General features: G+C 38.2%; 8 protein-coding genes across 10 annotated transcripts in view; 7 read left to right on the plus strand and 1 right to left on the minus strand.

Moving 5' to 3' along the window:
- Window positions 1-4,924, plus strand: part of ydjc (YdjC chitooligosaccharide deacetylase homolog) — a 5,739-nt gene extending 815 nt beyond the window's left edge. The window contains exons 2-6 of the mRNA XM_063017667.1: window positions 447-631; window positions 717-873; window positions 2,966-3,065; window positions 3,242-3,419; window positions 4,002-4,924. Coding sequence (XP_062873737.1) covers window positions 468-631; window positions 717-873; window positions 2,966-3,065; window positions 3,242-3,419; window positions 4,002-4,338 — 936 coding nt within the window. The 5' untranslated portion in view covers window positions 447-467 and the 3' untranslated portion in view covers window positions 4,339-4,924. The remainder of the gene's footprint in view (window positions 1-446; window positions 632-716; window positions 874-2,965; window positions 3,066-3,241; window positions 3,420-4,001) is intronic.
- A 1,997-nt stretch (window positions 4,925-6,921) lies between these two features.
- On the minus strand, window positions 6,922-12,787 carry ube2l3b (ubiquitin-conjugating enzyme E2L 3b). The gene is made up of 4 exons (XM_063017669.1): window positions 12,746-12,787; window positions 9,792-9,887; window positions 8,507-8,693; window positions 6,922-7,881 (listed from the first exon to the last, which is right to left on the minus strand). The coding sequence occupies exons 1-4, from the start codon at window positions 12,770-12,772 to the stop codon at window positions 7,727-7,729; spliced, it is 465 nt and encodes a 154-aa protein (XP_062873739.1). The 5' UTR covers window positions 12,773-12,787; the 3' UTR covers window positions 6,922-7,726.
- A 10,348-nt stretch (window positions 12,788-23,135) lies between these two features.
- On the plus strand, window positions 23,136-24,556 carry ccl19a.2 (chemokine (C-C motif) ligand 19a, tandem duplicate 2). Its single transcript, XM_063018171.1, has 4 exons — window positions 23,136-23,215; window positions 23,872-23,992; window positions 24,082-24,194; window positions 24,336-24,556. The coding sequence occupies exons 1-4, from the start codon at window positions 23,155-23,157 to the stop codon at window positions 24,347-24,349; spliced, it is 309 nt and encodes a 102-aa protein (XP_062874241.1). The 5' UTR covers window positions 23,136-23,154; the 3' UTR covers window positions 24,350-24,556.
- Window positions 24,557-28,425: 3,869 nt separating this feature from the next.
- Window positions 28,426-31,933, plus strand: ccl19a.1 (chemokine (C-C motif) ligand 19a, tandem duplicate 1). Its single transcript, XM_063018117.1, has 4 exons — window positions 28,426-28,668; window positions 29,345-29,468; window positions 30,938-31,040; window positions 31,604-31,933. The coding sequence occupies exons 1-4, from the start codon at window positions 28,590-28,592 to the stop codon at window positions 31,640-31,642; spliced, it is 345 nt and encodes a 114-aa protein (XP_062874187.1). The 5' UTR covers window positions 28,426-28,589; the 3' UTR covers window positions 31,643-31,933.
- A 1,222-nt stretch (window positions 31,934-33,155) lies between these two features.
- tctn2 (tectonic family member 2) lies at window positions 33,156-43,362 on the plus strand. The gene is made up of 18 exons (XM_063018293.1): window positions 33,156-33,255; window positions 33,699-33,812; window positions 33,920-33,993; window positions 34,849-35,047; window positions 35,137-35,237; window positions 35,897-36,096; window positions 36,207-36,327; window positions 36,425-36,563; window positions 37,051-37,131; window positions 37,242-37,382; window positions 37,491-37,565; window positions 38,362-38,451; window positions 38,957-39,074; window positions 39,258-39,361; window positions 40,228-40,375; window positions 40,792-40,932; window positions 42,318-42,406; window positions 42,520-43,362. Exons 1-18 carry the CDS (start codon window positions 33,156-33,158, stop codon window positions 42,639-42,641), a joined length of 2,157 nt encoding a protein of 718 aa, XP_062874363.1. The 3' UTR covers window positions 42,642-43,362.
- Window positions 43,363-43,974: 612 nt separating this feature from the next.
- sec14l8 (SEC14-like lipid binding 8) lies at window positions 43,975-63,777 on the plus strand. Its single transcript, XM_063017608.1, has 12 exons — window positions 43,975-44,062; window positions 45,575-45,650; window positions 50,706-50,749; window positions 50,937-50,999; window positions 51,209-51,397; window positions 51,522-51,617; window positions 51,807-51,867; window positions 52,401-52,484; window positions 52,662-52,768; window positions 60,037-60,176; window positions 60,778-60,947; window positions 61,508-63,777. Exons 1-12 carry the CDS (start codon window positions 44,009-44,011, stop codon window positions 61,651-61,653), a joined length of 1,230 nt encoding a protein of 409 aa, XP_062873678.1. The 5' UTR covers window positions 43,975-44,008; the 3' UTR covers window positions 61,654-63,777.
- Window positions 63,778-67,049: 3,272 nt separating this feature from the next.
- LOC134335153 (metal transporter CNNM4) lies at window positions 67,050-94,919 on the plus strand. Its single transcript, XM_063017612.1, has 7 exons — window positions 67,050-68,430; window positions 78,407-78,550; window positions 80,897-81,031; window positions 84,457-84,626; window positions 89,700-89,796; window positions 93,563-93,738; window positions 94,332-94,919. Exons 1-7 carry the CDS (start codon window positions 67,050-67,052, stop codon window positions 94,572-94,574), a joined length of 2,346 nt encoding a protein of 781 aa, XP_062873682.1. The 3' UTR covers window positions 94,575-94,919.
- A 5,245-nt stretch (window positions 94,920-100,164) lies between these two features.
- Window positions 100,165-108,955, plus strand: ckap2l (cytoskeleton associated protein 2-like). 3 transcript variants are annotated; one of them, XM_063017615.1, is made up of 10 exons: window positions 100,165-100,310; window positions 104,029-104,095; window positions 104,215-104,257; window positions 104,355-105,376; window positions 105,788-105,986; window positions 106,676-106,831; window positions 107,476-107,533; window positions 107,647-107,806; window positions 107,902-108,024; window positions 108,642-108,720. In XM_063017615.1, the coding sequence occupies exons 1-9, from the start codon at window positions 100,265-100,267 to the stop codon at window positions 108,020-108,022; spliced, it is 1,872 nt and encodes a 623-aa protein (XP_062873685.1). In that variant the 5' UTR covers window positions 100,165-100,264; the 3' UTR covers window positions 108,023-108,024; window positions 108,642-108,720. The 3 variants fall into 3 exon arrangements, with proteins under 3 accessions (XP_062873685.1, XP_062873684.1, XP_062873683.1); XM_063017614.1 differs by having other exon boundaries at window positions 100,174-100,310; window positions 107,902-107,951; window positions 108,642-108,823; XM_063017613.1 differs by lacking the exon at window positions 107,902-108,024 and having other exon boundaries at window positions 100,207-100,310; window positions 108,642-108,955.
- Window positions 108,956-116,323: the final 7,368 nt, after the last annotated feature.

Raw genomic sequence — 116,323 nt, forward strand, 5'->3', positions numbered from 1 at the left:
TATCCACACTGTGTATTTGCTCTATTAGATATTGGATTGTGTTCACTGCAAAACAAGACTGTAAACCAGATCTCAGTATGTTTGCTTTTATACTGATTCTTTATTCAGTGTTGGCATATAAAGCATTGGCATCTCCGACTAGACTGGTTTAATGTTGTGGTTCCACCTCAGATGACTCAAAGGGCATGACGACATAGCCATGTAACTATACGCCTGACAAAATTTGTTGCTGACGACATTTACCATTATACTTCCTCTAATCATAATTCCACACTGTAACTACTGACTGTGCGAGATTATTGCACCCGCCCATTAAGCAACAACCAATAGATTTATGTTTAATAATAATAATAATAATAATACATTTTATTTATATAGCGCTTTTCAAGATACTCAAAGACGCTTTAGTTCGATCATAAAACCCCAGGTGACGTTTGTGTCAGCAGATCGGACAGGTGCTGTTGAACATGCCTCAGCCCAAAGTCAAGCTGGTGGTGACGGGAGATGATTTTGGCTATTGCCCTCGGAGGAACCGCGGTATTGCTGAAGGTTTCTTGGCAGGAGGAATCTCTAACACCTCACTGCTGGTGAACGGGGCATCAGCAGAACATGCAGTCCAGCTGTCACACAGGTAAGAAACTGTAGCTGTACGTATTAGTTTAATTCTGATGGATATGCAGTAAGTGATCACCTGTTACTTTTGTTTTTCTTCTTAGACATGGCATCCCTATGGGACTTCATGCTAACCTTTCTGAAGGTCTCCCAGTGTGTCAGGAGCTGAGGAGATCCACACTTGTCAATAAAGATGGCTTCTTTCATGGCAAGATGGGCTTTCGAGACGTTTTACAGAGTGGAAAAATGAACATGGCTGATGTAAGTACAACACAATGTGGATATGTTCACGCAGGGCAATAGATCTAAACATTGAGGTTTTAGACGTAGACATATACACTCATGTAAAGTGTAAATAAGGACTCTAGGGTCTGATTTCAGGTGTTTATTTGCCCAGTGATGTACCATTCATAAGCACACACCGTTGCTAAACAATCACCACCAATTTTTTAAAGGCGTCAGAAGTGTAACCTAATTAGTAAGGCTAATTACTGATAAAACATAAAAAAATCAGTCTATGAACTATCTCACTGTTCTAGTTAGAACATTTGAATCTGCCTCTGTCTGGGGGGAAAAGTTCCCTGTGAAAAGCTGCTGTAAACCAGAGCCCATTCATTCCTTCACTTACTCACATCTAAGGACAATCAATGCACCCACTGGCACATTTTGGAAAGGTGGGAAGACACCATAGTACCCAAAGGAAAAACATCTTACAGATGGCAACCTTAGCTAAGGTTAGAATCCAGATCCCCACCTGCTTTATTTGATGTGCCATCTTGCTATAGCATTACTCAGCTGGTTGGTATGGTTGGACAAAATTACTATAAGGTGATACAGTGGCATGCCATGTAATGTTGGTGCCATACAGTTTCAGTAACCCAGGTTCAACCTCAGCTTCGAGTTACTTAAATATTGTTAGAAATAAGCTGTACAATGGCATAGAGGGCATTGGTAGCCTAAAATCTCTGTTTCAGTCTTTGTCTTTGGTTACAGTCTGTGTGGCCTTTTGCACGGCATCATGCGAAACATTTGGGTTTTCCCTCCTTACACAAACATTCAGTAAGGTGGGGGTTAGGCTACTTTATATTGCCTGTCCATGACACAAGTCTGCATTGTAGTGTGTTAGAAAATGCTCAAAACCCATTTGCAACCCCAACCAAAGCAAAGGTCTTACTAAAAATGAATAATTCATGGAGAAAGTTAATGAGAAATTTACTTCTAGAAGTTAGAGCTGCTGAAAAGTGGTTAGTGTTAAACTCAATAAAACAAATTCTGTAAAATCAAGATCATTTTACTGTCACATGATTCCAGGTTGCGATGCCCTGGTGGCATTTACATTGTAATTATAGATTACTCACAGTTATACAAAGACAGTGGGAATGTGCAAAACTCATTTCAGTACGGTGGAGGATTACATTTAATTCATACAGTATTTTGTGATACAGTCTTGAAGGCCTTGAGTTACTAAACATGTTTGCCAGCAGTAGACAGGTCAAATACAATCCTCTCCTTAGGCATGTGTCTTAATTTCAATAGCAAACAAAAGATGCACTAAATATACAAGGATTTCCCAGCTATTACAGCTGACAGTATGATTGACTACCTGATTGACACATTAAGGAAATCTGAAGTCAGTGCAGCAGGGCCATTGTCAGTGAATAATAATTCTCAGTCATTATTTGAGTTTAGGCAGCACATTGTGTTAGCTGGTTGTATCGTTGCTACACAGTTCAAGGATCCAAAATTCAATTGATCACTTCTATAACTGTCTTGTTTAAATGTTTTCTGCTGTCTAGGTGTCCTTTGATAGACTGGCATCCAGTGTATAGTGTGTTTTACCCATCACTTAGTCTTATAAACAATGGATCACCAATAAATCGAAAACTATTTATGCCTTAAGCTAGAGCTCTGAATTACAGTTGGACTCCTGTAGGTTCCAACATGACAGCTTGGGGTACAGGACTAATTTGGGGGTTTGCAGACAATACAGCCCAATTCGGGTGGGAGTGGCATTGTTTAAAATTCTTCTTATATATTATAGGACAAGAGTTCAGAGTGTGGTGAGCATGAAATAATACAAAATGTCATTTTGCAACACTATATGAAACATTGTTGATACATGCTTACATTTTAGTCAGGTGTTAAAAAGGCAACAGTAAAGCAGCACTAAAAGTGTAAACCTATATGTATACACATCTGGCATAAAAAAATGTCAAGGACACGTATGACATGGCAGATTTATTTCTGTATAATGAACTGTCCTTTTTCTATGACTGAATAATTGGAACACACTTCTTTGTCCAAAACAACTTGTCCTACTGGTCATCCTGTATAATCAAGTTCTGATTGCCAGGTGGAAGCAGAGCTCAGAGCCCAGGTGAAGAAGTTTTGTAAGCTCAGTGGTCACCTGCCCAGTCACATGGATGGCCATCAACATATTCACGTGTTGCCAGGTAAAGACAGCAGCCAGGGTTCATCTGGATAACTCCTGTCACACATATTCCTGATTCATTATTTGTTTGTTCCACATACTGTAAAGATTTTTTGTGATTTGGTTAAATATTACACAACCTTGCTGTAAATACAGACAAAATTACACATAATTTTTTTTTGTGCTGTTTGCTTGCAGAGGTGCGAGAAGTGTTCGTGCAGGTTCTATCTGAATTTGGCATTCCTTACACACGAGTACCAGTGGAGCCTGGTCTGCATTCCTGTCATTTTCTACCTCCAAATCTCAGAGACTTCTACCAGCAGGTGGAAAAGGATACGCTCCAATCTATAGAGGTCTTCCACCGGCATGGGATCAGGTGTGTAGGATTGCAAATATTTCTATTTACTACATATGTAATCGCAATTTTTCTATTCGGAGAAAAAAGGACACCCTTCTAACTGTTAAGTTCAGGTGTTTTAGCTACATCCATTCCTAACTGGTGTATAAAATCAGTCATAAAATGAAATTATATGCTTTCACCTTTTGTGGCAACAGTTTGTGGAAGGACCTTTTCTGTTTCACGATAACTGTGTCCATGTGCACAAAGCAGGATCCATGGTTTATCTGGTTCCCCATCCTGTTTGATTCTTTTAAACATTTCATCCACAATTATCAAAAAAATCAAACAATTTAATGTAAAATCAACAATTCAACATATATATGCAGAAACCTTTCAGCACAATAAAGGTCAAAATGTACTGCAACCCTGTGGACCAAAGGCTTTCGCCTGAATAATGGAAGTGCTGCCCACACAGGCCTATTATTCCTACACATTAATGCATGTGTGCTGTCTGTGTTTTCCCCTTTGTGACCCATTAAAGCTCAGGCTAATAATCACTGGTGTAAGTTATCAGCCATCTTACTCTCTTAATGATGTTTTTATTATGTGTTTGTACAGATGGCCAGATGTGTACTTGGGTCTCAGCACAATGGGACAGAACATGTCCTTTACCAACCTCAAAAGAGCCCTGAACTTTGCTCTAGAGGCGCGCACATCAATAACAGCGCAGGCTGACGACCTTTGTGCAGCTGATTCATCCCGGCCAATTACAGCTGAGCTGATGGTGCATCCTGGATACCCAAGTCTTCCTCTGCAGGGCGGCTGTGGTGAAGGACCAGATGATTTCTCCCAGTCTTTAGATCGTCTGCAGGAGCTTAATACGCTCAGAGACCCAGCACTGCTCAGCTACTATAATCAGCAGGGAATCCTCTTGTGTGCCTTCAGTGACTTCTAATGGCATGTGTAACCCATGTCCTCAGGTGCTGCATGTCTCAGAGGGGTTTGTTACAGATGTGTCTGGCAACACCTGAGTAACATAATCCTTCTTTCTGGTCCTCATGAGATAAATTAATTTACAAGCCAGGTGATGACAGTCAGAGTCTGAGCTTCTTAAGAGATCACTGTGTTGACGCATTAGGCTGTTCCTCAGCACTGGTTTTGGATAAACCATTTAATTTAAAGTCAACCATAGTGTTTTACAACCTTATCTTAGGAATTTTTACATATTTTCTGTACTGAACTTCTCATTGACTTCGATTAGATTATTAAAAAGTGTGTTATCTGTTTTTAGAGCAGAGCAATAACTGACTGTGTTAATATACAAATGTGGTGAATATAAATAAGATTGAAGTGCTGCTATATTTTACATTAAACATTTTGTGATTAAATATTTTATTAATGTAAGCCCTGGTCACAGTGGGATTATTTACATTGGACATGTTTTCCGTCCCTTTTAACTGGAAAATATTAGTCAGATTTAAACTTTGACTGTTTTAGGAACTATAAGAGTGTTAATATGCAAATAAATGATGTATTATCAATTTAACATGAGTGACTGAGTGGGTTGCAAGTCAGAGCTATGAGGGGCTACAGTTAAAAAAAGAAACTTTAGATAATAAACTATCCTGGGGAAATAAACAAAATTGTGTGTATTTACCTAATATCTTAAAACTTTTTTTATGTATTTATTTTAAATAATTATATAGGGCATTATTACTTTTGATTACAATAAGCCACAGTGAGTGACTGCAGGTTTTCATACCAACTAAACACAAGCTTAACGATTTTTACTACTTTACTTAGTCTTAAAACTACTTATGAATGAAATTAGATCTAAATACCAGTGATGCAGGTATTAACAGTAGCAGTATAGATTACTGTTTACAGTTACAGTGTCCAGTTTTTAATTCATTCACATTAAAATTTTATGATTTGACGGGTCAAAACTGAACAAATTAAAACTAAAATTTTAAATAAGACATTACTCCTGCGATTAAGAGTTCCCTGCTGGGTTATCACTCTGATAATTACAAAAAAGGTACGAAATATTGTTAATTTGTGCCAGTGTATGCTGCCATGTTGTGTCATTGCAAAACACATAATCTCAATATTCTAAATTATATTTACAACAACAAGCTTAGTTTAGCATTGGGTACTCGTGTGGATATTACTTTGACACCATCTAGCTAAATATTATTGCAGAGCAAGTACTCAGTATTCCCTAATGTATGTGGCTTTCTTCAGCAGCATAACACACCCTGCCACACTGCACAAATTGTTCAGAAACCATGTAAGGGAAATGAAAAAATTTAAGGCATTGAATTTGGGTCAAACTTCCATAGATCTGAGTCTAATTAAGCATCTGTGCTGGACAAACAACCTCTCAAACTAAAGGACCTACAGCAAACCAAAGTATCTGCTGCTAGTGTCTTGATGCCTGATACCACAGGAACACCTTCAGATGTCTTCTAACGTCTATGCTTCGACAAGTCAGAGCTGAGTTGGTAGCATTACAAATGTTTTACTTTAATTATATATTGTCTGGATTTGTGGTAGGAAGTGAATCATAATAAATTAAATACAATTGCAGAATTGTTAAAATGTGTTGCAAACAAAGCAATGTCCTTTTAGTTTTATTTCTTTGTGCTAGCAAGCAACTTTAGTATTAAATTTTTACAACAATTGCATTTATGAATCGTGTTTTTATCTTGCATAAACCTCAGTCTCATCACATATAGTTTAATTAAAAAAAACCTGAAGTATTTTATTCCAAATGAACGTTTATATCAACCTGTCTATGTAGTGGAAGTTAAGAGAACCTTGGCGATGGGTTTCATAAAGCCTTTTATGTAACTAGATATCAGTTAATAGAATGTGAACCTGTTTACACCGGGTCATTTTGTGTTGTGTATGGATCATGCCACTGTAAGATCACATGCACTATTTGTAGCTGTAGAAAAATGGGTCTCTAGTTAGTCAGACTAAAATCAGAGTGGTGTACTGCATTGTTAGGTGAAAGAATCCTTGACCATATATAATGTCGACACTATAACATCAAGTGTACTGTAGACAGGATTTGTGTTAAAGGAATCCAATGTAATTTTCTGACCACTGGGTAGCACTGGAGATTAACACAACATAAGAAATTTGACTTAACCTGTCATGCGGGTACATGGCAGTGATGGGAAAACAAAACTTAAAGGGGTGAGTTGGTGGGATGGGTTTCTCTGTAACTGGTCTTCATACAAGCCATTAACAGTTGGGGCAGGCTAAATACCAACTTGACTTTCAAATCGTATCCAAATCAAACCAAGAACATGTCTAAAAAAGGTAGAAACGTTAAAATAAGAACTAGGTGGTTCTGGATAAAGTGTGTAAATGTACACAATTGAGTTTGTTCAGTTTAAAACTACATTGGATCCCTTTGCACTCTGTGATCTGTAAGTGGATCAGAAATGTAAACCTGAAAGACTAGAGGCAATATTCCCTGTTATTATTCTAAATCCAAAAAATTACCAAAACACAATCACGTATGGTGTAATGTTAAAATAAATGGTGTTTTTAAAATCAGAAGTCACAATAACATTTTTCATTCACACAAAGATCAAAGATCAGGTTTATCCTTTCTTTTTCATTGTGAAACAGAGTATATAACAACATCGGCATCTAGGTGTCGACTACTCAGTGATCCAAGGTGTGTCAGGAGCAGATAGAGGGCCGTCGTCTCTTAGGACACAGTGCAACTCAGTAAGCGCAGTGAAAGTAAAAAGATCAGAAAAAATATCATCACACTCTTCCAGGAACAAGCTGTGTAACCTCCATCAACTTATACATTTTCTAAACATCAGACATTATTGAAAATTATAGAGCGCAAATATGAGGACGGGGCATTAGAACTAAAATATACACGATAAATTACACAATTTTATCTGTTTGAACAAATGTTACATCTTAATTTAGATCAAACAAGTGCATACTGATGCAATAAGAATTTCAATCACAGGACTCAATACCAGGATACTACTTACAGAATTTCTTCACTTTCTTTCTGAGATTACTTTCACGTTTCCACTTTTAAACTAAAAAGAACTGAACAGAACCTCAGTAAGGGCCTTGAGCTAACACCAGGCAAAGAATCTGGTGAGAGATCCACACAGAGTCCCACTTTCAGATGGAGGCTGCAACCATGATGCATTTCTCCAGCTCTGCTAGACTGACATGTGTAAGGAATCAGGAAAGGCAAGAGAGAGGAACCAAGTTAGGAGAGGAAGGAAAGGAGTGGAAAAGGAGAAAAGGAGGATTTACGTTTGGGAGGAGATGGGCTACACACTTGTCAGGTGTTATTAGTCCACTGGCCGCTTTTCACCATGTTTCTTTGTAAACTCTTCTGCATTCTTAAAGAATTTTTTACGGTCCTTTGAGTATTCTTCTGCTAAGTCGGCTCTCAGGGGGTGCTCCGGCTGTGGGTCGTTCACCAAGGCAATAAGCGACTGAATAACTGGAAACAAACAACCAAGGACAACTTTAGCCAGACACTTTGCAACAAGGCACCTAATGGCAATGCACAGCGCCTATTTTAGCTATATGTTCTATCAGTTCTTTTAATAAAAATACTTATTTAAAAATGATGTTGTGTCTTTCTGTGCTTATGCAAACATTTTAAAACGTTTTACCACAATTTTCACACTGTACCACATTGTAATGGCATAATATTGTACTTCTCCTTTTTAAAAAGGGTAAGACAAAATGTTGTGTAAACTCCTTCTGATACTCAGGTTGCAGACCTGCCCTTAAGAGCCTTTTATTAAAATCAAAAGTGGTGGACTGCATTGCTAAATAGTTATTTTAAAAATCTGTTTGTGGAGGAAAAACTACACGTTAATCATGTAGCCAACCGAGCCACAACTTCACCCAAATCACGACAAAATTAAAGGCCTTTAGAGTCACATCCCTTATGTTTTGTAAGTTTTAATCCTGAAATGTCCAGAGATTAAACCATACTCCTGGACTCTTGAGCAAGGCCCATTGTATATAACAATTACAACACAGACTGGCCTACAAACACAACATTAAGCTCCGATTTACATCATAATATGGGTCTGACGTTTAGCAGCATCACTTACCTTGGTCAGTTTTGGTGGCTGGTTTCCAGTTCTCTGCACTAATAACAGGCAGACAGACCTGCCCCTTTTCATCAATGTTGGGGTGATAGATCTTCGTCTTGAATGTGATCTTTGGGGGTTTGAATGGATATTCTGCTGGAAAGATAATCTCGATCCTAAATGCCCCTTTGTCATATGGAGGGTTATCCTAGAGAGAGTATAAACGCAGTGAGTGTAAATGCACATTTTAAAAATCACCAAGTTGCCATCAAAATATCAAGTTGCCAGTGTATTTGATCTAGCTTCCTTAAACAAACACTAATTGGTTATTTTAATAGGAAGCCCTATCATTTAGGTGCTCCACCAATGTGTATATTTATGATAGAAATATGTCCTTCTGAGTCTCTGAATTTTTATTCAGTATGTCAAAGTTTAACTTTAAATTGTTGTCAAAATACCAATCATGATAAATGTGTTTATATTATTAATTATTATTATTGATTATTCCAGTATTAAAAGTAAATTGTTTCAGTAAACTTCAGGGAACAGTAAAGTTATTTTTACCCACTGATGCACTTAGGAGTGAGAACATTGTCTTTATTCTGTCGAGTCTGTCAAGTCTCTTATTTTAGTATCAGAGACTGACACGCTGGATTAAGTCATAGTTCACTTCATTTTGAAATACTGAGTAAAACAGTCTTGACTGTTTTGTCTGGATGATCTGATACTACTAAACACAGCAACACTGCTGTATCTAATACATTTACACCACACCCACCTCACCTCCTATGTCTCATATCATTATAATGTTGGAATCAGGTCAGTGGTTAGAACAGCTGACCACCAGGTGGCCTCTTTCTATTAATGGGACAGATTGTTAAGTGTGGCTGCCAAAAGCGGATAGCAACAGTAGGTATACAACAGTAGTTGCAAACAAACAACGTGCACCTATATATGGTGGGTGTTCCTTGCAATATGGCAATTGAGTGTACAAGAGAAAAGCTGAAAGTGTAGTAACATTTGGCTATTTTTTATTTTTCAAAAATGCGTTTAGTGACAGCTGTAAAAACAACTTTTTTTTTTTTCTCAAACTGTCTGCAAGAAAAAGCCAGAGAAAAATTTAACCAACAAAATCAGTGTCTAACATACAGGAAAAACACTCTGAATCACCCCCTAAAAATAATGTAGTTGCATAAATGAAGAAATGCATGATGTAACAATTAAAAAGCTAAGAAAGATAGTTCAGCTTTTTAATCTTTGTAGTAAAGACACAAATGTAACTTCTTTAAATAGAAAACTCACTTACTGGAACAATGAGGCCCTGCCATGTCAGTATATTCGATTCATCAACTTGAATGTTCCGGAAGTTTTTCATTCCAGATCTGCGGATTTCTTCAAGCTCCTGTAAAAGTAAATAAAGCATACATGTTTAGTCATTTCTGAGGCTGCTTAATTTGCTATGGCCACCACTTTATGAATTAGTCTGACCTACAGCCCTCATACAATGTGCTATAGGCTGGATATTGTTTAAGCATGGAGAATAAAAACTAAATCTCTACAGTTTCATTGTTTTTTTTCTTTTGAGTGATAAATTTAAGCAACTAAGGTTCTTGTATGTGACACAGCCCAATCCCGAACTTAAACATTATTAAAAATCTGTGGACAGACCTGAAGATGACAGCTTACATACACTTGGCCATTTAACAAGATAAAGGGGTCTTGAGAGCTCGAGTGAATCTGCCATACGATAAAATGCACACACCCAGGTCTGCAAAGCTTGTAGAGATGTGTCCAAGAAGACTAACAGCTGTACTTGTTGCAAAGCAGGGCTCTTCTAAGTATTACATGAAGGGTCTTAATTAGAGATGGACCGATCGGGGTTTTTGGCACCGATTCCGATCTCCTTTCAGGGACATCGGCCGATAGCCGATTCCGTCCGGGAGGAGGGGGGGGGGGGGGGGGGGGTTAGCAGTAAATAAACTTAAAAAGAGCCTCACAGTAAAGATAAACCGGAGCAGCGCGCGTGTGTGTGTGTGTGTGTGTGTGTTTGTGCCTTTAGAAGAGACGCTTTGTTCACAGTATCGCTATAAGTGATTCATTGATTGATGAGTTGATTCGTTTTTATGTGAAGCGTAAGTTTCTCTTCTCGGTTATCTCTCCGTGTTTACTGTTATTAATTAAATGTCGTGGTTTTAAATAAACACCAGCTACTACAGAACATTTTGTGTGACTCTCTTACATTAAAAAGCTTAATTAAACTGCTATTACCACAGATCTGTAACCGAGTCAGACTCGTTCCGTCTAAGGAGCGAAAAGTTTTCTAAAAGTTCAGCAGATGATCCTGAACTAACGAATTTGGTAATGAATAAACTTTTGCCTCTGATTGGCTCTGTAACGTTTTCTGTTCTCATCTACATCACAAGTAAGAACCGCTTACGATTTACCAAAGTGAACCAGGAGTTTATATAACGTGCTGATAGAATCGACTCAGATGTGACCGGGTTGAATTATCTTTTTAAAGTAAATATTACAATCAGCAAAATTACATCGTAAGAGCTTTCACGATGGTTTCTGTACGATGGTTGATGAATGGTGATGTGATGGTTGGTGCTTCGTAGCTCAAAGTCTGGATCGATCCACTGAGCTGTTAACTTAACGTGATCTTTATATATCACACGATCGGATACTTTTAGGAAATATCGCAGATAGCATATTTTGATTAAAAATCGTCCGATACCGATTCGTAGCCGATCGATCGTCCCATCTCTAGTCTTAATACATTTGTGATTTCAGTTTTTAATTAAAATTTTTTTTTTTTATATAAACTTTGCCATTGTGGGTGCTTATGTGTATGTTAATGGGTCAAAATTAACATACACATTTATAGACAGTTTACAGAATTAGTTAACAGAGAGTTGTTGATCATTACTTAAACATTTGTCTTAAATTATCCCTATGCAAACTTTTTGGAATGTGTTAGTCCTCAAATTAGAAAGAAAAAAAAAATGGTATGGTAATGGTAAAAGACTAGTTACATATCCATGCTTTCTGTGTTTATTTGCATTTTATTGTAGCTTCCCCAGCTCTTCTGGAAGTGCATTGGTATAGTCAATTGCTCAGTCCAAGTAAATATAGAGGAAGTCTCTCTTTTTTTTTTTTTAGCATTTTACAGACTTCTCATAAAATTACATTTCAATCTTGTGATTTTCTCAACAAAAACATGGCTGAAGAGTCACATCCTTTCTTATCTGATAAGGAAGTGTCTTCTGTACAAGACTGCATGTGTGCTAATGTGTTAACCACACACAGCTACCAGTCAGTCAGTTTTACACAAATGTAGAGTATTATAGTTTTATATAGAAGAAAAATCCTATAGTCAGGCTGATGAAGAACAATTTGGATCATATAGTTTATACAGACAGAATAAACAGCTCTGACTGGTTTCCTGGTTGGATGTGACTGACGGATCAAAGCTGATCTGGGCTCTGCTGATGAACTGAAACCTTCTGAGCTGTTATACTTTCATTTTTGTTTTTCACAACCTTGGTTGGTATTTTGTTAAGAGGAGCTATATTCTACTACTAACCTGGAGAGCCTTTAAGCTTTCTTCTAATCTTAACTCATTTGAGAAAGTAAAACACATTAATTTTGGGATTGGATCGCGCTGACGTTTAGGTACCAAAGGTTTACATGTAATAGTACTAATTACTAATGTATAAGTACTAGTTAATGAGTAGATGTATAACCAACTAACTCATGAACAACATACTAAACTATAAGTGTTAGATGTGAACGATTTCTAATAGAACGAAATGAAATTATATATATGAATTATATGTTTCTATTAGTAGACTATGCTTTATTAAATGTTGAGATTAAACTAAATAAAAAACACTTATTTACTTACAAAAATATATAACCATGTTGTCGGTTTTAGCTATAAAAACATGACTTAATTCTTTCCGGTCTTTCACCGGCTACGGCCGAACAGTAATGCATACTACCCTACTAAACAGTATGCACGCCCTCTGTTCGCGTACTATTTTCACATACTATTGAGTACGTTAGTATGCTCCTTCAGACCTAGCTACCGTCTGGGCGATACCCTAACTTTCAACGAAACTAAAACCCAGACGACTCCAAATTGACTCACAATTCACCAACTTTAAGTCGTATTTTCTTAACAAGACATTCGCAGTTCGTTCCACAATAAATTAAACAAATTACATGGTACAAAGGAGCCAAATAAAGACATTCTACCTTGTGGAGCCTCCTGCTCGCCGCCATCTTCAATCTCTTGACTGTTCCCAGAATGCACCACGCCAACCAGCCAACAACCAAACTCCTCACTTAGGTGACGTAAAATAAAATGGAAATGAATTAATAATAAAACACATAAAATACAATATAAAGAAGAGTGTTACTTATCAGAAACTACCCAGCTATGACATAGTTTTATCAGTCATGTGAGAAGTACAGTACTTCCAAATAAAAGGCACATGTTTGTCATGGCAGTTGGATTTCCATGACTTTGCAACTTTTCTTTACATGTGACTGAATGACTGGACCACACACTTCTGTCCTAAATGCTTTTGTAGATAATCAGATGTAATGTAAGAAATTGTAAAATTAAAAGCTGGAGCACCTGTTACTGTGGATAGTCAGGTGACTATCAGTTTTACATTGACATAAGCTTAGAGACTGCCATGCAAAACAGAAGCTCCTGCTTTAAATCCTGCTGTTTGCTGATTACACAGATAAAAACTTCATGTCACCTCCATAACTAGAAGTATGTTTGCAGTAGAAAAACACTGAACCTACATTCATGTCTAGTAGTGGTAGTTTATTTATTTATAAGGATATTAACATCATGCTTTACACACTTTAGTTACATTCATGACAGGACAGGTGGTTACTGGTTACACAAGATGTCAAACACAGTCATGGACAATTTTGTATCTCCAAGTCACCTCACTTGCACGTCTTTGGACTGTGTGAGGAAACCGGAGCTCCCGGAGGAAACCCACACAGACACAGGGATAACATATTAACTCCATACAGAAAGGATCCAGACCGTCCCACTTGGGGATCGAACCCAGGACCTTCTTGCTGTGAGGCGACAGTGCTACCCTCTGAGCCACCGTGCCACCCTAGTAGTGATAGTATTAGGGTCTAGTTTTGCTGGCAGTGAAACTGGTGCATTGTAGGAAGTGGATGAAAGATTTTAGCAAAACCTTTCAAATAAGCTTGAATCTTGGATGCATTTGGGTGTTTCAACAGAACAGTGACCCAAAACATGTGGTATTGGAGTGGTTAAATCAGGCTCAAAGTAATCTTTTAGAATGATGGCAGTAATTTTGCTCACAACCTTGTTAAGAATATGTGAACCAGTTTGAAGAAATTCTGTTGCTGCTATTTATAAGAGACTGATCAATTTAGAAACTGTTATATGTCTTTAGAAAAATGACAACAAACAAATAAAATAACTAAAGTTCATCAGTTTTTGTTTACAAATGTAGTCAGTAATTTAGCCAATAAATCCATTACACTTTTAACCTCAACTGCATACCTCAATACATTATATTAATATCTGTTGGCCTACGTTTTCTATTTGATCATTGTGTGATTTATTACACTCCCCAGAAATGCAAGAAGTATATGAGTTAAGTACTAGAAACATTATATACAGCTAAATTAAGTTCTTCTCTGCGACCAAAAGATGTCACTCCAGTGTCAGATATTCCTCTTCAGTAAACAAAGCTCTTCAGCTTTGAGCTTTCGAAGCATGTTACTGATCCCATTGCATAATAAGATTATCAGAGGATGATTAGAACCCAGTTTAATTAGCTGGCCTAATTAAAAAATGTTTATGAATAAAGTAAAAATATTAAATAAAAAATGCACATTTGAAAAGATAAAGATGAAAATATAGTTTAAGTTGGTGAGGGACTGTTAAGAGCTTCAGCAGAGGAAAAATAGGGACTGATGTGTTTTGCATGTTTTACATCACCTGTAAACCGATTAATTGTACAAAAGATTGTTCTTAAAGGAAAATCTGTATTTCCTGCTGTGGTTTAAGCTCAATAAAGTACTGGGTATTTAGTAAAGTAATTACCTTATGATAATTTTCCCATAACCCCACACACGCCCTGCTGAGCTTTGTTGTCTTAACAAAACAAAGCAAGACAAACAATTTGTGCACTAGGTCAGTTAGGTAAATTCCAGTGAATGTTTACTACAGGGTAAACTTGATAAATTTCCTATTGCATATAAATATGGTTTAACAAACCAAAATATCTTCCTTTGTCTGTATAATCTTTTATGTTAGGGAAACTTTTTGTCATACAGAAGTTTACAAGTATAACTCCCAATAATTTATTTTACTTTCTACACGGTCTACATTAAAGCAAGCTTTATATCAGCATGTTTTTACAAAACCCTGCTCCCAGAATCCTAAAGCATGCTTGACTAAAATTCGTTGCTAATCACATAGACAAAGACAAAGAAAGTTCTGTGGTCAGATAAGATTGAGTCATTTGGCAGTGACAAAATGACTATGAAGTATGGTTGTGGGGATAAAATGTGAAGCATTTAAACTCAACAGTGAATTTAATGTCAAGCATGGTGGTGGTGGTGGTATCTTATTATATCTTATTTATCTTATTGGCTCTTATTTACAGCTTTTACTAACTTTGTTTCTCATAAACCACATGACTGAAATGCGAAACTCTTCGAGTAGGTCGAGTTATAGCTACTTGCCCTATTATTATCTTTAAGTCCAAATAACAAAACACCTGATGTACCATTCACCTGATATCATTTTTATTGTACAACCAGCTAAAATCTATAGGGTATACCTACACTATATGGGTAGAGGTTTATTGCTACCCAGTACCCAAATATCAGATTCAAAAGCATTTGCATTAATGTGGAGTTTTGAAACTTCACTTTACTCTTTCATAAAGATTTTCCACCACATTTTGAAACATGAGCCCATATGAGGGGAATCTGTCTTATACAATAATCCTGATATGTAGGGCAAATACTGGCACATTTGTAATGCCGTGTATAAACTGAGTTCAGCTAAGGTTCACATGAGATTTTATATGCTACATACAAAAGAATCTATTCAGTAAATCAGACAATCAGGCTGTAGTGTGTCTTTGCTTCACACCCATTCCTTTTAAAAGATTTATTACTGTGTGGGATGTTGCATGTTTACAGTGAATATAAAGAGTAAGACTATTTATCAGATGTAGGCTGTCCAAATGTGCAAAAGATGGGGGCAATACATATTTTTAAATGGGTGTATAAAGCATCAGGGTAATATTCTTCTTTTAAATGGTTGTATAATGCCTGTGGAGAAACATAGCCTGTTCTTTAAAGCTGAAAGCTTATGACTAATCAATAACTAACATTTTCCAAGACAGGTTTATAGCGTATGCACATTTACAGTACAACAGTGCAGTAGTAAAATAAATAGATAAAATAACTGTTACTGTTACAAGTGGAGAAGATCTTGTAGGTGCTGCCCAAGAAGGTTCTGGGGACCTAGGGACATTTGCCTTGACTCACTGTCTGAGTGGAGTTTGGTGTTTTCTGTTTGTGTGGGTGTTCATCAAATGCTGGGTTCCTTCTGCCTCTCAAGAATATCAGTAGGTAGGTTGCCTCTAGGTGAGGGTGAATGAGTGAATGGGAGATTTTTAAATTGATTGGGGGTCTGTTTAGGATGTGTGTCCACCTTTGCTCCCTGTCCCCTGAATAACCTCTGGTGGAGCGGTCTGGGATCTTTATGTGTGGAGTTTGCATGTTCTCCCTGTGTTTGTGTGGGTGTCCTCCAAGAGCTCAGATTTCCTCGCACAGTAAAAAGACTTGCAGTCAGGTTAACTGGAGCTACTAAAATTTCCTTAGGTGTGTGTGTGCGTTTGCCCCTGGGCTTGGGAATACTTTGGAAGAAGTTAAAACAGCGTGGCTTTACAAATGTAGAGTGCATGTGCTTGACTGGCCTGCTTGCAGTTCAGATCTGTCTCCTATTAAAAAAGTATAGTGCGTCATGAAGAGGAAAATCAGACAATGTAAACCATGGGCTGGTGAACAGCTGAAGTCTTTACAGCAAGAATGAGCAAAATTCTGCCTGTAAAACCATAATAGTAAGTATCTTCAATTCACAAACGGTTAAAAAGACCCAGTGGTAAACATGCCCCTGTCCCAGCTTTTTTGTGAGTGAAAAAAGATATGTGCCATTTAAAGAGACATGGTCAGATGATAATTTTTTTTTTTATATTAAATGACACTGGTTTCAAATGTCAAAGCACATTTTTTTGCTGTTGCATTTCCAAGCTGACCAACTTGTTATACAGTCCTGCACATAAACTTTATTTACAACTTCCTGGAATATTTCCTACCAGGAACTGGTGCCAACCCCATCCAACTGCTTTTGTTATCATCGATATCACTTTTGATTTACTACAAGTAGAAAAAAAAACAAGATGCGCTGTAGTGAAAGTCCCGAAATCAAGATTTACAGTAAACATGGGCGACTGTAAAGTCCCACCTCCTAAACTTTTCCCCTCTGGGTTCTTACAGTTACATGGGAATGAAGGCACTGTGTAATTACTTAATTCCTCCAGGTGATTGTATAAATCATGTACCTGTCAAATTGTTCATGCCTTCTACTGACAGCACATTTCCTTGATATACAACAAAACATTAAAAGTGAAATAATTACAGTTTATTGCATTTGTTAACAAGCATTAGTCATGATCAAATTATTCACACCTTTGCAAAAATACAAGGGTTGGCACCCTGTTATACCCAAAATGTGCCGTAACCACCAAAACAGCAAAAATAAAAAATGAAAATAAATGCACAATTTGTCATAAAGGCTGCATTTAGTCAATACGTGGCCCAGTGCTGATGAATATGTTCGGCCCTCCTGTCACCCGCGAATTTGGATTTTTCTGTTTCACTTATTTTTACATGCTGATTTTTTGGCACTTTACATGTTATGTTTCACAGTGTTCACATGATGGCGTGTACAAAATGAAAACATTTACGAGATTGACAAGATTAAAATGACCCTTTTGTAGTGTGATGTGTTTATACGTTTTTGGTTTTTTTTAAAAAGTTTTTTGTCATTTTTAGGAAAAGTTAGTTTTTTTATTTTATTTTTTTTAATGCGTTTTCTCCCCATTTTCCTCCCGATTTAGCACACTAAATTTTTGTCTTCCGCTGCTGAGAGATGCCAGATTGCATCCGAGGAGAGCACGTCGCTGCACACACCTCTTTTGACACGTGCACAGCCCTACTCTTCTCGCACCTGCATTCTGCACAGGCGTCTCTTCCACCAATCATGGTCCTTACACAGCGTATGAAGACACACCCACCCACACATAGTCCGCCCCCACCCTGCAGATACGGTGGCCAATTAGTAGATGGTGCCCGCTAGATGGTGCCCAGCTGACCGGTGGTAACACCGAGTTTCGAACCAGGGAGTTCAGAAACTCGGTGCTGGTGTGCAGGTGGAATCCCTCTGCACCACCTGGGAACCTTTTTGTAGTTATTTTTAATCTAATGTTTTATTGAGGTTTTTTTGTTTTAGTTTTTGACTGTAAGAACAACAATAAGTCTGAAAGATACAGTATATACACATTTTGGAGCAACATAAGCTGCCTTCCACATCAGTGATTCATAATTAAGTCAGGGGCCCTTTAATGCACAAGAACACAACAAAACACTGACCCATATAAGTGTATTCTCAGATGTCTCTGCTGACAGAAAACACAACTTGAAACGATTTTACTTCCATGTGGTTTAAGATTAAGCCTTTAATAATTCCAGACAGAGTAACGGAACTGAAAAAAGACCTGTTTCTGAATGGTGTCTTAGTGCCAGAAAACCTGGCCCACTCAACATCTACCACTCCTACACCATTGTTAAATCTAAGTGTATTCTTTACACATAATAGGTTATTTCTATTAACGAGCTGGTGAGTTGTTTGCCCAAGTAATGCGGTCAAAGTACCACCTGTGTGCTATTAACCTGTAAAAGGTTTTTTTTTTTTTCTTGTTACTGGTTTCGTTTCTTCCTCTAGCCAGTCCTGTAATATGAATCGAAAGCACCTTTTAACCACAGTTTACTCTACCTTTTTCCTCTTTTCAGTAAACCACATGATGCAATTGCCAACAAAGTGACCTAGAAATAAACCCAATAGGTCATTTAGTGGCACAGTGGCATAACTGATACAGTGGTGTCTAACACCAACAAAGGTTCTATTAAGTAGGTTTGATGTCTGGTCAGTGTATGTAAATTTTGCCCGTCATGTTCTTTCCATGTTTGCAGGGTACCTTATGGTACTTTGGTTTCTCCCACCTCACAAAAATTGTCCTGCCACACAGGACAGAAGTCCCTGTTTTAAAATAAGCCCACTTAAGCCGCTCAGGTGGCGCAGCGGTAAAAAGAGACGCGCTGCAACCAGGGCTGGATTCTGAGAACGTGGTATCGAATCCAGCCTTGCTTTACCGGTTCGAAGCTGAGTGGCTATATGAGCAACGATTGGCCAATTGCTCATATGGGGGGTGGGACAAAGAACCGGATGTGGGTCTCTCTCTGTCAGAATGCGATTGCGTTCTCTGCCGGCTGATTGGAGGCGCTTACACAGAGATGAGAGAGGGTGCCCTTAGGGTGTGTCTCTCCGCATGCAACGCTGGGTGGCGCCAAACTCGTCAATGTGTGGGTGGCAAAGATGCATCTGGCTGCTGCTCGTGTTTCAGAGGGGATATGGGTTAGCTTCAATCACCTCCGTCAGGGCAGGGTTTGGCATAGACAGAGAGGAAGCACAATGCTAATTGAACAATTGGATGCGCTAAAAAAGGGGAGAAAAAGGGGTAAAAAAAAAAAATAATAATAATAAATAAATAAATAAATAAGCCCACTTAAAGTGAAAATGCAAAAATAGAATAAAAAAATACACAAAGACCCTAGCACACCAGAGCTGACATCTTAAACTCACTAGTTCAAATCACAGCTCTGCCACCGTCAGGCTGGGTGCCTGTATGGATAATGACTGGCTCATTTGAAGGGTAGGAATTCCTCATAACAATTTCATTTGGCTCTGGATCCAACATGGATCTGAAGATTGCTAAACAGTTTAATTAATTAATGAATCACATCCCCTTCTGTACCATGCAACCTCTGAGCCACTAGTCTCGCTCACCTTGATCCTCCACCCAGAACTCGGGGAATACGAGCATCAAGGGTTTTTTATGTACTGGCACCCAAGTGGTGGAATGAACTTCCTCTGTCTGTCCAAACATCTATTGTCTGAGTCTCTCAACGTCTTCAAAAGATGATTAAAACCCTTCATCACCTCTTTACTAAGCACTTAAGCTGAGAACTAACATGTACTTACTAACCCTCTTATTCATTTTTTTTCCCTAAAAAATGTTCTAACAGGGTTTCAGCAGATTTGTTTTCATGGACTGTTGTCTACTTAAACTAGAGTAAAGAAATGTTTACTGTCAAAGCACTTCTGTAAGTCACTCTGGATAAGACAGCTAAATGCTGAAAATGTAAATTAAATCATTTATTTACGGACCGTATTTACTAGCGATACACTGGCTTATAGAAGTAACTACACCAAAAAGGTTAAAGTCCTACATTTACATTTAGCGCATTTAGCAGATGCTTTCATCCAAAGCAACTTACATTTGTGGCCATGTACAATCAGAACTATTGACACTATTGACAGTTAAGGGCCTTGCTCAAGGGTCCAACAGTAGCAACCTGGTGGGACCTTGTGATTACTAGTCCCATACCTTAACTCCTGAACTATCACTGGCCTGTTCTAAGGACCTGAGTTTGATCTTAATTTCTAGTCAGTGTTGGTAGAAGTTCTGTTTTTTTCTTGCCTGCCTGGGTTTCGTTTTAATAACATTGAAGGATTGCCTAATCGTAATTGCTTCTGGGGGTGAATAAGATAATAGGTGTGTGTAATGCCCTGCAATTGTTACCCCCTGTTGCACCTACTGCGTATGGGTGGTGCTGGATCTTTTCATTCAGATTTGTATTGAACAGTTCATTGAGGGCACTGAGTATGTAAAAGACAGTTTAGGGTAATTCCATCTGTGATTCTAGCAGTGATTACATTTGTTGTGTTGTTCTTGTCTTCTTGGAAACACACGCCTCTAAAACGATGCCAGTTTGTGGCATTATTCCAGGTATAAATAGCTAATTATCAATCAAGATAATGACAGACAATTATTGCTTAGGACGTTAAAATACTAAACAAGAGGGCTGGACTAACCAGATATCAAATTCATTCTTCCCTGTACAACTGCAAGCTGTTCAAACTTTAATGCTCCATCCAAAGTGCTTAAATCTTTTTATTTTCTTGCAGCTTTTTTTGCATTAAACATGCATTGGGGCCATGTTTAATACACCTATCCAAAAACAGTGAGGAGTTTGAGGTATTGTCACATGGCACACACCATGACTCTCGACACTCCTTAGCCAGAACAGAGGTGGTGAAAGCGGCAGTAGAACAACAATAGGGAATTGGAAAATACTAAATTAGGTGAAAAGGGGGCTTTAAAAATGTGTGCTTACAGACACAGGTTATGCATCTGTTAATAGGAGATGTTAAGAGTTAAAAACCTGGTCCATAAAATGTTGCATCTTCTTAATTACCTGTTTTAAATTTGCACTACTCGGAGCTAGAAGCTGCTGGAATATGGGCGAGACTGTTTAAACATACAAACAAGTCAAACAAACTTTACATTGGCATGGGCCTAGAGCAGGGCTCATCAAACTTTTTTTAATGCATTTTCTCCCCATCTTCCTCCCGATTTAGTGCACTCAATTTGTCTTTCGCTGCTGAAGGATACCTGATTGCATCCGAGAAGAGCACGTCCTCTTCTCGCCCCTGCATTCTGCACAGGCGTCTCTTTCGCCAATCAGGGTCCTTACACAGCATATGAAGATCCCACCCCACACATAGTCCGGCAGATATGGTGGCTAATTAGCCAATTATGCCTGCTAGATGGTGCCCAGCCGACCGGTGGCAATGCCGAGTTTCGAACCGGGAGTTCATAATCTCTATCTAGCGGAATATCCCGCTGTGCCACCTGGGTCCTTAAACTTTTTAACCAAAGGGCCAGATCACTGTTCTTCAGTCTTTACCATGTACACGGGATGTATTGTCTGTGCTATGTACAATTGTAGTTCATAGTTCATTTGAGTGCATGTTTTTTGAGATTGGGGTAGCTTTCAATGGGAAGAGAAGCACAGAAATCAATCAAAGTGCTTGAGTTTTGCTTTTGGACAACATAAACGCGTTGATCTCGGGAAACAGGTTGTTAAAAGTCTCAAAACTCGCCCCTGACTCAGCCAGCGGATCTCAGTGTGGTAAAGTACATCTTAGTAAGCAGCATTCAGCTCAGACAAGTGGTTAAAAGCATTAGCTTTAATGAAATTAACACGACACGACGACTTTCTTAACAAAATCCGACTTAACTGCTTTGCAACATGGCGCTTGTACCTGGATCAGGCAGTGTATGGCGATCAGAAGAGATGCGCGCAATTTCTCTATTGATGTGCGCAATCACTCCTGTCACAGAACCGAGCATGCTTGGAGCATCATCGGTTGTTATCAGATGCTTTGTAGTGCAGCAGCTCCTTTATGATTTCAAACTAAGTAGCAGCTAAGTAGCAATGCATTAACTACCGTATAATCTACGGAGACTTTGGGTGGCCAATTTTTGTTTACACTGTTATGTTTTCCGAGTTCCGAGTTCGAAGATGAACAGTGGCCAGACAACATGTATTGCTGCTATAGTTAACGTAAATGGGCCCGCGGGCTGTAGTTTGATGACCCCTGGCCTAGAAGCTGCCATGCAAAAAATAAGCCCTTGCTGCAAAATTGAAAAAATAAGCTTGTTTGTTTTTTTTTTTTTAATTAAGCAAATACTTTTATTAATTAATATAACTTATAATGAATATTAGATCACGTTGGGTTCATTTTCTTGCAAGAATAACACTATGCAAAAATAACATTATAACAATAAAAATAATAACTAGGGTGTTCCAGGTAGTCGGTATGGTGTTTTGTACCAGTGTTTGAATTGAGTCTATACATTAAGCCGTTCGAACTGTATTAATCACATCATGTGTGGAACAAGAAATTTGAGAGATAACAGACACTGTAATAGTAAGTCTTTACAAATTGAAGTAGAGCAGTAACATCTGCAAGGTTAACTGGGTTTAAAAGCTTTATTTCCCACCAGCTCCAAATGACTTGTTTTGTACATGCCTGGCCTCAATCCAGAGCTGCAACAAAATGCTCTTTCATTTTTTTTTTTTTAAAGACATTATGGAGGCATTAAGCAATAATCTGCACATTAAAAGCATGAAAGAAAACGTGGGATAATGTCAAAAAGAAAAAAAAGGTGGGGGAGATGTGACGGGAATCCTTGCAACGGGCCGTTAGAGAGGCGGAGAGTGACTGTATCTACTGAATTGATGTGTTTCCAAGATAATGAAAGTGAAAGATAATATGATAATATGGTAGGTGTATAAATATAGGTGTTTGATGCTACCTGATTGCACACCTCGGTGAAGCTGCAGATATTTGTTTCTGAAGAACAGAGTGCTGCAGAAAACACAATCCAAGCATGTCGACTGCAGTAGCTGCTCTTCTGATCTTCACAGCTCTGCTCTGCACCAGTGCAGAAGGTAAGATCAGCATATGCATGCATTCATATATTCCTGCTCATAAGTAAAATTGCATTATGTTATTTATGTGTTATTGTGATGCAAAATCTTTAGCTAACATGCAATCCATTATCAGTTCACTGCCTTCACGGTCAGTTACATGCAATGATTTGTACTTGGCAGCAATCTTAAAGGGTCTCTAAGGGTCTCTCTTTGAGTTTCATTTGCTTAGAAACAAGCAGATTTCCTATAAGACTGCAAATGCATGACACAAAAGAAGAGCTGCTTTACAGATATTTGGACTTTGTGCACATTTGTGGTCGTGACCCTTGTTTTCCTTCCAGTTTGGACACTTTCCCACTCTCCTTTTTGGTCTCCTCTTTTACACACCAGCCAACAATCCAAAATCCAGAGAGGTCAGGGATAATGCATGATTTTCCCACATCATGCACAGCCAGCCACCTTCAATTTTTAAAGGCTAAGGTTCATGCAGTGACATGAGGCAGGTAGCAAGTGGACAGTTCTCTAAAATCAGAAAAATTCAGACTATAGAGCAATGCTTAATATTTTTTACCCTAAATAAACAGAATTCTTTTAACCTTTTTTAAAAACTTAATTTTTGTTTAAGTGGCTTTTACATTTTAGAAAGAAATAAGTTGTGTCTTCTTCTTGTCTAGCCTGGACCAATAATGCTGTTGACTGCTGTCTGACCACTAGTGGTGTCTCAGTTCCACGCCAGATTGCAGCATCCTACACTGTCCAAACCAAAGACAGTGGATGCACCATACCAGCTACTGTGTAAGTATTAACATTCAGGTACCCAAAAATGCTTTAGAGCTATGCGAAACCCTTATTTTATTAATTATATTTATCTCTTGTTTATTTAGCTTCATTACTAAGAAGGACAGAAGGCTCTGTTCCCCTCCTGTAGATGATCAGAATTTTCCCTGGGTGAGAAAGCTCGTGGAACATCTGGACAATCGCAAAAGCAGGAACAAAGGTATAAATGATAAATATACACATTTAATGAAATGATATGTACAAAATCATTTGTCTCACATCTCAGAGCTGCATTTTCTTGCTTTTATTTAAATGACTAAAAACTTTAACATTTATTCTTATTCTAAATTCTTTGTTTCAGGTGCACATAAGTGATCAGGGATGAACTGGAAGTGTCCAGATGTCTGTTCATCATTATGTCTGCACTTCAAAAAACTTGTCATCAAATATGCATGAATAAGCTATAATGGGATTTCTTTCTGTCATTTTTTTTTTGCTATTTGGCATGCAAAGTAATGGAGATAGAATTTATGGGCCTTTATAAATGTGTTTATAAATGTAAAACAAACTGTTTTTGTAACTGATGCATTTAGAAGCTACTCAGCTGTATTTGTATTTTTGTATTTTAAATAAAAAAATTTTCATCATACCTTGTAAGAAAATTGATTACCTTACATATATACTGTACATCAATCAGGCATAACATTATGACCACCTTCCTAATATTGTGTTGGTCCCCTTTTTGCTGCCAAAACAGCCCTGCAACTGCAATGCATTGTGTATTCTGACAGCTTTCTATCAGAACCAGCGTTGGCTTCTTTGAGCTACAGTAGCTCGTCTGTTGGATCGGGCCACACGGGCCAGCCTTCGCTTTCCACGTGCATCAGTGAGCCTTGGCCGCCCATGACCCTGTCGCTGGTTTACCACTGTTCCTTCCTTGGACCACTTTTGATAGATACTGACCACTGCAGACCGGGAACACCCCACAAGAGCTGCAGTTTTGGAGATGCTCTGACCCAGTCGTCTAGCCATCACAATTTGGCCCTTGTCAAACTCGCTCAAATCCTCATGCTTGCCCATTTTTCCTGCTTCTACCATCAACTTTGAGAATAAAATGTTCACTTGCTGCCTAATATATCCCCCCCACTAACAGGTGTCATGATAAAGAGATAATCAGTGTTATTTACTTCACCTGTCAGTGGTCATAATGTTATGCCTAGTCTGTGTATATAAAAACATACATACATACACACACATACATTGCATGCATCTGTGGGTGGCAAGTCTTTCAGTTCCACAGCCCCCAATCTCTTTCTTCAAAGGTCAACTAAAACGTTCCTCTTTACTGCTTGTAATTCTTCTTTTTCTGTATCTTAGTTTTGTTGTGTTCTTGGTGCCTGCTGCATGTAGTACATTTACATTTATGACAATTTGCAGATATTGTGACTATTTACAATCCAAGCAATTAAAGCTTAAGGGTTTTTCTCAGTAACCCAACAGCGGCAACCTGGCAGATTTGGGGCTTAAACAGCAATTAAATTATTAATCCAGCACCTTAACCACTGAGTTCCCACTGTCCACTGTTGTAGTTGTCTAAACCGCTTATCTTTCTAAAGTATTTTATTTAGAATTTTTCTATGTTTAATTGATTTTTTTAAAGCAATTTGATTTTTATGTCTAGTAAAATAAACATTTGAAATGACTCTTTTGGTCTTTTTATCACCACAATAGTAGAAAAACCTGTTTACTTTCTAATGGGTGGAGCTGTGGTGCAGCTGATAGTATAAGAGCCACACAGTACATCACCTAGCATTCATAAATTCAACATACAGTGTATCACAAAAGTGAGTACACCCCTCACATTTCTGCAGATATTTCATTATATCTTTTCATGGGACAACACTATAGACATGAAACTTGGATATAACTTAGAGTAGTCAGTGTACAACTTGTATAGCAGTGTAGATTTACTGTCTTCTGAAAATAACTCAACACACAGCCATTAATGTCTAAATGGCTGGCAACATAAGTGAGTAGACCCCACAGTGAACATGTCCAAATTGTGCCCAAAGTGTCAATATTTTGTGTGACCACCATTATTATCCAGCACTGCCTTAACCCTCCTGGGCATGGAATTCACCAGAGCTGCACAGGTTGCTACTGGAATCCTCTTCCACTCCTCCATGATGACATCACGGAGCTGGTGGATGTTAGACACCTTGAACTCCTCCACCTTCCACTTGAGGATGCGCCACAGGTGCTCAATTGGCTTTAGTCCATCACCTTTACCTTCAGCTTCCTCAGCAAGGCAGTTGTCATCTTGGAGGTTGTGTTTGGGGTCGTTATCCTGTTGAAAAACTGCCATGAGGCCCAGTTTTCGAAAGGGAGGGGAACATGCTCTGTTTCAGAATGTCACAGTACATGTTGGAATTCATGTTTCCCTCAATGAACTGCAGCTCCCCAGTGGCAGCAACACTCATGCAGCCCAAGACCATGATGCTACCACCACCATGCTTGACTGTAGGCAAGATACAGTTGTCTTGGTACTTCTCACCAGGGCGCCGCCACACATGCTGGACACCATCTGAGCCAAACAAGTTTATCTTGGTCTCGTCAGACCACAGGGCATTCCAGTAATCCATGTTCTTGGACTGCTTGTCTTCAGCAAACTGTTTGCGGGCTTTCTTGTGCGTCAGCTTCCTTCTGGGATGACGACCATGCAGACCGAGTTGATGCAGTGTGCGGCGTATGGTCTGAGCACTGACAGGCTGACCTCCCACGTCTTCAACCTCTGCAGCAATGCTGGCAGCACTCATGTGTCTATTTTTTAAAGCCAACCTCTGGATATGACGCCGAACACGTGGACTCGACTTCTTTGGTCGACCCTGGCGAAGCCTGTTCCGAGTGGAACCTGTCCTGGAAAACCGCTGTATGACCTTGGCCACCATGCTGTAGCTCAGTTTCAGGGTGTTAGCAATCTTCTTATAGCCCAGGCCATCTTTGTGGAGAGCAACAATTCTATTTTTCACATCCTCAGAGAGTTCTTTGCCATGAGATGCCATGTTGAATATCCAGTGGCCAGTATGAGAGAATTGTACCCAAAACACCAAATTTAACAGCCCTGCTCCCCATTTACACCTGGGACCTTGACACATGACACCAGGGAGGGACAACGACACATTTGGGCACAATTTGGACATGTTCACTGTGGGGTGTACTCACTTATGTTGCCAGCTATTTAGACATTAATGGCTGTGTGTTGAGTTATTTTCAGAAGACAGTAAATCTACACTGCTATACAAGTTGTACACTGACTACTCTAAGTTATATCCAAGTTTCATGTCTATAGTGTTGTCCCATGAAAAGATATAATGAAATATTTGCAGAAATGTGAGGGGTGTACTCACTTTTGTGATACACTGTAACTCACATGCTATAGTCATTTCGTATAGATGAATGGAAAACACCCTTACTGTAGCGGGTCAAAATGTAAACAAAACTCAATTGTCACAACACAGGTACACACAGGCTTATCATGGGAATTCCCAATTGTAGTAGCAGGACAATAAAACCCAGATTATGATAAAAGAGTTTAGACAGTCAGTAAGTGTCTGTAAAAACAACTGACTACATCAGAAGGATTACCTAAAGGGATTTACCTAAAGAGGGTACAACAAATTCTGGAAACAACTCAGACCATGATGTAAAAAAATGTGACCAGACAAGTACTATAATAACAAAACTTTACAGTGCTGAAGAAATGCTGGATAACTATGGCACAGTGGCTAGTGCTGACCCCTTACAGTACAAAGGGCCTGGGTTCAATTCCCTGGCGTACAGGTGTGTGTGTGTGTGTGTGTGTGTGTGCTTATTTACCCTGTGATGGACTGGCAGCCTGTCCGGGGAGTTTCCTGCACAACACCCAGTAAATCATACCCACAATAACCCTGACCTGGATAAAGCAATACCAAAACACATTATATTGGTCAGAACATTGACTAGTTCACGTTATAACATTAATTATAGAGAACATGAAAACATCAAAAATAAAGAACAGAATTTGTTCCCTCAATAATGGCAATAGTGGCAATAATTTACTCTTATAATTTAGGGTGGCTTTAGCATGGAAATAATTTCACAAACAGATTTGTTGAAAGGTGGCATTTTATTATGCCATGTTAAAATTGTAAACCATTTTAAGCTGCTTCTGATAATTTTCTATGGAAAATGCATTTGTTAAATCGTTTTAATTTATTGTACTGTGCATGTATGGTGCATGTGGGGAACTTCCTTAAACAATTAACCAGTTCTTTACCCTTCACAATGTTTCAAATAAATGGCCAATTAAATACGTAACCTTTGCACCGGTAAGGTCCGGGAATTCCCACAGTAGATTTTACTGCAACCAGCAGAGTACTGTCTATACCGGCAGAGAGAGTGACCAAGGGAGGGACTAGTCCTGTATTCCTCATAATGAAACCTACAACACTATAAAGCCAGTGAAGGGAACAAACGAGGACAGGGAGCAAGACAGGGGTTAGAAAATTAATGTCCTCACTATCAAAAGTGCCAGCAAACCAACAACAACCAGGAGATTATCTCTCATTCTCTGCGCATGATGGCTCAGATGGGGATTACCAGTCTGTGTGTGGCTGTCTGCATCATTGGACTCATTCTAAGCAGCAACCTGGATGGTTAGTTTTTATCTTCTATTTCACTTTGAAGGAATCGACTTGTTTAATGTATGTAAATAGAAAAACAAGTTTTTGACAGAATGATAAATGGTGGCAACCTGATGTCTTCTGTTGAGTCTTTAAAAGCATCTGATTGGGTTAAGCAGTCAGCCCTGTATAATTCTTGCTGTAACTGAGAATTCACACAGTGCTTAATTATATAATTATATATATATATATATATATATATATATATATATATATATATATATATATATATATATATATATATATATATATATATAAATCAAATCAGCTTGGCCTGCTTGTCATTTTAACATGCCACACAGCATATAAGGATTGCTTAATTGTATCATGCACTATCTACTACCTCTACTTTCTCCATTAATACACTAAAAGTGTGTGAAATCCCATTCCAAATTTATTATAAAATTATTAGTATATGTGTGTGTGTGTGTGTGTGTGTGTGTTTGTGTGTGTATTTCTTCATATATTATGTTTTATATATGATCATTTTTATGTGATTAATAAAATAAATCTAATTTTATGCAATTATGGAAAGACAGGTTTTACAGAGTTATATATTTTATATATTATATTTTTCTATTCTATATTTTTTTTTTGAGACAGATACAAGATCAGCTATTACTCTCTATTTGTTCTTCTCTTCTTTCAGTGACTGTTGGAGAACAAGCACTGGACTGCTGTTTGAAAGTCAGCCATCACAAAATCCCTAAGAAGATTGTCTCCTGCTACCATGAGCAGCTCCGAGGCGATGGCTGCTATATCGATGCCGTTGTGTAAGTTTCAGAAACTGAATCACCACATTATATTCAAATGTCAAATGTAACATAAAAGCCATTAAGCTTTTGAAGACCAATACAATTACTTATATGATTAATAGTAAGAAATCAAATATCATAGACACTTCGTTTTAAAGTTTATTCATTTATAATTAATTATTATATTCATATATATTTATATTTTGGTGGCACAAAGGTGCAGCATGTAGTGTGGGTGTCACATGATACCACTGTTCTCAGAACCTCTCTTTTCTTTCATCCTCCCAGAGACATGCAAACCATAAACTGGCTACTCTAAGTTTTCCCTGTACAGGTGTTTGTACAGGTGATTTTTGAACCAAAAGTTGCTTTAAATTTGCTCCAAGTAACATTCCTGAATCTATGATCTGCTTTCTGATAGCTGTACAGAGCTCTACAGAATTTCCTAGTATAATGTGTGTAGGTGCAGTCAAATTACCCATTGTTACAGTATATGAATTCCACAAGGTTTTGAAAACATCTGTTTAATATATTGCTCCAGGTTGACATGATTGCAGCTACGTAATTTCTGCTAATTTGAATTGTATGCTCATATATTTATGCTCAAATCTTTCTTCGTACCACATGCCAAAAGTGGATTCAGATCTGGTAACTGGGTGAACCACTGATGTACCTTAAACTCACTGGCATGTTTATGAAACCAGCTGGAAATGACTGAGACCTTTTAGGAGTGCACTTGGTCACCAATAATAATCAACTGATATTGGCGGCCTATTGTGTTCCAACTGTGGTCAGAAGGCAAGTTTGATCCGTAGATGAATGCTATTTATTCCAAGTTCAGATCTTTGCGATAATCTTTCAGTTACTATCCTGCATCAAACCAATCCTGATTTTGCGTCCAATTTGATTTTATTTTGAACATGTGCTCAATGTACGTTTAGATTTCTGTCCTTGGCTGACAGGAGTGGAACCCACTGTAGTGCATTGCTATTGTAGTTTATCCACCTCAAGGTCTGATAAGTTGTGTGTTCTGAGGTGCTTTTCTGCTATATGTGGTTGTGAATTGCTGTGTTTCACAACGTTACTGCCCTGTAGTACTACATGCTTTAGGAAAACAGGATACGAATATTTCATGGGAAAGTCTGAGTTGCTAAAAAAAATGACAGGAAAGCAACTACACTATGAATGAAACTCAGGATCCGCTATGCAAATGCACTCATGAGTAGGATTGAACACATGAACAGTGTGGAAATTTCTAATTTGCATATTCACATCAGCTGGATTTGTTAACAAAAGGAAAAGGAAAAGTTCTTCTGTTCCCTTATTTATTGTTTCTTGGTATTTTTGCTAAACTGCCATATTAACTTTTAATTATACATTTATAGAAACATTTTAGTAAAAAGCTTATGTTTTACATGTGTATTTGTATATTTGTATGTTGTCAGTTAAAGCAAGCTGAGTAATGAGTGATTTTTGGTACCTTACAGGTTCAGAACCAGAAAAGGTCGGGACCTGTGTGCTCCACCTAATGCTGATTGGGTCTCAGACCTGATGGATGCAGTGGATGCCAGGCCAAAGAAGAAGTCCAAGGTATAAAACTTTCATATGTTTTTCAGTTTTTATATAAATAAGTGAATGTTGTTCAATGCCATACCACAATCAACAACAACAATCAACTACTACTACTTCTACTACTACTACTTTATATTTATATTTTAATCATATCACACACTTTGCACTACATGGCCAACAGTGTGTGAACATCTATTCTAAACTGTTTATTCTAAACCAGTGATTTTACTGGTCAATTTTTCTTTGGCCTTTTTACTAATAAACAGTTTTACATAAATTGAAATTACACCTACCCTTCCAATGCTAACAAAAGTCAATTATGACTGTTCCCTGTGTAATTTAAATTCTGCAAATAGGAATTTCTATCAAAGTATCTCATCGTGCTGAATATCTACTATAAGTTACCTACTTTATGATTAAGCAGATTTGATCTTGATAAGAAATTATTTCCTTTAACCTTAATCTGACGCAGCATCTTAACAGAGCTGAATCACATTTTCATAAACCTATGAGTCACACGTCACAAACCATGTACGCTAGTCAATCAGCTGATCTGTTTCTGTTTCTGTTTGGTGTTGCAGGTAAAACACTGTGAGGACATGAAGTTCAAGCCTTATTAAGGGGCACAAGATCACTTAAGGAACGTTACAATTCACGGCAGCTCTACAGCTAAATTTTAAACACTGTTCTCTTTAGTAACAGTTGCTTTATGATGTGGTGTTTCCTCTTTGTTAAAATGAATTTGACACTTTATTTTTCTTCAGGTTTATATAGAACATATTAATATTTTTACTGTTGCTATTTTATTCATTACTATAAATACTGTGAAGTGACTTTTTAACTACTATAATGTTTAAGATTTAAAAAAATATCTATTTTTACCTGTAGGCCATTCAGTAAATAAATTACATTGAAGCAAAAATGTGTTTTCATTTTTTGTCTCTCACTGTACAAACAGCATTTTTCTTTTCCTTCAGTCTAATAGTTGCCAATTACACTACACCTACTACTATCACACCTGTGCTGGCCAAGGAGAGCTGAAACTATCACACATCCCCTCCAACATGAGCACAGAGAGCCACACTGCACTAGACTTTGAGCAATGCACTATCACCCTAGTACAGGCACCTCAACCGTCCATTCAGGTTAATAGAACCGGCTGAGAATTGAAAGATCTGAGGAGTTGCACGTTAGACCACTGTACCGTAATACAAATAAATCCAAACTTATTGCTTGAAATGCAGCTTTTGCTTTGTCAAAATATGCCATAGCAGCACATACTTTTATACACGTTAGGGGACATTTAAGCCATAGCAGTTTTGGGTTTTCAGTTATTTCTGCAACTCTTCTTTTTATTGCAAATAAATTATTGGGGGAAAAATGGTCACAAGTTTACTGTTAGTGTTCTAATCTCCTGAAAATATCTGCACTGTGAAAAATAATTCTACCTGTATTCTGTTAAGAGGTTGAGTGACAGTAAATCAGTGTAATGGATTTTTTACTTTTCATTCTGGCCTGTTTTAGCACAGCACGGTGAAAAGCAATAAAGTTGTACCTTGATTTAATCTCACAGTAGATTGTATACAATTCTGACACAAATTCAGCATTTGTTTTTAATAGGGAATCCTCAAGTACTGTTTTTCAGTACATTTACATTTTTGGCATTTAGCAGGCGCTTTTATCCAAAGCGACTTACAGTACTGTGACAGTATATTGTCTAAGCAATTGAGGGTTAAGGGTCTCGCTCAAGGGCCCAACAGTGGCAACCTGGCAGTGGTGGGGCTTAAACCAGTGATCTTTTGGTGACTAGTCCACTATGCTACAACTGCCCTCAGTAAAGAGGTCAGGTGCCCTAAAACACAATATAATATAATTTTTGCTTTTTATTTTGGCACATATTCTGCATGGTACTGTGGAAAAACAATGTTGTGTGTGTATTGCATTTCACATTTTTTTACTGTAGTGATTACATTTCATTTTGGCACAGATTCCTCCTCATAGTAAACGGTGATGTGAGGCAAAGCCATTACCACGTGGTTTTTACTCCAGACCGCAAGGCGGCACTGATGTTTATAGTGAGTGATCCTGTTTGTTGTAAAAAAGAAGCTTCTCTCGGAGTCTTTTCACAAAAAAATGCTGAAAACGCCATGTTCTGTCTGTTTCAATGTTGTGTTTCGGAATTTTCTTGTTTTGGGGTTGTTTTTAATAAAACAAGAAGTTGGATGTGATGTCGGTAAGTTGTGTTGTTCTTTAATATGATCAGAACGTTGTGTTATTAAAGTAAGCTGCAAACGTCTGTGGTTGCTATGGAGCTTTGGGGAGTGTTCCAAATGACACTTCACTCCCTATTTATGCGCACTACTTACAGTGGGAATTATTACGCTTGTGTACCCTGCGTAGTGCTGTGAATAGTTAGGTGAAAGCCATTTGAGACGCAGCCTTGTTTTTCTCGTCAAGTAGCTTAACCTGCACACTTGAAGTAGTTGGAAAGGAATAAAGATGGCATATTTGTTTATGTATGCGCCTAAATATAACTTTTATATTGTAAAATTGTAATTTTTCAGCTTTCTCCACATTGCTGGCTGGTCCAGTAATCATCTTTAAATCAACTAAATATTGTATTTTATATTCTATTTAACTTCACAGCCTAAATTGTTCTCTCTCTCTCTTTTAAAGTGTTTCAGCCCTCACAGCTCTTTACATCTGGCCCCAGAGCATCTGCTTTTTTGGTTGGAAACGTGGCTGAAGTCTCTCTGACCATTACCAATGTTTTACCCATCAATAATACAGGTAGGACAGATACAGGTTACCATTTGCTACTGGGTGTTGCCAACTGTAGTAAGACCTCCAGCTATTACATTAAAGCTACAACTTACTATGTTGTATTTGTCTGATAGGGCGTCTGCCACCTCCATCCTGTATGCCACCCTCTTCTGTGGCATGGACGTTGTCACAAGAGCGGATAGGAAAGGTGGGTACCTGATGCCTAAGAATGGTCTTCATTGATGTACCAACTGCAGTGAGTAGGGGTGGACGGAGTCCTAGTTTTCACCTGATATTGTTATGCTGTTCTATACTAATTTAAAAAAATATAATTCAGCATTGACTTCTTACAACTAAGCTGACATGGTTAATTCAAAATAATTCATAATAATTAATAATAAATACCTAAATTTTGTATGCTATGCATGCACCATAAGACCAATGTTTACATACCTAATGAATACCTACATTTGTATGCTATGTATGCACCATAAAAATAGTGTTTACATGTATATAGAGTCTTACCATGAATTTTTATTGCTTGTTTTTATACTGTTAGTGAATGTTGTATGTATGCAAGAAGTTTGTTGTCTGATGTGAGCTGCTGTAACAAATAAATTTCCTGCAAAGGATCAATAAAGTATCTATCTTTCTATCTATGGTGAGGAGTAGGAGCCTCTCTCAAGAGCTTTGTGGAGCCACTGCTCACATATGTTCATGTTCCAGATGTTGTCTACCATCTAGTTATTGTTATACCCCCATACTACAGACTACATAGTGTGTGAAACGAGTAATCCTGCCATTGATAGTAATTAGCACATAGAGTACTATATAGTGCAGTACATTTGAAGCCTTTCATCATTTGTTTAAAAGACAACATGAAAAACAGCATTTCTAAGTAATGAATTTTGTTAGCAACATTCAATATGTTAAAAATTCTAACTTCACTCACATGATGTATGTTTAGGTTTATACTGTGTATGTTTAGGTAATGAAACAACAAAGCATTGCAGAAATACCCTGGACTCTATTCATTGTTGGTGTGTTTTTTTTTCTGTACCAGTACGCCCTGCTGGTGCGGGTCAGTCTGAACCGAAGCCTGGTGCTGTGTACGAATCAGAATGAGATGGACTGCTGTAGCCAGCTGCTGTGTTTAAGAGAGACTGTCAGGGTGTCCTCATGTCTGGGTGATGTTCACCAAGCCTCTCTCCTCATTCAGGCTGAAATTTATGCCCAGCTGCCTCCTGCTGGCCCAGTGTCAGGTCTGTGTTATTTTCTGTAATGTTACTGTTAATTCTAATTTTACCACACTGCTAGTGATTTGTAACATCTGTTAATGTTGATCTTGTAGAAAATAAGACGACAATCCCTAATCAAGTATTTCAGCCTCTGGGACGATGCCCATGTGATCTCACACCAAAAGTGTGCGATGTGCGATGCTGCTGTGACCAGGTAAAGCCACAGGATGTACATATGTGACTTTTATTCATACTGTAATAACCATATAGTAACAATACCATGCCTGTTGGACATTTTAGATTAGAATGCTTTTACTGCAGTACTGATATGTGCTGATGCTCACTGTAACAGTGTGCTATCCAGTGGCGCTCCTCAGTCATTGTGGGTTTCATGCACAGGGAATTTATTGTGTTCAATAATTGTATACTGGGACAATGCAAAAAGAAAAATCCCCAATAATTTTATAATAAATTGCTGTGATTTGTGAAAAAAGAATTTTAGGGACAGTGGTAGTCCAGTAGGTGGAGCTACCTACTTAATAGAATGGTTGTGAGTTAGAATCACAGCTGTGCCAGGCGGTCACTTCAGCTAGATCTTTTAACTCTGTGCTCCAGGGCACACAATGACTGATCCTTTACTTTCAAACAAGCTGTAATACATGAAAAAAAATAATTTTACCAAGCTGTACACTCTAGATTTTCTAGATTTGAATTATAAAATACTATTTGGTTGAAACTGGTAGATGCACTGAATGCATATTAAATAATGAAACTGAAAGTCCCTCCACCTTTTGTCTTCATATTACTGATATTATGTCCTATTTCCCCACATTAACACACATACTCCTGTTTTTGTATGTGTTGATTTTTTAGGACTGTACTCCAGACCTGCTGAGGCTTTTTGCTTCTCGGTGTTTGCCTGGGCCATTTGGAGGAAACGTCTCTCCCGTTCCAGACTATGTCTGCTCTGCCCAGTCAGCTGAAAATGCTCCTGATTGGTTTCCTTTTCTCTGTGTCACCTCTCCTTTGGACAATAACCCATTCCTTGGTCTCTTCTATTATGGAAAAACCATGTATGCTCCACTCTTTAATTCCAATCGTTTTAAATGTGTGTGGATTTTGTTCCTGGTGTGACCATTATAGTTTTTCAGATGTTTTGTTAATTGACTCTTTGTTTCTTTAGCACTCCGAAGCCTGTTCCATTTTTCCGGGCTCAGCAGGCAGCAGCTCCAGTACCTCCCATAAATTACCGCCAGGGCGAGCCCATCTTCACCACAGATAACCAGTACTTCACTATCCCACAGGTTGTACTTCCTATATTCATGCTGCACTAACCACACTGGTCTCCTGCTTCTCTGTTATTTATCATCGTCTTCGCATTGTGTTCTTGTTTCTGTGCAGACGTCCATCCTTGGGCAGTGTTTAGAAAAGGCTCCAGTGGCATTTCTGCAGGATTTTCAGGCAGCATGTGTGAGAACTTTGCAGTCCTGCCCGCCTACACCAGCTGAGCTGAACGTGGCAGTAAAAGATGGGCAGGGAGGTCAGTTCTCTTTAGATTGCCTATGTTAGGAACACTTCTGTGTCATTTTACCATTTTAATGATTTCCGCAGGCGCGTGGGTGAATTGTATGAACCGTATTCTGAGAGGAAATTTTGTCTGGATAGTCAGATGTAATCCACGAACCTAGAATTCATGGAACATCTGTGACACTGTCCACAGACAAGTGAGCTTTACATTGGGATGGGCTTTAAGGCTGCATGCAAAAAAGAAACCCCTGCCCCTGGTCTATGTGACCACCTTGGCCAGTCGATGTTCCATATACCTTTTGATGTGTGCACTCAAACAAGCCCTAATAATATTGGCACCGAATCACCAGCAATAATCTGCGTGTTGTGATATGTACGTATCTGACCCAGCACCTTTGAAATCCGCGTTTACCATGACATAAAATTTTCTTAGATAATAATGTAAGCCATAAGACAATGAGGGAAAGCAAATGATCACATGATAACATATGTGATTGCAGGTGTGATTGTAGTCAGTGTTGTGGATGATGTGACCACTGACTTCGGCTCATTCTTATCAGGTCCAGCTACACTTCAATCTGGTCAGTGATTTAACAAGTTTGTCATATTGCTTCGTTTTACCATGTTCTCTTATATATCATGAAGTCGTTTATTTCTTATTGACTCTTCTGTTTGGTATGTGGTGATGTAGAAGTGTCAGCACAGGCAGGTGAGAGTCAGATGTGTATGAACGTGGGTCTTGCTTTGAGTTACACATTTTACTGGAGAGGAAATGGCATTACTGCTATCAGTGTGACCCGGCGTATTGCAAACATCACTGTCAGTCCTGGAGGTGAGCCTTGAACTAAAACTAGTCTTGCTGATTAAAATTAGATATTTTTTCCTTTTAATTCTCTTTTTCACAATTATAATAATGCTCTTTGTTTGTTTGTTTACTTAGTTTTACTGACCACTAGATATTCTGCTGTTTTTGTGAATGGAAACACCACAGCTCAGCCAAACTCGGGCAACCCAGGTCAGTCTGCTTCTTCTTTGTGTTTATTCTACACAGAAATAATCGTTCAAATGATCACTATCTAAAGAACATACTTAAATTATTTCAGTCTAATTAAGGACAAATTCTGATTATCAGTAATGAGAATAAGCACACTGGATTTCTGCCCAGTGATTGGTTTATTCAGCTCATATTTACTGACAGATGCACATGTGAGGAAGCATCACATCACAATTCTGTTTTCTTATAACATTCTGCAGACCACTGTTCACTTTTTATATGCACTTTCTATTGCCCTATTAATGTATTACATAGTGCACTGCTCTGTGATTAAAATGCTGTCTTAATAAAGTAGTCTAAAGCTAGAAGATATTAGACACCATTAAGATAAAATAAACATAGAACAAAGACTTGAGTGTTCTCGTTACAAACTAATAACTCTAAGGTCATTGTACTTTCAACCAAACAGCAAGGACAATACACAACATGGATTTTTAAATATATAATAAAATTAAGCTGTTTTCGATATTTGCCAGTGAAAATCTGCAATTATCATTAAACAGTTTAACAAATTCTAACTTAATTACATAAAAGATAGTGATTAAAACCACCTCACTATAAACGTGTAATTAATCAACAGTTCTACAACATACAGAGACTCATAAGTTACTGTGTGAGTGACTGCTTAAATCAAAGTGGGTTTTTTACAATACATTTGTATGTGTGTATCGATTAAATTTGCAGCATTTACATATTTGTAAACACCAGTGTAAACGTACATGTGTGCAAGAGGCTCAGTTCATTTGTTCTTTTTTAGGTTACCAGGTTGGAAGGCCTGTAATTGGTGCGCTTTCGAACTCCACTACAGGAGCAGTAATAAAAGCCCCAGTGAGCCTCTGGCAACCAGGTATCAGAATAAATAACAAATTATTATTTAACAATTATTGTTGTTGACGTATATGATAATGTAGGTGAACTATGTGGCTAAAGGTATGTGGACACACGTCCTAATAATTGAGCTCAGACGCTTTAGCCACATTTATTGCTAGCAGGTGTATAACATGCATTTCTCTGGCAGGTGAAAAGAAGCGACTGCACTCGTGTCAGAGGGGGCACATGATAGTCTGCTGTTCACTTCTGTCAGGGTGGAGGACTGCAAGGGCAATGGAAGTTACAGTTGGAATAGGATATGATTAGCTGGGGAGGAAAAGGGGAAAGAGCAATAATTGTTTAAAAATAGGAAAACATTATAAATAATAGTTAGACAGTTAAAAAGTGTGAATTTTTCATCTGTTGAGTCTAAAAATAAAGGTGTTTTTGTTAATTCATGTAATAAGAATGGGAATTTTATTAGCCAGTAGCACCTTTCAGTAATTATTAAAGCCTAATAGATATATTTTGCATCCATACAGTTGGAAATGGTTTGTGCTCCTTAGCTGACCTGAGATCAGTTCTGTATGGCATAAACTCAACATCTGGGTGTCTGATTCCTGTTAGTTTGCGTAACCTCACCCAGTGTGTCCAGCTCAGGTGAGCACTGTCATCTACATCATGTCTGTAATCACTGGAATGCATCTACACTTCTAATGTGTGCAGATCTGTTTAAATAAGTGTAAAAATTCAAACATGTTACTTAACAGTCAGATTTTAGCCAGATGTGACCTGCTTATAATTCTTTATGGTACTGTGGTTTATCGCTGGATTTTGTCACAGAGAAACAGTGCGCTCCACTTTGGAGAGTTTAGTACCTGCTACGCTGGTCTCCATGACTGGAAAGCCGGATTTCTCTACGCTGAACAGCTGGATTAGCATTACCAGTAAGTTGTTTGATCAAAAGTCAAATATTATGCAGCAAAAAAAAAAAAACATTTTGCAATTGTGCTTTTATTTTAAATTGTGCAGAATTGTAATGGTTTGCAAATATGGCAAAGTTTATGAATAGCTCATAAAAGGTTACCTGATTTTGAGGTTGTTGACCTTTTGTATTTGGGACAGTGATATTTTTTTAAATTGTTCTGTAAATCAATCATTTTAAAAGTTACATTAGCCAGATTTAATCATTATATTTTCTAAATAGCCATGGTACAATCAATGTACTGTATTTTCATTTCTCCTCACTATTTGCATTATTTGTAGTGTATCTTATTATTATTTACTTATTTCATGTAATTGCAGCAGGGCAGTTACACCAGAACAGGCAGGAATATCCAGGACAGGGTGCCAGTTTATCACAGGGCTTCAGCCGCCACCCCCAGACATAGTCTATAATTTTTTTAAATACAGGAAATAGTTTAAAGTAAGAAACCATTATTATCTTTATGAGGATCTGACAAGAAAATATACACATACTTAAAGTGATACTGCCAACCTGTTGCCTGTAGCTTTTGTGGTCAGTTTTGTAAAATGGTTATTTACTGAATCATAAGTAGCTGCCATAACTTAAGCAATATAAAATAATTGGTTGTTAAATGGTCACATTAAAACAAGTGTGTTGTGTCATTATCAAAAATTAATATACAATTGTGCAAAATTAAAGTGTTTACAAGCTTCTCCTGAATAAAAGTGCAAAAAAGTTTTAGCTTGAACTAATCACATGCTCTCTGTGAAATGACACCATTCTTTTCTTGGCACTTTATTTGAACTGTACTGTATAAAATGCAGAAATGATTCTAATTCCATTCAGCTGAAGTGCAGAACTCGAGTCAGACAGCAGGTGGCTTTAGAGGAGTGTGTTCTGCAGTTCCAGCTCACCTTCATATTTACATCAGGAGCCAGACCTTTGGAAGCACTGGTGCTGTGACGCAGAAGATGATACAAACAGTGGAGCTGAGGTTGGTTTAATACAACATTTTGTTCACTGTCTGTGTAGTGATCTGGCTCTCCTTAATCAGACTGAGTTGTGCGGCAGTGGATTCACAATTGGAAATGGGAAATTACTATTATATAATTTTTTATTATATAATAAAATATATATTAAATTACTATTATATAAAAAGGGGAAAACCAGAAAAAAGAGAAGTGTCACAGTGGTTGCTTGTGGCTCTGTAAACCAATAATACAAAAATAAAACAAGGGAGCCCATAAGGCTTTCTGCTTTACTTTAAATCATGTTTAAATCATGCTTAGAATGTCTGTACTTGAAGGAAATGTTGGATTGATGCACTAAATGTAATTGATGTGGACTGATTGTTGTTGTTGACTGATTGTTGTCCTGTAATAAAATGTATCTGGTCTATTCTATTTGTAGTTTTAAGGAAGCCACCTGGAGTTTAGAGTGTGGTGCAGCTCAGAGGAACCCCTGTGTTAATCCAGACCTCACACAGACTTTCCCTGTGACGTCTTCTGTGACCTTTACCGATGTACCCATCAGTACACCCCCTATGTCCAGGTAAGCCAGAAATAGTTCCAGTTTATAAAAATACACGAGTCTCTGGTGGCCTTTAAGCTGCAAAATAATTCATAATATTTGTGCCCTTATAATATATCAGTTTCTATAATGCACACTTGTGTAACATATAGTAGATGTTATATTAGATCACTGCAATATCTCTTCCAGACCCAGCAAGGTTTTTAGTTACTTGGAGTTTATTACCATATTGCATTGAAGTTGATTTAATCCAAGACCATCTCTGACACATCCTGGAATGTCAATAAAGATCTACTGACCTATAATGATTAAAACTGTAAGCTAATTACTGCCAATTGTATAAACCATCCAGGGTGGTTGGTTTAGCTCTACTGGTAAACTATCAAAGCCAAAAAAGCCCGAACAGTGCCTTCTAATTGCATATTTAAATGTCTAATAAACCACAGCAAAAATCTGCCTTCAGCCAGTTTAAATAAAACTAGTTCATGTCTAATTTATATTTTCATATTTATTTTTAGTAAGCGTAAAAGTTGTTTAAGCTATATTTTCCTTTTAAAAAATTTTGATGGTTGTTGTTATCTGATCTGTTTGTACACTTTTTCTGTCCTCTCTCGTGCACAATGGTTGTGTAAGTTTTCAGCTATTGTTACATTTATATTTGATGTTTTTATGTTTGCCCTGGACTTTGTTCACATGTTTGTAATTGGATTAACCCTCTGCCTTATTCTGTATTTTGTCTGAATTCTTTTGTATACTCTCTGTGGAACGTCTGTGATTTAACGTTCACCTGTAATTTGTTTGATAGTCACAGTATTATGTTTCCTGATGCCCTGGAATTTTTTTAAGTTATGTTAAAGTACTTCACAATGCTTGCATTGAACAAAGAAGTTGGATTATTATATTTGTTAGCATACAGTGAATTCAGAAAGAATTCATATCCCTTGACTTTTTACACACTTGATTTTAAATGGATGTAATTACTATTTTACTAATCAATCTACACTTAATCACCCATAATGACCAAGTGAAAACATGGTTCTTTTTAAAAACTGAAATATTCTATTCTTGAACATATTTAGATGCCCTTTATTAAGTACCTTATAGAAGCTGCTTAGAAAGCATTTACAGTTGCAGGTCATCTTGGATACATCTCTGAAATACACCTGAATTTGGGCAGTTTATCCCACTCTTCATGGCAGATCAGACTGTATCAGTCTCTATGAACTGCCAGCTTGTTTGACATTTTTCTTTGATAATACTACACTGAATAGTTCACGTCAAAAACTCAATCATGATTTTAAATTTAACCAAAGATTTTCTATAGTTTCTTACATTGAGAATGAATGATTGTTTACCTTATAAAATAGGCTATGCACATAGTAACAACTGTCTGTGTTTCTCTACAGGTTTCGCATTAACTTTACAGAGTTTGACTGTGACAGGAATGATGTGTGTTGGCCTGAGTTGGCCTTTCCTCTCACACCTTATTATACTGGTGAGACACTTGTTGAGAAACACGTTTTTAAGAAATAATTAAGCAGTAGTTAATCCATTCGGTTTTTGTATAGGTAGTGGAGTTACTAAATGGTGTTTGTTTTTTTTGTGCAGGTGAGCCATACTCGCAGTCTCTAGCGAAAGGACTCATCCTTGTGTTCCTCTTCATTGCTGCGTCTGTGTTAGGAACACCCTGGAGACAAATCAGACAGGCATGGAGCACCAGCGCATTGTAAAGGCTGCTTTCTGCTACTGTTCATACAGACCTCAGATACATCCAAACGGCTGAAAAATTTATTCTTTAGCCAAATTAGCAGTAATTTGGTAGTATGGTATTATGTGATTGGATTTGGATGGAGCTTTAATTCTGCTGCTTGATTGAGAAGATCAGTCAGTACACTGCTGGACTAAATAAAAGAGTCGTAATAATTTAAAAGTTTAACATTTCAGTGCTTATTGTCATGTCTCAGCCACAACACTATATGTTTTCAATAAAGGAAAGAAACATGCCCACACGTGTGGGTACAAGCCTGGATCAGAGAATTTAGCACTGCTTATTGTAAAATTAGTGCAGACAGGATGGTTATAGTAAAGTAAATCTCGATAGCAATACATATTTTTAAAAATACATTGTTTATCAATACAGCTCTGTTAATTGATTCAGCTCTATTGATTAGCTTTTTACATTTGGTCCCCTTTTTATGCTGATCATGTCATCATTTTACATAATATTTATGTATGTATGTATAAATGTTGCTGCGATCACATTTGTTTCAATACATGTTAAATTCCATCTTTTATATTAAATGTACTTCTGCTGTTACTTGAATTGTTTATGATTGTAAAAAGTAATATATACTGTATTTTTAAACTGTTGGGAATTGCATTCTAAAATAACTATTTGTACACTGATGTGTGTGTTTTTTTTTACGTTTTACTGATTCATTGTAAAATAAATGTGGGTAACAATACTAGTTGATAAGTCGTCTCATTTGTGTTAAACAGTCAGACTCTTAATATATAAAAGCTGAGTGCAGTACTTCAGTGCGGTTCGTTAATATGGATCAGTTTTGCTCCCAATATTTATCTGCAAGAGCCGAATGGAAGAGTCGACTCATCACATCCCGCATCCCGTTTTCCAATCTTAATCTAAAAGAGCCGAGTCAACGAGCTGAGTCATTTGCAAACGAAACACATTTACAGTCCCGTGTTTGTTGTGCTGAACTTCAATCAAACAGAGCCAAATTAAAGAGTCGACTCGTTTGCGGACGACACATCACTACAGTCCCGTTACAGAGCAGAGGGGTAAATGAAGCTTGCGTCCGACGTGAACTTTAAAGATCCGATTCATTTGCCAACTGCACACCACAACAACACTTTAATCTAAAAAAAAAAACACAAACTAGGTATTTGCTAACGACAAATCGCAACGGTAATTTAAAGAACCGACTCAATACAGAGCCGATTCGTTTACAAACGACACATCACTAACAGCCCCGCTACGCTGCTGCAAGGAGGAAAAGGGAAACGTGTATTTATGTGTGTGTGTCTCCTTCTCTCTCAGTTTCTCCAGTGCTGTGTTTAGTTCTGTAATGAAGCAGATATGAGCGGCAGGGTTGGAGATTTGAGTCAGAAACAGGCCGAGGCTTTAGCACAGGTCAGTATTTTATTATCCGCCTTATGTGTTTATCTTTCTACATTTCCATCAGTTTTTCCCGGAAACAAGCTGAGCTGCCATACTGGAGCGGAGAGTAATAATGAGCCATGAGGTCGCATAAACGTATAGATCAGTTTCACTATAAACTAAAGATGCACAAAATGTCTGGTTATGTTTAGTTCGGGGTTGCTGTTGTTTTAGAGCTGAAGAGAAACATAGAAGTAAATCTTCTGTGGTTTTGTTTATGTGCATTTATAGCAGCAGTTCACTGAATGTTTATTGGGTTGCACTTCTGTATTACTGTACAAAACTGTACATAAATCAGAATTTATCATCTCTTCATGTGCACAGATCATATATCAGGGTCAAAAACATTTAGATTAGTATAAACATTATTATAAAAGTGCCAGATACACTACTTATATAACACACTTTTATTACAATTGTCAAGACTAAAAGGATTCCCTCAGTGATTATAATGTGCACATTTTGACAAAAGGTAAAATACATTTTACATACATAGGAGGTGTTTTATGCCATACTTGTTATTTCAGTAATTTCTGCAACTGTTATTGTTCTTTAATTTAATGATTGATGAATGAGACTAAAGTTTTTTGATGGGAAAGATATATGACACAATGTGCCAGTTTATTAGTATTCATGCACCAATTTAGATAGGTAATTTGGTGGTGTTAAAAGTTATATAATTTTTAATAATAATGGTTGAATAACTGGTGACTTTTATAATAGACATAGTTTGTCTGCACCCATTACAAACGACATAAAACAGTGGTTTCTTTACCAAGGTCAGCCAAAAAACTTATGCTGATAGCTTATTTGTCCAAGTGTCATTTTGAAACCACCAAAAACAGGCATATCATGAAATAAAAGTCGTCTGTAAATCATCATGAGCTTGCAAGCTGACTTGCAAAAAAAAGCGCCCCTGCTTCTGCTTTTTCTTTTTTCAATGCAATGTCTTTTCCTGACAATGTAAACTTAGTTTACTTGTGGACAGTGTCTTTTAAACAGTGTTTTTAAACAGCTTGTTTTCAATGCTTCCTCCTGCTAAGAGTTTCTGGTCCCGTCACCACCCTGACCCACTGTGCACAAGGGAAGTGTACACCCTGAACAATGTGCCATATTGCGTAATTATTCGTTTAATTAAGTAGTCGATCCACCTTAAAGTTGCCGATCCACTTTCTGCGTGTTTTGGGAGTAGCTTTAGGTGTGGAGCCACAGCACTAGTAATTATGTTTTACTTCTTATACAGAGATTTCTTCTAATAGTACAACAGTTTAATTGTCAAAATGTATTTTCAGCCATAAAAGCCAACATTTTTGCTTTTAACAAGTATATACTATTTATATAGGTTCAATTATTACCATTTCTTCTTGAGCAAGTTCTGTTAGTTACTGGCTAAAGTCATTAAGAAAACCTGTCTGAGGTGATTATTTTGGCCTAATATAATTAAAACTTTAATTAAAACAGTTTTCATGTGTTTTAACCATACAGTTTCGGGAGAGGGTCCAAGATGTCTTGCCACAATGTCCTTCTCAAAGTGACAATTTCCTGCTGCGTTGGCTTAGAGGTAAGAACGACATGAATCTGTTTACCGTCTACATACTGTTAAATGGCACTGTAGTGTAAACTGCCAGAAGTATGTGGACATTTGACCATGAGTTGTTGGATCTGATTTCAAAACTATAGGCAGTAATATAAAGTTGCCCCTTCTTTGCAACTATAACAGTATCTCCTTTTTGAGAAAGATTTGACATCAATTTGTGCCCATTCATTCAAAATAATGTAAATGTAATTCAAAATGTACTGCCAGGCACTGATGTTGATTCAGAACAACTGGTTCTCAAATGAGATTCCAACTGATCCCAGTGTGAGGTTGAGGCCTGAACTGCTTTGTGCAGGTCCCCAAAGTTGGAAACATAACATTTATTTTATATAATTCATTTTATACAACTATAAACAGTAGTTGTGGCTGAACTTAATAATAAGAAAGGTTGTCCAAAAACATGCGGCCATAATGTGAGTCTTCCAGTACTAAAAACAAATGCCTTATTAACTTGATACAACACTGATATTATAATCCTGCACAATAAACGAATGACACAAACTGCATAATGTAACCACTCGGTTCTCAATATCACATCCATTCATGCAGTGAGTTTGAAAGGAATCTATTGTTCAGTCCTGACGCAGCATTACACAGAATGAGCTGGATTAATCTCAGCTGTAATCCAATTATAACTGAACAGCAAAACAAAGTCTCTACAGTCAGTTACAACTGCTAATGTCCAACCAGAACTGTAATAGTCCCACAAAAAGATGGGTGACAAATTAAAAAAAACTGCCTGGGTGCTTGTGTGGCACAGCTGTCCAAGACACAACAATACAGTAGGAAAGTCTTTTACAAGAAATGTCAGATAATGTTTTTAAAGCAACTTTATGTCTCAAGATCATCTGTTTAAACAAATGTCTGTAGGCCAAGGACATGGAAAGTACACGGAACACTGGTCTCTTTGCCAAGTTCGGGATGTTCATAAAATTTTTGACTATAGAAGAAAAATTGTGTCACTATTATTACTAACTAACAACAATCTGGCCTCAATGACCAAATGTTCACTATCCCACAAGTTTTCTGTCCCACTTTGAAACACACTCACACTCTTGAAAAATTTTGTCCATACCATTAGAGTGGAGGCTGTTATAGCTGTGCTTTTGAGAGGAGGGATGTTCATACATGTTTTTTGGAATGGGATGTCCAAGAAGCTTTTAGACATTTGTCCACATACCCTTGTCCATGTAATGTATGAATGCATTTAAAGACATGTTGGTTTATTATGTACAATATGTATAACATGGTAATTAATGAATGTAAATAATTTTATAAATGGTAATAAAAATACACCAGTAATATACTAACAGTTATTTGTTTTTAAAATGTTGTAATAATTGTTATTTCAAGACTAAAATGTCATTTCTTGTGCAGTCCTTGTCGGTGGTTAGTTGGGGTCAATGAACCCTTATTTAGCAACTTAGGAAGTTGGATAAGACTATGTCTGTGACAAAAAAAAGGTCTGTTTTGGAGCTGACTCTAAAAGACACTGATTACTTTCAGCAGTTCAGTATTATTACAGAGCAACAGTGATGGCATGTTACTGCTATCATAACTTCTTTGCTGTAATTATATACAATAAACAGTTTTGAATGGGTGTGTACAGCTCAGTCTATCAGATAATATTCATATAAAATAATTAAAACTTTTGTAGTGCAGGTTAAAGGTTAGTTTGACAAACATCTGAATTAGTTTTGTTTTATTTATTAAAAAATGTTTTAATTGGCATGACTGTGCCTTACAGGTGACTGACATTGCCAGTAAGTTAAAAATGATATCATAAGATGATGAACCATTAAAACTAAGTGACATCCAGGCCAAGGCTGTTGATCAGAATATACTTTAGTATCTATGAGTTAACATTTTATAAGCATAGTTGCTCAAAGATTACTGTACAGATCTGAATGCTGACTATTCATTTTGATTAACAGCCTTGCTCCTTGAAGTTTATCTCCAGTCTATCTCCAGTTTATCTCCAAAACATACAATCATTATATGAGAATATTCTAATATCAATTATATAATTGAACTTTAAAACTTTATGGTCAGCTCTTTAGTCCTTAGTGTAAGGAATTATTAAATTGACTCTTTATTTGTTTAACTCCCAAACTGTTAGATTTGTTTGACATGTAAACTAAACTAAGTTAAGGTAAAAAAGAGCATTTTGTGGGATGGCACAGTGCAGTGGGTAATTACATCAAGAAAGCCAGTGGGTAGTTCTGTATGGAGTTTGTGTGTTCCTCTTAAAAGCTCATTGTTAAACTGTATTTCATATAACAGTTATGACAGTTTAGATTTATTTGCATAATCACCTTTGAAAAAAATGGACACAGACTAGTTCATCCTGTTAAATCATGTATATATTTAACTTCCATATTTTTCACTCATTGTCTGCTTGTGCATTGAGCAGCACATACATTAATAACAACATCAAAGGAAACGGCTTACATATGGACTGATAAAAGTGATTAGAGATCTGATGTAAGCTTGTACGTGTGATGTCAGCTGTAATCTGTAATCTGCTTTGTCAGCTGTATCCTGTAATCTGTACTGTATGACATGAGGTTTATATGACTGCAGGTCAGTTTTGTCATCAGTACATCCACATGCCATTAATCCACCTTCATGCACGTTCACAGCTAATGATACTTTTTAGAGACAGTTTACACCAGGATTAATGCAGTAGTTTTACCACAGCTGCTAATGTTGTCTTCTAAATTATTCAAACAGTTGATTGGATTGGAGTGGATCTTTAGTATATTTGAGCACAAGCTTAAAAACATAGATTAGGTACAAAGGTTCAAAATAGGTTCACATTGAATGAACCAAAATCTTACTTGTTTATGTAATACATACATTTGTCATTGGTGAAGACCAAAACCTTCTCTATAATGTGCTTAATTAATTCACTCCTTAAATACATTTTACCTATATACAGGTAAAGTCAAGAGTTTACATACACTTATAGACTTCTGAATCTGTACTTTTTCAAGTTGTGTAATGTTGCAATTCCATGTAATTGACTACATTTGGTGACTTCTAAGTGTCCGTATAAAAAGACCACTGTTTCCCATACTTTCAGTTTCTACTGTTTCCTGTAAGTTCAGAAAAAAACTCAAACTGTTACGCTAATCCCAAAATCAGAAAATGGACCTGCCATAATTAGAAGCTACTAATCACAATCAAGCAAGTTATGTGGCTTTAAAGGCTGCTGTGCAGGACAGAAGCCCCTACTTGAAAATAAGTACTTTAAAGTTCAACAGAAGTTTGTTTCTGATCTTATGGACAAAGAGTAGCAGGGGCCTCTTTTTGTATTGTTTATCATACATCAACTTAATGTACAGTCACAGTAAAAAATAAAATGAAAAGTACATTGTTATTAGATCTGTATTTAAGCAATAAAACATGAGAGTTCTCTGTCATGAATAAAGAATAAAGCAAAGAAACCACAATATTATTAAAATGCCTGTCAATAACAGAGCTAATTGATTCTGGCAGATGTAATTCCACATCATTTTGCATGTTGCTATGCAACAAAACACTGTATAAACTTAGTGTGTAACTGAGTCAATAGGGCCGCTGATCTTCTTTATTCATTTTAATCTTTATGTTATATAATAATAATAATAATACAATAAAACATGCATGTCTTGGACATCTAAGGTGTCTACAATATGAAACAATGAGGTACGGGTGTTAGAGTGGAGCAGAAGTTTCTGAGTACAAGTCTCAGCATGTCACATTCTTTATTAGAATTTAAAAAGAAGGCCGCTCAGGTGGCGCAGCAGTAAAAAGAAACGCGCTGCAACCAGGGCTGGATTCTAAGAGCGTGGTATCGAATCCAGCCTTGCTTTACCGGTTCGAAGCTGAGTGGCTATATGAGCAACGATTGGCCGGTTGCTCATGTGGGGGGTGGGACAAAGAACCGGATGTGGGTCTCTCTCTGTCAGAATGCGGTTGCGTTCTCTGCCGGCTGATTGGAGGCGCTTACACAGAGATGGGAGAGGGTGCCCTTAGGGTGTATCTCTCCGCATGCAACGCTAGGTGGCGCCAAACTCGTTAATGTGTGGGTGGCAAAGATGCATCTGGCTGCTGCTCGTGTTTCGGAGGGGATACGGGTTAGCTTCAATCACCTCCGTCAGGGCAGGGTTCGGCATAGACAGAGAGGAAGCACGATGCTAATTGAACAATTGGATGCGCTAAAAGGGGAGAAAAAGGGGTAAAAATTAAAAAAAATAAAAAAATTTAAAAAGAATGTAAAAAGTCGAAGACTAAATTTCACTCTTTCCGACAACTTTTCTGTCTGGTCTGTCCAATACTTACTGCTGTATTGTATGTCGAAGATAAATAAACTGTTCATCTTAGCAAGCAGAGGTATAGCGAATTTTTTTTTACATTTTTTATCTAATCAGGTTGCGTGGTCAGAACTGTCTGTTGTTTAAGACTGTTGTTGTTTATACTGTATGGTGATAGAAATGTGTCTATAGAGGTATTGATGGATCTTTATATTTATGCTTTGAATTAAAACCAATCACTGTTCAGCATTTTAATGTTAATAATACATCTAAGTTTGCAATAAAGGATACACCAGTGGTTTTAAAGAATGACACAGTAGTGCTTATACAATGACTACATTCATTAATTTATCTAAAGAATAACAGCCTGGTAATAAATACAAACTTATGCTGTTGTTCTTTTACAGTATAATACTGAGGAAACATTTAATAGTTCAACATCACATCACGTTACTACAGAAGTTCTAGCCAGTTAGTTTGTGTTTGGTTTTTCATTCATTTGTGATTTATCTCGGTAAATAGTTAGGAGATTTGGCTCAGGTTGTATGTGAAGCTATGGCAGCCATGAAGCTACAGCTTTTTACTTCTTTAGTTCTGTTTCAATGGATGGTTAATGTGCTACAAATTCATTATTAACTGACCTCACTTATGGCCTTCTGTTGTACAATGCTTCTTCTATTTTCTTCACACCTTTTCCCTCTCTTTGTTCTTTATTTTTCAGCCAGAAATTTTAATGTACAAAAAGCTGAAGGGATGCTGCGTAAGGTATCACATTTACTCTGTTTGTTTTGGAAAGTGATAAAGTCTTCTGATTCTGTACTTTACTATGAATTAAACCCTTTACTTGAACAATTTATTTTTAAAAAATCACATTAAATAAAACAATAAGGTAAATACTATGAGCAAATGTCACTACAAACACATCTAGAAATCATCTGCTCTCTCTTTTTAGCATGTGGAATTCCGGAAACAGATGAAGGCTGACACTATAACTACAGACTGGAAACCTCCTGAGGTATAACACACACACACACACACACACACACACACACACATTGTGGAACTGTGTAGCATAGATAAAATCACAAAGAAGTGTTTTTATTTTAAGTTAAATGTTCTTTATGGATATCAGCTCTAGAACACTATCACTGATAAGAGTATCCCTAAGCTTAGTCTTAATGCAGACTAACGTTGGTACATTTTGTATTTGGAATCCATGGGCAGGTTTTAGAAAAGCATCTCTCTGGAGGCATGTGCGGCTACGACCGAGAGGGCAGCCCTGTGTGGTACGATGTTATTGGACCAGTGGATCCCAAAGGTCTTTTGCTTTCCGCCTCTAAACAGGATTTCATCAAGACTAAAGTGCGAGACTGTGAGATGCTGCAGAAACAGTGTGACTTACAGAGTGAAAAGGTGTGTAATCCGATCTCTCAGATTCCATTTACAATGGAAGGGTTCTCTGTTACCTATTACGGAATGTAATTCTTGCTTTTTCCCTCTATACCGTTGTCTGTTTCTCTCCTTTTCTACACGTTAGCTGGGTAAAACTGTGGAATCCATCACAATGATTTATGATTGTGAAGGTTTGGGACTTAAGCATCTCTGGAAACCTGCTATAGAAACGTATGGAGAGGTGAGATTTCACTGTGTTTATGTGTTCAGTGGTTCTGTGTGTACACTGCACAAACACCTGGTCCCCTTATCATCAGGTAATGCAAATATTTACAGTACATGATTATTCAGTGAACAAACCTGTAGCTTGTTTAAAAAAAAGTGGCAGGGCAATAAAACTATTAAACAATCTGTGTGCTTTTGCTCTTAGGTTTTGACTATGTTTGAGGACAATTATCCTGAAGGGCTGAAGAGATTATTTGTAATTAAAGGTGAGTCGTACAGTTATATGCAGGTAGTGCAGAAGCAGAATAAGTACGATGCTGCACAGCATTGAGCAAATCATGGTCATAAAGGAAACAGAGAAGCAAGGGCTAAAAAATGTTGTCTATAAACTTAAGGTAACTGATGCCTGATATTGGCTAGAGTTACTTTGGATGAAAGTGGGAAGATAAATTCTATCTGTTTTATTCACAAAGTGGGACTGATTATACGTTTTTAGACTCTCTGCCGCCAGTCGCTGTGGCTTTAGACTAAAAGAACTTGTGATGTCCAGTCAATAAACCTAAAACGTTTTACTTGCACCAGTAGACATAGACTAGTAGGATTTTTGTGGACATTACTCAGGGATTTATTTTTATTGTATTAATTACTTGTTACCAACAGTAACCTTGTAGCTCTGGTGCAAATAAAGAGGTGAAATTATTATTATAAAATATTATCAGCACAAACATCATATCAAAATAAAACCATGCTTGGTAATTGCAGATAGCTTGTATCACAGGTTGTTGCATTTCTGTTTCAGCACCCAAACTGTTTCCTGTGGCGTATAACCTGGTGAAGCACTTTCTGAGCGAGAACACTCGCCACAAGATCATGGTTCTGGGCTGTAAGATAAACACATTCATCTGCTGCAGTATCTGTTTTTCTCATGTTCACATTTTTGATACACCCATAACCTCAGCTAAGAATCACCACAACCTCATATCTAAGTTATAATCAGTTTAAGTTATAATCAGTTATGACTGGTTGTGATGTTTCTCTTCTTTCACTTGCCTCTGTTTAGCTAATTGGCAGGAAGTGCTAAGAAAGCACATTGACCCTGAGGAGCTCCCAGCTGTCTACGGAGGAAAACTAACAGACCCTGATGGAGATCCTTGCTGCAGGACCAAGGTGAGTAAAGATCAAAGGTTACATAGGGTTATAGCCCTGGCTAGGTAACACAGCCTTGCTAGTAATCTACTGCATAGTATAGACATAGTGTTGTAGCTCAATGCAGGGCTGATGCATGTAAATTTGTAGGTCCTGGAAAAAGGAAATTGTGCCAGATTTTGTATATTTGCATATACACTGTATGGCCAAAGCTATATTAACACCCCTACCATTTATTGAGTCTAGGTGTTTCAGCCACACCCATTGCTAAGTGGTGTATAAAGTGAAATAACTAAATCACCAACTTTTAACTCTGTGGGAACAATTTAGAAAAGGCTCTTCAGAACTGTGCTCTTGTGTATGAGGTGCATAAACATGTGGTTTGATAAGCTGGTTTCAAATAATTTCATGTCTTGCATCACCTGTGAGTCACATTGTTAATCAATATAATCATATCACAGGGCTCTAGAGTGCGACCAATTTGGTCGCACATGCGACCTAATTTCTCAATGGTGCGACTAAAAAAAATCTCAGGTCGCACCGGTGCGACCAGGCTTCCGAGGGAAAAAAAAAAACAACAGACACACATTAGGCCAATAACATGGTCTAAACCAATCAGAGATAGTGAAGGGCGGGACAATATTCTAGCGGCGATATGTGAGCGACATTCAGCTCAGCCAATCAGAATGCAGCACCCGGTTTATACATGTGCGTTCGGATGTTCTGCAGTTAGTTTAGTTTTGTATATGAGACTCGCTGGATGTCCCCAGAATGGAAGTTCGGGTTCTGGAGCTAGGCAGTCTAAAGTGTTGTAATGCTCACCGAAGCCTTAATTCCCAAACCTCCACCACCGCACAGCAAAAGACCCGTTACATCCCCACCGGACAGCGGCTAGGTGAGACGACCCTCTAGTAGCAAGGGGCTAATGCTAGCGATAAAGTGCGATGATAGCGAAAGTAAAAACACGACAATATTTTCGTTAATAAAATATAAAAATAACTAAAAGACCATAATATATTAGAATACATGTAGTCAAAATACACAGTGAGTGCACCGCAAGCGATTTTGGGAATCTGTGTAAAAGATTCAGTAAAGCAGATAATATAATGCACTGCATTTAAGATTACACTCTAACACTCTAGAGCCCCATACACACACACACACACACACAAACCCACACATATACAGTGTATCACAAAAGTGAGTACACCCCTCACATTTCTGCAAATATTTCATTATATCTTTTCATGGGACAACACTATAGACATGAAACTTGGATATAACTTAGAGTAGTCAGTGTACAGCTTGTATAGCAGTGTAGATTTACTGTCTTCTGAAAATAACTCAACACACAGCCATTAATGTCTAAATGGCTGGCAACATAAGTGAGTACACCCCACAGTGAACATGTCCAAATTGTGCCCAAATGTGTCGTTGTCCCTCCCTGGTGTCATGTGTCAAGGTCCCAGGTGTAAATGGGGAGCAGGGCTGTTAAATTTGGTGTTTTGGGTACAATTCTCTCATACTGGCCACTGGATATTCAACATGGCACCTCATGGCAAAGAACTCTCTGAGGATGTGAGAAATAGAATTGTTGCTCTCCACAAAGATGGCCTGGGCTATAAGAAGATTGCTAACACCCTGAAACTGAGCTACAGCATGGTGGCCAAGGTCATACAGCGGTTTTCCAGGACAGGTTCCACTCGGAACAGGCTTCGCCAGGGTCGACCAAAGAAGTTGAGTCCACGTGTTCGGCATCATATCCAGAGGTTGGCTTTAAAAAATAGACACATGAGTGCTGCCAGCATTGCTGCAGAGGTTAAAGACGTGGGAGGTCAGCCTGTCAGTGCTCAGACCATACGCCGCACACTGCATCAACTCGGTCTGCATGGTCGTCATCCCAGAAGGAAGCTGATGCACAAGAAAGCCAGCAAACAGTTTGCTGAAAACAAGCAGTCCAAGAACATGGATTACTGGAATGCCCTGTGGTCTGACGAGACCAAGATAAACTTGTTTGGCTCAGATGGTGTCCAGCATGTGTGGCGGCGCCCTGGTGAGAAGTACCAAGACAACTGTATCTTGCCTACAGTCAAGCATGGTGGTGGTAGCATCATGGTCTTGGGCTGCATGAGTGTTGCTGGCACTGGGGAGCTGCAGTTCAGTGAGGGAAACATGAATTTCAACATGTACTGTGACATTCTGAAACAGAGCATGATCCCCTCCCTTCAAAAACTGGGCCTCATGGCAGTTTTCCAACAGGATAACGACCCCAAAAACAACCTCCAAGATGACAACTGCCTTGCTGAGGAAGCTGAAGGTAAAGGTGATGGACTAAACCCAATTGAGCACCTGTGGCGCATCCTCAAGTGGAAGGTGGAGGAGTTCAAGGTGTCTAACATCCACCAGCTCCGTGATGTCATCATGGAGGAGTGGAAGAGGATTCCAGTAGCAACCTGTGCAGCTCTGGTGAATTCCATGCCCAGGAGGGTTAAGGCAGTGCTGGATAATAATGGTGGTCACACAAAATATTGACACTTTGGGCACAATGTGGACATGTTCACTGTGGGGTGTACTCACTTATGTTGCCAGCCATTTAGACATTAATGGCTGTGTGTTGAGTTATTTTCAGAAGACAGTAAATCTACACTGCTATTCAAGCTGTACACTGACTACTCTAAGTTATATCCAAGTTTCATGTCTATAGTGTTGTCCCATGAAAAGATATAATGAAATATTTGCAGAAATGTGAGGGGTGTACTCACTATTGTGATACACTGTATATATACATATAATTTTAAATATACACACACATATAAATAGATATACACCCATACATACACATTTACTCTATTATTATTTTTATAATTTTTATAAAAAATAATTGCTATAATTAGACTATAATACTATAATTAACTGTAAAGAGCATGGGAAGACCATGGCCGGCAATAGTGTATTTGTGACTGGTTCTAATACATTTTGAATTGAAAGGCTGAAAAAGCACAATGCATCTATAAAACACATTACATGCGGCGATAAATGCACTGCCCGAGTGTCCCCCTCTCCCCACTGCCTTTCAGTGGCAGGCAGCAGCAAACAGATCATCAGACGAGGCCATGTTGACCAGATTGTTAGTTAATTACAAGTCAATATTGCCTGTATGGACAGTGAGTAAAAAAAAAAAAAAAAAGTGAACCTGTAAAACTGCGGTGTTAAATGCGATGCAGTCGAAAATTTGGGTGCACCTAACTTTTGTGCTGGTGCACCTAAGAAAAAAAGTTAGGCGCACCAGTGCAACCAGTGCAAAAAGTTAGTCTAGAGCCCTGTATCAAATATGATAATAGTATGATAATACTATCAGTATTGTCATATTTGTATTCCTCCAGTGCAGATGGTATTTTCACTTCTTTATTCCTATTTTAATGGTCAAGAATTGAGAAATGATTAAATAGTTGCTATTTAAATTGTTTAAAACCAAGACTACAGCTTTAAACAGTCAGGCTAAAATGAAGATGCAGCATCTTTATAATCTGGATTTTCTTACACTTACCTAAAGAACAGATACAGAACCGATCTGTGAATGTGTGTTTGTTTTTTGGGAATGTGAAGGGGTGTTGTGAAATGTTTTCAGACCCTAAATGAGGTTGCATTCTAGAAAGTCATTCAGCTTTCAGAACCAAAATATATTTTGGTGGTGACATGTTCGAGCAGTTTGAACACTAAAATTTCCTTTAGTTATTTAGTATACTGTACTGTTAGAGCTCACACACAGAGAGATGAGTATTTCATACGCTTACATAAATACATTACATACATTAACAAGGACCAAATAGGTGGCAGAATCAATACAATTGTCTACTCTTGCTCGAGAGCTTAATTTCACATTTGTCTGTATATGGATGCCTCAGCAGCCCTGTTTCCATGTTAAATAGTTCCAACATTCTCATGAAGTTTTAAATGTTTTGTCCTTTACTTAAAACATGATTTTATTTTAGTGTCAGAAGCTCCTTCAGTGAACACAATCGTATGTGGGCTTAAGAATCATTCTAATCTTGAACTATTTGTGGTAAAGCTCACCTCAGCTTCAGTGCAGTCTTTGTTTTAGGCAACACAATACCTTCTGCTTAGCCTCTGCCGTGAGACTACTAGTATCACCATTGTCCTGGCTAGTGGTAGCTCAGCAGCCAAGGTACTGGACTGACTAGTAATCAAAAGATTGCTTGTTCAAGTCCCAGCACTGCTAAATTACCACTGCTGGGCCTCTGAGCATGGCCCTGTGTATTTGGCCAGGCTTGTAGGTCACTTTGGACTTAGGACTTAGGACTTTTTAAAAAAAAAGCGTCTGCTAAATGCTATAAATGTAAATGTTAGAACTGGAACCCTAATGCCATAAAGCAGCACAGTGGATAATCTGCAGAGTGAATAATAAAAGATGTGTACATTTCTAATAGAAATAGCAATCATCGTTTACAACCTTATTGTACATTATGTAATTGAAAATATTTGGTTTGGAACTACATGATTGCACAAGGCTGTTATCTCTGCATAGATTTAGATAACGGTGGTGTTATTTAAGGCTTTGCTGTGCTGTGTGGCACAGAGCCCAGTCTATTGCTTTATTGTGCATTATGGATTGCACTGCAGTAATTAGGCATTTTATCACTTAGGGCGGAGGTAAAGCTGGGGCACGCAGGGTAAACCCCTGCCACTCACCTGTCTCTCAGACACAAACTAGTAAGTAGTGGATCAGTGTGTCAGAAGCAGCAATTCTGATTTTCCATTTGCTTTGATATTTACTTCTTCTGTTCAGTGCTACAAAGAAAAAAGTATAAACTGAGGCAATTTAGCTGTACACTTTGGTTTAGTACACTTTGTGCAGAGAATAAATGTTCTAGCATCGTTTCAGCATGGCTGCAAGTTTATCATTGCTGGTGTCAGGTTGCCTAAATGTTGGATGAAGGGCAAACTTGCATCACAAATGTACCTTACGGATGACACTTTTTTATTCAGAGAGTGAACAAGGTACATGCTCAGTGACAAATGTGCTATACTATCAAACCTATCTCTTACTTAATTAACTGTTTGCTGAAGCTGAGAGGACCATTACCATTACTTAAGAACCAGGGTGTGAATAATACAGGGTATAATAAAGTCAAAATAAAATGGTTAGAATTCTTAAAATAATATTGTTCAGGTCATATTGTCTGTTTTGGTTTAGTTCCTAAGCTGCAGTTTTAAAGCTTTCTGCTGTAGACAAATAGCAGCTTTTAGTCCGGCCTAGAATTAGATGCAGCAGAAGAAGCTTGATGCCTTTCAAGGCCATTTAATTTGCTCGGTTTAAAATGTCATTCTGTGCATTCTACACAAAATAATCCTTATATAAAACAAAATATGCAGTATGCAAACAACATTTCTAATGTGTCAAACATACATGGATGACCTACTACCTAGATCTACATTTTTAGTATGCTACCAAACCTACCTGCTGTATTGACTTCCACAATACACCACGGCTATTTCATTTTTTTTTAAAATAAAAAGCAAGAAACTGGTCAAAAAAGCAACAGCTGGCATCTTATCCAGCTCTTTTGGAATACGAGATATAACTTCAACACGTACACACATCAACACAACACTATATGGAGAGCAGTATTTGAGCAGTGTTTTAGTCACACTTATTGCTAACAGGTTTATTGCTAACAAATTAGTTATATTAAATAAATTAGATGCTTTCAACCCAGTTTGGTGTGAAGGAATTTTAGTGGCCCTCAGATCAGTCATATGAGACCCAATCCTGATTAAACTGATGCCATTGCTGCATTTCCTGGCCCTATTTTATTAATGAAATACCCGTGATGTTTGGTTGGGAGGAAGTATGCAATCTATTCCCCTACAGCATGGGATGAAATTGAAATGGACACATTTTTGTTGCACCAAAATGTAATGTTGTTTCTATACTGTGTACTGAACACTGCTTAAGAACAGTAATAATATATCACGTATTATGCATAGTGTGCCCTTTTAAAAACAGGCAGCCATGATCTGATCTGCCCTGATCTGTTGTATGCTTTAGATACTTAGGTAAAGATGCTGCCATCTTCAGGACTGGAGGAGAGATCTTTATCATCCTCACTGGATTTCTTTGAGTTTTGGATGACACAGTTACAGAGATACAGTACATGAGACTGATAAATATTCTTAGTTTTGATTCTGTTTTTAGTTCATCTGACATGATAATTCCATCTTCTTGGGCAAATCATGTAGACAGATCTTTATAAAGAGTTAGTCACACAAATATGAACCTTTTTGTAGTTGGCATAAACAGACTTGAGTGAATTTCTTTTTTCATTTTTGTTTGTATGAGTTTTTGAGACCTCTCTGTTTCCTTTATAACCATGAGAAAATAAATACATAGATAGATAAGAAAGTGCCAGATTTTATCCTTCTGACTGACTGTAGCTGTGGGCTTTAGATAGCTTGTTTAAACTGAAAATAAAATTAGTATAGAAACTTGGTTTGTATAATATAATTTTTGAAAGGCTAGTTTCTGTACACATTGTGTGTTTTATGTAAAAGGTTTGTGCATTTTGCATGTTTGTCTTATTTGGAATTTGTACCTGGGGAGAAATTACTTGGTGTGTATTTAATGTCCAGCACAAACTGCACAAGTAGAATCATCTGCTCCTCTGTACATTTTAATATAGGGATTCCAATTTACCTCTGTTTATATTTGCAATACTTAAAATTCTTTCTTCATCTGTGTTCTCTTTCCATTACAGTCTGTTCTTGTTAAAATTTTTCTTGTATTTATTTCACCTAATCTCTGTTTATCACAGTAGTGTTGGTGCAGTTACTATTAACAAGAATTCTGATACAACCTGTGTACTAAGAAAAGAACAGAACAGAAATCTAAAGATATTTAGGTAAAATATTGACATTCAGACTCACATAGTGTTAGATTAGATTATGTAAATAACCTGCATGTAGTTGGCAAATCTGTGTTTCCTGAATGGGTTTTAATGTACCTGAATGAATTATATAAAAACTTAAACTAATTGTAACTAATTTGAGGCTGGAGTCGCTCTGTCATATACAGATGTCTATTTGTGCTTTTATTTCTGTAAATATACTAACCAAACCAATGTCAGTCCTACCACTAACCTGTCGTCCTTTCGTCTGTGTAAGTTTTATAATCTTTTCGACCTTTTATTTCCAATAAAATTTATATATCCAATAAATAATTAAATGTCTAATGCCTGTAAAGACGCTCTAATCAGTGTGTCTCTGCACAGATAAATCAGGGAGGGCTGGTGCCTAAATCCTACTACGCACGGGACTTCATCAAGCTGCAGTACGACCAGTGTGTGTCCATCAGCCGTGGTTCCTCTCATCAGCTGGAGTATGAGATCTTGGCACCAGGCTGTGTGCTTAGGTAAGCATCATTTTGACAGCCAATTCTATTCAGGTTTGTACTGCATTACCCATTCAGTCAGAACCTGCCTGTAATATGATGCAAATGTATTTTTGCATCTGAATGATCCGATTTTTCACATGGATCATGGTTGGAAATGTATGCTAACAGAGTATTAGAAAGGTGTGGCAGAAGAAATCCTTTTCATTTATCTATAAATTTAAGTGCATAAAGTTCACTAGGTGCTACTAAAACTTTTACTAGGGCTAGATTTATGGTTTAATGACCACATAATTAAAACCGAACCCTACCAAGCCTGGCAGATCTGGAGAGATTTTCGATTGAGTACTGTCAGATTTCTTGCTCTGGATTTTCCAGTCTTTTAAAGCATTATAAAGAAGTCTTGGTGCTGTTGTGTTGTCAAAGAGAGGTTAAACAGAGTGCTGTCCACATCCAAGCTTACTTGATGCAAACCACAGACCCCTACTTCAGGAAGACCAGAGATCAATACCCTTGTCCAGATTCAAATGTGTGGTTCAGTCTTACTTTTTATTCCTATCACACACTGTTCTTTCTGTTTCTCTTACTTCTAATATTACACTGTTATTGTTTTTTTCCTCAGATGGCAGTTCCTGTGTGAGGGAGGGGATGTGGGGTTTGGGGTATTTATGAAGAAGAAGCGCGGTGAGTGGGTGAAGGCTGGTCAGATGCAGGAGGTTCTGCCCAGTCAGCGATACAATGCACATCTTGTACCTGAAGATGGATACTTCACCTGCTCAGAAGCCGGAGTGTGTGAGTACATGATAATATAATGGATTCCAAACAATCATTCCATGGATTCCATTACTTCTTAAGTAAGTAAGACAGTTTTATTATTGATGAACACTCACGCTGGCTAATACAGGGCGTGAGCTTACGCCTTCTCCAACATGTGAAGTCTACGACTACACAGAGCTTTAACACAAAGAGGGATCCCAATTTTCTATTTTTTATTTATTTCACAATATTTGAGGTCACTGCATCTTTCTTGGTAATTTGACCACTGCTCTAAAGGCTCTAAATGACTATATTTGTATTTGGAATTTGGGGAAAGGGCCAATAGTTTGTAAAATAAAACAAAATGTTTGGCAGTGGTCTCATATCTGTGTGTGTGACAAATTAATGTTAATGTAATGTAAAATGTGTGTATTTAAAGTGTACTGTAGATGTTTTTATGATCAATTACTGATGTTAAGGAGGCATATACCAATCAATATATTTCATCCTTGTTAAACTCTGTAAGTACAGTATAGTATAGTAACAGTGCTGATTATAATTTCTAATGAAAATAATGAAATGTGTTTTTTTCTCAGATGTTCTGAGATTTGATAACACTTACAGCATCTTTCAGTCCAAGAAACTCAGCTTCTCTGTGGAAGTTTTGCTGCCCAGCAATGACCGCCAGTCAAAGCCTGAAACAGGACAGACGTCAGAGCGGGAATCTCAAAACGGCCAATAGGACACGGTCCCGTAACTGCTGGTTTATGGACTTGTCTGCAAATTCGCACTTGATGTAGCCTGTACTACGAGCTCCATCACACCAAAATGCTGCTGTTGTGAGAAGAAGACGGAATTTGTAATTAGTTGCTGTTTTGCTTCATTCAAACAACGTATTGTGTTTCAACATTCAACAAAAAGTATTCACAGCATACTTTCTTATAATGCAGGAGAGTTGTTATCATATCAGTTGGGTTTTACATTTCAGAAGCTTCCTCTGAAATAGCTGCTTATTTCGGTACTTGGACAAAAGCTAATTTACTTGAGTCACATGCAGTTCCAAAAAATGTTTGTAAACCATTTAAAATGTGTGGATTTCTTATAAAATGTGGTCTGATCTATTACAAAGTTAGCTTAGTAGGCACATTGATTAATCCTGTTTTTATTAAGGATGTCTCTACTGCACACCGCATGGGATTGGCAAACTTACTTGGCACTGTATATTTATAAATGTACGTAAACACAAATGTAGTGTTATTAACAATACCGCCCCACACTGTTGCCATAAAGTTGCTAGCATATTTATTTTATAGAAGAGTGTATACGCCGTATAGCAGTAGGTGTACCTAAAACATTTAAACTCAGTAATAAGAAGAGGTGTCTTTTGGCCATATAATACAAAGTAAAATGTACCATCATGGGTTGTGACATTTACACAATGTTTAAAAAATCAGGCAACACCACTATGCCTCATACATTCCTATCACTGACGCACAATCATGCTGTCATCACTTAAGTGTTATTTCTGATAGTGATGATGAACTGACTTGTTGGAAAGGTGGCATCCTATGACGATGCCATGTGGATCTCTTGGCATTTCAGTATCAGTGTAAATAAATATCCCTTAAATTAAGTGGATGAAGTGTTAAGCTCAGAAGTTTATCTACATTGTGCATTTTTTCTACTTTATTTGTATCCGTTTTTTTGACAGCATGATAGAAATACATTCTTTTTTTTTGGCTGGTGTAGCAGTCTATTGTCGACACTGTTAGGTGTGTATCAGGGTGTGAAGGCTGGTTGTATTTTTGCCTGTCCAACACCTCCACCTGCAGTCTGGTCAAGGCATGGGTGTCGTAGGCTTTTTTTAAAACAGTACCAAATCTACTGGCTGAAATATAGACAGACATATCTGGTTATATGTCAGCCAGCAATATTCACTTCAGCCAACAAGCTTCTTGCACAACTGTGGAGGAGTATCACATTATTACACCACATACCGATCACTCAAATCATTTAGTCACAGAAAAAAATGGTTGCAGAAACAATTGGAACCCCAGGATGGAAGTAAGCCTGCTTGATCCTTTTGTAGGTATCATTTAATTAACACCACATACATAAAGTAAATTTTATTAATGCTATTTAGCATGGTCCTCCTCAGCCAGTGAAGTACAGGGCTTGTGGCAAAGAAATTTCAATGGAAAATCATAAATGAATAAGATAAATGAACAGTTGCAAATATATACATAGCAAGCATCTTTACATGTGTATTTCACTGTACTGCTTTAAAGGTTAATGAAAAATTTGAAGATGTATATAGACTCTCATGTGTACTTAAAAGGGGAACAGTCATGTTTGGGTATTTTTAAAGAGTATAAAATGCTGTGTAATAAGCACGTGTCAGTAAGAAAAAAGGGTACAAGGGACCAATCACAGTTTCCCTGTCATGCAGGGGGGAAACAAATATATTCTCTGGACTGCCTTTTTACTGATAAATCATAAATCTCCTATTTTATGCCACTACAGTAATACTTTGGAGCTGTGTCAGAGACTCTTTTGTCCTTAAATGTCTCGCATAAAGGCCACTGCTCTGGTTTTCTCTGGCTTTTCCCTGTTAACAGTTTAAGGTTAACAACCTTTTTTGAAATGTAGAAATAGCCCAGTGTGAATGTTCCCCTTTAAACCAGCCGTTTTAAATAATAAAGTCATTAATAATAATGTTTATACATTATAATACATTATAATAATAATCTCTCAAATTTAGAATCAGTAGATCAGTGCCTTCAGTCTGTAATTCCTATTGCCAGTATTCCATGATTGTTAGTTAATAAGACTGCCTTATTTGTGTTGATTGATTAATTTATTAAACTGCTATTTAATTTATAGCAAATGAGTTTGTATGTTTTTATTATTGATTTTTCTTGAGTGATGGCCTAATGGTGATCAGGATTGCAGTGGGTTCAAAGCCTATCCTGGAAAACACTGGGAACTGAGCAAGAATACACAATGATTATTGCACCAGTCCTTTACATTGCATCACACACTATTGTATTAGCAGTATGTTAGTAATTAGCAATATTTGTGGCTGAAACCTGATCTTAATAGTTGTAATGAATGTGTTTGTGTAAGAATAATGTTATTTTGGCGTCCTCTAGTGGTTGATCATATATTCATTATATCACTGTGTATTATACAGTGATAAAGAGTTTTTTAAAAACTTTTTATTTTATTTGTATGTTGACATATAATTCGAAATTCCTAATCTCTACTTTATAATATAATTAATAATGATATTCAATACACTACTGGTCAAAGTTTTAGAACAGCCCCATTTTCCCAGTTTTTATAGCTATTTATATGAAGTTTGGATTACCCAAAACCTTAAACCAATGTCAATTTCAGAGTCATAACAAAAGGCTTTATCAGGGAACAAGACATTAAAAGACACCTTACAGCTGTTCTGCAGCAGTTGAGGTTTGTTAAGCTTTGACAGTTGATGCAAATAATTCCTACAGGTGTCCCAAGTCTTTCCAGTAGAAATGGTAAACAAAGACAAGATGTCAGTGAGTATAGAGATGTCAGATCAGGCTAAAGTGTGGTTTCTCTGTGTGACATCAACTGTCAGATTTGCAGGAGGAAGCACGATTGTCTGGGACATTTGCACTGTAATCTTGTTTTGAAGAGGCTACCACAGCATTTTGCAGCACCATGCAATTCCATCTAGTTGGTCAGGAATGCCTCCTACAGCAAGACAACGACCTACATCATACCTCCAGGCTATATTGGACCTAACTTAGAAGGCTAAACCAAAATGACAGGGTTCAAATGATTTGAACCCCATCAAGCTAATTTGAAATGAACTGGGCAAAAGAATGAAGCAAAACAACCTTCAAGTGGAACACATTTGTGGAAACCTCTGCATGGATTCTGTTGTAGAACTGATGTCCAGAAGTGTGTTTGGGTGTTATATTTACAAAGGTAGCTACTTCAATGAGTCAAAAAAACTGCAATTGCCTATTTGTTACATGTTTTAAATGGGCAGCACGATGGCTAAGTGGGTAGCACTGTCGCCTCACAGCAAGAAGGTCCTGGGTTCGATCCCCATGTGGGGCGGTCCGGGTCCTTTCTGTGTGGAGTTTGCATGTTCTCCCCGTGTCTGCGTGGGTTTCCCCCGGGTGCTCCGGTTTCCTCCCATAGTCCAAAGACATGCAAGTGAGGTGATTTGGAGATACAAAATTGTCCATGACTGTGTTCGATATAACCTTGAGAACTGATGAATCGTGTGTAATGAATAACTACCGTCCCGTCATGAATGTAACCAAAGTGTAAAACATGACGTTAAAATCCTAACAAACAAACATGTTTTAAATACACTGTACATTGAGAGAGTGGCACGGTGATTCGGTGGGTAGCACTGTCGCCTCACAGCAAGAAGGTCATGGGTTTGATCCCCAGGCGGGGAGGTCCAGGTCCTTTCTGTGCAGAGTTTGCATGTTCTCCCCATGTTTGCATGGGTTTTCTCTGGGAGCTCCGGGTTTCCTCCCACAGTCCAAAAACATGCAGTCAGATTAATTGGAGACATTGAATTGCCCTATAGGTGAATGGGTGTGTATGTGTGTGTGTCTGCCCTGCGATGGACTGGCGCCCCGTCCAGGGTGTTACTGTGTGCCTTGTGCCCATTAAAAAGCTGGGATAGACTTTAGCACCCCCCGCGACCCTAACTGGATAAGTGGTTAAGAAAGTGAGTGAGTGAGTGATATGCCCATTTTTACATACAGAATACAGATGTACAGTACAACAAAATTATTTCTTTGCATATCCCAGCTTGTTTGGAAGCTGGGGTCAGCCATAGTACGACGCCCCTGGAGCAGAGAGGGTTAAGGGCCTTGCTCAAGGGCCCAACAGTGCAGTGGCTGCATGGCAGAGCTGGGATTCGAACTCTCAACCTTTCAGCTGATAGCCCAAAGCCCAACCCACTGTCCCTTTTATTTAATAGAAAAAATATCAGTAAAACTGGGAAAATAAGGGTGTGGTAAAACTTTTGTTTGATGATTTATTTACTATTAGGGTTGTTGTAGCCTAGAGGTTAAGGTACAGGACTAGTAATCGAAAGGTCACTGTTTCAAGCCCCGCCACTGCTAGGCTGCAACTGTTGGGCCCTTGAGCAAGGCCCTTAACCTTCCATTGCTTAGACTGTATACTGTCACAGTACTGTAAATGCTGAAAATGTAAATGTAAATTACCTCAGAGTCTAAAATAACTATTATAAAACGGATAGTTCCGGTCCTAAAATCTGATTGGCTGAGCCGCGTTCGCGTTCGTTGTAAAATCCCAGATATACGCACACCTATGACCACCTCACATCATTCCAAATTAATACGCCACTGAAAAGAAAGAGTACAAACTTGGTTGAACACTATTTTAAGTCATGTACTATACATGGAAATGTCCAGATGAATATAAACAGTAATCCTAATCATTAAGCGGGTGTTTCATCCAAGAAATAGTGTAATAGTGTTTGTGGAGGAATGTTTATTGCGAATGTTATGTTCGCCCTCATGTTGCCCAGCAACACTGTTAACGGACTACCTGATTTCGCGGAAGAATGCTTTTTGTAAGTGTCTTTGTAAATAAAAACATTTATACATTGAACATTGTTGTATTTTATTATATTTTATGTTGACCGCCGTTTTATGAAAGCAATAAGCCACTCCAGACCGTGCGTTACTGCTATGATTTTATCACGGGGAAAGACGTTTTAGGCACTACGCTTCGTGTTGTGCCAAAACATCCTTCCCCATGATAAAATCACAGTAACACACGGTCTGGAGTGGCTTATTGCTTTATTCAGCACTTTAAGGTTTGGTTAATTATTTTTATATTAGTTTTTAATCTACATTTCTATTTATTTTTATTGGAAAAATACACACACACACACACACACACACACAAAACACTCTTATCAATATAATAATAATGTAATAAATAAATGATTAGGCTCACTGTACAAAAGGAGGCTCGTCCTGTTGCGTTGAGTGACGTGTCATGCTCTGATTGGCGGTATGCTAATGAGGGGCGGGGCGTGTGAATGAGTAGGTGACGTCAGGTCGGAGCCACTCAGTAAGGGAGCGCATAACAAACATGGCGACAGGATGGTGCGGAGTAAAGACTAACGTTCCTGCTGTGTTTCTGCTTCTGTGGAGCGGAGTGTGCGCTTACCGTGCTGACAGCGAGAGCCGCATTATCGGCATGCGCCTGCAGAACAGCGACAAGCCCGCCGCCACCACCGAGGACGGGCTGATCCAGGTGACGGAGGAGAGCAACATCCAGCTCAGGTTGTATGGCTGGAACATCAGCAATCACACCTGGACGCAGGTGAAGTTCGTGGAGCTTGGGGAGGGTGGTGAGGGAGGTGAGGGCGGTGAGGGGTTCAACAGGACTTGCTCTGATTTCACCAAAGATATCCTGATTAGGGCTGGCATGAAGGTCAGCCACCAGGGCACCTCAGGGGTGATGAGTGTTAAGATCAAGCTGCTTAGAAAGAGTGAAGCTCAGAGGGATTACAGCCTGTGCATCAGGAATGAGCAGGACGGTAAATGGTACGTTTTGGGTGAACAGGATGGCAGTATACGTGTGGTTGAAGAGAAGAAGTCCTTGCTTCCTCTGTGGATGCAGATCATCGTGATTGCCTGTCTCCTTGTCTTTTCTGGGATGTTCAGTGGCCTCAACCTTGGTCTCATGGCTTTGGATCCTATGGAGCTCCGGATCGTCCAGAGCTGTGGCACTGAAAAGGAGAAAAAGTACGCCAGGAAGATTGAACCTATTCGTAGGGAAGGCAACTACCTCTTATGCTCACTCCTTCTTGGAAACGTCCTTGTCAACACCACTCTCACAATCCTCCTGGACGATCTCATAGGTTCTGGTATCGGTGCTGTAGTTGCCTCTACCGTAGGCATTGTAATATTTGGTGAGATAGTTCCACAAGCCCTGTGTTCTCGCCATGGGCTGGCTGTTGGTGCCAACACAATCCTGCTAACCAAATTCTTCATGCTTGTGACCTTTCCACTCTCCTATCCTATCAGCAAGCTTTTAGACTGCATATTAGGTCAGGAAATAGGCACAGTCTACAACCGAGAGAAGCTGGTGGAGATGCTGAAGGTCACTGAGCCATATAACGACCTAGTAAAAGAGGAGCTGAACATGATCCAAGGAGCGCTAGAGCTCAGGACCAAAACAGTGGAGGATGTCATGACTCCACTCAGTAACTGTTTCATGATTCACAGCGATGCGGTGCTGGACTTCAACACCATGTCAGAGATCATGGAGAGTGGCTATACACGAATACCGGTCTACGAGGAGGAGCGCACCAATATAGTAGACGTCCTCTTTGTGAAAGACCTGGCCTTTGTGGATCCAGATGACTGCACGACCCTGAAAACCATCACCAAGTTCTACAACCACCCTGTCCACTTTGTTTTCCACGACACCAAGCTGGACTCCATGCTGGAGGAGTTTAAGAAAGGTTGGTTTGCTTGTTTGGGGTTTGGTTGGAGTACTTCTCCTTTATGTATACAGTAAAATATTTTATTAAAGTATGTGAAAATGAGTAACATTCAGAATTAATTTGGGAAAAAAAAGTCAGTGTTATGTGCAGGGGCAGTTTTAGGGGTTCCAAGTGGCAGCCACTGTCACTATGGTAACAACTTGTAAATGGAATTATAATTACAAATGTTGCTAAAATAGTACTTTTACTTAGATGATCAAAGGGCAATGAGTGCCGCTGTGACAATAATTTGGACTCCTGTTGGCCTCTTAAAATCTACATTTATATTTTCATATCAATTTCTTTGATTATTGATATACGTGTTACTGGAAATTTTACTTGATGGGGCGTTTTTGGCTGTCCAGTGGCCATCTAGTGCTGCTGTGTTAATAACCTTAAACTTCAGATTTTCCTCCTAAATATTAAATTATATTTCCTAATTAATTTCTGTGACTGGGAACATGATTAGTGTCACCAAGTGTTATTTAGATGGTTGGTTTTTGGGCGATTGGAGGGTTCCAAGTGTGACCAATGCCGTTTTGTCAGTAACACTGAACTTCTGATGCCACCCTCTATTATAAAAGTAGTATTTCTAAATACAGGTCAGCACATGGTGAAGATCTTAGGAGTGTGTGCAGCACAGCAACATGAATCCTGAAGACTGGGTTTAATCTTTGCATCTGGTCACTGTCTGTGGGAATTCTTGCTTGTTCTACTACTACTGCTACTCTGGTTTCCTCTCATCTCCCAAAAACATGCATAAGCTGGACTGTCAGAGTGCACATGCATGCATGTGTGAGTGAGTGTTGCAATACATCCCTGTCCTTGGTGTGTTCCTGCCAGACCCACAGTGACCCTGACTACAACACAGTAACTAGTAAAAATAAATGAATGAATGATTTCTTGATGAATGAAACAAATGGCATCATAACCAGTGACTAATTATTAATTCATATGCCGCTGAGGCTTTATTCTGGTCAGGTGGGTTCACAGTCTATCCATTTAAAGGTAGGTGGGAATACAGTATGATTATACTGCTGAGCATTAAAAACTGCTAAATGGCCAAAATTTGTGGACACCCTCTTTCAATTATAAGTCAGTGTGTTGTAGCCACACCCAATGCTCACAGGTGTATAAAATATATTCATTAAATGAATTATTATGCTTCCATCTTTGTGACAACTGGCTGGTGAAGGCATTTTCCTGTTTCAGTATGACTGTTTTTTAAAGCAAAGTTCATAGACATGTTTTTCACATTCAGTAAGGAGGAAGTCCTACCACAACCTGCACTGAACGCTAACCCAGCCCTGTTAATGAACTTTTAATTGAACAGGAATGGTAACCGTGAGCGGTGCCTTCTCGTTCATCATTTTTGCCTGTCTTTACAAATGCTATTTTGACTGACAAGTTACCACACACACACACACATTTTTTAAAAGCTTTTTTAGGAAAGTGGAGCCAGTATTCATGACATAGGCTGATCAGATATTGTGTCAACATTCAGTATTTTGCGAGTTAGTCCAGTAACAATTTAGAACCATTACACTGGTCAATGTAAAACCCAGTGTACCATTAATAATAAATCATGCGCCTCCTTTCTGGTTGTGGCAAAAAATGGTCTGCATTATGTTTAACAAGAAGGTTCGCCTTGCAGTCGATGTTGCAATTTATCCCAAAGGATATATAATGTGTTTGAGGTGGAAACTCTGTGCAGGCCACTGAGGTTTCTACACACAAATCTTTTAAAAACACACTTTGTGTGCATTCATGCTGGAACAGAAAAGGGGCCTTCCATAAACTGTTGTTGCAAAATTAAAAACATACAAAGTTGCCACTGTTGGGTCCCTGAGCAAGGCCCTTAACCCTCAATTGCTCATTGTGTAAGTCGCTTTGGATAAAAGCGTCTGCTAAATGCTGCAAATGTAAATGTAATATAATATAGTTTGTGTAGTTAATTTGTTCTTTTAGTAATAGGGTTGGCTAAAACTCCTGAACTCGATCATTTGTTCACATTTGTCTATATAGCGTTCACACTAATGTATTTGACACACTTTATCAAATGCATTAGTGGTCACACACACACACACACACACACACACACACACACACACACACACACACACACACACACACACACACACACTACCAGGGGTTAAAAAACACTGGTGTATGGCAACACTAGCACATGTTGCAAGGCAGCAATATATCCTGGGCGGGACAGCAATCCATAACAGGGTATCACACTTACCCATTTACCTACTTACCTCTAGGGGTCATTTAGAGCTCCCAGTCTTCTTACTGGCTTGTTTTTGGAAGGAAGGAGGAAACCAGAATATCAGAAGGTAGTCCATGCACACATGGGGAAGCATACAAAACTTCCTACACACAGTGACCAGAGGTGAAGATTGAACCCTGGGCCTCAATAGTTTATTTAGTCGATTTGTGGCATCAACTTTACCAGCAGCACCAAGCTTCAAGATATTAACATTTTAACATTGAACTGCATTTCTTTTTGTTATTTAATGTCCTTTCAGTGAGTATTTTACACACAGGTCTATATTAATAAGCATATTCAAATAAATCATAGCAAAAATGATAGAACTAGTTAAATGGTGTGTATTTATTGCTTGCAAATAAAAGTTCCAGTTATTGATGTTGCATGTAAAAAAGCCTAAACATCCACATGCGAATTTGCATTGCACATGGTTTTAGGTCGTTTCATGCCCGATATGGTTGTATGAGGAAATGTGCGTGACTAAGTGAGTTTTGTAATATCGCTCATCCTTTACGAAACAATAGTTGTGCAGCACTTGGAAAAGGATTGGATTCTGCCAAACATCGTAATTATCTTGGATGAATGTGTTATTAAATTGTGTCGTGAGATAAATATATTTAATTAACTAAATGTATTTACAGTTACAGTACATAATATGTGGTGTAACTCTTGACTTTTTCTAATGAAGTTGGCAGAATCACTCTCAGACTTTAGATCTTTAATCATATTCTGTAATACAGACAATAGAAAAGTGTTCAGGACAGTTTGGGCAGAAATGCTGCAGGATCTATGTGGGGGTTTGGGGAAGGGGGTTGTGCTGAAGGTTTTTGTTGTTGTGTACCTTGGCGACCATACACCTTACCCGTGTCATGTCCTTCTGTCTCTGGTTGAACAAGATCAATTGTTAACTGATGCGATTAGCATCTGATTATACCAGAACTTTGAACCATCAGTGTGCTCTAAACTCTCACATTAAACTGATGTGATGTTTAGATCTTAACGTTATAGTCATGATTATGTAGCACTATTAGGAACAAATTAGTATGATTTCATGTTAATATATGAAGTAGAGAGGTTAGATTTTTCTGCCTTTACTTGATTAAAATAATACTGAATCTTTTTAATGCAAAACAAAATTAAAGGATGCATGAATAGATGGATGAAATAAATAGACTGATTGAATTTTGGGTTAATAAATGGAATAATGGGTGATAGATGGTTGAATGGTTGGATAGCTAGATAATGGGTAAACTGATAGATGAACAATTTCCACATGTTACAATGATTTAAACCACTGGTGGTGGTTCTGTGGTAACATTCGCTGTGGATCATTGCTGAAAACAAAGAGTGCTTGTTAAAATCCTTAAATAATTTCAAGTTACTGCAATTTAATCAAATAGCTTACTAGCATATCATGTTGTATTGCAGCCCTAAACCCGTTAATAATAAAGCTGTTAGTGCAAATAAATAAATAAATTAAACAATTCCGTATGTAGGTTGCATGCTTGTTCATGTTCACATGGATAATCTGTGTCAGTTTAAAATATGACAAAATGTATTCTGATCAGCACACCAGAATAATGTGTTAGGGACGTTGTAGCCTAGTGGTTAAGGTACTGGACTAGTAATGAGAAGATTGCTGTTTCAAGCCCCATCACTTCCAGGTTGCTGCTGTTGGGCCCTTGAGCAAGGCCCTTAACCCTCAATTGCTTAGACTGTATACTGTCACAGTACTGTAAGTCACTTTGGATAAAGGCGTTTGCTAAATGCCGAAAATGTAAATGTAAATACCAGACCAGCATTTCAGTATTGATATAAACCCTAAAACAAACCATTTCGAGTACTGGATGTAACATGCCTGCTATGTAGTTAAAGTTGTAACCTTTCTGTTATGTCACAAGGTATTTAAGCACATTAACCGTGCTACACATTTGTTTTGTCTGCTTCGTTTGTAGGACAGTGTGTTCGTTTGTCTCAAATTGCTGCATTGACAGTTTTAAGCTCTCTCGCTCAGTGTCTCTTATGTAAGATCTCGCCTTTTCCTGCTTGGCCATTGGCCAAAAAATGTGCAGTGCCAAGCGAAATTCAAGTGTTTACAAGCATTCTGTTTCCAAACATTCATGGGAATAGACATGTGACGGTGTTAGCCTGGCCTAAAGGAGAACAGAAAGTCATACTGACCTACAAATAGACAAAAAGCCCTACTACCTCTGGTTTCACTTCTGACAGCAGAATTCCTAATCACCTTTACCAGGGATTGAGCTGGTCTCTCTCTGTAGGTCTTCATAAGGATGTGGCCTTCAACAATGAAACATTTAAAAACATCTTGGATCTGAAGTGGTGTTTTAATAAGGCTCTGATGTGTACGCAAAGAAATCTGATGCCACTGATGCAGTTCCTTCTCGATATACTTTTCATTTCTGATCTAAATACAACTCTATTGTCTGCTGTTTCCTTGCTTTGGTATTTTTTGAACTTTGTTCTTTCTTCCCCTCTTACCTGCCAATTTCTTGCCCACACCCAGGTTTGCTTTACTACTGCATGATAAAGGTTTAAAGAATTGTGGTGTTGTTTAATAAATTAATTATTTATTAATTTTTACTGTTACTTCAGAACAAAGTTGTTTTCATTATATAAAAATGTATGAAGCTTATATGCTTAGTTTATTTTTAAGTAGAAAAGCCTTTGATATTGAATTAATAAAGGCATATAAATGGAAAGACCGATCTAATGCACAAGTAAAAAACATGTATGTAATATAAAAACATTAGGTTTGGCCAAGCTGTTTAACAGTAATTATTATAATATTGTTTACTTAAAAAAAAAAAACACAAAACAGTAGAATAGCACAATTACTGCTGTTACTCTGTGTGTGTGTGTGTGTGTGTGTGTGTGTGTGTGTGTGTGTGTGTGTGTGTGTGTGTGTGTGTGTGCGCGCGTGAGTGAGAGAAAGTGTGTGTGTGTGTGTGTTCATTTGCATGTTGTGTCATTAAGTTGGACAAAAAAAATGTTTTAGTCAGTGTTTGCATAATCTGACTAATATTACACCGCATGTCCGAGTGTTGTTAGGCAGTTTTATAGTGATTTATTGACTTTTAAGCTGTTCTTTATGTGGTTTTATTTTTGTTTGTTGACATAATGGTGGTTCTCTGAGTTTTTCAGGGATATTCCTTTCACTATGTAAATCGGACTCACTGTAACCCTGAATAGAATATAATGATAGTAAAACACAAGTGATTGAATTCTTAATTCACCCTAAATTGGCTGAAAAATTGTGATCCAACAGACAGTCATTCATTTGATGTTACTAAGTGGACTTGTGTTGTCAGCTTCTCAGCGTAATAAGATGTGTGTGTGTGTGTGTGTGTGTGTGTGTGTGTGTTTTTAACAGCACTATTTTCCTAGCCTTACTCTTCCCTTTTGCCCTTTCCTGTGCTGACTGTGCAGACGAGTGGGGTTTGATCATTTGAGGCCGTTAAGCTGGTGTAATTCGATTTAAGTGTTTTAAAGCGGAGTGAAAAGATAGGCAGGTGTCTAACATGAGTGGACACAGATTTCGGACATGCCTACTGCCTGTACTGTCTTATCACCGATGTTGACGGATCGCAACATCACACAGACTCATTAAAATGCCGACAGCAGACACTCATGCTTTAATGCAGTAATCCATGCTCTAAAAAAAGAGTAATATCAGTGATATTAATATAATCAGTTGATTAGTTGTATTTTTGGCTTGCGGCCATTGTTTCTGGGCGGGTCAAGGTTTTCTTTGTACATGATTTTGGATCCGTAACACTCATAATTATACATTTAGCAGATGCTTTTATCCAAAGTGACTTTAATTGTGACTGAACACAACCCACGCAATTGAGTGTTCAGGGCCCTCTAAGGGCCCCTAGGCCCATGGTGCAGTGAAGCTTGCCTGACTGTGATCAGTTTGCAAATGTTTTAGCAGCTTCTATTTTTTGGCAAACCTGTTTCTTATTGTATCTGAATTTGTCTAACCGTACAGAAATTTCCTCTCAGCATGTGGTGAGTTTGGGTTTTCTTCCCAACCTTTGCAGGGAATCACTGTTTTATGTACTTTTTATTTGGTGCAGACAGTCATCAGAAACGAAGTGTTTGGAAACCATTCAACAAAGTTCAACAACAATTATAAACCTTTACACCAACAGATTATTGCACCAACATTTGTGACTCCTGTTTTGTTTCATTTTACATTTAGATAGTTGGGAGAAAAAAACATTCCTGAGCAGCAATAATAAGGAGTCTTGTTGTTGCTGTTTTCTTGGAATGTGTGCTCCCGTTCTTCTGCGAATTATAAGATCAGTGATCCACGGTAGCTATACTTTCCAAGAATATTATATTTTGGCTTGGTGAATTGTGTCCATATAATTGTTGTGAATTGTTCATAGTTTCTCCAGTTTTCTCATGGGGATCAGGTGAGCACATCATCTGTACAGTGTGTTTATTGTCATTTCTAGGAAATTTGCACATGTGAATCTGGACTATTTTAAATATCTTTTACATAGAGCACGCATTCCAAGAAAACAGCTACAACAAGATTATTGTTACTATTATTGCTGCTCAGGAATGTTTTTGTCTCCCAACTATCTACATGTGAGATGAAACAAAACCTCAGGAAGCTCAAATGTTAGAGCATCAGAGGGGTTAAAGTAGCTCTATATTAACCAGACAAAGCTCAAGAATGCTCAAAAATGTATATGTACACACATATATCAGAAGCTTATCAGAGGATAACTGAAAATCCACCAGGTCCAAAATATACATCACATGTCTGGCCATGGGTCGTTCTAACAGGGTCCTTCCTAATTTACAAAACTTCTTGCATGTCTTTAGCTTGTTTCTCTGGGTAAAGATCCAGCAATACCTTCGGTATGTAAGCCTTTGTTAGATGGAAATGTAGCCTACTGGGTCAATATTAAATTTTAATGTGACCTTTGAATAGAATGTCATTTGGCCATTTGAAGATGACTAGTAAATAGTTTCGAGTACGCTATATAACTTTAAAGCTCTCTACACCAAACTTATCAAACTGATTCATGGAGCTTTGTGCACAGGAGGATATTGCTAGAATATTGAAGGGCTTATTTATTTGACATAATGAATTAAATACATAAGCTTGGGAATAGCACTGTGAGCACACTGACACATTTTCATAACTTGGTGGTAACTTTTTGATTAAGAATTTTCCTAAATGTTTAAGGACTGTGCCTTTTAGAAATGGTTCCTTTTCTTAACCCTGAATGCAGTACTTTATTAAACTTCTACAGCAATCAGCTAAGTGAATCTGCAGGTTTAATAGTTTACCCTTTTACCTTCCTCTGGCGAGAGTGAGCAGACTCTTGCAAAACATGATCTGAACTGTTTATACTGCAGTTATGTCTTGCATATTTCATTTGTTTAGTTAATCTGCCTGAGTGAGATAACCCTACCAAATGGAATGGCTTTGTGTACGTGCCAAAGCGCTAAAGAGGATGTTGGAACGGTCTCTTGTCCTTCTAGGGGATGTGCTACCACATGGACAAAACGTCTTCTAAAATAGTTTGAATTTTGAATGACGTTATTTTTTGACTGTATATGTCTAGACAAGTAGATGCATTATAAAGGCCAAACTGCTGAAAGGGTGCAGGGGGGAGTGTGTATGCTCCAGTACAGGGCCAGCGTAACACCAAGGAGGGTTTGACTCCGCAGATTGTGGAATCACGTGAGCAAAGCCATGTCTTCACATCGGCTGCAATCATTTCACTCATCTAAATTAGAAAAAATGTGTGGGGTGTGTTTAGGTGAAGTCATGATTCTGGAATCAGACATACAGTAGCTGAATGTCTGAGCTCGCCAGCTATGTGCTCATGATGTTACCTCATTTCCTGTTTCCCAGCAGCTTCGGCACAGACAATGTCAACAAATCTACAAGATTAAAAAATAATTGAATGGGAAAGAAAATGTGGAGGATTGATAAAAATCTACAATTAAAAAAAGTAAAAAAAAAAATGTTCATCTAAAATCTTGAAAGTTTTGAAGAAATTTCGAATGTTTGCTAAATGTTTATTGAGGAAAGTGTTCAGTGCTTAAGATTTTTTTATTTCTGTTTTACATTTTAACGTTGAGAATTGACTTGAAGTTTGAAGAAATTTAAAATGCTGTCAAAATATCTATGTATATATATGTATGTGGGGTGAGCACATGTGTGTGTGCACGTGTGTGTGTGTGCACATGTGTGTGTGCACGTGTGTGTGTGCACGTGTGTGTGTGCACATGTGTGTGCACTCGTGTGTGCACATGCACAGACAGGCACAGCCGCACCTTTTGTACATCAATCTGCACATTTTCTAATATTTGTACTGTAGTTCACTAAAGCAATAAGCCACGAGAGGCCGTGCATTACTGTGATTTTAGCACGGGGATGACGTTTTTGGCACGACGCGAAGCGGAGTGCCTAAAACTTCTTTCCCCGTGCTAAAATCATAACAGTAATGCACGGTCTCGAGTGGCTTATTGCTTTTATAAAACGGCGGTCAACATAAAATATAATAAATACAACAATGTTTAATTCATAAATGTATTTATTGTGTATAAACTTACAATAAAGCATTCTTCCGCGACGCAAAATAGTTCGATTAACAGTGTTGCTAGGCAACATGAGGGCGAAAATAACATTAACTTTTGTATTCAGTGGCGTATTAATATGGAATGATGTGAGGTGGTCCTAGGTGTGCGTTTATCGGGGATTCGAACGCGGCTCAGCCAATCAGATTTTAGGACCAGAACTATCCGTTTTATAATTTATAATTTACTTTATAATGTATAATTTATATTTTACAGCTGTTACTTACAATCTATACCAGCCTTACGATGTAAACCGTAATAATCACCTCCATACGTACCCTCAGGTCCTGTTGTTGTAGTGTGTTGTCTGAGTATTGTTGTGATTATACAGATTCTATCTATCTATCTATCTATCTATCTATCTATCTATCTATCTATCTATCTATCTATCTATCTATCTATCTAATCTATCCATCTATCCATCTATCCATCTATCCATCTATCTATCTATCTAATATGAAGCTATAAAAGGCACTGAAGAAATCAACAAACCACCAGTTAGCCCCTAAACCTCTGTTGTTTATCATTAGAGAGATTAATATTTCGGGCACAATTTGAAATACAGCCTTTGTGTCTGCATTAAATGAGGCCTGATACAGCAAATTTTTTGCTTTTATCCCAAATATTTTCAAGTCAAGTCAACTTTATTTATATAGCGCTTTTTACAATAGACATTGTCTCAAAGCAACTTTACAAAATCCAGCACCAACAGATACAAAAACCCCTTTTATGTTGAATTATTGCATGCACCCTTTAAAGCAGTCCTCATTTTATAGACTGTTTGCTTAGCTTTACAGTCCAGCCATGATCATGTAATGTATTATCAAATCGTGTAGTGTATATTGTCTAATAATCCAAAAATGACATTTGATATTGACCGAGTCTTGTATTGTTCACTGGTTCATTTTTTAAAGTTTTTATAATCTTGTAAAATGCAGTTTTAAGGCAGACTCAAGGCAGCACCGCAGTCTCAAATCATAATGTCATTCACACCTTGTTTCAGAGTTAGAATGAGGTTTTGGTGTTTACCTGTGTAACTGTGTTTTCTAGGTAAGTCCCACCTGGCCATCGTGCAGAAGGTGAACAATGAAGGTGAAGGGGATCCGTTTTATGAGGTCCTGGGACTTGTGACTTTGGAGGATGTGATTGAGGAGATCATCAAGTCTGAAATTCTGGATGAATCTGACCTTTACAGTGAGTGCTTCCTCACAAAGAATACACACACACACACACACAAACACAAACAAACAAACCAACCTCATAGGCCTGCTTGTACTCTAATTCACAATACTGAGGGCTAGATGTACGATGGTGACCAGTTGCAATGCAAAAAAGCCACCACTATCTGTACTATATACTATATAAAGATACTAGTTCCAGTACCTAGTTCCAGTACCGTTTGCTGCGAAAAAATTTCTAACCTCACTTCTGGATACTAAGTATCTCAGTAGATCCAGAAGAAAAAAAGAGGAAAGTGCAACACGCCTACAGCTGGTTTACACCTGGTTTTAGGAGGCAGAAGAAAATAGGTGTAAAACTGGCCACCCATAATTGTCCAAATGAGTTAAAGAACGTGTTATGAGGCAAACTATAACAGGATCTCTAGCCTTTTTCATCGTATTTTTTACTGTTTGCAGATTGTCCCTCATTTGCAAATGCATGAGGGAGACGGGTGCAGTTCACATGTTGTTATGTACATAATGTGTAAACTGTGCCCTTTAAGCTAGCAGGGCAGTTTTATACACTGAATGCTGCTAAAGGTATTTAAAACTGATGGCAAAATGTTTAGTATACAGTGTATCACAAAAGTGAGTACACCCCTCACATTTCTGCAGATATTTAAGTATATCTTTTCATGGGACAACACTGACAAAATGACACTTTGACACAATGAAAAGTAGTCTGTGTGCAGCTTATATAACAGTGTAAATTTATTCTTCCCTCAAAATAACTCAATATACAGCCATTAATGTCTAAACCACCGGCAACAAAAGTGAGTACACCCCTAAGAGACTACACCCCTAAATGTCCAAATTGAGCACTGCTTGTCATTTTCCCTCCAAAATGTCATGTGATTTGTTAGTGTTACTAGGTCTCAGGTGTGCATAGGGAGCAGGTGTGTTCAATTTAGTAGTACAGCTCTCACACTCTCTCATACTGGTCACTGAAAGTTCCAACATGGCACCTCATGGCAAAGAACTCTCTGAGGATCTTAAAAGACGAATTGTTGCGCTACATGAAGATGGCCAAGGCTACAAGAAGATGGCCAACACCCTGAAACTGAGCTGCAGCACAGTGGCCAAGATCATCCAGCGTTTTAAAAGAGCAGGGTCCACTCAGAACAGACCTCGCGTTGGTCGTCCAAAGAAGCTGAGTGCACGTGCTCAGCGTCACATCCAACTGCTGTCTTTGAAAGATAGACGCAGGAGTGCTGTCAGCATTGCTGCAGAGATTGAAAAGGTGGGGGGTCAGCCTGTCAGTGCTCAGACCATACGCCGCACACTACATCAAATTGGTCTGCATGGCTGTCACCCCAGAAGGAAGCCTCTTCTGAAGTCTCTACACAAGAAAGCCCGCAAACAGTTTGCTGAAGACATGTCAACAAAGGACTTGGATTACTGGAACCATGTCCTATGGTCTGATGAGACCAAGATTAATTTGTTTGGTTCAGATGGTCTCAAGCATGTGTGGCGGCAATCAGGTGAGGAGTACAAAGATAAGTGTGTCATGCCTACAGTCAAGCATGGTGGTGGGAATGCCATGGTCTGGGGCTGCATGAGTGCAGCAGGTGTTGGGGAGTTACATTTCATTGAGGGACACATGAACTCCAATATGTACTGTGAAATACTGAAGCAGAGCATGATCCCCTCCCTCCGGAAACTGGGTCGCAGGGCAGTGTTCCAGCATGATAATGACCCCAAACACACCTCTAAGACGACCACTGCTTTATTGAAGAGGCTGAGGGTAAAGGTGATGGACTGGCCAAGCATGTCTCCAGACCTAAACCCAATAGAACATCTTTGGGGCATCCTCAAGCGGAAGGTGGAGGAGCGCAAAGTCTCGAATATCCGCCAGCTCCGTGATGTCGTCATGGAGGAGTGGAAAAGCATTCCAGTGGCAACCTGTGAAGCTCTGGTAAACTCCATGCCCAGGAGAGTTAAGGCAGTTCTGGGAAATAATGGTGGCCACACAAAATATTGACACTTCAGGAACTTTCACTAAGGGGTGTACTCACTTTTGTTGCCAGTGGTTTAGACATTAATGGCTGTATATTGAGTTATTTTGAGGGAAGAATAAATTTACACTGTTATATAAGCTGCACACAGACTACTTTTCATTGTGTCAAAGTGTCATTTTGTCAGTGTTGTCCCATGAAAAGATATACTTAAATATCTGCAGAAATGTGAGGGGTGTACTCACTTTTGTGATACACTGTATCTATCCCAGAGTGTCACACATCTGTATTTGCTTCTTTATGATAATGTTTATCATTGAATGAATGAAAATTTTTGACACTAGTCTCTCTGTATGTCATTGTAGTTGACAATCGTACTAGAAAGAAGGTCGCTCCTAACAAGAACAAGCGGGACTTTTCCGCCTTCAAGCATGAGAGTGAATCAAAGGTCAAGATCTCGCCACAGCTGCTACTGGCCGCCCATCGTTTCCTAGCCACAGGTAACCAATTACATCAGTCTTCTTGTTTAGATGCTGGGGTCAGAACGCAGGGTCAGCCATTGTACGGCACCCCTAGAGCCTAGAGGTTTAAGGGCCTTGCTCAAGGGCCAAACAGTGGCTGTATGGTACAGCTGAGATTGAATCCCAATAAACTCCGATTGATAGCCCAAAGCTCTACCCACAAGACTTTCACTGTCCCAATTAAGACGATATGTGGGGCATTTTTCTGAGATTGTGATGCACAAATTTTAAATGGTTACTTTTTATTTCAGTATATGCAGCATTTAGTTTAATGTGTTTGTAGTGATTAGTTTTAGGTACCACCACTTTACTGTTTTTTCTAAATTCTAGATCTCATCCCATGTAAATAAACAACTAGTTTGGGCACCTGTACTCATCATAGCATACAAACCAGTATAGGTTTATACATGACCTTGCTCCTCATTTCGGTTGTGAAGACTCTGAAAATAGTTCCTAGGAGGTGTTTGAAGTCAACAGTACTGTGGTATTTGTGGTCATTACTGATGAGATCCTTCATAGCAGTGGTATCCCGCTGAGGTTTGGATGGTTAGTGGGTTGCTGGTAGTAACAAGGCCCCTATTAGATGGAGTCATAGTGCTGAGAAAAGGGGACCAGTGCGGGCGTGTGAGAGGCAGCGTGGTTAAAAAAATCGTCTTTTGTCTGAAGGGGTGAGAGGAGGGTGAGCTCAACTTCCAGATTTAGTAAGGAATGCAAAGATCCATTACATAGCTCAAGAATGTATGAAGCATAATGGCTTGACTTTACATAAGAGTGTGTCACTGGGAAGAGGTTTTCATTGGCTGTGCTGGTAAACAAGATTGTGAGTACAAAGCCAGTGCTAATGAATCACTGTTGGTCTCCTAAACAATATCAGATTACCACAAGTTTCCTCTTACCCCAAGTGTATCATATCAGCATGTAGGCTTTTGGGTTTTTACCAGTGTATGTACACTATATGGCCAAAAATATGCAAACACCCATGTTAATTATTCAGCCACACTAATTGCTATCAGGTGTTTAACATCAAGAATATTAAGTACATTATTAGCTTTTAACTTGTGAGTGTGGCAACAGAAAGGTCAATTTTTTTGCAGCATGACTGTGCACACAGAGTTTGGTGTTGAGAAAATTGAGGGACCTGCACAGGCCCTGACCTTAACCTAACTTTTTGAATGTCAATTGCAAACCATTTTTTTCTTCAGTACACTCTAAAAAGTCATGTGATTTAAACACAGTAAATGTGTCATCCTGTTTTTGCACACCCACCTTGTTAGGATACTTAACACACACAATGTGTTGTTCTCACACAATGTGTGTTGATTATGTGTAATCAAGAAAATGGGTCAAATAAAGACGAATACACATGTAGCCATTTTATTTTACTGTATAATATTACAAATGTTTAAATAACATTCTTTTTTGTGACAATACATTAAAACCAGATTACAAACAGTTTAACAGTAAATGTACAAAATATATCTTCCTTGAACTTTCTTTTCCATTCTTAAAGATGGTTGCAAAAACTCGTAAAACGACTGCTCCTCTGTCCTAAAAGAAAGACAAAAAATATCATTACAAGGTACTGTGTAATCACAATACAAAATATTAACTGAGACATTTACAATATTTTGAATAACATTCTGATTAGTCAACCAACCAAATGAGTAATCAGCTAACAACTAATATTCCTCCAAATTTGTCATCAGATGTCTAATTATTCGCATCGGCTGTTTAACAAATTATTAAACAAGTCACCTGAAAGCTACAGTTACAGCATACAAGCTAAAATGTTTCCTTTACCAGAATAAAGTAAATCGGATGATGAATATTGGAAGGGTTGTGCTTTACCCTAAATATATCCACCACTACTACTTTAATGCTAATAACAATAAGCAATGTTGCTAACGATTCGATTTAAAGAACCGATTCTTCCGAACCGATTCTGCACTTCCGAACCAACTGCATTAGGACCACTAATGAATCAATCGATTCAGTTTTTCGATTCGTTTAAACAGATGATTTAAAAGAACCGATTCAGTAAAACGAACTGAGCTAAACTAAGCTAAAACAAATGTTAAAATGATTAAAATTCGCTTCTCATAATGAGATTTAACTGAAATAATGTTACTCAATCGCTGTAATCACATAGTCAGTTAAGTAAATTACCTTGAGAAAACGAAAAACAGAGGGTTGCTGACGTAATTGTATCCAGTCAGTCTGTTTTGGTGCCATTTTGAGCAAACTAAAAGTCCAATTAACGGTTAGCCAGTTGGCTAACGATAAATAATACCAATGAAAAGAAAGACTAGTCAGGTTTAACAGAACATTCATTGCTCAATAGGAACAGAAAAGCAAACTTAGGTTTATATTAATGTAATTCAGTGCCTCCTTTTTTACTTAACTAAGTCGATTGTCAATTAAAGTCGATTGTTAAAACAGGTCACAGGGTTAAAACCTACGTTTTATAGCTTTGCTTGACTTCATAAAACACACAAAACACTGATAAACATGATCTACATAAACATTAATAAAACAAAGTCAATACTAGTTCCTTTCGCAACTTACCAATAAGGGTATAAGGACGGATCCTGCTGCCTTTCATTTACATTTACATTTTCAGCATTTAGCAGACGCTTTTATCCAAAGCGACTTACACAATGAGCTGAACACAATGAGCAATTGAGGGTTAAGGGCCTTGCTCAGGGACCCAACAGTGGTGGCGGGGCTTGAACCGGCAACCTTCTGTTTACTAGTCCAGTACCTTAACCACTGAGCTATCACTGGCCCTTTCCTTGCATGGTCCAGAAAGAGGGAATCAACCATGAAACACTGAGATATACTTGATAGGAGAAATGTGATTGGTTAACGCATATTTTTATTTATTAATTTATTTTAAATCTTACATGTGAAATAATCTATGTTTTTAGTCATAAATGCCATTATTTTATCCCAACAAATTTAAGTAAAATTGAATAAATATATATTTTTAAACAATGTATTTTCTCACAGTTCTACACATAAATGTGTAGACTAACTATTGGAGTTACTTTACACGTGTCTGTGTAAAAAGGGGCCAGAAAGGACACAAAACATGTTACAGACTGCAGGACACAGTAGCTGTGTAGAAAAAATGACACATTACTTCTTAGAGTGTATTACATTGCCTGACCTATGGGGATTTCACTTTTTACTGAGAAATCCTCCTAGTTTATGCTGGCAAATGTATGGTTGGTAAAGTTTTCTTTTCTTTTTCCACTTGTTGGAGCCAACATTTTTCAGAATTTTGCCAAACTTCTCTTTTAACTGTCATATCCAGTTGTAAAACATCTATATGAAAGCATTAACCAGTGTCCTAGAGGGTGTCTGTTTTAATTTACACTCTTTTTCTCATCTTACTTTTTCAGAAGTAATTCTTTTTAGCCAGTCGCAGATCTCGGAGAAGATCCTGTTGAGGATTCTGAAGCACCCCGACGTGATCCAGGAAATCAAATTCAATGAGAATGACAAGCGATCACTTCAGCACTACATCTACCAACGTGGCAAAGCTGTCGACTACTTTGTCCTCATACTGCAGGTACCCAGTCTCTTACCTATTAATTACCTAATGCTTAGATACTCGCTAAATCTCTGTCAACAGGTCTGGGTGTCTGGTCTGGCAGGTACCGTTATCTGTTCTGGACACCTGGTATTGATGTGGCACGTGTTTTAGAGTTAGAGTGCATCAACCTGCTAATATAAAGGTACAAGCTAATCCTTATCAGCCGTGTCACAGCAAGATACCAATTTTATTGGGTGGGGTCAGAACATACAGTGAGCCTAAATGTGTAAGTTGCATTCATGTAGAAAAAACATTTACAATTTGATTGAATTCTTTGTTGAAATTGTTTAAAAGAAATGTTGGTCAGAGCTGATATTTATAAACCATCAGTAGTGTACAACTACACACCCCATTTTCATAAAAGTTGGTTTGGTTTTCTTTCTATTATGAATGATAAATTAATCTGCCTATTACGATCAGCCATAACAGTAGGTAAAAGCTGTTGATTGTAGGACTTAAGGAGCTTGTATAGCCAGTAAGACACTCACACAGGTCTCTCTAAAAAGATAAGATTAGAAAGCAGATAGATGAGTTATGCTTGTTACAGTTTGGCTTAGCAGTCTAAAGGAAGCACACTGAGCCCCTAATCAACCGATGGAAGTAACAGATGGTTCTCTAAAGCTTTAGTTTCAGTTCTACCATCCTACTGTTCTAATGTTTTGCTAATTTCCATAGTTTAGAACATGTCTTGTCATGACTTAACAACATCTGATTCCGAATTTTCGGCACTTTGTCAGTTAGCCACTTCAAAGTCAAGCCCCTTTTTAGTGCCATTCCTTTAATTTTGTCCACCTCTTAGCTCTGGTTTTCATCTATCTTCCATAGATGAGGGCTGAAGTACAGTTTTGATATTTTTATCTAATACACCTGATTACATAGCTGGATTTAGTATCTGTGCTAACCTTTTGCTGGCCTTTTGACTCTATACGTAATTCAGGTTCATGTAAACATTTTTGACTGCACTGCAGGTAAAATGATTAATATGCATGTTAAATGCTGCAGACATCAAGAGTCTGACTGAGCTGCAGGGAGTGTTTGCCCTCTCGTATTAAATCTCAGCATGCATGGGTAAAGGACAGATGGGCATTTGCTCTATTCAGTGTACCCCTGTAGGCACAGAACAGTTGTGGTGTAGCTGGGTTCTCTGTTGAGTCGTGCTGAGATTGCCTATAGGCACAGTTTGTGTGTAATTGATCTGTGTTATACAATCACTGATTGAGTAGCTGTTAAGGTCAACAATCAGCAATGCATCTGTGCCTTGATTTAACTAATTGATGAAATAAGGGACATTTTGTTCTTGCTTTTTCTTACAAAACTAGCTTATTCACCTCATACACACCATGACTGTATAAAATTGTACTCATAATGAGGCTTATTTATATTTAAATGCATTCCCTAAAAAATGCATCAGTCACAGACACTGTGCCATACATTAGCATCTCATAAATCACACAAGGTAAAAAAGAGATCATTATTATTATTTTTATTTTTTCAAACATAATGTTCGTTTACTGTTACCATTTGATATTAATACCAGTCAATATGTAGATTAACAATGCATTAAACTTGTGCCACATCTTTATCCCTGTTGCATTAAAAAACAGAATCTATGAATATAAGGGTTAAAAAAAAAAAAAACATGTTTATACTATAGTAGTGATTAGGTTAATGGACTAGTAATCAGAAGGTTGCTTGTTTAAGCCCCACCATCACCACGATGCCACTGTTTGTAACAGATAGGTAACATGAAAATTAATTGTCTTGATTTGCATTAATATATTCTCACTGATTTATTTATTAATAGCAAATCCAGAAGTCTAAGTATAAACCAGAATTTCCAATGAATAGGTTGTAAAATTATTACACTACCAATTTTACTAACTTTTACTGTTTTAACACTCTCTGGTTGGTGGAGAAACTGAAGTCAGATTGCTTTTCATGTTCTGTTTCAGCTAAGTTTTATTAACCATGCCAGGTAACAGCATTTATCAGCTACAAAAACACGCTTAATAATGGGTACCCGAAAAGTCATGGCAATATTTTTCATACATGGACATACAACATCAGCGAAAAGAAACAGTGGCTGCTCACTTTAGGGATAGATACCACTTTAATAAGTTGCTAAATGCTCCAAAATGACAGCCACTGAAATTATTAGCTTTATGACCCTTTATGGCCTTGTTGAGTTATGTCTTAACGCTGGACGTCATGGCAGGAATGCCATTCAGAAAAATCTTGAAAGACCCAGTTATGGCATGATTGCTTAAGAGCAACAAATATAAGTTTTACAGGAACAGGCGCACCCTATGGTGCAAACACTCTTCCCTGATGATGTTTCTATATTTCATGATGGGAATGCTTTTATATGTACTGGTAAAATGATCTGGGATTGGTTTGATTGCCATCCCAATCACCAGATTTAAACAAACTGCAGGTGCAGGTTTTAACAAGATTACTTTTAAATCTTTTAGATTTTCCACCACAAACTGTTCCAGACTTTTATGATCACGCTCCAAGAAAGATTAAAGCTGCTCTAAAAACAAAAGTTGACCCTACTTGGATCTTTTACTTACTTGCCATTTATTAAACATGCAATAAGGTTATCAGGGTAAAAGTAACATGGTATTCTGAACCCATACACACAGCTTTTTGCTTGTGTGTTTTTTTTGTTAGTGTGTACTGGTGCAAATATAAGCTTTAACATAGACCCCCCCTCCCCCCCACATCTTTGTTATGTCAATAACTTATCTATAAATACTCATTAGTTTCAAACCTCATCCTTCCCCCGAACTGGTCTCGGTGGTCCGCCCTTGGTGGAAAATTATAGGATTCACAGATGGAGCATTCCATTTCAACTCTTGCTTGGGGGGAGTGGGTTGTTTACATGTAAACATTTAAACCCAAGGCAGTCCACAACAGTAAAGTGCTTGCAAAGCATTCAAATCCCACCACCACAGAGTTACTTAAAGTCTAAACTGTTCCGACCTGAGAAAACAAGAAAAATTCCCAAGAGTACGTGAGATACATGACTGTCCTCTTGTAACTAACTGAACCAACTGGCCTTTGAACTACAAGTGACAGATTTACTGTGTAAAGTTCACCAAATGTATAAACGGCTGTCTTAATCCTGTTGATAATTTTCTTCTGCAAACCAGTGTGTGTTATAATAAACTGTATTAACAGAGTTGGGTGATGCACATGATGATTGAGAGCTCAAGGGCTTATTTGAGTAATTACTTGAATGTCGTAATGTATAATTTTATGGCTTTGAATGATTTTTTTTTCCTGTTTAGCTGTTTCTGTATGTAGGGGAAACTTTGCCTCACATCACAGTGGGTGTGTTTACAAGCAGCCTAATTATCCTGTCATATACAGATTTCTGCAGTATGGTTGTGATAACTTAAATTGCAGAATGACGACTCACTGATTATATTAAAATGTAAATAACTGTCTGATCGGGTGGCTCAGTGGGCCAATGCTGGCACGTCTCTGCACACAAGTCTCTGACTCTCACTCACAGGTTTGAATCTCAGTAGAGCTACCCACCTGGCCGGGTGTCCACAAACATGAGGTTTTATTCATCACTTAAACAATTTCTGATGAGTTCTCTCCAATTTATCATTCAATCTATTGGTATTTTCAGGTTTACAAGACCACTTATACATAGTATGTTACTTTGTTGGCTTTTTGAGTTGGAGTATTTCCGGTTTGTTTGAGCACTTAGTATGAATATGGCCATAGTATGAATGAACTTTGCAGAAACCAAGGTTTCTATTCTTTCCTCAGTTCCTAAAACACGTCAAAAGTCTTGTGCATGGTGCTGGCACATTCACTACTGCTGTGGTGGCTAGAGATCAGGCTGAGAAGCTTGAGTATTTTAAAGCACAATTAGTCTTCTCTCTTGCTGTTTTCTCACTGAGAGCACTGTAAGAGATTGACCTTTATTAAAGATTGATGCTTTTGTTTGGGAGGTGTGTGGAGACACTACACCAGTTTCTCTTTATAGCTCGTATCCAGAAAAAGCTTGTGAGAAAGAACCTTAGGAGCCATTTTTGCCATTGTCGCATTTCTTTCAATATTCTGACAAAGTGCATCAGGCTGTGTGCCTATAAATACCATTATTAAAATCAGAAATGAACTTTGCAGCAGCAGGAGAAAATTGATACAAGCGGCATCTATTTTTGGTCCTGCTGATTTTAATGCTTCCATCGAACCGCTTCCCAACAGTAAGAGAGCGGGGAAGGAATAAAGCACAGTAATGGACAGCACTGTAATTACCTGTTCAGAAATACTTCTGTGGATAATTATGTTTCTTGTCATTATCAAAGGTGTATTTATGCATGAGTAGAGAAGAAGAATTTGCAGGGTGGGTAGTAGCACGGGTACAGAAACATGCTGGAGAAAATGAAAAAAGGCTAAATAACCAGTGGTGTGTTGTAAGAATGACCTCATAAATGATTACATGAACAGTAGGAAGAAATAGTGATGTGAAGATGAAAGAACAGAGTCATTTAGAGGAGTCAGAAGGAAGATGAGTGGAGGCTGAGGAGCCTGGCAGCAACAGTTCACAGCGGTGCTTCTCAGGAGATTTAATAAGCTGCTGCACTGACCTTTACTGGCGTTTGAAGAGATTGAGAGACTCTAACTGACACTTTGTATTTTGATTTAATGGGATATTTGGAAAGTGAATAATTTTATAACAGTAATAACATAAATATGACACCCGGGTAAAAGTCCTGTACATCACTGTGGAGGAATGTAGCCCACTCTTCTTTGCAGAATTGTTTTATTTGGCTACATTGAACTGCCGGTTTAAGGTCTTGCTAGAGCATCTCAATGGGATTCAAATCAGGACAGTTGTCATCACTAACCCCAGTGTAATATACTTTTATATAAAATGTGTATGTTTTAAATAAGCTGTTTGGATTTTTCTTTTTATTTCTCCACATGTAGCATAAACATTTTTTTTGATTGGTTGGTTGGTTGGTTGGTTTGCGATTTAAATTGTTCTAAAGTGTGTTTGTGTATGTGTGTAAATTTTGTCTGCAGGGTCGTGTGGAGGTGGAAGCAGGTAATGAGAATATGAAGTTTGAGACAGGACCCTTTTCTTACTATGGTGTCATGGCACTAACTGCGCCCACACTAGGTGAGTCTGACCAGACACGTACACCAGCACACACAGTCACGTGTCAGTGAGGTCATATGCGTAAATGGTCACATCTTTAATAATTATGATGAACAAATTATCCTGACAGTAAAATGCCAGAGAAGAAATTGCATTTATTTTAGTTTAGCAAATCAGCTGACAGTCTAATTTGCAGCTTAACTAAAGACTACAAGTTACCTAGCTGGGATGAGGTAGAAAATTAGACTGTTGCACTAGGTAGGGTAAATTATGAAAGAAATAATTACAATCATTATCATAACCGTGTTAATGTCCATCCACACACGTAAACAGTAAGGGCAGGGGTATACATCACTATCTCAAATCACCAAAATTCACTATAAATTATTACCAAAGATATTGTTTATTAAATTATTACGAAATTTCACAAAACTTTTACTTACTTTGCGTCCTTTAGTCAGAGCTTATGCAAATTTGCAGGAAAGTTCCTAATTAATAAAGCTATCTCTATATTCTTGCATACAATATATATAATATATATTGTGGTATTTCTACATAAAGTAGGATTATAATAATAATCAGAGTAAAACAAGCATTTTACTTTGAGTAATGAACACTGAGCACTTTATTAGGTACATCCATCTGATATGTACATCCATTGGTTATTTTTCAAACTACACCTATCATACTACTGAACATTGTTGTATACAGTTACTGGCTGTAGCACTCACTATATCTGTTGCTCTGTATCCTTTGTCGCGCCCTGTCTCACTTACAGTCAACAGGGACCCTGATAGGATCCCCACTAACCAAATGTTATTTGGGTAATTAACCGTTATCTGCACTGCAATGACACTAAGTTAGTAATGGCATGAAAGTGTGTTGTACTATTATGAGTGTATCTGGTACAGCAGTGTTGTTGGGATTTGTAAATATCTCATTGTCAATACTGGGAGAAGAATAGCGCACCAGTAAAAAATATAAGGCTAGAAGAAGACTGACACACATTGTGCATGAAAAAAGAACATTTAGGAGTAGAGCTAGCTTAGTGTTTGTGACCCTTTGCCTAATCTAATTTGGCCCACAGTCTAATGAAAAGTAGCCCTGCTGTAGGTGGTCTTCAACAGAGTCTGAAAGATGGGCTAGTCCTGTCTGACTCAGAAAATGCTTTCTGTATTCTGTAAGTTCACTTCAGTGATTCCCACTCAGTGGTTAATTAGCTAAAAGAACAACATTAGGAGATTTACATGAAGGCGCATGACGGTATTGCTAAAAACTAGCGAAAACAATCATTTTCTCTTACAATCCATGTGTAATCCGTTTTAAGGGCCACCCATCGTCTAAGCATGGGAAAAACACTGCACTGGAAATAAGTATACACTGAAGCCAAAACATTAGGACCACAAGCCTAATGTGCTGTCAGAACAGTTCTGACCCGCTGAGACATAGACTCCACAAGCCATTAGAAGGCATCCTGGGAAGGTGGCTCGTCCTACACACCTACCCAGCCATCCACATGATGTTGGAGAAAACAGTAATCATCAGATCAGCCAACCTTCTCCCATTGCTTTGATGTCCCATTCTGATGCCTGCCTGGCCATTGTAGGTGCTTTTGAAGATGGACAGGGGGTTAGCAGGGGTGCTTTGACTGGCATGTGAGCCATACACAGAAGGGTTTAATGTCCTGTGTGTTGTGACATACTTACATCATCATCAGTACAGTATTATCTGCCACAGTAGCCTGTTGGTCTGTACCAGTGCTAAAAAATTATAAATGTAAATTTAAAACAAATGAAATGGTTGAGAAGCATCTCATGCACATAACATATCAGCATTTTGTGTTCCAAATACCATCCTATATTCTGCACATTGTGCTGAATTTAATTTTGACCCATTGCGAGGCTACTATATCGAGCAAACTGTATTCAGACACGGCCCTCCAAATCTTTTTTGTTGACATTTTGTTTACTCTGACCTGAACAGTGCAGCCCAAATGCCTGGATATTCTTATCTTAAACATCTCTTATTTATTTAATTTGAAATACTGCTATAATTTTTTCACTTATTAATCATTTGCAAGCAACTCTCTTGTGTATTGATTCTGATGACGTGTATTGGTTGAACAGTAAATTGGCCAGTTATTGGGCTGGTTTCGGCCCAGTAAAGTTAAAACAGTACTTATCAATATTAAAAAATGTTTTTTTATGTATTTTATATACCTGTTGCTGACCCATTGCTAGCATACATTGCTAACGCGATTGCACGCACAGTGTATCTCAGGCTGATGTTGCGTGAGTGCCACCTAGTGGTTCTAATCAGCATTAGCAATCAAATACGATCTCTATGATGCCAAGTGGTTTGTAGTGCCACTAGTAGTATGTTTTAATTTGTTTACAAGGTATATTCATATTCATGGTCAGTTTTTCATCTTTCCATCCTTTCATCTTTGTTCTATTCTCTCTGTTTTTAAACCACTCTCTTATTTTACGGCTCATCTTTTCCTTCGCTCCCCCAGGAAAAGTTTCTCTTCCTCATCACCACTATAATGAGGTATAATTCAGTCCTCATTTTCCAGGTAACCGCTAGCATACTGGTTACTTTAACCACACTGGGATTATTAACACCAGCACTAACAGCGATGGCTCTGGCATTTCTGTGTCCTGCTAATAATTCACTCCTGCTAATACCTCATTATAAACAAGACTCATTATAAACATGTATAATAATCATTCTAGGTCTGTGTGAATAATGTTAGAACATGAACTAACAGTAAATAAATAAAATAAAGTAAATAAAGTCTTGTTACTCAAAGATTCAGATCTTTATATATTTTATTTATTACTATCATAAGCATTTTATAAGTTGGTTCATCTAATGTAAAGATCTACAATCCGTTTGTTCTGTCTCTGTCACAGAGTTACTGAAGCAAATCATTGCACATTAGTATTTACTTCAAAAAATGTAAAGAGATTACTTATTACTTGTTGTATATTTTTATTCAGTTGTATGCACATAAAACCCTTCAAGACGACAGAGTTAAATATTTCAGATTGCAACTGTGTGTGTGTGTGTTTTTGTGCATGTGTGTGTATAATCCTTTTTATTAGCTTTTTTGGTTTTTATTAGATTTTTTATTAATGAAAGTTGTTAGTTTTTGTTTTTTGATTTTTTTTGTTGACAGAGCAACAGATAGGCTACAGTCAGTATTTGTGTACCCACAAACAGCATCTTTGTTAGTTGTAGCTAAATGTATGTACATGGAAGGTGAAGCTTGAACATATATAATTCATGATAAAATGGTTGGTGAATACTTAACTATTCAACAGGATGGAATATAGATCACAATGTAACCATGTTCAAACACACAGGTTATTCACACCATATCAAATAAAATAAATGCAGTCTACAGCTGAGTTTGGATGTGCTAACACAAGCATTTTTTGCTAAGTAAGACTATGTATTGGACTTTAAGGTCTTTATATTTTCCATGTGTATGCAGAAACTGAAATGAAACCTCATAATGCAAGACGTTTACTTGCTATGTTATTATAATCATATTTGTATTAAAATATTCTTTTATTTTCCTCATTTATGATTTTGTTTGCTGTATAGTTGGTGATACATATTCATATCTGTTGTTAAACTCTTACAGTCCTCGTTGTGTGTTTAAACAAGAATCGCATTTTCCACATTCATTTGTTCCTGGACTTCTGCTCTCTGTGAATAAATATTAATATGGGCCAGTATAGGTATGAATTGTTTAACAATTATCCTGTGTGTGTTTTAGAGTTCCGGTCACCATCTCACATAAGTGGGCTGAACCGTTCAGCCTCTCTGAACTACACAGATCGTTCTGAGTCTCAGTCGATCAGTGGCAGCACCAGTCAGCTGAACAATGCCCCATCTACACAGTACGTTCCTGACTTCAACGTCCGAGCACTTACAGACCTGCAGATCGTCAAGGTAGGTATAAACATAAATGGACACTTGAAAATATAGCAGCAAAACAAGTTGGGGGAGATAACATGGTTTTTATAACATTTGTGAAGGGACATCCTAATGGATAAAATATTGGAAACCCATAGCAATGTACACAAGAGTTCTCTGAATGCTGTCACGTTGGTCCTAAATGGTTTGTGCTGCAATGCAAAGAAAAAAATCTTTCTCAAAACCTTTTTGAAAGACGAAGGAAATCGACCTCACAGTCTGCATTCACCCAGAACTTCCCATATGTCATTATGTTTTAATGATGATCCAGTCTGCTAAAACGAGACTATAAAAGGGCTTCATTTAATCCAGAGGGTTGCAGCTGAGTCTTTAAATTGGTCTCATATGTGCTGGCTGCTCATTTGACTTGCTGCCTTGACCTTACATCCTTATAGAACTTACCTGTCTCTTGGGGCTTGTTAATGTGATTTTATTTAATTGTCACTTGTTTGGGGTGTTTGTTTGAAATGAAATTGTTTATAATTCAGGTGTTTTGTGCTTATATTTTAGTGCTGCTTACGGTAGCACAGTATTAAAAAGCAATGTTTCTGTCTTTCACTCTCTCTTAGATCACTCGAGCACAGTATCAGAACGGTCTGATGGCGTCTCACTTAGACAGTTCTCCACAGTCACCGGACAGCGGGACCTTGCGTATGGAGAACAGCACCACGGCGGTGTCTCAGTCTCCATCAGACAACACGATCACACTCCCCCTGACAGACACTCCTCCTGATGAACACACGTCACTCCTTAATGAGCAGAACTGCCTTCCTGCACGCCAGTCCAGTCTTAACACACACAAAGAGATCTAACGCACAAGGTTCAACAGAGTTACAAACACATCCAGAAAAACTATCATTAAACCCACTACTCAATAAATGGAAACTAACATCTATGTAAGAAATAAGGTTTGAATGAGTAACACAGAAATACATAAACGGAACATTATTCAGTCATACAAGCTTGACCTGATATGTGTTTGTGAGTGAGTGTGAGAGAAAAATTGCAATAAGGTTTTGCACCGAGACCAGTCGGCCCGAGAATTGTTTGGACGGATGTTCTGATTTTGCTGAGTGACATTGTCCCTAGTTCAAAATTATATTTAATCAAACTGACTATAAACACTGCCACTAGCTTCTCTTCATTTCTGATACTGTGTAGCATAAAATATTACTTTTAATTGCACAAAAAACAATAGCAAAGTATTTGCAGCAATGAGATATCAGTACCCAATACATTACACATACAAATGTTTGTATGTATGTATTGGGTGATAAGATTTTACTTCGGTTGACCCAGGGATTGCTGTCACTCTATAAAATCAGGTGTTGTGCATGGACTGAGAAAGTCCTCTGAACATTTTAAAGACTAGTTTTTAATAGAGGCAGATTCTATGATAAACCAAATCCTTGACATTTTATTTAATAATTTGTAAAGAAAAACTGGTTCAGGGTAAAATGGGTGGATGCTGTTTCATCAAATCTACACTTGCTGCAGTTATGTAGTAATAATGTGGTGTAAATGTGAGAAAGAAGCGTAATTCTAAGTTTATGTTTGTCTGTTTCAAAGAATAACAATTTCATTTGTCTCTAATAGTACTTATATACACCAGGATTTGTATCAAATCTCTATCCAAAGAATTAATAGCAATTGCTTTAAGCTATAATTTCACCACCGTACTGAGAAAAGAGAAGAAAGCCAAGTAAACTAAACCTAGAATGTGAGGATTTTTAGTCAGTATTAATTACAAATAAATGCTTAAATAACACAAATTATAAAGCCCACTTCACATGGAAAAAGATATTGTAGGTTTTTTCTGTGTTCTATGTTGAGGCCTAGTATCCACACAAAAACATTGGTTGGTTGCTTAAAACTACCTGGTAACACAATACAAGATTTTCATGTAGATAAATACAATGAACCTATTCAAAAATGTGGTCACGGCGCCAACTTGAACATGCCCATTTCTGTTTGTAGGTACCAAGAATGCATGTAGACAAATTGTATTTACTTTCATGTCAACATTTAAACATATCTTTACTGTATGGGTAGATAAAATATTGGGTGGAAACACCCCAGTGAGCTGTGCTCACTACTAGCATTTTTATACCCCAAATGCATTTATAGTTAAATTGCTGTGACCATTTTTCAGTCAAATCAGAGCAAAATATCTTGGTTTTTTTTGTTCCCTTCAGGTGTTTACCTCAGAAATAACCACTGTATAAATATACATGTTTCCTCACTCAGATTGGAAAGACCCTACACTAGCAGGCAAAGTTTCTGCACCAGGTAGAGCTTTACATTAAAGGCATTGTGTGCCTGTTAACCTGCTGAGGGGTTCTAGATAGAGGGGCTCTGAGCTAATTACCTGTATTGAAAGAATCATCCAACAGACTTGTGTTAACAGCTCCAAAATTGTGTGCATGTACCTTATGAGTTGAAATATGCTGGAGAATTTCTTTTAATTGTAACCATACCAAAATATTCTCAGGGAGACACCATACAAAAACTGCATGTCGATAATCTTGGGGACTTTTACACCTTGCATTAACATGTTTTTTATAATTAGATAGGGTATTGCATTTGTCTAATTTGTTAAAGTTTTTATTTTGCCAGATTTTCATTCTTGCCTTGTTATATGTGTAATATCTTGAAAAGTGCAAATGCATACAGAATACAGAATCTCTTCAGACTGTTTAGGCTTCTAGGTCTCTTGTGGACTTTCCTCTTTACATTTTCACCTGTGGCATTTAGCAATTGCTTTTATCCAAAGAGGCTTACAATTGTAAGTTGAGCTCATGCCACATTTTTCCATATGGTTTAAATTAAAACATGTATTTTTGCTACAGGCAGGTCTGTTTAGTAGTTTTTTTCTTTATTTCATTTCTTGATAGCTAATGCATGTTAAAGCAAGGTGTAAACAGACCATTTTAATTGTTTTTGTTTTAAACGTATGATTCAAAGTGACCAAATAACTAAAGCATGTTGAAATTTCTTGTCCAATCAGAAACTTTAATTCCATTTACGTATGTAAATGTTTTTAATTGGTTATTGCTCTTTTGTGCATTCATGGTAATGTGAATTACTGGTTGTGTATGTGTTAGCCTGTTTGTGGTCAGTTGTTCTTATGCAGTGACTTCAGAATCTTTTTTTTTTTTTTTTTTTTTACTCCAAAGTCAGCAAGACAGTCTCTGTGGATGTGGAATACGTTCCTGATTCAGATGAAGATGTTTTGTGCAAACAAGCTTTAAGACATTTTTTTGGACTTTGATTTAACCCAGCAGATGAACATTTAAATATATTCATACTGTATTTATTTCCTATCTGATTCAAGTTGTATATGTTTAAGGATTTTTCTTGTGTGACATGTACATTTCATTTTTGTCTTTTTTATCTCTGTTAAAACTGCTTCATTTATCTTAATTTTTCTCATTCAAGCATTGCATCTTGGTACTGATTTAACGATTATAGTCAAAAGTTTACATGACAGACTTTTCGTTTGATTTCTGCAACAGTTTTTTTTTTTTCCTGTGGCAGTGATTAGAAAATGTTTCTCTGTCTAAAAACTTTACAAGTTTCAGTTTTCATTTTTGTTCTCTCTAAAATATGACTAAACCTGCTCAAAATATACTTAGATTTTAAGTATAATTTGGTGATGTAGAAAATTTTACAATGCTATTTGCTTTTGTTGCATGACCATTGTTGATGATTGGCTACAGCTGGTGAATTTTCTGTGCCCATATAAATCGGGCTACTTTACCAGCACCCAATAAAAAAGGCATTGAATAATGGTCTCTTAATGGTCTCGATTACCAAATTCTTGAGGGCACTTTGTCAGGATAGTCAAATGTAATCCACGTACCATCATAAAAACAGATTCCACCACTACTACTTACTGTGTAACGGTTTCATTATTTCATTTATCTATAATAACATTTTTTCTCTGGTAGAGGTCACAGCTGGTATAAAGACCATCCTAGAAACACTGGGCATAAAATCAGAACAAAGCTCTAAATCAGAGGCCATCAAACTACGGCCCGATGCTTTAATTTGACCGGCCCCTTTAACCACAGCAGCAATACATGTTGTCTGGCCGCTGTTCATGTTCAGTATTATAACGGGGGGAAAAATAACAGGAAACAAAAAAATGGCCACATGGAGTGTCAGTAGATTATACGGCAGCGATCCAACAGGTGGCGCTCCAAGCATGAGGGGAGTGATTGGCGCATCAATGGAGAGATGAGTGACCGCAGCTACTGAACTGTTGCGAAGCAGTTAAGTGGGATTTCGTTTTGAAAATCTTCGTGTCCTGTGTTAAGTTCATTAAAGCTAATGCTCTTAACTACAGGCAGTTTCAGGAATTCTTGTCTGAGCTGAAGATGTGCTTTACTGAGATCCGCTGGCTGAGTCGGGGCGAGTTTTGAAATGTTTTAACGACCTGCTCCCGGAGATCAACGCATTTATGCATCCAAAATCAAAACTCAAGCACATTGTTGAATTTTTATGCTTCTCTTTCCATTGTGAGCTCCCCGATCTCAATAAAACATGCACTCAAAGTAACTACCGTTTTCGGGAGCATCTGCATCTGTGAGCAGACTTTCTCGAAGTTGAAACACCTTAAATCTCCAACCGGATGCAGTCAGACTGCTAAATTGCTCCACCCCTCATGTACTGTCTATTCACCAGTTACCTTAAACACCTGTGACCTGGTGCTGCCTTTTTCTGCTGATATACTGTAGTTCCAATCATGCACTTTAGATCCACATAAAGCTGCTGTAGTTCCTGTGCAATACTTAAATGTAAATGTTTAAAATTCCTATCTTAGTTATTTCTTCTAGTCTTTTTAAGTCCTAAGTTTTATTTTTACTTAACTTGGTTTTCTTGCTATTTATATTTTATATATTATTATGTTTACACACACCGAGACCTGAGTAAGTGCATTTCGTTCTAATCATGTACATGGTTTTGAATGACAGTAAAGCTGAGTTTGAGTCAGATCCAGACTCACTGATCAACATTTATTAGCTATTATGACTGGCAGTAACAAATATGGAACCTGATGCTTACTCTCGTCAGGCAAAAGCAGGCTCACAGTTCACACTGATTTTTTTAAGGAAACACTGTATGAGGAAGGATAATGGAAATTATTAAAATAAATAACATTTCTGCCTTATCATTATGAACTACAATTATACAAAGCACAGACAATACATCCAGTATACATAGTAAATAGCTTTTTTGGGTGTGTTTACTATTTCACCTGAAACACTGAAGAACAGTAATCTGGCCCTTTGGTTAAAAAGTTTGAGGAGCCCTGCTCTAAATCATTCACTTATTCACTCACTTATTTACACTTAGGATTAGATCATTTAACAAAAAGCGTGTTTTAGCAGGTCGGAAGTAACCAGGGTACTGTTTATTTTTTCAAGCTCAAGGTGACGTTGTGGACAATGGAAATTGTGAGCTGGAAAAACTATAATAATCGGCACTTATTATTTATTTATTGTCATTAACTATTATTACTTATTCATATTATATTGAAATGGATACTACTACTGCTACTACTACTACTACTAATAATAATAAAAGAAAGAAGGGAACATTGTCCAAATGTGCACCAGTGCATTTACTGGTGTTCTTTATGTTCCCAAGCACTTTATGTTCGCCTCACAAGAAGAAGGTCCTGGGTTCGATCCCAGTTTGTGGAGTTTGCATGTTCTCCCCGTGGGTTTCCTCCGGGTGCTCCGGTTTCCTCCCACAGTCCAAAGACGTGCAAGTGAGGTGAACTGGAGACACTAAATTGACCATGACTGTGTTTGACATTAAATGTGTGAACTGATGAATCTTGTGTAATGAGTAACTACCGGTCCTGTCATGAATGTAACCAAAAGTGTAAAACATGACGTTCCTAATAAACAAACAAACAGCACAGGTGGCACGGTGGGTAGCTATGTCGCCTCACAGCAAGAAGGTCCTGGGTTAAATTCCCAGGTGGAGTGGTCCTTCTGTGTGGAGTTTGCATGTTCTCCCTGTGTCTGTGTGGGTTTCTTCCGGGAGGTCCGGTTTCCTCCCACAGTCCAAAGACGTGCAAGTGAGGCGAATTGGAGATACTAAATTGACCATGACTGTGTTTGACATTAAACGTGTGAACTGATGAATCTTGTGAAACGAGTACTTACCGTTTCTGTCATGAATGTAACCAAAGTGTAAAACATGACGTTAAAATCCTGATAAATAAATAAATAAATAAACGTTTCCAAGCAACGTTTCGGAACGAACCAATCAGCGAATCGATTCCGATGAACGGGTGGAGTGGAAGAACGCCTTTTCAAATCTTTGAACGGACCAATCAGATTGAAGTGGGCGTTACCGGCGCGGTGTTCAACAGTCGTTGTTTTGGTTTGTTAGCGTGTAGCTCAGTTTTATTAGTTATTTTTCTTTATTCTGTAAAAACTACAGAAATTTAAACAATACTTTTACAATAATACAAGACAATACAAGAATGGAGGCACTAACGGACGAAGACAGAGCAAAATTATCGCGAACAGGTACATTCAAAACACTCCTGGATAATTGCAGCTGTTAGTCACGTTAATACTGCATAGCAACTGTCTTACATTAAATATTATTATTTCATTAAAGTTCGTTGTTGTAGTGGGAAAGAAGTAAAGAAGAAATATCACCTAACAAGCGAGGCACTCTATATTGTTACAATAATTGTTTATTTTATTACTAGTATTGGTTTACAGTTTATGTTAATAGACACCTCGAGAGCTAGCTTTCCATGCTATCGTGGTGGGGCGATATGGCAGAAAATATCGCGATACTTGGAAACCTTTCCACAATAAATCACATGTTGTATACATTTACATTTTCGGCATTTAGCAGACGCTTTTATCCAAAGCGACTTACAGCACTGTGACAGTATACTGTCTAAGCAATTGAGGGTTAAGGGCCTTGCTCAGGGGCCCAACAGTGTCAACCTGGCAGTGGTGGGGCTTGAACCATCAACCTTTGGCTTACAAGTCCAGTACCTTAACCACTAGGCTACACCTTGTACTGTGGGATTTTATTTGGTTGTGGTTTTGCTATTGCACACACACAGGTCTCACCATAGTATGGAAACATGTTTAGATTGTTTTTTCCGCTGAAGTGTCAAACTTTATTGATTTAACAAGAGTGTGTGAAGGAATTACGTTTAAAAAAAAAACATGGTCCTATCAGGCAGTTGTAGCCTAGTGGTTTAGGTACTGGACTAGTAATCGAAGGGTCGCTGGTTCCAGCCCCACCACTTCCAGACTACCATTGTTGGGCCCTTGGGCAAGGCCCTTAACCCTCAATTGCTTAGACAGTGTACTGTCACAGCACTAAGTCGATTTGGATGAAAGCGTCTGCTAAGTGCCAAAAATGTAAATGTAAATTAGTTGACCTAGCAATGAAAAATTATTGAGGGAATACATTGAGGGAAACGAGGACTAGTAATGTAAGGTTGTTGGTTTAAGCCTCAAATCTGCAAGGTTGCCACTGCTGGACTCCTGAGCAAGGCTTTTCTGCCTTAACTGCTTGGATTGTATACGCTCACAGTTGTAAGTCGCTGTTGTAAAACCATCATACTAAAATGTGTGGAGCATGATGAAGTGCAACATATTACAACCTATGGGTTACAAGTATGGGGAGGAATGAATTTGGGGTTGTATATTGTACAGAAGTAGGCACACATTACTTACTGGAACAATTGAGCATTGAATCGAAGTGAATGTCATCAGTGATGGATAGGGCTGGGCGATATATCGAGTTTTAAAGATATATCGATATATTTTCATACGCGATATAAGATAAGACAATATCACGTATATCGATATAGATGTTGTGTTCCAGTTAGATCCGACAGTTCGTCTTTCTCTTCTCCCAGTTGGTCTCTGCACATGTTCACCTGCCCCGCCCCCCTCCCTCACTGAACACAACTCGCCCCGCCCCTCTCCCTCACTGAACACAACTCGCCCCGCCCCTCACTGAACACAACTCGCCCCGCCCCTCTCCCTCACTGAACACAACTTGCCCCTCACTGAACACAACTCGCCCCTCACTGAACACAAATCACCCCGCCCCTCTCCCTCACTGAACACAACTCGCCCCGCCCCTCTCCCTCATCGAACTCAACTCGCCCCTCACTGAACACAACTCGCCCCGCCCCTCTCCCTCACTGAACACAAATCGCACCGCCCCCTCCCTCACTGAACACAACTCGCCCCGCCCCTCTCCCTCACTGAACACAACTCGCCCCGCCCCTCACTGAACACAACTCGTCCCGCCCCTCACTGAACACAACTCGCCCCGCCCCTCTCCCTCACTGAACACAACTCGCCCCGCCCCTCACTGAACACAACTCGCCCCGCCCCTCTCCCTCACTGAACACAACTCGCCCCGCCCCTCACTGAACACAACTCGCCCCGCCCCTCACTGAACACAACTCGCCCCGCCCCTCTCCCTCACTGAACACAACTCGCCCCGCCCCTCACTGAACACAACTCGCCCCGCCCCTCACTGAACACAACTCGCCCCGCCCCTCTCCCTCACTGAACACAACTCGCCCCGCCCCTCACTGAACACAACTCGCCCCGCCCCTCACTGAACACAACTCGCCCCGCCCCTCTCCCTCACTGAACACAACTCGCCCCGCCCCTCACTGAACACAACTCGCCCCGCCCCTCTCCCTCACTGAACACAACTCGCCCCGCCCCTCACTGAACACAACTCGCCCCGCCCCTCTCCCTCACTGAACACAACTCGCCCCGCCCCTCACTGAACACAACTCGCCCCGCCCCTCTCCCTCACTGAACACAACTCGCCCCGCCCCTCACTGAACACAAATCGCCCCGGCCCCACCACGTGAGTCCCCCGCAGGGCACGTTCTAAACAGCTCTAGTAACTATAGAGCTCCGTCTAAAAATATTTTCGTTGTTGATCTCTTTGAATCAATAACACTTGCACTGATGTAGATTTGAAAATGACAAGAACAAAACTGTTTGATGTTTATATGAGCTTTGATCTGGTCTGGGTGCGGAGTTTTATATCGGGCGCAGAACGCTGAGACGAGCGAGCGAGAGCAGCTACCATGGGGAGCGAGATGCGGGTTTTACCCCGAAAAAATAATAATGAAAAAACACACAAGAAAAGCAAAAGAGAACTTAATATTTTCACAATGATTGGGAGGAAAAGTGTGTGTTTCATTCTCGGGACGACGGCGGAGAGCGGCACAATGTGGAGAGAGGCTTCAGTACGGGTCACAGAAACGTCCATTTAAATCGTAGCTTTTAAAAAATCTTACTTAACTGATCATTTGTACAAACATGGGACAGAGTTCATGATTTGTTCTAAAACAAAAGTAGTGATCAGTACAAACGGGACATTATTTGAAGATGGGACTGTTAATGATTTCCTAAAAAAAATGCTACAGAAGTCATCATTTATAAAAAAAAAAAAAAAATTGTGTGATTTTGCTACAAATGTGCTCATTCATACAAAACCATCAGGAACAATATTTACAAAAATATCAGAGATGTGATCGCTCTGACTTTCAGAAATAAATAATGTTACATGTTTAAATATGTCTGTGTTTCCTGCCATGGTAAATCATTGTTAATAATTATTGCAAGAAATAATTAACATGTGATCAGACAGTCTCTTCACATATATGAATATTTATTATTATTATTAATCATAATATTATCATTAAAGGTGAACCATGCAACTTTATGTTATTCAGGAAGTTTGTATCCTACAAGTAGCCCTTTGGCTTACTCAGTACCCTTAAAGTAGCCCTCTGTTTCAAAAAGCTTGGTGACCCCTGATTTAATATATGCCAATAGTTTATTTTTGAGGATTTTCTCATGTTTATCTACAGCTGAATGTTAATAAAAGTGCCTGTATAACATTTGGAACATGTAGCTTTGCCTCAGAAGTGTCTTTTTGTTATTGCCGTATGGGATGAAAAAATATCGAGATATATATCGTATATCGCCATTCAGCTAAAAAATATCGAGATATTAGTTTTGATCCATATCGCCCAGCCCTAGTGATGGAAAATGAACATCATAATTGATCATGCACTGCAATATATTTTACTTTTTCATTACACTATTAATCATACACACATTTCTACTATGAATACACTAAAAAAACTATATTATCTTATCATTTGGCTGATGATGTAACACAATGGTTCACAAAACTTTTTGCGTCATCAAACGTGTTATTCATTTGCAGAGTTACGCAAGCAGAAACTTGCTGAATACCTGGCTGCAAAAGGAAGATTAAAACCACCCAATCCCAGGTAAGTCCTTTCAGGGGAAGCATTTATCTATATGTTGAGATTTTAAACCTGAAGTAGGAACTGTTCTAGAGAAAGTTATAAATTATAGTTTAAAGAATTCTTTTTTTTCTCTCCAAAAGACCTTATTTAAAGGACCCAGGAGCTGTGCAGAAAATTCCTCTTGTAAGTTTTAAACCACTATCCTAGTTTTTTTATTCATAGATTTATAGTGGTATAGTACTTGGTTATTTATTCGACGTGTGGTGTATGTTATTTTCAGCCAGGTAAAGGAAAGGAGAACTCAATTTCAAGTTCTGTGGGCGTTAAAGATGTTAAGGTGGGGAAAGCACTGGCAGAAAAGAACAAAAACTCTGCCAGTATCACCACTTCAAAGTTAACATCCCTGCCCAGAGCTTCTTCTACCCATCTTCAGCGCCTACCACTCAAACCCGCCATGCACCAACCTACCCATCAGCATCCAAGTTCAAGAGTACAACTGAAAGGAACAACCACTGTTAAAAATGTTAAAGAGCAACAAACTAAACCAGTGTTCCAAACAATCATCAGGCCTCACAAACAATCAAAGACTGTTAAGACAGATCCAGAATCAGTATCTAGCAAGGCAAGACCCATTTCTAGATCTTTTAAAGATAACACAAGCAATTTTAAGACAGAAGTAGCAAAGAAGCGTTTGGTCACTGCAAAGGAATCAGGTTCAGAAAAGATTAAACCCAATGTTAAATGTCCCATGGGCACACGAACTCTGGCTAACCCAAGCATCACCAAAACAAAAACATTGACTATGCCAAGAAACACAGATAAAAGCACAGTTGGAATCAGTTGTACTAAACCTGTCCGTGCTCAAAGTGACACTGATAACAAGAAACCACTGAAACCAGACAGATCAGAGACATTGCATAAAAAACAAACTTTAAATAAGGAACAAAATAAAAAAGAACTTACTGTAATGCAAAAAACTGTTCCTGGCATGTATAGGACAAAATCAAGTCAACCAGCTTTTTCCAAAACTGAAACAGCTGGCAAATCAATAAATGCTGCTTTAGCAGGTGATAAACGTGCTGTTATGCAGCAGCGGCGTACCACATTTCAACTACCCCCCAAACCCACAATTCAGGTACCAGTGCCACAGACTCTTCCACGCTCCACAAAAAGCTTTACCATTGCCAGGGAGTCCGAACAGCCTAAGACGCCCAAATCAACGTTCAAGCCTGACACAAATGGGGTTCGGACTGTTCCTCTGGATGGTAGAAATAAACCAAATGCTGCTCAAGAAGAGAGATTGTAAGTTTACATTTCTTTTATTCTATTTATTATTACTTAAGGTTTTTTTGGCTCCCTAATTACAAACCTAATTTCCTGAATTGGGAGGTTTTGTAATATGCAATTGAAAGAATTTGTTGATTTTCAACTTTTATTTTGACAAAAGTACAATGAAAAGATTGTTTTTCCTGACCACTTGATTGTATCTTTGCAATGCATCTTCTTTCCATTTAATTCTATTTGTTTAATTCTAATTGTTTAGGAACTGATGATACTAATCAGTGCAGTTTTGTATGTGGATTTTTTTCCATTCCACTGTGTACTTAAAAAAGTTAAACGTCTACTTGAAATTTCTAATTATGTTTGAACTGAATAACTGAATAAATTATCCTTTTATAAGTATTAAATTTAATTTCTAACATTTTAACACAGGCGTAAACTCCAGGAGTGGAGAGAAAGAAAAGGCGTTACATATAAACGTCCTCCGATGCCAGTTCAGCCGCTGAGGAGGAAGACCACTGCCCTTCCTCCACAGAGTTACTGGACTTCAATAGAACAGGAAGATGAGGTCCATGGCTTTGTCTGTGCTGTTGATCAGTCGCTAAACGATTGCATCAAACTTCTTCAACAGGTATAATGATGCACCCACTCTGTCTGAAAAAAATGTAACTGTTAGGACAGGATAAGAAAAAGGCTTTTACCAGATGTGAAGACTTTCATAGTTACTCAGTTACACTTCAGTTCATGGATTACAGTGACGCACTTATTAACAGTATTAGTTTATTTGAATGAAGTTGCATTGTTATTGATGACTTCTATCAAAATGTTGCCATAGTGAAAATGTTAAAGTATACATTGCAGTAAAACTGGAGAAACTTTGCCTTAAATGTCAAATTAAATTAAATTTAAATTACTGACTTATTCTTAATAATAATTATGCTTTTAAAATTAAATGTCTGCCACATAATTTTGGCCATATATGGTACTTTACACCATTTAAAACTTATCTACTACATAAGTAATCATTTAACTAAACAAAGCTAAAGCTTTATTTTCCAGCTGTAGCCTAGTGGTTAAGGTATTGGTCTAGTAATCAGAAGCTTGCAGGTTCAAGCCTCACTAGTGCTAGGTTACCACTGTTGGGCCCTTGAGCAAGGCCCTTAACCCTCAATTGCTTCGATTGTATACTGTCACAGTACTGTAAGTCGCTTTGGATAAAAGTGGCTGCTAAATGCTGAAAATGTACAAACGTAAACTCGATAGGTTCTGTATGCTATTTGGACTTTTTGCCTACATTTTTCATTTCGTTTTTGGCATTAGGGGTGTCCTGTAGACCAGGTGCGAGATGTTCTGTCTCGGGTGCCAATGGCGCAGAAATTTGCCAAATACTGGATTTGCCAGGTCAGGCTGATGGAGAGAGAAGGAAATTTAGATGTGCTGCCCACGTTTGAGGAGGCTGTTCGTGAAGTCAGAGAGGTATGTTTTCTGTTTGCTTTCTGTCACTCTTGCTCATTGTTTCTCCCACACAGTTTTCACTGGCACATTTTTTACATTGTACTTTCACCCCACTTAACTGGAACAAACTATCAAACTATGTGTTGCATCATATTTCCAGCTTAGTTTAACATTCGTTTAGTTTAATAGTTGTAAAAATACATCCTGCTATTTACACACAAACGTCATACATTATCTGGTTTCCGCTTAGCTTTAGCTTTTGTTGATATATTATTTGGTCTTCACTTAGATCTGCTTTTTTTTTCGTTTGTGTTGCCAAGTCAGTTATTTTACCCAGTGGTAATCCACTATTCCCAGTCCCAAAAACTTTTGTTTGCATTTAGCTGCTTTAAAAAACATACAACACAGTATGTTAGGTATTCCTAATTAAGTGAACATATTTTTAACACTTGTGATCTCTTATCATGGTCATTTAAGATTTTTTTTCATTCCACCGTAAATTTTAGGTCTGAATAATGCATTGGAAAGTTCTTAAACTAAGTAAAGAAAGTTCTGCTTCCTTTCCTTAGGTTAACTAAATAGCAATAAAAAAAAACGAATATATATTAGCTTGTTTCAGGATAATCCGAATTTGTTCATTAAAAATTTTGCATTTCTTTTAAAAGTCTGTAGATGAACTGCGTTCTGTGGTATTTGAGATCCTGAAGAAGAAAGAATCAAAAGGTAAGAAGAAACCTCAACCTTTTCAGTTCTTTTACCTTTCACTTGTGTTCTTTTATGTAATGATATTCAATTATTTAGTCTGACATATGCCATGTCTTTTTAACCTTTTTTAGCTTCATCTTTGACTCGGGCTTTAGAAGAGGATGCTTTGGGCAGTGAGGAAACAGAGGAGCACAAGACTAACATGTGCACCCCAAAACCTGTCGGTGCATTGATTCGTGGAGAGAGAGGAGATTCATCTGTAATAAAATTCAAGATCACGAATACTCCTGGGTACTTTATTTCACTCTGCTAGATTCTGTTGTTGACTTGAGAATAACTGACTCCAGGCCATGTATAATGATATACTACTTGGAAATCTGTTGCAGACAAACAGCCTCACGTCAGGATTCTTGTATTTGTCAGGGTCTAAATAACTGTGAGCGCCTCACTAACATCTATACAAACAAACAAATAACCTTAGATGACAACAGATTTCAATTTTCCTAAACGTAAGCCAACATTAAGAAACCGGACAGCAAAAAATACTCCATATAAAAGTACTCCATATACTTCAGTAATACATAGAACGATCTTCAGTATTAATAACTTAAAATAAATATTTTCTCTAATAGCTGATCTCTTTGTTTTGGAGAACTGTTGTTTTAGTTAATTGATGTCTATAGTCCTTGCTCCCAAAAATAACCCCCCAGTGATTAAATTATTTACAACTCCAGCAGTTTTGTGCATCTGCTCCTGATTGGCCATGGAAACCAAATTCACAAGGCTCCTAATGAACTGTTTTGGTGATGACTTTCTTTTAGAAGTGAGTGTTGCATCTTGGGACAAGGGATTTTTACTGTCCTTTTCTGTATCTTTTTGTGGACTACTGCCATAATATAAAACCACTAATAATTTTGGAAAGGTAGAATTTATGTCTGCTTTTTTGCAGCTCACTAAGCTTTGTGGTGTAACCCATTCCACTGTGTTGTTTTCCAATTAAGTTTATGCACTTAAAATAGTGTAATTCACTAATGAAATAGGTTATCTACATGCATTTGATCTTTTTTGAGAATGCTAAATGTATGTGAGTAATAATGTGTCTTTAAAATGTGATTTTTTTTTTCAGTGGAAAAAGGAGTCAGCAGGCGGAGAAACCTGGACGTGTTAATGGCCATGAAATACGTTTTTTCACTCCAGTGCGCCGCTCAATGAGAATTGAGAAAACTGCTTCAAATTACCCTGCAACCCTGCAAGAGCGTGACCCCTGTGTGACCTCTATGCAGGACCTTGTGAGAGAGCAGAGTGAGGGCACACTGGCAGTGGATGCACCGGACTCTCCGCTCTATGTGTACAGAGAAAATGAAGCCCTGAAAGAACACGTGCAGGTTCAGCTTGTCTACGAGGAATTCAGTGAGCAGTAATAAAAACTCCTGCCATGTTGCCATGTGGGTTTTTCCTCCCTTCTTCTTTCACTCTGCAATGTGATGTTTACTGCTATTCTGGAAATAATTCACATTTCTTTTGGCATAGCAAGAGTAAAAGGTAATGACTCAGTGCTTGTTCAGGGCGGTGACAGTGTTATAATAGGTCAAGGAAAGGGCACTAAAATATACGATTTTTATTAGTCTTATCAGGTGAAAAACTGAGCCTTAAAAAGACAGGAAACAGAATGTTTACTGTGTGTAGGTGACTGTTTAGGCTTTCATGAAATAATTAAAGTATTTATAAAAAGCAATGTACGCTCTCTTTTTTTACTGAAATAACATTTCTAAGACTGATTTTACTATTTAACAAACTTGTTTTAAAGGAAATAACATTTTAATTGTTATTAAATAAATGTTATTAATCCTTAATAAAAAGTATTATAGACATATCCCTAATATTCTGGGAACATAGAGCAGTGCAGATGCACAAGGGAGTGGATTTGCACAGCAGATGTATTCCAGGTGAATGAAACACTGCCATGCAGTAAACTCTACAATGCGATTAAGTAATTTAAATATTAAATAATTAAGTGGTCACTAAAATAGGGAAATCCAACCAGAACGGATGGGCATTACTTAGTACAGGCTGAAGTTACTACATGCTTGTAGATATGCAGTTTGCTTAGATTATAATATACAACGTGCGCTTAATAATACAGACACCTAACCATGAGCTTGTTGGACATTATTTATCATTAATATACTAATACTAATATCTTAGGCATTAATATGCTCTGCCCACCCTTTGGCTATAACAACCTTCACTCTCCTTAGAAAGCTTTTAACAGAATTTTGGAGTGGGTCTATTTAGTTATTTAAAAAATTGTGAGGTCAGACTCTGTTAGAATAGATGGCCTGCTTCACTGTCTTTTCAGTTTATTCCAGATGGGTTTAATGAGATGGAGGTCAGGGCTCAGCTCAGTGCAGGTCCTTCATTCACACCTTGGCGCTGGAGGGATCAGCAGCCTGTTGCAGCAGCTCTTACCTACTTTGCTTTTTTTGTGCTCTTTTTGCTCTTTCTTTCTGCTCTATTTTTGTACACTTTTTTTTTTATTGTATTGATTTAGTATTTATTTATTACAACTTACACCCGTGACAAGCTTCTGCAGTACCGGAAGGGAGCCGGTGTCCCCTCTGCTCACATACCTGAGGAGATATGGAGACAACCCCGTCGTGGAAAAAGAGCTGAAGTGAAGGTACGGGAGAGGATTGAGGGTACAGGGAGACCTGAAATTTGCATCTGAGCTAAACCTGTTCTCCAATAGGTTTCACACCTCTGCAGGAGTCAATGCATTCCAACCCATCAACACCTCTGTTCTCACACCCATTCTAAGCAGACAACTGACCTCTGATGGCCCAGACTCTCCTACAAGCTCCACTCAAGCAAACATTAACATAACACTGGACAATGGCAATTCACCACTCACACCATCTCCTCTACCAACTATTTACCCACAGCCAGAAACCCACAGCTATGTGCAAACAGCATCACCATCAACCAGGTACAGTGGGATCTCTTCAGGCTTAAGAGAAGCAAAGCCAGTGGACGTGATAACATCAACCCCAGGATGCTAAAGGTATGTGCCTGGCAGCTCCCCTACAGCACCTCTTTAATCTCTCTCTGAGACTGAAGAAGGGGCCTACACTGTGGAAGACCTTCTGCATCATTCCGGTGCCGAAAAAGAATCTTCCCAGCGATCCCAATGACTACAGACCTGTGGCTCTGACATCACACGTCATGAAGACCTTTGAGAGACTGGTTCTACGGCACCTGAGGTCTCAGCTGACAGATTTCCTGGACCCACTGCAGTTTGCATACCGACCACACATCGGGGTAGATGATGCCATTATCTACATGACCCACCAGGCCCTCTCTGACTTGGACAAGCAGGGAAGCACTGTGAGAATTATGTTCTTTGACTTCTCTATTGCCTTTAAAACCATCCAGCCCTGCCTACTGAGTGAGAAGCTGCTGGAGATGCAACTGCATCCTGATACCACATCCTGGATCACAGACTACCTCACAGGACGACCACAATATGTCGGAGTGGATGGTTGTGTTTCTGAGTCTGTGATCTGCCACACTGGTGCACCCCAAGGAACTGTACTAGCACCATTCCTCTTCACGGTATACACCTCGGATTTCCGATTTAACTCTGGTTCCTGCCACCTCCAGAAGTTTTCCGACGACTCCTCCATTGTTGGATGTATTACCAGAGACAACGAGGAGGAGTACAGAGGACTGATCGAGAGCTTCACTACATGGTGCAGTAAAAAATCACCTGAAGCTCAACATCAGCAAGACTAAAGAGATTGTGGTAGATTACCAGAAGAACAGAAGCACCCCTGTTCCGGTTTTCATACAGGGAAAGGAAGTGGAGAGGATGGACTCCTACAAGTACCTTGGGGTACATCTAAACAACAAGCTGGACTGGACACATAACACTGATGCCATCTATAGGAAAGGACAGAGTAGACTGTTTTTTTTCTGAGGAGGCTAAGGTCTTTCAATGTGTGTAACAGACTGCTGAAAGCTTTTTATCAGTCTGCGGTTGCCAGCGCCCTCTTTTTTGCTGTGGTGTGCTGTGGTGGTGGCATCAAGGCCGGAGATGCCAACAAACTACATAAGCTGGTCAGGAAAGCCAGTTCTGTTGTGGGTCTACAGCTGGACAGTCTGGAGGTAGTATATGAGAGGAGAACTAAGGACAAAATTAGGGCCATCCTGGATAATCCTTCTCACCCTCTCAATGAGGAACTATGGCGGCTGGGCAGTTCATTCCACCAAAGAGCAAGACTGAGCGCTTAAGACGTTCTTTTGTGCAAACTGCCATCAGACTGCATAACAATAGCAGAATACACAGGCTGTCCTCACACTAATGAGCCAGCTCCCCCCATACAATAACTCAAGATCTCCCCACCCTTTTTTCCAGCACTGGACTCTATGTTTCATTATACATGTTATGTGTTTTTATTACATTGTTGTAATTACCATACTGTTGTAAAATAGTAATTGCATAGCATATCTAATTTGTCCTATAATTTCCTTATTTTTTATTTTATTCTACTCTATTTTATTTACTCTATTGACTGTACTTACACTGTACTGGAGCTGCTGTAACACTCAAATTTCCCCCATGGGGATCAATAAAGGAATCTTATCTTATCTAGGTCACACCAAACTTGCCCTGGAATAATTGTTCCACATCATATAACTAATTTTATACACTTGTTGACAATGAGTATGGCAAAACACTTTCACTGTATAACTAGGGGTGTTTACATCATGTTTGCTTCATACTGCTTTTAGATTACTGTATTACTTTTAGTTGAGAATTTTAAGTACATTTTTCTCAGTAAAGAAAAGCTTGTTATAATGATCGGGGTGATCAGTGATGCAGTGGTTAAGTCAATGTATTTAAAGAAGTCTTTATTTCAGAGTTATTACGTACCACACAAAATACAGAAATATGTGTTAGTACTGGCCAGTGAGTGATGAACTGCTCCAGGAAATTCTCAGGCACAGTGGGCGATGGTGGTGGAGCAGCGCCTACAGACTGTGTGGGCTAGATGTGAATACTTAAGGTCATGCTGTTTCATGCATCTACTATTCCTGTCAAGATCATTTTACTCCAAGGCTTAGGTAAGTCTTATCTACTATAAAGTTTCAGCTCCTCTGATTAGTACAACCTGTTGTAAAGGCCTGTGTAGGAATACCTCTACACATTTCACTTACTATGTCTGTGTATTTATGTTGTTAATTTAGGTTTAGGTTAATTTAGGTGTTAAGGTTACAAAAATCAATTACTAGATCTTAATGTTGTGAGAAATCTTTGCATGTGGCTTTATTAGCAATTTTACTGGTTGACCAGATAAAGGTTAAAGAGCTTTTTAAAGTTTAAAGTGATACAATGATTAAATAACACTAAATTTAAAAGCTTAAACGTTCCTGTCAGTACAACTGCTTTGATTATCTACATACAAGTTTTTAAAAGCCCAATTTTTCCCTGGACATGTAAACCGAACCAAATGTCACAACATGCTCTCAGTGTCTAGGATTTCAGCAAAAACATTTAGATAAATTAGAACAATGGTCAGACTAAATTAATAATTCAATTTACGTTTGGTGAAGTAAGGGTTATTAGTACAGTTCTTCTTCATTGACTGAAAAACTAAAACATTTTTTTTAAATGATGGGGCGGCACAATAGCTAAGTGAGTAGCACTGTCGCCTCACAGCAAGAAGGTCCTGGGTTCGATCCCCAGGTTGGGCAATCCAGGTCCATTCTGTGTGGAGTTTGCATGTTCTCCCTGTGTCTGTGTGGGTTTCCTCCCGGAGGTCAGGTTTCCTCCCACAGTCCAAAGACGTGCAAGTGAGGTGAATTGGAGACACTAAATTGTCCATGACTGTGTTCGATATAACCTTGTGAACTGATAAACCTTGTGTAATGAGTAACTACCGTTCCTGTCATGAATGTAACCAAAGTGTAAAACATGACGTTAAAATTCTAATAAACAAACAAAAAAATAAATGTTGACAATAACAAATAACTTTAATGAATATTGACGACTTTTCATTTTTACTAGGATTTGCTGTACCAATACTATCAAAATTATATTGAATCCAATAATACCAGTAAAGTTTATTGTGAGCCTTTCAAATGCTTCATAGACTGAATGGACATAAAGCCCTGAACAGGACAATATTTTGTTCTAGGCATTACCCAGCAAACAAATCCTGAGAGCAATTAAAAATGGGTCATTAAAAAAGGGACACATCGCCACCTAGTGGTATATAATGATACATTGGCGATACATTTCAGTGGTCGGTGTTTATTACAGGTGCCACCGTTTGTATCCTTTATATTATGTATAATATTGTGCATAATTAGGGCACAATAACTCAAATTATTTTGGTATAAAATACAAAACTTGTTGTAAAACAAGGGCAAAAACAACCCTGCTTAGTCGGCAAGCTGAAGTGTCTCAATCTGGACACAAATCCTAAAATTAGTTTTATTAGTGATGTGTAAACTTACTGAGTCACCAATGCTAGCTGCATGGTTTTAAATGATTGTATAATTGACCACCATTGCTAACTGCATAGTTTTAAGTGATTGTATAACTGACCACCCCATAGGTGTTTCACATTTCTAATGCTATTCCTAGTGCAATATTACTTAATTGGCTTTACAGGCTTTAAATAGTTTTGTAAAGTCTCAGTGTACTGACCCAGGACTTTCCTTTATTGTATTTTTCTTTTGTATGAGGGAGCACTTTTCACCTCTGTTTGACTTAGGGTTGCTTTTGGGTAGTGGTTATTTTTATTTCTTTGGTTTGTATTTTGGTTGATATTGATTGTGTATATTCTTTCTGATTGGGTTGCTTATTTAAGGTTAAATTATTGAGGCGTTTATGTGCTACACTCTTTCATTATTGTGTTTTTATTTTGCTCTTGGGGTCAGAACCTTTATAAAGCACTGTTGCACTTTAGTAGTCTATTTATAACTTCCATGATTGTTGTGAGTATTGACTAAATAAAGTACATTTTCGTGTAAAACTGCCTTATCTCTCATTTATTTGAGAAACCTCGCAGGCACCCCCTACCCTTTATTAAAAAAAAAAAGTGGGGTGGCGTTGTCGGAGTTGTTTCGGGGTTGGGAAAGTAAGTTCCTCCTCTTCTCTTACCCAGCAGACCCCACCCAAACATTTGGGGCCCCCTCAACAAATTGCATATGCTGAAAGGGCAAGCCGTAGCCTAGTGGTTAAGGCACAGGACTAGTAATTCAAAGGTTGCTGGTTCAAGCCCCATCACTGCTAGGTTGCTGCTGTTGGGCCCTTGAGCAAGGCCCTTAACCCTCAGTATACACACGCCACTGTTCTCAGTGCTTAAATGGGGGATTTCTACAACTAAGTTACAATATTGCACACATAGTGTGTAGCTGTTTACTCTAAAAAATATCAAAAATTAATATATACATTAGAAATATGCGAAATATATTACGTATTGCACACATTGCACTTCTTATTACATCATGAACATGTAAATATAGGTATGAGTGACATAGCACATATTATTACTGTTGTAAGCCCTGATGGCTGCTGGAATGAAGGACCTGCGGTGGCGCTCCTTCTTACACAGGGGGTGGAGGAGTCTGATACTGAAGGAGCTTGTTAGGTCTCCTACAGACCCATGTAGTGGATGTTTGGTGATGTCCAGGGTGGATGACAGCTTGGCTATCATCCTCCTTTCTCCCACCTCCTCTACAGGTTGGAGAGGACAGTTCAAGGCAGAGCTCGCTTTCTTGATGAGCTTGTTCAGTCTTTTTCTGTCTCCCCCCGAGATTGCACCACCCCAGCACACTGCAATTCTGCGGGTGTTTTGCGGCCACTGTGTGGTCACGCTTTGACCGTAGGGTGTGTGGATGCTGCCGCCCACCGCGACTCTGACAGGGACGCACTGGTTTGTGATGATACAATGTCAACAGTGTCGTCATGACTGGATTTTAAACTGAGATTCTCACGTTCCAACAGTCACGTGACGCACTGGCGACGTTATAAAGGAGTGCAGAACTGGACAAGGGCAGTGGTGAGTGTTTTATTTCTAACATACACACACATACACCCACCCACACCCAGGATTTAAGGTCAGTCTAATTTCCTTTGTTTTTACTTTCTCATAACTGTGTATATGTATATAATGTAAATATGTGTATATAACTGTATATATGTTTTTTGTCAGTTAAATTTGTTTAATTTGGGTCAGCCAATGTTGGAGTATTTTTTACTTTAATAAATGAAATGATTATATAGAATTTATTTTGTGTTGTCTGTCTTCTTTCTCTTCTTTCTTATGCTTCTTTGTAATAGGGTAATAGAACATCAGTCCCTATTTACGTTAAACACAATTGTGCCATATTTGCCACCTTGGCTGTGGGTTGCTGGTGCCAGACAGGCTGATCTGACTATGATCTGGGTTTGTTTTTGTTTTTTTGTTTTTTACAGATTTTTGTTCTTCAGGTGGAAATAAGCCTCCAAAATCCTTCAAGCTGACAGAAAGGCTACAGTTACTGAAGTAACCACTCTACAACCTTGGTGAGCACAAATGCATAAAAGATAACCTAACATGTCAAACTTTGAAGAAACTGTGCTACAACTACAGAAGACCAGATCAGGTTCTACTCCTGTCAGAACAAAACATACCGTTAACACTAAATTCTGACAGTTTTGTGAGTTGTATAGAGTGTTTGATTTATCATAGCCTTTTAGTTAGCTTGTACCTCTCTGATCATTTCACAAGGTGTTTCCATCTGGATGATTCATATTAT

This window comes from Trichomycterus rosablanca, chromosome 21, assembly GCF_030014385.1.
Source record: "Trichomycterus rosablanca isolate fTriRos1 chromosome 21, fTriRos1.hap1, whole genome shotgun sequence".
In the NCBI taxonomy this organism is placed as follows: domain Eukaryota; kingdom Metazoa; phylum Chordata; class Actinopteri; order Siluriformes; family Trichomycteridae; genus Trichomycterus; species Trichomycterus rosablanca.

Coding starts and splice junctions, on each gene's coding strand:
- ube2l3b (XM_063017669.1), bottom strand. CDS start 12,772: ATGGCGGCGAGCAGGAGGCTCCACAAG. Junction 9,888..12,745: donor CGAGCAGGAGGCTCCACAAG/GTAGAATGTCTT, acceptor TTACTTTTACAG/GAGCTTGAAGAAATCCGCAG. Junction 8,694..9,791: donor GGCAGGGCCTCATTGTTCCA/GTAAGTGAGTTT, acceptor TACTCTCTCTAG/GATAACCCTCCATATGACAA.
- ccl19a.2 (XM_063018171.1), top strand. CDS start 23,155: ATGTCGACTGCAGTAGCTGCTCTTCTGATCTTCACAGCTCTGCTCTGC. Junction 23,216..23,871: donor GCTCTGCACCAGTGCAGAAG/GTAAGATCAGCA, acceptor CTTCTTGTCTAG/CCTGGACCAATAATGCTGTT. Junction 23,993..24,081: donor TGCACCATACCAGCTACTGT/GTAAGTATTAAC, acceptor TTGTTTATTTAG/CTTCATTACTAAGAAGGACA.
- ccl19a.1 (XM_063018117.1), top strand. CDS start 28,590: ATGATGGCTCAGATGGGGATTACCAGTCTGTGTGTGGCTGTCTGCATC. Junction 28,669..29,344: donor TCTAAGCAGCAACCTGGATG/GTTAGTTTTTAT, acceptor CTCTTCTTTCAG/TGACTGTTGGAGAACAAGCA. Junction 29,469..30,937: donor TGCTATATCGATGCCGTTGT/GTAAGTTTCAGA, acceptor GGTACCTTACAG/GTTCAGAACCAGAAAAGGTC.
- tctn2 (XM_063018293.1), top strand. CDS start 33,156: ATGCTGAAAACGCCATGTTCTGTCTGTTTCAATGTTGTGTTTCGGAAT. Junction 33,994..34,848: donor CACAAGAGCGGATAGGAAAG/GTGGGTACCTGA, acceptor TTTCTGTACCAG/TACGCCCTGCTGGTGCGGGT. Junction 38,452..38,956: donor AGTGAGCCTCTGGCAACCAG/GTATCAGAATAA, acceptor GCATCCATACAG/TTGGAAATGGTTTGTGCTCC.
- sec14l8 (XM_063017608.1), top strand. CDS start 44,009: ATGAGCGGCAGGGTTGGAGATTTGAGTCAGAAACAGGCCGAGGCTTTA. Junction 44,063..45,574: donor AGGCCGAGGCTTTAGCACAG/GTCAGTATTTTA, acceptor TTAACCATACAG/TTTCGGGAGAGGGTCCAAGA. Junction 50,750..50,936: donor CTGAAGGGATGCTGCGTAAG/GTATCACATTTA, acceptor CTCTCTTTTTAG/CATGTGGAATTCCGGAAACA.
- LOC134335153 (XM_063017612.1), top strand. CDS start 67,050: ATGGCGACAGGATGGTGCGGAGTAAAGACTAACGTTCCTGCTGTGTTT. Junction 68,431..78,406: donor GCTGGAGGAGTTTAAGAAAG/GTTGGTTTGCTT, acceptor TGTGTTTTCTAG/GTAAGTCCCACCTGGCCATC. Junction 93,739..94,331: donor CAGACCTGCAGATCGTCAAG/GTAGGTATAAAC, acceptor ACTCTCTCTTAG/ATCACTCGAGCACAGTATCA.
- ckap2l (XM_063017613.1), top strand. CDS start 100,265: ATGGAGGCACTAACGGACGAAGACAGAGCAAAATTATCGCGAACAG. Junction 104,096..104,214: donor TTAAAACCACCCAATCCCAG/GTAAGTCCTTTC, acceptor TCTCTCCAAAAG/ACCTTATTTAAAGGACCCAG. Junction 105,377..105,787: donor GCTGCTCAAGAAGAGAGATT/GTAAGTTTACAT, acceptor ATTTTAACACAG/GCGTAAACTCCAGGAGTGGA.